The sequence below is a fragment of the Papaver somniferum genome, chromosome 7, assembly GCF_003573695.1.
Source record: "Papaver somniferum cultivar HN1 chromosome 7, ASM357369v1, whole genome shotgun sequence".
Classification (NCBI taxonomy): Eukaryota; Viridiplantae; Streptophyta; class Magnoliopsida; order Ranunculales; family Papaveraceae; genus Papaver; species Papaver somniferum.
The window spans coordinates 262,259,798-262,403,976 of NC_039364.1; the positions used below are offsets into that span (position 1 = coordinate 262,259,798).

At 37.6% G+C, this 144,179-nt stretch overlaps 3 protein-coding genes and 1 pseudogene across 3 annotated transcripts; 3 read left to right on the forward strand and 1 right to left on the reverse strand.

The window, feature by feature from the left end:
* The first annotated feature begins 54,744 nt into the window (after positions 1-54,744).
* LOC113296474 (formin-like protein 20) lies at positions 54,745-68,730 on the forward strand. The gene is made up of 18 exons (XM_026544781.1): positions 54,745-55,299; positions 56,254-56,960; positions 57,049-57,264; positions 57,343-59,085; positions 59,133-60,433; positions 60,996-61,125; positions 61,439-61,510; positions 61,942-62,040; positions 62,190-62,231; positions 62,943-63,023; positions 63,132-63,182; positions 63,266-63,347; positions 64,778-64,872; positions 65,733-65,804; positions 65,908-66,024; positions 66,242-66,310; positions 66,411-66,477; positions 67,600-68,730. The coding sequence occupies exons 1-18, from the start codon at positions 55,227-55,229 to the stop codon at positions 67,755-67,757; spliced, it is 5,175 nt and encodes a 1,724-aa protein (XP_026400566.1). The 5' UTR covers positions 54,745-55,226; the 3' UTR covers positions 67,758-68,730.
* A 29,136-nt stretch (positions 68,731-97,866) lies between these two features.
* On the forward strand, positions 97,867-102,301 carry LOC113293723 (annotated as a pseudogene).
* Positions 102,302-104,480: 2,179 nt separating this feature from the next.
* Positions 104,481-108,334, reverse strand: LOC113300270 (transmembrane protein 230-like). Its single transcript, XM_026549490.1, has 3 exons — positions 108,196-108,334; positions 107,696-108,029; positions 104,481-104,888 (listed from the first exon to the last, which is right to left on the reverse strand). Exons 2-3 carry the CDS (start codon positions 107,958-107,960, stop codon positions 104,809-104,811), a joined length of 345 nt encoding a protein of 114 aa, XP_026405275.1. The 5' UTR covers positions 107,961-108,029; positions 108,196-108,334; the 3' UTR covers positions 104,481-104,808.
* A 20,349-nt stretch (positions 108,335-128,683) lies between these two features.
* Positions 128,684-130,737, forward strand: LOC113300272. Its single transcript, XM_026549491.1, has one exon. The coding sequence runs from the start codon at positions 129,086-129,088 to the stop codon at positions 130,208-130,210; it is 1,125 nt and encodes a 374-aa protein (XP_026405276.1). The 5' UTR covers positions 128,684-129,085; the 3' UTR covers positions 130,211-130,737.
* The last annotated feature ends 13,442 nt before the right edge of the window (positions 130,738-144,179 follow it).

Genomic DNA, 144,179 nt, shown 5'->3' on the forward strand with positions numbered 1-144,179 from the left:
GGATCAATGAATGAGGAAAATCATCTCCAGAAGACCCAACCGAGGCCACACCCATGTCTGTGAACTTAGCCCCCGAAGAGTTCGAGGCTACTCCCGCATCCAAATCTAGAAGATCTCTAGCACCGCTCCCCTCTGGAATATCACTAGCATTCACGACTCCCTTTCCCTTTCCATCCGCCTTGCTAGAGTTACCAAGCAGATATCAATCATCGTTTGGGGAAAGCAGGTTGAACTCAGAAGCCAGGCCCATGACAACGTTTATATCGAAACTATCCTCCGCAGAGTAAATCCGGCCAAAGGAAAACTCCTGGGACGCAGCGGGAATTTCACCACCAACACCCTGATCACCAAGGGCAATGTTATCATCACCAGCATCGCTGCAACCCGCGGGATTAGCTTCGGCACCAACACCATGGCTACCTGCGGGATTAATTTCACCACCAATACCGCTGCCACCAGCGGTAGTATTCCCTTCAACAAATTATTCATCATCATGACCTGAAGGGGATGTATCAGTACGCTCCTCCCTATCAGACATATCTTCATCCCCTCCAAGCTCAGTCACAGGACTGTTAACTTCTTCATGAACCTCTGCCTCCTCGATTGTTGCGGTGGTGGACTTCTTGGGATTTATCCTTCTCTTCTTAGTCGCCTAAAAAGACAAGGCATATAGAAATAAAAATCCCTGGCTATGAAAAGAATTAAAACTGCCTCAACTAAAGAAGGACAAGGCATATGGAAATCTTACCTTGACAACCGCAGTATTCTTCGTCTGAAGATCAGCATCGGAACTCTCTCCGTCATCTCCATCAACAACATCAAGGGCATATTCATGCCCTCAAAATTCAAATGCCAAGGACGGAAATTCCCATAACAAGCAGGAGGAGCCTCACGTATCTGGCTATCTGCGGTAGGACGCCATCCTTTCGGACCTGGAACCCACCCCCAAGCCCAGGGACCAACAACCTCAATAACAGTCGTGTGCCACTCATAGTCATGATCACGCTTGATCCGCTCACGAGTAGGAAACACCAATTTGTTAGTAGAATTCTCTGTACCCGGGACGTACTTCACCTTAGCACCACTTACTTCACTCAGAAGACGGATTTAACCACGCGGAGCGGAAATATTACGAAGACTCACACTCCACAGTTTACGATTCCTACTGTTAACATAGTCACCAAAAGACTTGTTAAAATTCTCAGGCGTATACCACTCCCTTTTCTCAGGTTTGGGAACATAAAGGGTCATCATTGTCTCTCCTTTGCTCCGAAGATAACACTCCCTCAGTGCACGAAGATAATTCCCATGAAGTTGGGAAATAGAGCGACAATGAGTGTTCTTCGAAGAGCCCTCTCGACCAGTCAGCACATCATAATAAAAGGAATCCCCAGACTTGTACAAAGGCAACATAAGACCCGCTTCAAAGGCCCCCACCGTGGTCAACAGATGAAATTCATCAAACTTATACGTCGATATCATCTCATAAGTAATATCATCATCAGCAGCGTAAAAACGAACATCGAATAACTGAAGACCATGCTTTTCCTTAAAAACCTCCAGATCAATATGTTTGAAGGTCACTTTCTTCTCCCCAACAGCGACGCTGCGTATTTCCTGAGAAATATCTTCCTCCTCCGGGGGATCAGACGAAGAATCCTTCGAAGGATTTCTATCGGAAGCTTTTCTCTTAGGAGGAACCTTAGATGCCTCAATATTCGAAACCACTTCTTTCGAAGACCTCCCCTTGGGTTGAGACACTGGAGGGAGAGGTAGAGGATGTTGCTGAGACGCGGAAGGAGGCGCCACTAACCGAAGAGGAGGGACATCCCGCGTTTTCTTGGGATCATCACGCGGATTAACAAAGGGACGAGAAATAGCATACCGGGAACCAGGAGCCTCTTTTGGCCGGTCCCCTTTCTGCGTGTTCCCTCTCTGCGACTCGCCCTTAGAAGATGAGTACCTTGGGAAGACTTAGACGAACCTCCACCAGGCGGAGAAACATCAGGATCTCTACGCGGAGGAGATCTACGCGGACTCGGCGGTGGAGTTTGATAAGAAATCCGCGGACGATCAGCCATATCTGCGAAATACACAAACAAGTTTCAGATTTCTGTGGAGACAAAACGAAAATCAAAAAACGCAATTTCATCCAGTTCTTCATAATCATGAACCAGATGGAAAATAAGAACAAACCCTAAATATAAAGGGAAAATAACAAATAGGGGCAAACATACACGAAGGAAGATATCATTACTGTTTGTAATGACGAACATGGGTAATCATACACACATCTATATATATGTTCTTCATCACAAACACATATAGCAACATCAGAAAACGAATACATTCTTCATCAAAAGATAATCAAACACAGTAGAACCACTTACCTATAAATAAAAAATCAGGGTCATGAAGAAAGCTTCGACGAACAACAGCAGCAGCAAAAAGCTTCGAGGAACAACAACAACAGAAAGCTTCGAGGAACAACAACAGCAGCAGCAGCAGAAAGCTTTGAAGAACAACAACAACAGCAGCAACAAAGACAAAAACAACAGTAACAGCAGCAACAATTAATAACAAGGAAACAAAAGCAGAGAACAAAAAATAGAAGTTCTGAGGAAAGAGAAGGAATGGAATTTATGACTAGAGAATTTTCACATTCCTTCTCATATATATACACAAAGAGAAATAAAACCGCCCCACTACCCAAGAAGAAGTTATTGCAAATAGTGGGGAACGTGCCCTAAAATCTAGGAAAATAATAAAGAGAAGATGAAGAGAGTAACACGTTTTTTCTTCCCACTACGACTAACCGCCCAGTAGGATGAAAAGGGGCAAATTGTAGGTACACATTTCATCTTCCGCCACGTGTCCACAAAGACACACGTGGAGGACATGCGGCTGAGAGCATCAAGATATGATATCACACGTGGACACCCAAGAAACGCGCCTTATCAAGATAGCATCTCCACCCACCAGATCCAACGGTAGAGGATCGATGAGACAGAAACACTAGAACACTGCGAAGCACTGGAGGATAACCCAAGAGTCACTTTATCCTATCCACAGAAAGATCTAAGATCTACGGCTGGGGATAGTCTAACTGACGCAGACAAGACAGGGGCAGAGGAAAGCTGTCTACCGCGGACAAACATCTCAACTACCCGCATTAAATACCCTCAAACAACATACGTGTCAGTCAGCCTGTGGAGGAAGTGCAGATAGCACTGCATATTCAAACGGAACACGCAGAGAGAACCGAGAACACGAAGACTTCTGCGTAAGCGGCACAAGACACAAGAGGATAAGGTTATAATGGGCTTCAAAAGTGGACCCCACGTAACCACCCTATAAATACCCCTCTCTCCCAAGTGAAGGGGGGATGGGAGAACATTGAGAGGAGAATAGGAGAGAGACAGAGAGAGATAGAGAAAGTGTAAGTGAAACCCCTCCTTCTACGCAGGCCTACGTTGATCTCAAAGTCATTCGACTATTTCTGTAACCATCGAACACATAATGAAAAACCCAAACCCGCAGACAGATATCTGGGTGCTGAATCACATAAGTTAATCGTTTCATCTATATTCATGCATTTATATTTTGCATTTTCGATTCGATACTTATGGTACATCATGTTCGTACGTTTTATACTTCATCCATTATTTATCTTATTATGCGAGTTAAGAAAAATAATTATAGTTGATGAGACGAGGAAGAGTTTTAGGACTCTGAGTCAAGAATTCAACGTAACCGATTCATCCCCTCAGTCGTAGCCTATTTACTATATTGTCATGAGTCTGCGCGCATTATTTGTGAACACGCAGATGACAATGATCTTTGTGTTCACAACATCTCTAAAGATGCACACTTATAAAAATTAATGCAAACACGGTGGTTAAATTTATCACAGCTGATCATCCACTTGTTCGATGGGAAAATAGGAAACATGTGCGAGACATTCGATTAATGGTGTTGCAGATACAATCGCCAAAGCTCGTAGGAACGATAAATTTAGTTTTAATGAAACCTTTAAAAAGATTGATTTATAGGCTTAGTATTAATAAAATTCTACTAGTTTTGATAAAATTACTTTAGCTACGTTGGTTCTAAGCCATTATATATTATAGGTTCAAGACTGCTCCTTTGTGCATATGCATCACGGGGTCCCACCACGTCCCCACCCCAACCATATTCGGGTATCAAATCCCTCATGGCAAAATGAAACCGATAAAAAAGAGCTTCATTCGGAAAAAACATAATTGTATTTTAACTTATTGCCCACGTGTCATTCGGTGTCCTCGTATATCTCAACCAACAAAAGTTTCGCAGGGTAACGGGGTTCTTTGTGAGATTATCTGTTCCTCATTAATTAAGAAAGTTATTATTGAGGCGTGACATTCCAATAGAGAGGTGTCACCTAATAAGACAAAAACAGGTCACTCATAAGTAATATCAAAAACCCCTTATCTCAAATAATTTTTTAATGACTAAGCAACCCTTATTTATTTAATTTAATTTAATTAGATAATAATTAAATTAATGAATTTTGTTATATACTTGTGTAGATGGGGAAAAACGATTTGCTGGTTTTTAAGGAATTGAGGAGACGACCGTACGGAGGAGACTCCTCGAACCGAGCGAAATGTTAAACCTCACACAGATGCACTGCTGCAAAGGGGGTGCTTTAGATTCGAGAGATCAATCTGTAGTACTTCGGCCTAAATCAAGACAATGACCGTTCCAGAGTAAATTCGGTCACAAGAGAGGATGGGTTGATCTGTAGGAGGGAAGCTGGGAAATGTGTGAAATCAATGGTCATCAAAATTGTGGGTGCGTGAATTCTGAATATAATAAGCTCTCAATGATTGAAATTGTTCAATTGAGAGTAGTTGCTCAATTGATGAATTGATGATCTCGTGTTGTCGATGAGACGTGAGATTGATGATATTGTTGATGTTGATCCCTCAATCATGATTCAGAGACTTATTTATATTGCTGGAATTTTAGACACCATGACCCCATGAAGTGTGATAGTTGATGGAATCAAGGAGTGGGGAAGTGGAGATCGTGTTTGAAACCAGTTGCTCAACGTGTGGAGACTTGGTCGATTTTCCATCCACTACCTCGTGAATTCCTTCAACTGATTGCACGACTTGCTCACATTCCATCGTGTGTTTGAACACACGTGCCGTAGACCGCCATACCAAAACCCTAAGTGATATCCCCCCAAAGTGACAAGATTGACGTCTCGTGGTATGTTAATCAATTGATGACTTCGTGGTTTGACGGGACGATGAGTCCATGTAGTTGCTGAGTTGAACATGATGTTCTGAAGCTCATGAATTGAACATGTCATGAGACAGAGGTATAGTTCTTACGATGAAGTGAGCAAGTATTTCTCATTCGATGGATCGTTGAATATTGATTGTTGAACCAATATTCCTTGGTTTGAGCAAATATTTATCATCTGAGCAAGTGTTGCTAATGTGATGAATTGTTGAATATTTGATCGTCTGAGCATGTGTTGCTCATCTGATGGATTATTGGCATCGTACCAAAAATATTAATTAGAATACTGGTCGTTGAACCGAGCATAATTTTCAGAAACCCTAATTTGATCAATTGATGATCAATTCATGGTTCGTCAGAAGTTTAACCATGGGACGAAGGAGGGAGCGACTACATGTGACAGTGGATCAACCATGTAGTGTCCATATGCTCACCTGAGCAAATACAAAGAAATCCTGAAGAGTTGACGATTTGTTGGTGAAAGAATGATTAAATGCTGGTTTAATCATTTATTCGAAAATGCTCGTCTGAGCCTTAGGTGAGAAAAACTAATTAATTATGACGGAGTGAGGGACCGACCATGGGGTCATGAAACCGGCCCTGGGTAGTCACGTGACCGCCTGATGATCACTTCATGAAAATCCAAAGTGTTTGGAAGAGTCTTGGACCTAATACGTGCAATTGTGCAAATTAGGTCAAAACTGTGAAACTTGATAGGACCGGCTTCTGTAAGCCAAAGAGCCAATCTTGGTCGGTCAAGATAGCGTACTCGTGTCCCCAAGGTGTCCGCGTCTCAGTCCTGAGAATTTTGATATTTTCTGGCGTGCAATTGAGCATCCATTCGAGAAAATATGCCAAAATTAGGGTTTCAACGAAACTGAGGAAAACACCATGAGATGATGGAAAATAATTATAAAATAAGGAATAAGGAGGCGTGGGACCGTCGAGGCCAAGGCATGGTCGGCTGGTCGTGACCATGGTCCTGTGGTGCCATTTTCCTTAATTTTATAATATTTTTGATGATTTTATGAAGAATTCATGAATTTTAAGAAATTTGATGAATTTAGGGAGTTTCCATGAATTGAAGGAGTTTTCATGAGTTCCAGTAAGCAAAAAAATATTAAAATAATAAAAACACGGGCGTGTGGGACCGTGGGGGCGTGGCCGGCCGGCTAGGACCCCGGTCCCACGAGTTTTCATAATTTTTTATATTTTTTAAATATTTTTCATGATTTGAGGGAATTTTTCTTAATTTGAGAGAAATACCATGAAATCAAGGAATTTGATAAATTCAAGGAAAAATAAAATAATAAAACAAGGGGCGTGTGGGACCGGCTAGGGCATGGTCGGCCGGCTAGTGGCCCGGTCCCACAAGTTTTCATAATTTTATTTATTATTTGATGATTTGTGCAAAATACCATGAAATCAATGAGTTTTTTCATGAAATTAGAGAAATAATAATAATAATAAAATAATGAGGAACCGTGAGGTGTGGGGCCGGCTGGGACCAAGGCATGGGCGGTTGGCCAACGGTCACACCCCACACTTCTTTCCTTAATTTTATATTGTTTTTTACGAATTTATGAAAATACAATGAAACCGAGGAGTTTCCTCGAGACGAATGAGATTTGATAAATGAGAGAATTTTCATCAAATCATGGAAAATAATAAAAATGCATTAAAAATATAAAACTGGGGTGGGATTGACCACGACACGGTCGATCGGTCGTGTGTCCGTGCTCCCAGCACCCTGGTCAATATTTTTAATTATTTATTATTTTCTTCCCTATTTATCATAGGTTCATCGTTTCGTTGTATTTTGAAATACTCGTTCGTGCGGTGATTGTTAGTGTATCGTCGTTGAATACACTTTCACCATTGAATCTGGACTTACTTAGAGGTAGCTCAGACGCCCGGTTGTTGATTATTTTACTAATTGTGGAATTCGGTGGAGAATAATTCACAAAACTGAGTAATAAGATGTTTATTATTAATTCGTAAGATCAATTGAGGATTCGACTACAAATTCAGAATAATAAAGTGAGCATTACCATTCCACGGGATCGTAGATTCGATCATAGAATCAGAGTAATTAAGATTTATCTATTACCATTTATGAGACCAGTTGTGGATTCGATCATGAAATCGGAGTAATGAGATAATATAGTTATTGCTATTCTATGAGATCAAGCCGTGGATTCGATCATAGAATCAGAACAATTGTTTATTGCCATTCTATGGGACCAGTCATGTATTCGACCATGGAATAGGAGCAATTGTTATTGCCATTCCATGGGACCAGTCGTGGATTCGACCATGGAATATGAGCAATAATAGATTATTCTGGGAATTCAGTAGTGAATGTCGCGGAAAAATTAATCTTAATTAGGAATAATTAACTTTGTGGCTCTATACTAGCAGAGCAAGCTGTCTAGGAGAATTAATTATCCCGATATGAGCTTGTCGGTAAGTCATATCCTTTATATAGTCAGGGTAAACTCGTTGTTTGTTCCTGAAGACGTTATCGCTCTATACTAGCAGAGCAAGCAGTCTAGGAGCCGTCCATCTCGTGATACTATATAGAAATAATCACTGAAAGTGTTCAGTATTCATGAGATATGTCGTTGTCCAGTCGTGAGACTACATATCTACATGTACTCTGAGAGAAAGTAATCTCCGTTGAGAATTCGATGAGAGACCCATGTCTCAATACTCACGTCTGATTGCTGGATCAAAGCTTCGTATAATTATGAGTTTACGATTTTAGCCCTTGTCGAAAATCCACCATCTACAACTTGATGAATTCTGGGACAAAGTTTTTGTGGGAAGAAAAACTACAGAGAAGGAAAAAAAAAGAAATTTTTTGGAGATTTCTTTCAAAACCTAGATTTTGATTCACTAAACCAAAATGAATGAGACAAGTTACCAATTCGAGATGGGTGAATCTTTGTATGATAGAGAAAACAAGTTTCACATACCTCATGTTGGAACCGAGAGATGGATGATTTGTTAGAAGGTAGAGAGGGTTTAACACAAAGTGATGATGAATCTCAACCAATTGAATAAATAAATCGACAAAGTGAAGATTCCAATAGTTGAAAAGCAACCGGTATGCCTATAAATTATCTCCCATGAGTTCAGTTTCGCACAAAATTAGCTAAAGTACGTCAAAAAATTCAGATTTTTCGACTTACATGGAATATTACGGTTGGGTTTGAGCTTCGTTTCCAACCATAATCCTTATTTACGGTTAGGTTTGGATGAACTTATAATGGATTTCACGTACAATACCAAAAAGTATGAGATGTCAGTGTTGAACATTGTTGGACAAACTTCCACCAACTCTCTGTTTAGTGTCGCGGTTTGCTTCTTGGAAAATGATCTTGAAGAGAATTGTATGTGGGCACTACAACAAGTGAAGTTATTATACGTGGAGGGATATACTCCAAAGGTGATTATCACCGACAAGGAACAAGCATTGTTGAATGCAATAGCGAGGGTTTTACATGATGCTCATCACCTTCTTTCCACGTTCCACCAATGCAATAGCATTGAAACTAAATGTAAGACCATCACTCGTCCAACAAAGAAAAGTGAAAAGGAGAGAATACAGAGACTACCGGTTGATCAACAAAAGGAAGCCAAAGAAAAATTTAAGAAGAATGACGAGTTGGCGGAACTAATATGGGCTAGTTTCCATGAGGATTGGGAAGCCATGTCATATTCTCTCACCGTGGAAGATTATGAAGAACTATCTCGTATGTTATTGGCTAGTTTGAAAAGTTATCCAATTATGGTGAAATATTTGGTGGACAATTGGTTGGATCCGCACAAAGAGAAGTTCATAGCCGCATTCACGAACCAATATAGACACTTCGGAAACCAAGCTATAAGTACGTTGGAATCGTCTCACAACCGGTTGAATAAGAAGCTTCATAGTGGTTATGGTGGATTTGTTACGGTATTCCAAGCCATGCACACCTATTTCCTCCGTGATCTCGATAGAGTTAAGGAGCATTTTGAGAAAAACCGATCTAGTAAACACATTAAATAAAAAGACAATCATTGGATTCATGGAATTACTCAAAAAGTGTCGCATAATCATGAAAGAAGTGAAACACTTTGAGTTGGGTAACTTTGACGGAAGAGAGTGTGTTTGTCCTAACATGACAAGTTTGGGCCTCCCATGTCAGCATGTCATAGCCAATCACAATGACAAAGTTATTCCGATACAAGATATTAATCCCTTTTGGCAACAATTATCATTCCATGAAACAATAGTTGATCAAGATTTTGGAGGAACATTTGCCGATACCGACACCGGAAAAGCGCTAGCCGCGAAATATGATACATTAACACGGGGGCAAAGGCAAATATGGTTGAGTAACTTGAGTAACTTCGTATACCCACAAACTAGGAATGATATGAAGGAACCACCTAATAGGAATAGAAAGGGGGGGCCTTCTACGAAACAAAATAGGAGTGTAGTAAGGAAAAGGGCAAGGGAATTGTTGGATGAATCAAAGAAAAGAGATCCTTCGGGTTTTGAGTTGTTGCAAAAATCTTATGAAGCGGAGGATGAGATGGAGGAGGATGTTCAAGGTAGAAACAAATGAAGAAGACGTCAAATGGAAAAAGGAGAACCAAGTCATCGAAATGTACAAGAAAAATATCTTGAGCATCGCTCTCAAGAAAGTTCAACAAGCAAAGTTGATTTTAAAGGAAAAGGTCCGGTATTTCGTTCCAAACAACTAGCAAAAGGCAAAGTTGTTAAAGGAAAAGGTTCCAAAGAATGCAGAACTAAAGATGGGGGAGTTAAAGGAAAAGGTTCCAAAGCATGCGGAAAAAAAGATGGGGAAGTTAAAGGAAAAGTTTGCGAAGTTCCCTCCCAAGGAAGCACAAGAAAAAGACTTGGCGGTAGAGACGGTGTTAAACAATTAGCAAGAAATTCGGGAAAAAGTCTGAAAATGCGGGGGTCTAACAACCACACCCAACAATTTGTTTGGCAATCTGAAAGGACTTACTCCAATACACTTTGTAGAGAATCAACTAGACAGTCAGACTCAATCTAGAGAAGTATATCAAAAAGTTTAATATCGCTAACTCTTAATTCAATCCGCAATCAGCAAGTAGAAATCCGCGAGCCTGATTGAATATAAGAGGAGTCACTTGAACGGTACCAAAGAACAATGTTCAAGTTTCAATCAATGTAAATCAACAACCAAAGGTTGGATATTATAATTGATTGATCTTAACGCACAACCTGTGATATTTCAATTATATAATAAAGTATAATGCGGAAAATAAATAACACAGACACCAGAATTTTGTTAACGAGGAAATCGCAAAATCAGAAAAACCCCTGGACCTATTCCAGATTGAACACTACATTGTATTAAGCCGCTACAGACTCTAGCCTACTACCAATTAACTTCGTACTAGATGTAGTTGAACCCTAATCAATCTCACACTCATTCAAGGTACAGTTGTGTTCCTTACGTCTCTGATCCCAGCAGGAAATTACGCACTTGATTCCCTTAGTTGATCTCACCCACAACCAAAAGCTTCTACGACCCAAACTCGAAGACTTGATAAACAAATATGTTTCACACAGAAAAGTCTATAGATTGAATAAATTTGTCTCCCACAGAAATACCCAAGAGTTTTTGTTCCATATTTTGATAAATCAAGGTGAACAGGAACCAATTGATAAACCAGACGTATTTTCCCGAAGAACAACCTAGTATTATTAATCACCTCGCAATAATCTTAATCGACTAGCAAAATAAGATATTGTGGAATCACAAACGATGAGACGAAGATGTTTGTGATTACTTTTATCTTGCCTATCGGAGAAATTAATCTCGATTCAATTATTTCAATTGTACTCAATACGATAGAATCGGGAAAGATCATAACACGCAACTACAAAGAAAATAGTTGGGCCTGGCTTTACAATTCAAATGAAGTCTTTGAAGTCGTTAACCTACAGGGTCTCGATAGAAACCTAAGGTTAAAGGAGAATCGACTCTAGTTATGCAACTAGTAACACACAATATGTGTGGGGATTAGGTTTTCCAGTTGCTAGAGTTCTCCTTTATATAGTTTTAAAATCAAGGTTTGTAATCCAAGTTACCTTGGTAACAAAGCATTAAATATTCACCGTTAGATGAAAAACCTGATTCAACCAAGCTAATATCTTTCAACATTAGATCGAACTTAGCTTGTTACACACAAATGAAATGTACCCTCATTTAGGTTATATGTAACCGTACCTAAACGTGTACACCATGTTGGTTCACAAATAGTTAACCGAGGTTAGCCATATGATTACTCTCATATCAACCTTATTCATCTTAACCATAACTAGTTCAAATGACTCAAATGAAACTAGTTAAAGAGTTTTTCAATTGTTATATTCTCATATAATTATATAAGAACACAATTGAAGCAAAGTCGGTTTGATTCACTCAAATCCATCATGAACATTATACCACGGTTTGCAAAGATTGCATTCCTTATTATATAAATGTTTATGTTTATGTTTAAAACCGATTTTAGAACTTTAACCTTCAAGTATGCAAACGGGTACGCATACTTGAAAAACCCGGACTAAGATTGAGTTCCGCAGTACGCAAACGGGTACGCGAACTTCAAATCCCAGCATAAATTCTCGGACATGAACCTTAACGCCAGCACGCAAACGGGTACGCATACTTAGGTTCCCGGATTTCTGAAAACAACAGGTACACAAACGGGTGCGATTACTATGGTTACCGGACATGGATTACATATGTGCACGAGTTCACAACATGACATATCCAATAGTGGTTAAGTGTTCTAAACTCTTATTTCATTGAAACTTTCTAAGAGGATTACAATAGCCGTTTTCACACACTATTAGCATCAAAGCAACTTTCAAATTATTGAAATAATCATCACGAAACGTTCCAAGGCAACACCAAATGATTGTATCACACAAACCATGTAAGATGTTAGTCGACAATTTTCACATGATATAAGATGAACTTGGTCGAAGCGAAAGCTTGCCAACACATATTTCGAGAAATATGTAAGCGAGATAAACTCAACTCGAAATCTCAAATGTGTATATATAATACTATATCGTAATAAGATTTATGTCTCAATATAGGAGATAAAGTAGAAATATACTTTCCAAGTGATGGATGAGTTTAAGTCTCCACATACCTTTTGTCGATGAAGTTACACAAGCTCCCCTTAGTAGTTCTTCGTCTTCAAATGATGAACGCCGTGAAAACTAAGCTCAACTACACAATCTATGTTCTATTCCGAGACATCTATAAATAGGCTAGAAATAAAGACTTATAGTTTTGATCACTAACATTGACAAACATGCTTGAGATAGAAACGCATGCGAGTTCGACCGAGCAGTGCTCTAACAATCTCCCCATTTGTCAATTTGAGTAACAAAACTATCAATACATATGGATTACAAAATAAATAAAAAATTGTAGCTTCTCATCCAAATGGTTGATCTCCTTGGCATCTTCAACATGACTCGAAAACTTCGTCACTTCTAAGTACTCCATGATTCTAAACGTGTTCAACTAAGCATCATAATTGTTGAAGATCCGTAGTGATAATAATGAGAAAACAAATGCTCTCGATCATTGTTATACAGAGTCATAATATTATTACACAACATCAAAGTTCAATTGTATCACAACTTTGACAAAAATACTATGATGATATGTACCACTCCCCCTTGGTCAATACTTCATCTTAACATGAAAACCACTCCCCCTTACATAATGATCCGTAAACCATATGTATTTGTAGTATGAAACTACACATTAATTCTCCCCCTTTTTGTCAATATAAATTGGCAAAGGTACGAAAACTAGTGGTATCCTCATGAAATTTTCATAGAGATACTTCATGACCAAAAGAGAATAGCATACCAACTTATTTAAATGCAATCATAAAGCCGATGCTAAATGCATTCATCAAGGAGTTTATAAAGATACAAGATAACTCCTATAATATTTCACAGCCGCACTCCCCAAAAAGATTTGACAATTAAGCACAAGTTCAATTAAGAACTATCCCCCATAAAATGTCATTCCCGAAAGAACAACAAAGGCGACCTTGCTTTTTGAAAAATCGGGGGTACAACAACCACACAATATTTCGCTTAGCAATCTGTATGGAAAAACTCTAATATACTTTCTAAAGAATCAACTAGACAGTCAGACTCAATTTAGATAAAAAAGTATATCAAAGAGTTTATATCTCAATCTCTCGATTTGATATATACTCAAGCAAACAGAAATCTGCGAGTCTTTATCCAATACTAGAGAGATAACTTGGATGGTACCAAAGACCAATATCCAAGTGTCAATCAATTTAAATCAACAACCAAAAGGTCGGATATTCTAATTGACTGAACAACGCACAACCTGTGAAATTTCAATTATACAACAAAATATAATGCGGAAAAGAAATAACACAGACACCATATTTTGTTAACGAGGAAACCGCAAATGTAGAAAAACCCCGGGACCTAGTCCAGATTGAACACACACTGTATTAAGCCGCTACAGACACTAGCCTACTCCAAATTAACTTCGAACTGGACTATAGTTGAACCCCAATCAATATTACACTGATCCAAGGTACAGTTATGCTCATACTCCTCTGATCCCAGCAGGATGCTACGTACTTAATTCCCTTAGCTGATCTTACCCACAACTAAGAGTTGCTACGACCCAAAGTCGAAGACTTTAATAAACAAATGTGTATCATACAGAAAAGTAGACGATAATAGATAAATTCGTCTCCCACGAATATACCTACGAGTTTTGTTCCATCTTTTGATAAATCAAGGTGAACAAGAACCAATTGATAAACCAGACTTATATTCCCGAAGAACAACCTAGTATTATCAATCACCTCACAATAATCTTAATCGACGCAGCGAAAAAAGATATTTTGGAATCACAAACAATGAGACTAAGTGTTTGTGATTACTTTTCTATCTTGCCTATCGGAGATATAAATCTCAAGCCAATTATTACAATTTTACTCAAAACGATAGAAAAAACAAGATCAGATCACACAACTACAAGAAAAGTAGTACCGGTCTGGCTTCACAATCCCAATGAAGTCTTTAAGTCGTTAACCGGGTTTAGAAGAAGAAACCAAAGGTTTAAGGAGAATCGACTCTAGCTTAGCACATCTAGTATCACACTTAAGGTGTGGGGATTAGGTTTCCCAGTTGATAGAGTTCTCCCTTATATAGTCTTTCAAATCAGGGTTTGCAATCAATGTTAGCTTGGTAATAAAGCATTCAATATTCACCATTAGATGAAAACCTGATTAAATTCAAGCTAATATTTCTCAACCTTTGGATCGAAACCTTAGCTTGTTACACACAAATGAAATGTCCAATTTTGGGTTTATGTAACCGTTCCCAAACATTAACATTTGTTGGTTCAACAATAGTTAACCAAATGGTTAGCCATATGATCACTTTCATATCCACCATATTCTTCTTCACCATAACTAGTCCAAATGACTCTAATGAACTAGTTAGAGAGTTGTTCAAGTGCTAAGATCTTATGTAGCTACACAAGACACAATCGAAGCAAAAACGGTTTGATTCACTCGAATCGGTTCATGAACTTTATATCCACGGTTTGAAAAAGCATTCCTTAGTTTATATACACATGAGTTCAAGAACAACCGATTTTAGATATAACCTACTCAAGTTCGCGGACTGGGTTCGCGAACTTAAGCTCACGGAAGGAGTTCACAAACTCCAGCAGAAGTTCTCGGGTCGAGAACTTCTGCCAGTTCGCGGACTTGGCTCACGCCACATTCCGTTTTTCTTGATCAACAAAGTTCGCAAACTTTGGTTCAAGGAATAAGGACTTATACATATATGTGTTTCCACAACAATGCTTGTATCCTACCAATGGTTATGTTATCTAAACTCTCATTTCAATCATTGAAACATTCTCAGAGGACATTATATAGCCGTTATTCACATACCATTTTCGTCAGAAATTTCCAAAGTGATAGAAACGTAACACGACATTAGTCACTAGGTAAAGATGAATTTGGCTATAGCGAAAGCTTACCAACACATATTTCGAGAAATAAATAGGAGAGTTAAACTCGGCTCGAAATAGCAAATGTGTATAATGAAAGTCCATATATCAAAACGACATTTGTCTCAAGAATATGAGATAGAGTAAATAGACTTTTGAGTGACAGATAAGTTCAAGTCTCCACATACCTTTTAGTCGATGAAGTTTCACCAGTTCCTTGAGTAGTCCTTCGTCTTGTATGATGATTGTCATGGAGTCTTGAGCTCAACTACACTTTTTATCCTAGTCCGAGACCTTTAGCTATAATAGGCTAGAAATCAAGACTTATAGTTTTGATCACTAACATTGACAAACATGCTTGAGATAGAAATGCATGCGAGTTTGACGGAGCAATGCTCTAACAATCTCCCCCTTTGTCAATTTTAGTGACAAAATTCTTAATACATATGGAATACAAAAAATAAATTACCTTTTGTAGCTCTTATTCCGCATGCCTAATCTTCAACATTACTCGAAATCTTCGTTACTTCCAAGTACTCCAATGATCCCAAAGGTTGTAAGTTTAGCATCATCGTTGTTGAAAATCCCTAGCTATAACAACAAGAAAATAATAGTTCTCAATCATTGTTATACAGTGTCATAGTATCATTACACAGTGTCAAAGTCCAATAGTATCACAACTTCAACAACAATACTATGGTGATATATATCACTCCCCCTTAGTCAAAACTCCATCTCACATGGAAACCACTCCCCCTTACATAATGATCCGAAAACCATATGTATTTGTTGTGTGAACTACATATTAATTATGCCCCTTTTTGTCAAAAAATTGGCAAAGGTACAAGAACGGGATCCTAATGAAATTTCCGAAAGAGACATTTCTTGACCAAAAGAAAGCAAAAGTATATCATCTTATTTAGATGCAATCATAAAGCCGAAGCTAAATACATTCGTCAAGGAATTTAAAGATACAAGATAACCCCTATAATATTCCACAGCCGCACTCCCCACAAAGATTTGGCAATTAAGCGCAAGTTCAAAAAGAACTCTCCCCTTGATATGTCATTCCCGAAAGAACTACAAGAGCGACCTTAATTTCGAAAGAAAAGAAGGATTTCTTTGGACATAACAAATCACATACAAGTATGATTTTGAATCCAAAATACTCAATTAAATTAACCACAAGAGAACCCATGATTAATTTAATCAAAAATGCTCAACATAAGTGAACTTATGGAGACTCAAAAATATACAATTAGATTAATCACAAGAGAACCCATAATTAATCTAATCGAAATACACAACAAAACTAATCACAAAAGTAATCAATTTAATTGGTCATGCTCATCATAAGAAAACTTACGGAGCAACAACTAAATAACCAAACAAGATGATTAATTTAGTTGAATATGCTCGACATAAAGTACCTCACGGAACAACAACATAGCTAATCATAAGAATAATCAACTTGGTCGTTTAGTGCTCAACATTAGACACCTTGTGGAGCTTCACAGTAATTCATAAAAACTGGATCAGGGAAGATCAATTACTGCGGAATACACAAGGATTCATTCTATTTTCCATCACCATTTGCACAATGACATACAATAGACATAATCCTTGAAAACAAAAGATTTTAACCTATCTTCCATCAATAATTGACATGATAGGCTTAACTTTTGTATTTGTCAAAAGTCCATTCATTCTTATATCAATACATGCATATCGACTTACGAAAGATTACTTTTGACAAGGTATGGGACAATCATAGTTCACGGACGCAAACACACATATCCCATAATAATTTACAATATATAAAACCATAAAGATTAATACTGCAAAACTCATCTTCCAAACAATTTTAGAATTTAAACCAATAAATCTAAAAACATGAAGATGAAAACGTTGGACATAGCCATGTGTAGTCACAATAATGGCTATTCCAAACTCTAGTAATCCTTCTCAAAAAAGAATAAATTCTCATAAGAAGTTTCCTAGGCATCAGGACAAACTCGTAATGCACATATAAGATGATTTGTCCTTAGAGGGTAGAATCAATCTTTTTCGCCCGGATTTGCACCAAGAATAGCTACCAAAGGCGTATAAAAAGATTTTCTTAACAAAGAAGAACATACAAAGTCATTAACGACCATGCACTGCAGTTCACATAAGATGATTGTGAACATTCAAGAATCCCATAGTAATGCATACTACTGCCCGTTCTTGAACTTCCTTCTTTATGATTCACCAACAAAATTCTTGTAAAAGCTACAATGAGCTTATAAGAGTAGTACTCCAAGAATACAAGTTCCCAAGTCCAAGAGAATTGGAACAAGTGCAACGAAACGGAGCAAAACACTCAAAACCAAGAGATATGACAAATACCAATCTTAACTTATCCAAATTCAGAAATTCTCATCTCCATTTTCAAGAGAAATCAAAGAGTAAGAGAATGAAAAAGAATGAGGTCATTCCGAGTTCGGACGAAGATTACGGCCAAAAAAAGTTTACCGAATATCGACGTCTACAGGTGTAGATGGTGCATTTTCGACAAAGGTTAAATTCATAAACTCATAATTATACGAAGCTTTGATTCATCAATCATACGTGAGTATCGAGACACTGGTCTCTCATCGAATTCTCAATTGAGAGTACTTTCTCTCAGAGTACATGTAGATATGCAGTCTCACGACTGGACAACGGCATCTCATGAATACTGAATACTTTCAGTGATTATTTCTATATAGCATCACGAGATGGACGGCTCCTAGACAGCTTGCTCTGCTAGTATAGAGCGATGACGTCTTAAGGAACAAACAACAAGTTTACCCTGACTATATAAAGGATATGACTTACCGACAAGCTCGTATCAGGATAATTAATACTCCTAGACAACTTGCTCTGCTAGTATATAGCCACAAAGTTAATTATTCCTAATTGAAATCGCTCTTATTCCATGGTCGAATCCACGACTGGTCCCATGGAATGACAATAACAATTATTCTGATTCTATGATCGAATCCATGACTTGATCTCATAGAATAGCAATAACTATATTATCTCATTACTCCGATTTCATGATCGAATCCACAATTGGTCTCATAAATGGTAATAGATAAACCTTAATTACTCCGATTCTATTGTCGAATCTACGATACCATGGAATGGTAAAGCTCACTTTATTATTCTGAATTCGTAGTTGAATCCTCGACTGATCCTATGAATTAATAATAAACATCTTATTACTCAGTTTTCTGAATTATTCTCCCTCAAATCATCAAATTCCTTGATTTCATGGTATTTCTCTCAAATTAGGAAAAATTCCCTCAAATCATCAAAAATACCTTAAAAATATTAAAAAAATTAGGGAAACTCGTGGGACCGGGCCCTAGCCGGCCGACCATGCCTTCCACGGTTCCATACGCCCTTAATTTTATTATTTTAATATTTTTTGTTTCCTTGAACTCATGAAAACTCCTTCAATTTATGGAAACTCCCTAAATTCATCAAATTTCTCAAAATTCATGAATTTTTCAAAAATCATCAAAATATTACAAAATTAGGTAAACTCGTGGGACCGGGCCCTAGCCGGCCGGCCATGCCTTCCACAGTCCCACACGCCCTTATTTTTATTATTTTAATATTTTTTGCTTCCTTGAACTCATGAAAACTCCTTCAATTCATGGAAACTCCCAAAATTCATCAAATTTCTCAAAATTCATGATTTTTTCATAAAATCATCAAAATATTATAAAATTAAGGAAAAGGCACCACGGGACCGTGGTCATGACTAGCCGACCATGCCTTGACCACGCGTCCCACGCCTCCTAATTCCTTATTTTATAATTATTTTTCATCATCTAATGGTGTTTTCCTCAGTTTCGTCGGAACCCTAATTTTGGCATATTTTCTCGAATGGATGCTCGATTGCACGCCAAAAAATATCAAAATTCTCAGGACTGAGACGCGGACGCCTTGGGGACACGAGCACGCTATCTTGACCGACCAAGATTGGATCTTTGGCTCACGGAAGCCGGTCCCATCAATTTTCACAGTTTTGACCTAATTTGCACAATTGCTCGTATTAGGTCCAAAACTCTTCCAAACACTTTGGATTTTCATGAAGTGATCGTCAGGAGGTCACGTGACAACCCACGGCCGGTTTCATGACTCCGTGGTCGGTCCCTCGCCTCATCATAATTAATTAGGTTTTCTCACCTAAGACGAGCATTTTGGATAAATGATTAAGCCAGCATTTAATCATTCTTCCACCAACAAATCGTCAACTCTTCAGGAGATCTTTGTATTTGCTCACCTGAGCATATGGACACTACATGGTTGACCCACGGTCCATGTAGTCGCTCGCTCCTTGTCCCATGGTTGAAATTCTGACGAACCATGAATTGATTACCAATTGATCAAATTAGGGTTTCTGAATCCAAGGATCATCATTCCAGATTCTAACCTTAATAATTTTATGACGACCTCATGGTCATTAATTTTATTAATTATGCTCGGTTCAACGGGCAGTATTCTAATTAATATTTTTGGTACGCTGCCAATAATCCATCAGACGAGCAACACATGCTCAGAAGATCAAATATTCAACAATTAATCACATGAGAAACACTTGCTCAGATGATAAATATTTGTTCAAACCAAGGAATATTGGTTCAACAATCAATATTCAACGATCCACCGAATGAGCAATACTTGCTCCCTTCATCGTAAGAACTATACCTCTGTCTCATGACATGTTCAATTCACGAGTTTCAGAACATCATGTTCAACTCAGTAACTACATGGACTCATCGTCCCATCAAACCACGAAGTCATCAATTGACTGACATACCACGAGACGTCAATCGTGTCACTTTGGGGGGATATCACTTAGGGTTTTGGTCTGGCGGTCTACGACACGTGTGTCCAAATACACGATGGAATGTGAGCAAGTCGTGCAATCAGTTGAAGGAATTCACGAGGTAGTGAGTGGAAAATCGACCAAGTCTCCACACATTGAGCAACTGGTTTCAAACACGATCTCCACTTCCTCACTCCTTGATTCCATCAACTGTCACACTTCATGGAATCATGGTGTCTAAAGTTCCAGCAATATAAATAAGTCTCTAAATCATGATTGAAACGGCATCATCAGTATCATCAATCTCACGTCTCATCGACAACACGAGATCATTAACTCATCAATTGAGCAACTATTCTCAATTGAGGAATTTCAATCATTCAGAGTTTATCATATTCAGAATTTACACACCCACAATCTTTGATTACCATTGATTCCACACATTTCCCAGCCTCCCTCCTACAGATCAACCCATCCTCTCTTGTGACCGAATTTACTCTGAAACGGTCATTGTCTTGATTTAGGCCGGAGTAATACAGATTAATATCTCGAATCTAAAGCACCCCCTTTGCAGCGGTGCATCTGTGTGAGGTGTAACATTTCACTCGGTTCGAGGAGTCTCCTCCGTACGTTCGTCTCCTCAATTCCTTAAAAACCAGCAAATCGTTTTTCCCCATCTACATATTGGCGACCACAGTGGGAGATCATTCTCTCGGTTGCAATCTCACAATTTCACAAGATGGTTGATCTCAGGTCAGGATCAGTTACTAATCCTAACACAAACCGTGCTAGCAGTAGCAACAACAACAATCGGAATATCCCGGAGACAATTCCGACCTCCAACACTGATGGTGGTGACGCTACTCCTCCTCACGCCGAAGGTCATCCACTGTCCGGATGACACCCTGAAGAAGTCAGAGGAGATCCACCGCCTACTATTGCTGATCTTATCAAAGCGCAAGAGACTCTTGCAAAGAACCAGACTAACATGGCTGCTACACAGAAGGAGCTGTATAATTATCTCAAAAATCTTACTGACAAGATGTCAGAGAAGACTCAAAATAAGGGAAAGGAGAAGGAGAAATCCTCAGATGACGGTCCTGAAGTAATTCCAATCCATACAGTAGAAGACGACGAAGTCCACAAAACTGCTGCAGACAACTCATCAGCGAAGGGATCATCGAATTTCATCACTCGCGAGGATCTGGAGCACCTTTTGGAGAACCATGGAAAAGGCAAGACATCGCATGACCATCGTCATCAACCTCCTTATCCTGCCGCTACGCAGAGGATTCCACTCCCCAAAGGTTACGTTTCTCCAAATTTCACCTTGTATGATGGAACTGGCAATGCTCGGGAACATGTCTCTCGTTTCTCGAAGCCTTGGGAGAACATGAACATAATCATGTCGTCCGTCTCAAGGAATTCTCAAAATCTCTGAAAGGCAGGGCATACACCTGGTATAACAGCATCACTTCAGGGACCATCAACAATTGGGGAGAAATGGTTAACGCATTTTACAGGAAATACCTCTTCGTGTCAGAATAAGTCACCCTCTCCGACCTTGGAAGAATGTTTCAGAGGGTCAGTGAAAATCCCAATGATTATGTGAAAAGGTTCAGAGTCCAAGCCCTGGATTTTCATGACCCAAACGTCACAGAGCAACAACTGGTGGACTTGTGCATCAATGGCATGCTCGCGATCTACATGGCCTTGCTAGAAAACCTTCGATTCCAGACTTTCTCAGAACTTCACGAAGCTGCGAAGAGGTCGGCAACCACTGCACCCGCTCTTTGGAAAGAGAAAAGTCTACAAAGACTGAAGATTCAAAAGACACTCGAGGAAGCAGGCATCTGATCAACAAGCAGTATAACCTGCAACCTTCAACAAATGCTGTCGCGGAAGGGAGTAAGCGAAAAGAAGAACCACAACACAAGCAGACTTCCTCCACCCCTTCAAAGACACACAAGAAGGAGAATTCGAAAATCCCTCTTCAGCATACGGAAGATCCAGAAGCACCTGATTTTCCCTGTTCAATGGAAGAAGTTAATGAACTACTCGATGCCTTGATTCAAGACGTCGCAATCAAATTTCCCTATGTCAAGAAGGAACCAACTGAAGAGGCCATGGAAAATCCTCGGTATTGTCGCTTACATATATACGTCAGCCATCCCACGAGTTATTGCAAAATTTTGAAGCGGATATTCAAAGAAAAGGTCGAATCATGAGAGCTCAACCTGGGGACTGAGGGGGTGCACAAAAACCCCCTCCCAGTCAGAACTTTTACCATCTCCGAACCTCTTGTCAAGGAAACGGTCCAATCTCTGATCGAACATGTCTGCGAGTTGTTGTATCTTTCGAAAGCTCAAAGGAAAGACATGTTTGCTGCACTGAACCACATCGTGTCCGGAAGACGTCCGCTGATCCAAGAGACTATCACCGGACCTTCAGCCACTGACACGGAAATGTATGACTGGGGACTGCTCACCATAGTGCACATTAAAGGAAATGAGTTCAAGAGGGCGTTCATCGATGTTGGTACCGCTGTCAACATCATCCCTTTGAAAACTCTCAGAGCTGCTGATATTACTCGACGGGAAGCCACCCACGCTCCCATAGCAATCAGGGACCACGAACGAATCTCCAGAAACGCATACGACTTCATCACTCTCAAAGTTACGGAAAGATCGATCTGCACCGAGGCCAAGTTTTTCATAATACGGGAAGACCCTGGATACGACATGGTCCTTGAGAGAACTTGGATTCATGATGAAGGGACAATGATGCCTTAAACACATCCTGTCATCGACAAGGATTCCGAGTCGGAAGACGAAACAGAGGACGCACCGCCATTTGAGCATCTAGAAGAAGTAAAAACTCTGATGGGACTTACACATGAACTTGGAGATAATCCGCACACCTTTGTCAGAAGGTTTCGAGCTCAGGCAAGTCTTATACCTCCTCTTGATCCAATATTACCAATGTTCAAATACGCTACTATGGTCCAAGGACTTCTCCCAATGAATTATTTAACAGTCATCAAAAGCTACGAGTGGGTAACTTCACCTCAGCAATGTTACACTCAATGGTTGGGTTTAAAACTTCTTAAAATCGGTCACTCCATCGAGAGTTTTATTGCTGAAGACTTGGCTAAGCATGATCAACACTATGCTGGATACTCTCTTCCGCGCGAGTTTCCATACGGGCCACAATCGAAGAATTCCATCAAACAGGGAATTCCGGATCAACGGAAGATATTCAAGGCATGATCGACCAAGCCTAACAAGTTTCATGAAGGGGACCTGGTTCTCAAAGCAGTTCAGCGCCGTCTTCATTCTACAAGGAACTCCAATTGGGAAGGACCATTCATGGTCACTGAATCCGTGGCCGGAGGATACTACAAATTGACCAACACAGATGGCAGAACCCTACCAGTAATTCACGAAAAATTGGCTCAAGGCGTTTATCTGAAATTATTGGACATTTAAGGTATTGGGCGTTTGAAGCACTCATGGTGTTGGGATTTAACATTTAGGATTTTCTTTCATTTGTATTTCAATTCCTCCAAAACATTTGCAATACTTGCAATCAGTATTTGAATTCAGCAATTTATCAAAATTCAGTTCATATTTCGTAAAAGAATATATCTATCAAAATCTACAAGAAAATCCTCAACCATCAGTCAATCCAAAACCATCTATCAAAAACCAAAGTATAAACCTCACATCTCTCAGAAGTTCAGAAGTTCAAGAGATCAGCAAGAAAAGGCCTCCGCTCATCAGCATCCTTCAAGATTTGCAAAGCCGCCCTCTCCTTGTTCAACTCCTCGGTCAGCTTGGCAATCTTGTCCTCCTTCTCCTTCACAGCATCGTTTGGAAAGGGTATGTTCTTCTCACATGAATCCTTGATAACGTTTATTTGCTTACGAAGCCATTTCACGTTGAGGCCAAGTCTTTCTGAATTATCCAAGTTAAACTCCCAATCAAAGAGTATATCTGGAGTCACGGTATTCCTTGGTCTCGTATGCATATCACTCACGACACGCAAGATAACACCTACTTGCATGGTTAAAGCATAAGCACGCCCAGGGTTCCTGTCAACGATCATGTGGCCGAACTTCTTCCATATCGTCTCATACAAGCGTGTATATCCAATGGGAACGTTGAATCCACCGACCAGTTCATGATACGGGAGTGAAGTGTTAAAGGGAGGATCGAAAGAAACCCCTACAGTTGGATATTCATACACTATTATACGGTTCTCAATCACTGAAGCGACTTCCACGACCAAAACAACAGTTCCTTCGGTATTCTCCGCTGCTATCTCGGTTTCTTCTATCACTGAGGAAACAACCATCTGGTTTTCCATAACATCAACAACGACCTTCTCATGGCCTCGAAGTGCATGGATAGCCGTCTCTTCATCAATAACTTCGGATTAGAATTATCATCATTGGCTCCAGTATACTCAACTTCGGTATTTAGCACCTAATACGAAGATTACATGAGGTTAGAGTCACGAAGCCAAAGGAGATTATGAAACACAGTATACCCGCAAGGAAAAATCAGCAAAGTTCATCATACTACATTCAAGACACGAGTAAATAGCATGAAAGTCATGTAAACACGTTTTACGATGAGTCCGTCTGAAGAAACTGATCTCTTCCCTGTACTAAGAGACATACTGGGGGCTATCTACAAGGAATCTTAGGATGGTTCATATTCCATTCTCTTCGTATGGATGTCCTCTATGACATGTCAAAATTTCATGACAATACGATGGACGAGCGGGTAGATGTGGCCAAAATATCAAGTGATGCGCAATCTGAAAAGTTCTGGAAGTCTCCTGAAAGTTTAGTATTTCGCCTTTTTCAAGCTCTGAACGTGCTCAAAACTTAAAAAGCTTCTTCACAAAAGCTTGGAAAAATTCTGGGCTTGAATTTGCACATGCAGATCATCAAAATCCGACCCTGCATGAAGATTCTACAGCGTTTTTACTAAAAGCTGGGTTCTGAATTTTCTGACGACGAAGTTCGACTAAGTTCTCATATATTCACATGGGTTCTCATTCATTCATCCACAAGTCAGCACTTTTATACTTCTATGAAGAATATACATGATATATACTTACTTGAGGAGTCTCCAAAGTGTCCACGGGGTTGGAATTATCCACATCAACGACAAGAGGAACATTACTTCCATCCGGTTCCGAATCTTGGGAATTACCTCCATTCCCCTTCCCAGAGGATGATTGAGTTCCAGAATTCTCCATCTTCATGACGACATCCTCCTGTACACGTCCTTTACAATCAATATTCTCATCCATGAAGCGCCACATTTGAACATGTGAAGAAATACTTACAGTTTCCTCGTCACTCAAATCAGCAATTGCTTGTTCAGTAGTGGAAAATTGAAGACCTTCAAGACTTGATGGAGTAAAATTCTGCAACAAAATTAACAACGTTGGCTTCATGATTATAATGCTAATAGCAATGAAAGTCGCGGTGAGAAATATTGGGAACTCACCAAAGCACCAACTGGGGACTTTACGGTATTAGGTAACAACTTATAACCTTTATGCCTGCCTTCTACTCCGTGAATAACCTCCTCAGTCTTTGAGAAATCTACACCGATTCGAGGTCGTATATTACGACCGTCCTGTGGTGAAATCCAGTAATATAATCAGAATATAGTTCTTATAATTTCGTGAAGATTATATGAAGAAACATACCTGAGAGCATCCTAGAGACGACTTTCGTTTATCACCAGAAAGATACTTCAATCTTGGTCGACTGGAAATCATCTCAGCCGAAGGAAGATACTTGAATGGAGGTCTGGGAAATCTTACAAAGCCACGCAAACGCCCAAGGTGCTGGTCCCAGAATTCTACATAACCTGAGGTTACATAGGCGAATCTATCAGAACCAGGAAACCAGTAGCTACTCCCTTCCACGTGAGTATGATCCAAATGAGTCCTGAGTTGCTCAACTGATGGCTTCCTTATCCGTATGGTTGGAACACACTGATCCATACCCTTTTGAGCTACTCTATCAATATTGTACTCCTCCACTGAAAGCTCTCCAAACGTGACTGATAGCAAATGACCAGGAGTGCAAATCAACATGAAAGATCTTTAGCCATCACTCAGATGCACACTAGACGTCAAACTCGTGCCTTCTCCAGTATTGAAAGTCATCGGATGAGAAACATAATCAGGGGCTGACACCCACGGGAGAAAATTGAACTCAGATTCTTCATCTAACACATCAATAAAACGTATTTTAGAACGAAGCTGCTTGGTGGACCAACGCATGATCCTAGCATTAGCTTTCTCAGGGAAAGTATGGCGCGCATCAATATTCGGTCCTTGCAGAACATTACGTGGAGTAGGTGCATAATTCTTAAAATGCTCCCACATCAAAGCTTGAAGAAACATCGTGCTGGCATAACACTCAATCTTCATAGAGCCGTTCGACACACTGGAGTCTATAATCAAGGAGTCCAGGTTGTAATACAATGAGCCTAAGAATAAACTACCTATCGGATGTTGCTCACCATGAGCCATTTTAATAGCAAAGGAAATCACAAAAGGCTTCAACAAGTTTCCACTGTCTTCAAAAACGTCTCTGGACAACCATAAACATAAGAAAGCAGCAATGGGTAACATACCGTCGACGGGTTTATCAGAAACCTCGTCTTTGGGCCACCAGTGTGTCAACCAGGAAGCATAGCATCCTTTACTACCAGCCTTATTCGCTTTCTCCATTGCAGTTGTCAAGACATGAGAAACAACGGTTTCCTCATCTGAAAGATCCCCAAGAAGATTTCCCGTGATCGGGAGATGCATCAGAGCCGCCACGTCTTCCAAGGTAATGGTAAACTCTCCCCATCTACATATGAAAGTATGAGTGGGAATGCACCAGCGAGCAAACAGAGCCACAATACCACTTGCATCATGATAAATGAAAAACTCTCCAGAAGCTTGAATAGCTCTCGTCACCTGCGCCTGGTCGAGCATAGTCCTCACATGAGGAAAACCCAACATATGCCTCGCCCAGCCGGCAAATTTCTCCAAAGGTCGTCGAGAAATCTTAAACTCTATGATTGATGAGGCGAAGACCCCTCGTTCAAGACAAAATCGAATCACTGTCTTTGGAGTCATCAACTTCTTCTAAGTAACAGTTATGGGATTTATCAAAAGACGATACACTGGGGATTTCAAATGTTGCTCAGCTCCTGGGATATCTTTTTCAAAGAATGCATCATCTATGTTCGGGACATTCTTAATCCCAGGAATTTCGTCTTCGTCTCCCCCAACGGAAGTTTCATCCATGCATGTCTCATCTCTGGAGATACCATCATCAACACACATCTCTTCCCTCGAGGCGTCGTCAGCTGGGAATTGGACATCTTTGCTAAGTAGCTGAAAAGGTTCACACTACATTCTACTTCAGTATGTCGTTCAGATATAAATCAAGGAAATACAAGAAAAAATTGGTAACTCTTAACTCTTACCTTTTACACTTCCACTAACAATGGTGATAGTAATACTAGAGTTAACACCTCAAAATCGTTCGTCTCTTCGAAAACTGCAAAAACGAAACTTTATTTAATTTCCGAAACTGATTTTTCATGAAATCACGGACACAATTTTCATAATGTGAACATTCACACAACTGATCTATGAAGTTTACAACGATAAAATATTTCATCATAAATATATCGTATATCTTCGAAGGTTCCTCAAAACCCACGTTTTGATTTTTCGAAAAACAGCAATTAATGCAACTTGCATACATAAATTCTCAAGGATTTTATCTAACAAAAACAAACTCATGAAAATAAAATATATCATCATATTTTTCACAATATATGTCACGACTGCATATACATATAAAAAAAATTATTTTTCCTTCGTATCGTCGTTATTTGTCTTTAAAACGAAGGTTTATTTCAAAAAATATTGTTAAAGCTCACATCTCATACATATGATAAAGTTTTGTATTGACATGAAAGCTCATAAGCAAAATTTTATCACTGTACGCAAGTTCATCATACATATTTTCCTTCGTGTCATCATTATTTGTCTTTAAAACGAAGGATTTTTCCAATTTCATGAAAATTCACTTCTTTTATGATGAAACCTTGGTATACATGAAAGCTCATACATTTAAGTTTTATCACTGGACCTAGGTTCATATTAAAAAAAAAATCTCTGCTAAATCAGGGATTATAGTTAGTTTTCAAAACTAACGATCGAACGAACATACGTTTTCAAAAATGAAGGTTTTTGCATAAAACTCACACTAATATACACACATGTGTATATAAACTCAAGCATGAACAGTTCATGAAAATCATAACATCAGCAAAAAAAAAAAAAAGAAAGATCGTGCACCTGTCGGCGCCGGCCGGAAGTTGGCCAACGGTGGCTATGGCCGTCGGTCGGACGGAGGTGCTCCGACGAATTTTTTCTGCTTCTTTCCCTGGCGACGTGAAGGTGATGAAGTAAAGGGAGCTACTGGTCGTGGATAATAATAAAAAAATAAGGGATTAATTCCCTTTTATACTAATTTTTATTTCCAAAACCTAATTTTACAAGGTTTCCTTATTGGGCTCGGCCCGCAAATCCTAAACGACCATGGTCCCATCATCCAAACCAGCGGTTCAACACCAATTTATGCTCATAAAACGATGCTCCAATCATGACATTGAAGCCTTCATCAAGTCGTGGTTTGCTCATGCTCTCTAAATCCGGTAACATCTCAGCTTACGACTAAGTTCGATTACTGGTATTATTATTTATGGCCGGAAAATCACCATTTAATGTTGACTAAGGAACAAATCTTTCCTCAGTAAGAAGGGGACTTAATGTAGATGGTGGATTTTCGACAAAGGATAAATTCATAAACTCATAATTATACGAAGCTTTGATTCAGCAATCAGACGTGAGTATCGAGACACGGGTCTCTCATCGAATTCTCAATGGAGAGTACTTTCTCTCAGAGTACATGTAGATATGCAGTCTCAGGACTGGACAACGGCATATCTCATGAATACTGAATACTTTCAGTGATTATTTCTATATAGCATCACGAGATGGACGACTCCTAGACAGCTTGCTCTGCTAGTATAGGGCGATGAGGTCTTCAGGAACAAACAACAAGTTTACCCTGACTATATAAAGGATATGACTTACCGACAAGATCTTATCAGGATAATTAATGCTCCTAGACAACTTGCTCTGCTAGTATATAGCCACAAAGTTAATTATTCCTAATTGCAATCGCTCTTATTCCATGGTCGAATCCACGACTGGTCCCATGGAATGACAATAACAATTGTTCTGATTCTATGATCGAATCCATGACTTGATCTCATAGAATAACAATAACTATATTATCTCATTACTCCGATTTCATGATCGAATCCACAACTGGTCTCATAAATGGTAATAGATAAACCTTAATTACTCTGATTCTATGGTCGAATCTACGATCCCATGGAATGGTAAAGCTCACTTTATTATTCTGAATTCGTAGTTGAATCCTCGGTTGATCCTATGAATTAATAATAAACATCTTATTACTCAGTTTTGTGAATTATTCTCCACTGAATTCCACAATTAATAATAAATAATCAACAAACGGGCGTCTGAGCCACCTCTAAGTAAGCCCCGATTCAAAAGGTGAAGGTGTATTCAACGATGATACACTAACAGTCACCGCACGAACGAGTATTTCAAAAATACAACGAAACGATGAACCTATGCAAAATAGAGAAGAAAATAATAAATAATTAAAAATATTGACCAGGGTGCTGGGAGAACGGACACATGACCGGCCGACCGTGTCATGGTCAATCCCACGCCAGTTTATATTTTTAATGCATTTTTATTATTTTCCATGATTTGATGAAAATCCTCTCGTTTTATCAAATCTCTTTCGTCTCGAGGAAACTCCTCGGTTTCATGGTACTTCCATAAATCCATAAAAAATAATATAAAATTAAGGAAAGGAGTGTGGGGCGTGACCATTGGCCAACCGGCCATGCATTGGTCCCAACCGGCCCCACATCCACGGTTCCTCATTATTTATTATTATTATTATTATTATTTCTCTAATTTCATAAAAAAACTCCTTGATTTCTTGGTATTTTGCACAAATCATCAAATAATAATAAAATAATATAAATTATGAAAACTTGTGGGACCTGGCCTTGGCCGGCCGGCCATGCCCTAGCCGGTCCCACACGCCCCTTTGTTTTATTATTTTATTATTAGTTTTCCTTGAATTCATCAAATTCCTTGATTTCATGGTATTTCTCTCAAATTAGGAAAAATTCCCTCAAATCCTAAAAAATATTAAAAAATTAGGGAAACTCGTGGAACCGGGCCTTAGCCGGCCGGCCATGCCTTCCACGGTCCCACACGCCCTTATTTTTATTATTTTAATACTTTTTGCTTCCTTGAACTCATGAAAACTCCTTCAATTCATGGAAACTCCCTAAATTCATCAAATTTCTCATAAAATCATCAAAATATTACAAAATTAGGGAAACTCGTGGGATCGGGCCCTAGCCGGCCGGCCATGCCTTCCACGGTCCCACACACCCTTATTTTTATTATTTTAATATTTTTTGCTTCCTTGAACTCATGAAAACTCCTTCAATTCATGGAAACTCCCAAAATTCATCAAATTTCTCAAAATTCATGAATTTTTCATAAAATCATCAAAATATTATAAAATTAAGGAAAAGGCACCACGGGACCGTGGTCATGACCGGCCGACCATGCCTTGACCACGACGGTCCTACGTCTCCTCATTCCTTATTTTATAATTATTTTTCATCATCTCATGGTGTTTTCCTCAATTTCGTCGGAACCCTAATTTTGGCATATTTTCTCGAATGGATGCTTGATTGCACGCCAGAAAATATCAAAATTCTCAGGACTGAGACGCGGATGCCTTGGGGACACGAGCATGCTATCTTGACTGACCAAGATTGGATCTTTGGCTCACGGAAGCCGGTCCCATCAATTTTCACAGTTTTGACCTAATTTGCACAATTGCTCGTATTAGGTCCAAAACTCTTCCAAACACTTTGGATTTTCATGAAGTGATCGTCAGGAGGTCTCGTGACAACCCAAGGCCGGTTTCATGACTCCATGGTCGGTCCCTCGCCTCGTCATAATTAATTAGGTTTTCTCACCTAAGACGAGCATTTTGGATAAATGATTAAGCCAGAATTTAATCATTCTTCCACCAACAAATCGTCAACTCTTCAGGAGATCTTTGTATTTGCTCACGTGAGCATATGGACACTACATGGTTGACCCACGGTCCATGTAGTCGCTCTCTCCTTCGTACCATGTTTGAAATTCTGACGAACCATGAATTGATTACCAATTGATCAAATTAGGGTTTCTGAATCCAAGGATCATCATTCCAGATTCTAACCTTAATAATTTTATGACGACCTCATGGTAATTAATTTTATTAATTATGCTCGGTTCAGCGACCAGTATTCTAATTAATATTTTTGGTACGCTGCCAATAATCCATCAGACGAGCAACACATGCTCAGACGATCAAATATTCAACAATTCATCACATGAGAAACACTTGCTCAGATGATATATATTTGTTCAAACCAAGGAATATTTGTTCAACAATCAATATTCAACGATCCACAGAATGAGCAATACTTGCTCCCTTCATCATAAGAACTATACCTCTGTCTCATGACATGTTCAATTCACGAGTTTCAGAACATCATGTTCAACTCAGTAACTACATGGACTCATCGTCCCATCAAACCACGAAGTCATTAATTGACTAACATACCACGAGACGTCAATCGTGTCACTTTGGGGGGATATCACTTAGGGTTTTGGTCTGGCGGTCTATGGCACGTGTGTCCAAATACACGATGAAATGTGAGCAAGTCGTGCAATCAGTTGAAGGAATTCACGAGGTAGTGGGTGGAAAATCGACCAAGTCTCCACACGTTGAGCAACTGGTTTCAAACACGATCTCAACTTCCCCACTCCTTGATTCCATCAACTGTCACACTTCATGGAATCATGGTGTCTAAAGTTACAGCAATATAAATAAGTCTCTGAATCATGATTGAATCGGCATCATAAGTATCATCAATCTCACGTCTCATCGACAACACGAGATCATCAACTCATCAATTGAGCAACTACTCTCAATTGAGCAATTTCAATCATTCAGAGCTTATCATATCCAGAATTCACACACCCACAATCTTTGATTACCATTGATTCCACACATTTCCCAACTTCCCTCCTACATATCAACCCATCCTCTCTTGTGACCGAATTTACTCTGGAACGGTCATTGTCTTGATTTAGGCCGGTGTACTACAGATTGATCTCTCGAATCTAAAGCACCCCCTTTGCAGCGGTGCATCTGTGTGAGGTTTAACATTTCGCTCGGTTCGAGCAGTCTCCTCCGTACGGTCGTCTCCTCAATTCCTTAAAAACCAGCAAATCGTTTTCCCCATCTACAATAGGCAAGTATGCATACGGGTTTGCAAACGAATTTTCATGACTCGGAGCAGTTTGCAAACTGGGTATGTGAACTTAAACCCCTGGATTTTGATTTTAAATGATGGTATGCATACTTGATATGTGTACCATGAAGTCCAAACATCCCGAACTACTATTTTCAAACCTAACCACAAAGGAACCTTAACACAGATCAAGTTAGGTAGAAATGAACGATAAACAAGGTACATGGATCATTATAAGTGCTCTAAGCAAATAAAAATACAAATATTTCTCAAGTACATAGACATATCTTTTTAGAAGAATCCAATCGAATTCTACAACGTTACCAAACATTCAAAATCATACCCAACTTAATATGTATGCCCCAGTTCTTGTGCTTCCCTCACCGTATACATAACATGGCATTTCTTAGTGAGGATGCACTTTCAAGACAATCAAGTTGTGTTGAGGTGAACAATGTCTTGCTCACCATGGCACCAAGAAAGAGTTTCTTTCCAGCAACTCTTACATCTTGTAGTGTTGAGAAACACCAAAGGAACTGTTTTTATAAGTCTATCAAAGAACTTCAAGAGAATCCAAAAAGATTTGTGTTTCTGATTTCTTGTTTTCCAACTTATAAAAAACAGTTTCTGCAGATAGTTTTTAGTACTGCGAAAGGAAACTCTTTTGATAAAAGAAGACGTCCTAGCTTCTTCATAAAACAAGACAATACTACTATCTTGATAGGAAGTATCAGGAATTGAGCATTGAATCGATTCATGCTTTGAAGTGATATACTCAAATGATTCAAATTTAAACTCCTCTTGTAATTCGTTTAGTTTGTTACAATTAATTGAATTACGCAGAGGAGGAGCATTGCTCTCACTGATTAGTAAATCAATGTCGACTTCAACATGAATATTATTCCTCATAACTTGATTTAGCTTGTCAAGAGATTCTTGTTCTTTCTGGAGGTATAACTCAACATCAAGAGATAAGCTTTCAAGTTTATTTTCAATCCCTGAGGACACTTCAAGGGATTTAAAACCTGGAGGAGGTTTAGACAGAATTTCTTCTACAGATTTTATTGAATCAGTCATGGAAGAGAATTTGAAATCCCTGGATCTGGTGGTGCATTTATTGAGATAACACTATTGTCCATAGAGTCAGATCGCTACAAACACAGACTTGTGAGGTCTTGAACGTGTTTGCCTGCTCTGATACCAATTGAAAAAGCGGAGGTACAACAACCACACCCAATTTTTTTCTTATCAATCTGTATGGACAATCTCCAATATACTTTCTATAGAATCAACTAGACATTCAGACTCAATATAGATAAAAAGTATATCAAAGAGTTTGTATCTCAATCACTCGATTTGATATATACTCAAGCAAATAGAAATCTGCGAGTCTTTATCAAACACTAGAGAGATAACTTGGATGGTACCAAAGACCAATATCCAAGTGTCAATCAATTTAAATCAATAACCAAAAGGTCGGATATTCTAATTGATTGAACAACGCACAACCTGTGAAATTTCAATTGTATAAAAAAATATAATGCGGAAAAAAATAACACAGACACCGGAATTTTGTTAACGAGGAAATCGCAAATGCAGAAAAACCTCGGTACCTAGTCCAGATTGAAGACACACTGTATTAAGCCGCTACAGACACTAGCCTACTCCAAATTAACTTCGGTCTGGAATGTAGTTGAACCCCAATCAATCTCACACTGATCCAAGGTACAGTTATGCTCATACGCCTCTGATCCCAGCAGGATGCTACGTACTTAATTCCCTTAGCTGATCTCACCCACAACTAAGAGTTTCTACGACCCAAAGTCGAAGACTTTAATAAAAAAATGTGTATCATACAGAAAAGTATACGATAATAGATAAATTCGTCTCCCACGAATATACCTACGAGTTTTGTTCCGTCTTTTGATAAATCAAGGTGAACAGGAACCAATTGATAAATCAAACTTATATTCCCGAAGAACAACCTAGTATTATCAATCACCTCACAATAATCTTAATCGACGCAGCGAAAAAAGATATTGTGGAATCTCAAACGATGAGACTAAGTGTTTGTGATTACTTTTCTATCTTGCCTATCGGAGATATAAATCTCAAGCCAATTATTACAATTGTACTCAAAACGATAGAAACAACAAGATCAGATCACACAACTACAAGAAAAGTAGTACCGGTCTGGCTTCACAATCCCAATGAAGTCTTTAAGTCGTTAACCGGGTTTAGAAGAAGAAACCAAAGGTTTAAGGAGAATCGACTCTAGCTTAGCACATCTAGTATCACACTTAAGGTGTGGGGATTAGGTTTCCCAGTTGATAGAGTTCTCCCTTATATAGTCTTTCAAATCAGGGTTTGCAATCAATGTTAGCTTGGTAATAAAGCATTCAATATTCACTGTTAGATGAAAACCTGATTAAATTCAAGCTAATATTTCTCAACCTTTGGATCGAAACCTTAGCTTGTTACACACAAATGAAATGTCCAATTTTGGGTTTATGTAACCGTTCCCAAACATTAACATTTGTTGGTTCAACAATAGTTAACCAAATGGTTAGCCATATGATCACTTTCATATCCACCATATTCTTCTTCACCATAACTAGTCCAAATGACTCTAATGAACTAGTTAGAGAGTTGTTCAATTGCTAAGATCTTATGTAGCTACACAAGACACAATCGAAGCAAAAACGGTTTGATTCACTCGAATCGGTTCATGAACTTGATATCCACGGTTTGCAAAAGCATTCCTTAGTTTATATAAACATGAATTCAAGAAAAACCGATTTTAGATATAACCTACTCAAGTTCGCGGACTGGGTTCGCGGACTTAAGCTCGGGGAAGGAGTTCACAAACTCTAGCAGAAATTCTCGGGTCTTGAACTTCCGCCATTTCGCGGACTGTGTTCGCGAACTTGGCTCACCCCATATTCTGTTTCTCTTGATCAACAAAGTTCGCAAACTTTGGTTCAAGGAATAAGGACTTATACATATATGTGTTTCCACAATAATGTTTTTATCCTACCAATGGTTATGTAATCTAAACTCTCATTTCAATCATTGAAACATTCTCAGAGAACGTTATATAGCCGTTATTCACAAACCATTTTTTGTCAGAAATTTCCAAAGTGATTGAAACATAACATGACATTCGTCACTAGGTAAAGATGAATTCGGCCAAAGTGAAAGCTTACCAACACATATTTCGAGAAATAGATAGGCGAGTTAAACTCGGCTCGAAATAGAAAATGTGTATAATGAAAGTCTATATATCAAAACGACTTTTGTCTCAAGAATAAGAGATAGAGTAAATAGACTTTTGAGTGACAGATAAGTTCAAGTCTCCACATACCTTTTAGTCGATGAAGTTCCACCAGTTCCTTGAGTAGTCCTTCATCTTGTATGATGATTGTCATGGAGTCTTGAGCTCAACAACACTTTCTATCCTAGTCCGAGACCTTTAGCTATAATAGGCTAGAAATCAAGACTTATAGTTGTGATCACTAACATTGACAAACATGCTTGAGATAGCAACGCATGCGAGTTCGATCGAGCAATGCTCTAACACTTTTACAAGAAAAAAAGGATTTCTTTGGATATAACCAAATCACATGAAAATATGAATTAGTATCCAAAAATCTCAACTGAATCAACCACAAAAGTGATCAATTCAATTGGTCATGCTCAACATAAGAGAACTTACGGAGCAACACAGTATGTGCACAAAAATGTGGATCAGAGATCGACCAATACTGCAGAATACACAAGGATTCATTCTATTTTCCATCACTATTTGCAAAATGACATATAATAGACATAATCCGTGTAAACAAAAGTTTTATCCCTTCTTTCATCAAATAATGACATAAAAGGATTTAACTTTTGTAAGTCAAAAGTTCATTCTATCTTTTATCAATACTTTCATACTGACATAATAGAGATAACTTTTGAACAAGTATGGGACAGTCACAGGCTCAAGAACGTAAACAACATATCCCATAAAATTTGCAATATATAAAATCATAAAGATTAAAATTGCAAAAATCATCTTCCAAAAAACTTAGAATTTACACAAATAAATCCAAAAACATGAAGATGAAAACGTTGGACATAGCTATGTGTACTCACAATAATGGCTATTCCAAACTCTAGTTATTCTTCTAAAAACACAAGAAATAAATTCTCATAAGAAGATTTACTAGACATTAAAACATCTGAAGAATTCTTTATCGTCCCCAAACTCTTTGTCGTCAACAACCATAGGAACATAAGGTTCTAGGAGAAAGGAGTTAATTGCAACAAACCTTCTAGGCTGATGATGTCGAACCAGAGCCTTCTGAATTTCGAGAGTTTTCATAACAAAAGCCTTTATTTGTTGAATCTCCTTCCTTGTTTCCTTCAACTCTTCAAGAACACTAGAAAACTTCTGAGAATTTGAAGGAACAACTCTTGGCTTCCTCACATTCCTTCTTTTTATTTTCAAAGTTGGAGGTAACGTAGATTTCTCTTTTTCCTTCATGATTGATGGCTTAACAATCATATTAACATCTTTTCCATCAGAACACATGATGCTTGGAGTATCCATACGTGTATGGGTTTGTGAGAGGAAATCACAATTTAAACTCAACATGCAGTCTTAAGATGAAAAGAGTTTCATAGAAGGAAAAGGAATGTAGGGTTACAAAACCTTTAACCTCACAGGTTCACGCACGCAAAATCACAACCCTAACAAGAGTAAAATTGCGAGAATAACCCTCTTTTATTGATCAACCAGGGAAGTCTTTTCCAATTTCACACGGAAAATCTAAGAAAAAAAAACATTTTTTTCTTAAAGCCTGAGGTGTGCACAATCTTGTCTCTTTTATCAGGCACATGATACAAAATGCACCAAAAACAACACAATCAAGTTGTGCTGCGGTGAACAACAATCTGTCCACCATAACCTTTTTGAAAGGAATTCATAGACCCATGTCTATCAAATTATTTAGACCATACTTTTTTCTCTAGTGGTTTTGACCTAACTTTGGAAACTAACTTCTTTGAAGAGGATAAAATCTTACATACCTCAGAGGTTTTCAGAACAAGTTTAAGCTTGTTTGCTAGGCGATTTTCTCTTCGTCGAAGTTTATTGACATATATAATCTTGTATTTGTACTTTAAACACTTTGAAAGTTCATGACCTTTGAGTGAACACTAAGAGCATGACAATGGATAAGATGATTCAGACGCCTGAGATGTGCAAGCTTCTAGGCACAAAGTGGAACCTGAAAAATCAGACTGAGAACTTCCAATAGAAAGGTTAATTTTCTTTTCCAGATAGATTGTGTATCCTTCTGAAAGAATATCAAGATTGATGTATGTATTGCTACAATTATCAAAATCAATATCTTCACAAAGAAGCGCAACACTTGATTTTTCGCCTTCGGAATCATAGTGATCAGACATTTCATCAAGAGTTGCAGCACGACCTTTGTTCCTAGTGTATTTTCTACGATTTGGACATTCATTTGCAAAATGACCAAAACCTTTACACTTAAAGCACCATGGCATATCCTCGTCATCAGCCTCGTCAGCATCCCTGTTTTTAGGAGGAATGCGATTGTGAGGTTTAACTGGTACCTAGGTTTGTCTCTGGTAAACGGTTTACTTCTCTTCAATAAGAGATCTCTAAACTGTCTTGTGATCAAGGAGACTGACTTGTCAAGATCTTCATCTGATGAATCAGTCTCAAAAAGATCATCCTCAGAGACATGAACACTTTTACTTTTGTCAAGTAATTTAGTATTATTTTGTGCTTTGAAGGCAACATCCTTTCCGATTTTGGATGTATGCTCATGATCAAAGATCTTTAGCTTTCTAACCAATGTGTTTCTGGAGAGAGCATCAAGGTTATTTCCTTCAACGATTGCATGCTTCTTAGAATCGTATCCAGATGGCAATGATCTGAGAATTTTCATCACAATGTCCTTTTCAGGAATAATCTTACCCAATGCAAAAGATGCATTAACAATTTCAGACACTTTGTGATTAAACTCATCAAATGAATCTTCATCTACCATACGAAGGTTTTCCCAATCGGAATTTAGGTTTTAAAGTCTGGCTTCCTTTTCACTGGTATTTCCTTCAAATACGGTTTCTAAGATATCCCAAGCATCTTTATACCGAGTGCACGTAGTCACATGGTGCTGAAGATCTGGGGGTAATGGCATGTATGATGGCGTTCAAACCGTTCGAGTTTTACTTTATAGCAAGTATCTCAGTAGCGTCATATGCACCAATATCCTTAGGAATGGTTGCATTTCCTATTGCCACAACGGGAGCATCATAGCCATTAACTACATAAACCCATGATTGAAAATCACGCTCTTGAAGAAAGGAACTCATAGCAATTTTCCACCACAAGTAATTTCAGCCATCGAAGACTGGTGGTACGTTTATAGAGATAACACTTCTATCCATATCAGATCCATACAAACACAGACTTATGAGGTCTTTAATGTGTTTTCATGCTCTGATACCAATTAAAAATGCGGGGTCCAACAAGCACACCCAAAAATTCGTTTGGCAATGTGAGAGGACTTACTCCAATACACTTTTTAGAGAATCAACTAGACAGTCAGACTCAATCTAGAGAAGTATATCAAAGAGTTTAATATCTCTAACTCTTAATTCAATCCGCAATCAGTAAATAAAAATTTCTCGCCTGATTGAATATAAGAGAAGTTACTTGAACGGTACCAAAGACCAATGTTCAAGTGTCAATCAATGTAAATAAACAATCAAAGGTTGGATATTATAATTGATTGATCTTAACGCACAATATGTGATATTTCAATTATATAATAAAATATAATACGGAAAAGAAATAACACAGACACCAGAATTTTGTTAACGAGGAAACCGCAAAAGCAGAAAACCCCCGGGACCTAGTCCAAATTGAACACCACACTGTATTAAGCCGCTACAGACTCTAGCCTACTACCAATTAACTTCGGACTGGACTATAGTTGAACCCTAATCAATCTCACACTGATTCAAGGTACAGTTGCGTTCCTTACGTCTCTGATCCAAGCAGAATACTACGCACTTGATTCCCTTAGTTGATCTCACCCACAACCAAGAGTTGATACGACCCAAATTCGAAGACTTGATAAACAAATCTGTCTCACATAAAAAAGTCTATAGATTGAATAAATCTGTCTCCCACAGAAATACCCAAGAGTTTTTGTTCCGTCTTTTGATAAATCAAGGTGAACAAGAACCAATTGATAAACCAGACTTATATTCCTGAAGAAAAAACTAGAACTATCAATCACCTCACAATAATATTAATCGACTAGCGAAACAAGATATTGTGGAATCACAAACGATGAGACTAAGATGTTAGTGATTAATTTTATCTTGCCTATCGGAGAAATTAATCTCGAGTCAATTATTTCAATTGTACTCAATACGATAGAATCGGGAAAGATCAGAACACGCAACTACAAAGAAAATAGTTGGGTCTGGATTCACAATCCCAATGAAGTCTTTGAAGTCGTTAACCTACAGGGTCTCGATAGAAGCCTAAGATTAAAGGAGAATAGACTCTAGTTATGCAACTAGTAACACACAGGAGGTATGGGGATTAGGTTTCTCAGTTGCTAGAGTTCTCCTTTATATAATTTTAAAATCAAGATTTGCAATGCAAGTTACCTTGGTAACAAAGCATTCAATATTCAACGTTAGATGAAAAACCTGATTCAACCAACCTAATATCTTTTAACTGTTAGATCGAACTTAGCTTGTTACACACAAATGAAATGTACTCTCATTTAGGTTTATGTAACCGTACCTAAACGTGTACACCATGTTGGTTCACAAATAGTTAACCGAGGTTAGCCATATGATTACTCTCATATCAACCTTATTCATAGCTTGTTCAAATGACTCAAATGAAACTAGTTAAAGAGTTGTTCAATTGCTATATTCTCATAGAATTATACAAGAACACAATTGAAGCAAAGTCGGTTTGATTCACTCAAATCAATCATGAAAATTATAGCCACGATTTGCAAATATTGCATTCCTTATTATATAAATGTTTATATTCATGTTTAAAACCGATTTTAGAACTTTAACCTTCAAGTATGCAAACAGGTACGCATACTTGAAATACCCGTACTAAGATTGAGTTCCGCTAGTACGAAAACGGGTACGCGAACTTCAAATCCCAGCAGAAATTCTTGGACATGAACCTGTACGGCAGTACGCAAACGGGTACACATACTTAGGTTCCCGGATTTCTCAAACCAACACGTACGCAAACGGGTGCGCATACGATTGTATCACACAAACCATGTATGATGTTACTCAAAATTTTTCACATGATATAAGATGAACTTGGTCGAAGCGAAAGCTTCCAAACACATATTTCGAGAAATATGAAGCGAGATAAACTCAGCTTGAAATCTCAAATGTGTATATAGAAAACTATATTGTAATACGACTTATGTCTCAATATAGGATATAGAGTAGAAATAGACTTTCCAAGTGATAGATGAGTTTTAAGTCTCCACATACCTTTTGTCGATGAAGTTCCACAAGCTCCCCTTAGTAGTTCTTCGTCTTCAAATGATGAACGCCGTGGAAACTAAGCTCAAATATACAATCTATGTCCTAGTCCGAGACATTTATAAATAGGCTAGAAATCAAAACTTATAATTTTGATCACTAACATTGACAAACATGCTTGAGATAGCAACGCATTCGATTTCGACCGAGCAGTGCTCTAACAAAGTCCGATGGTTGGAATATTTTCGTCAAATGAAAGGAAAGGGATGGTTTGTATTCCAAATGCAACGTACAAACCACCCCCTAGAAAAGAGGAGGGTCGATATTTTCGGAACTTATATATCATCTATGAAAATTACCTTCTTTTTTTTCCCCGGCTTTATTCGTGAGTATATTAAGGCCACAGATGAGGTAGATGAAGATGGGAATTTTGGTTACCACATCTTCATGGATCAACTTGGACCCTTTGAAGACGCGAAAGATTGGGGTTGTGAACAAGTTGACTATGTAAGGAAAAACTGTTTATTGGAACTACGTGGTTTCCGAGATTATTACATACCAATGATGATATTTGAAAAAGACATGTCCGAGACGGTGTTAAACGAAAGGCTTGTGATAGGCACATTTTTGTGTATTATATAATCTCAATTGTATATATTATTAGTGCTCGATTTTATATTTATTATGGCCTTTTATGTCCCTGTAGGTATTTTTGGAGAAATTGGCCAAAAAAGTGGTTTTTGCGCTCGTGGGAGAAAATTACTATACAGATTCTCACTTTGGATAAGGGATTACCTAATTACTAAGGGGTGACCCATTTCCAGGCATCTGCTAAAGGGAGACCAAAATTGGATAGGGGGAGGTCATCTTCTCCGTTTGAAAACAAAATTGGAGGGAAAATGTTCATCACGTCTGCATGATTTTTGGGTGATGATTCGATCGAGTTCCAGAGCGATTCAATGGATGAAATTGATTGGGTTTACTCCCTAGGCCTAAATAGGCCTGGTGAAGTCTTTGAATTGCACCCAAATTGGCTAGAAACCGAGTTGGAGCTAAACATGGAAAGTATTTTTACACGGACCTTATTGAGCTTATTTTTAGAAGTTCTAGAGAGACTAAAGACCTAAAACTCTTTCCAAAGATACATATCTATGTAAGGAAGAGTTTGAGACAATCGGAAAATCTCAGAAACGCGTGGAACGATTTAGAGAAGAGATTATTGCCGTAACTATCAAGGAAGGAAAGAAGAGATTTCGAGGAGTTTTGGGGAGATTAAATCGCTCTGTTGGCTATATATAAGTTGTTGGGAGTCCCAAGAAGAGGGTCGAACAGTTTGGGGTAGTTTAGATAACCACAGAAAGCTCAAAATTGAAATTACAGACATTCAGTTCTGCTGGTGTAGGGGAAGAACATGAAGAACATACTACTCCCAGAGACAGTCGTTTCTTCTACAGCAGTTTAGAAGAAAGAACACGAAGAACATACTACTCCCAGAGACAGTCGTTTCTTCTACAACAGTTTTCATATATCGTTTCTGTAACAGCTGTTTGTAACGCTTATACACCATTGCAAACTGTCTGCTTAACTAGTTTTCTCTTGTTTTTCACCCTTTTGAGCTATGAAAACCTATTTTGAGTATGTGAATAATATGAGGAGCTAAACCCCTTAGCTGAGGCGACGGAGGAAGCCATTGTTCCATGAAAAGTGGTATATTTCTATTTTAATTAATTCTTGCAATTTCTTTTATGATTATTTGCATGGAACTAATATTGAAAATTTGATTTTTATTGAATGATTGTGATCCGTTTTGATGGAGCATGCTTAGTTTAAGACTTTTGATGTTTCATGCTTGATGTATACAATTGTTACTTCAAAAATCTACTAGAGGCAATATATTAGAATCACTTTAAACGCAAAGAATTGCATGAGTATTGATTAGATTAAATCAATTAATTGGTCAATGGTGGAATCCTGAGTCTCGGTGCTTTTTATAATCTTGATAACAACTTCTTGAGTTTTCTATTGAGTTTGAATCTAAAATAGAATCTTCACAAGTCTGAGTGAACGACAACTTTACTACCACTTTTACAACAACATAAAAACCACATCAGTTTGTCGCATGGGAACGACGGTTACACGGAAATAAATGTTTGACAAGTGAGTATTAGATGTCCATGCCAATAAATGGCCAACTACTCGCCAGTGCATTCAATTGTGTTGTCCATTATATCTCAAATGCTTTGAGTTTCACATTTGCACCAACAAGAATACCATTTGGCGAAGAATTGGATAAAACAAGAAGAGAGGTGATTGTTACGTTCACGGAAATCATTCAATGGGCCTCTAAATGAGTGAAGGATGCCCATTACCTCAATTATTCGATTGTAACGAAATGTCCAAGTCTTGGTGTAATAGATTCGAGGAAAGTTTTGAATTTTGGAAGGCACTACAAATGTCGAGGAGTAATGTCTCATTTGCATTTATGAGCAATGATGAGGATGATTAGACGTTCGTGAAGGGTGGTGAAAATATTTTGAATGACTCACTAGGAATAAAAGATTTTGTCTAGAAGTGATAATAGGGTCATATGTATTTTGGTATTTTTTCTAGATGTGACAATATTATATACTATTTTGAAGAAATCGCTTAAGTATTTTGTTGAATTTGTTTTTTATTGATAAATTTTGGAACACAAGACAATTTACGGTTAGGTTCATGTCCTTTATAACCTAGCCGTAACTCTAAATTCAACATTATTTGGGGGGGAAATTGTATTACGGTTGGGATTTCCCATGTACTAACCCAACTGTAATTGGAGCTGGGGTCACAATTTTGATCTTACTTTTTTTTCTTGTTTGATTACTAAGCCCATATTACAATCCATTAAACCAGTACATAGATATATGAAATTACAACCCATTAAACCACATGACATTACATAGAAATTTCATTACAAAAGGACTAATAATCGGGTCTACGAGTGCGATAGAAGTCCTTCAGGATGTTGAAATGAGGTAAGTATATATTGGAAATTTGAACTTTTCCACCTTCTCCATTCCTGAATAGCACACTCTAACATTTCAAAATCAGTTTCACCTCTAAGTCGTATTTGACCAATAATACGAACTAATGCCATAAATTCTTTAACTTGATCCCTTATACGTCTGTACCGACAATACAACTTAATTCCATCAGGGTTATAAGGGTTACAGTTTCAGAGCAAAAGTTTTTATAAATGGTTCTCCAATAACTTGTACTCACAAAACCACCTTGACATCGTTCTTCTCCTTTTTTTGGATAACACAGTACATAGTTGCGGCAAAGACATAAACCTTCATCCAAAGTAAAACCAGGTTCAACCATAATCTAGTATATTTCTTTCTATACTAGAGTAACAGTTTAGGTAGAGATGGTTGATTTTGAAGATGTAATTTCTAAATAAGAAAAAATAAGATGGTTGGGAATGTATGTTCAACTTTTATATGAAAATAAGATGTGTAACGGCTTTATTTTCAAAATTCAGGTTTGTTCGTGGTTGAAAACTGTTTCTGCTGGTTTTGGTAATTTTGGGTGTGTGGATGAGAAACAAATTTAAACCCTAAACAATGCACTGCACGGGAGTACTTTTGATTAGAGAGATCAATCTGTATAATCCTGGCCTAAACCAAGAAATGGTCGTTCCAGGCTTTCTTCGGTCACAAAGTGAAGGAGAAGGGTTGGTCTTAGGGAGGGAAGCGAAGAAGGTGTTGAGACCAGAATGGTTAATTCTGAAGGTGTGGCTGTTTTATGACTTGTATCATAAAGTGGAACTGGCTTGCAAAATGAAAAGATATCAGTTCTTTAGTGATTTCTGGATATTGTGTTGTTCTCTGACCAAAACTTGTTGTTTGGTGGAAATAGGTGAAGTCTATTTAAACAAGTCATATTTAAACGTACCCTGGTCGTGGGAACGATTGGGTGATGGGAGAGTGGAGTAACGTATAACCGTCAGAAACCCATGCTTCCATGATGAAGGAAGTGGATCCGTTTACACCCGTTACTTCTTGCCGCCATTAATTGTCCCGCTTCTTGACACTTTCTTTTAACGGGCGTATTGCACGCCGCACGATGTAAACCGCCAGACCAATACGTTGATGAGTATCCCCCAGTTTGTGACATGTTTGATGTCTCGAGTGTATTCATGGAAAACTTGTAGCACTTTGCTACGTGCGGCAATTCAAATTCAAGAGTCTTGCCGCAGGAAATTAACATGTGATGTTATTAGGCACGTCTTGGCTGGTCTCCCAAAACTTGCCACAAGTCTGTTAGTTCGGTGGCGAACTTGGATGGCTGAGATTTCATCTCATGAGGAAGAGTATCCATTGATTATGGCTACCTTCTGTTGGCGCCTGGTAATGGCGCGGTATCTTTTTTGGTGTATGCCAGTGGCACTGCGGCATTACTGGCATATCTCGTGCGTTCCAGTGGCACGATGGTATAAGTGGCGCCTAGCATAGCCATGCCCACTAGATAGGCGGCTGTTCGCCTAAAACTTGCCACAAGTCTGTCAGTTCGGTGGCGAACTTGGATGGCTGAGATTGCATCTCATGAGGAAGGATGACCATTGATTATGTCCATATCTTGTTGTATAGCAAAGTGGCGCCATTGGCATAGTAGCCATGGCATAGCGGCATGCCAGTGGCGCAGCCGTGACAGCTGTTTTGGCATATTGGTGTTAGACCCAAATATGGCTCTGGCAACATTGGCCCTGTTGCTAAGTTAAACTTAAGGCCTTAAGAGAATCACTTAACCTAGTTGGCATGGGGACTTTATCTAAACTAGGGTTTGGCGTATCGAAACCTTAATTAGCACGTGCACTGCGACACGATTGTGTGGCTGAGATAGCTGGCGCGTGCCAGCGGCACGATGATGCCAGTAGCGCCTGGCGTAGCCATGGTCGCTAGATTTTGGCACGTTGGTGTTAGACCCGAAATGTGGCGTGGCAACATTGGCCTTATTGCCACATCAATCCCAATGCTCTAGGGAACGTTACTTGGCTTGGTTGGCGTAGCAACTTTGCCTAAATTAGGGTTTGGCATGCCGAAACCCTAATTAGTGTGTGTGGCATGCGGACGCGGCATGGCGACACTTTTGTGCAAACGGTGCCATAGATGTGCCAAGGGAACTACAACAAGGACATGGTGTGGAAACGACCACATGAGTAAGAATTGTCGTGGGTGGCTATGATATGGCGCCATTCCTAGGGCTTTCTGGGTCCCACACGGCTGGTGGCATGTTTTGGCATGCTGCCGCAAAGTGGAATATTGGCATGCCGCTTATCTCATTGGCGCAACATGACACGTTTGTCATGTTGGCGCGGTTTTGGAAAGCCAATTGTCTTCATGACTATCTGGCTCAGTTTCCCCCTTTTAATACTGTGGCAAGTTTAGAGCATCCTGATTGGTCAGAAAAGAGGGCCGACCAAGCATGGGCGTGGCTACACTTCTGGTGTGAGTGTGGCGGCTTTAGAGCGACCTAATTGGTCGATGGGAAATGGGTCCGGCTAGTATGGGCCTAGCCACAACTTATGTGCGTGTGGCGAGTTTAAGGCGACTTTATTGGTCGAGGGAAATATGGACGATTTAGGATGGGGCGTGGCCAATGGCAAATGGCGTCGGCTTGGCTTAAGGCATGGCCACGCCTCCCTTTACTGCTGCTCCTATCCTGCGGTTCCTTGTTTTCTGATTCTGGGCAAGATTTTGCACCTACTAATCCATGGCGGATTAATTACCTAGTTTTCCTAGGCTTAAGTTCGACAAGCATGGTATGATATACTGCGTAAGGTGTAAAAACCTAACTTTTGCAAATTAGTCAGGATAATTGATTGAATTCTATGTGTTGACACAGAGTTCTTTTAAGTTCATTGCCATAGAGCAGCATGCTTTCTAATTGAATACCTTATGCAAAGACCTTATCCTTAATACTTGGAAATTCGTGCTACTCTGCTGCGAGTGAACACAAATGGTCATGCCATATCAACATTAAGGGTTCAGCCGTGGAACATAGCACAAAAAGCATTCAAAGAAACTTATATTAATTGAATGTAGGCAAGGTGCCAAAATTTACAGAATACCTGGGATTGTTGCTACATGCACCATTCTGGGTAAATTTCATGAGAGAATATTGAGTTGCTCAATAAGTGTGCCAGTGAAGAGGTTTAAACACTCATCACTTTTACATGGCTCTGTCTCTTTACAGAGTGACGGCCTATTAAATGCAGGGTTTTACAATTTTATCCCCTGAACTAAAAGCCACCATCAACAAGGTCGTCCAACTTCTCAACGGCTCTATTTTAAAACCAAATAGGGACAAAAAAACAACAAAAAACCCCCTAAAATAGGTTACGGCTAGGTTAGAGAGCACACAAACCAAACAGTAATCCTGGAAACTAAGGAAAACAGGTGATTGTCAGGGTTACGGCTAGGTTGGATAGTTAAGGTACCAAGCCGTAACTCTGGTAAATTAACTGTGTCAGTCTTACTATTAGCATATACCTGGCCGTAACTCTGCCAGAATTCACTCAAATTGGTTTGTCAGTCTTACGGTTTGGTTTGTCCTACCAAATACCTAACCGTAATTTTTCCTGAGTACCAAGACCTAATTTTGTGTTTCACTTTAAAACTAGAAACACAAATCCAATTTTGAGACTTATTCATTTATTCTAGCTAATACTAAGCCAAATTTGTGCATTCACTCAAACATAAAGATACATATGCATCAGACATTTGAAAAAAGAGTACACAGAAATATTTACAGTTGGGACAAGACTTCCCAAAACCCAACCGTAAATAATATTGATATTTTATTTCTTAGTTACAATTTGCTTTTTGAGTAGGCGAACCCAACCGTAAGTTAACCTTCACATGCGTTTTTCTTTCTTTGGTTTATTCTAACTTGAAAATTCATTCTAATATAATCTAAACTTAAAGCTTGTTCATAAAAAATCACACAAAATACTACATTGCATAAGTTAGAATTTATAACAAACCACACAAACAACCAAAGGAAACTAAATAGTCTTCTACAATTATCATATTGATAGAGTTTAAGGAGAATGTCTACTCATTACGAGTACGACCATAACCTCTTTTGTTACCACCTCGAGTACGAGGAATGTCACGACCACCATGACCGCGACCATGACCCCGACAACGAGCATGCATAATATCCTCTTCTGTGGATTCAGAACTACTAGGTGATGGCTGACGTTGACTAGTACTCACATCTCTCGACGAATGCCTACTCCTCTTCGTGCCTATCTCTAAGTCCTCAAATGAATCATCCTTGTTTAGATCAGGAAAGTCTTTGATTTGTTGTTGTAAACCCTTTACTTGTGCACTTGTGAGGGCCTCTCCTTTTTTGACGCATGGAGTCAATGTTTGTGCCAAGTGAAGGCATTTTTTTCTTTCTATTTTACATATCAAAATGAAACATATTAGTACAAACAAATATAGCGTCATGAAACATATTAGTAGAAATGTAAAATGGTGTCATGAAAATAACAACTTTACTTACCATCTTGAAATATAGCGCCTTCCAATCCATATCAAATACACTTTTCTTCTCGGCGTCATGCTTCTTCTTTTCTTGAGCCCTTTGGATATATATCGCCGCTTCCGGATCATTATTGATTACATGACGATGACCAAAATGCTAATACCATTCCAAATAACCTTCTTCGACTTCCTTTGTGCCTAGGGCAGGAATGAGCTCCTTCATATGGACTCGGTATAGTACATTATTGCGGTTGTTCCAAACATCAATACTTGGCAATGGGCTGTAGTTGAGCACGACATAAGAACTTTTTACGGAGGAAGCATTAGCACACAATTTGAACGATTCTTTAGTGACTTTTTCTTGCACATAACCATATTGGCGTAGAACTCATTGTGGATTGGCCATTACGTACCCTATAGGATTAAACAAAGGCCCGTTGTAGGATTCTAAACTTGAAAAAACATGATGATCAATCTCTTATCCAAGCTTATCTTTCTTTAGATCTATGTAAGGATCAAATACCACAACTTCAACAGTGAGGGCATCCATTTTCAACCTTAAAGCAACTATCTTCTCTTCTTTGTGCTTTACTTGGGTACCTGTGAATACAAAATTTTTTCATGTAGGACCAGTTTCATCCCCTTACCAAGATGTATAAGGTCTTATGCTCGGAAAGTGGTCATATACCCATGCCTAACAAATTACATATAAACATAAAAAATATATACATAAAACAAAAAAAATAAACGATATATATAACAAAGCTGAAACTATATAAATTACCTGAAAAAGACCAACATTTCCAACAAGTTCAGTGGCTCTAGCCCTCGAAGCTTTTCGAAAACTATCAAGTAAATAAGCGAGGGTGGCGGTGCCCAAGCATAATTTGGTCTCCTGGAGATCTTTTAACCATTGTAGATGGTGAGCATTTACTCGATTCCTTGAGTTATCAGGAAAGAATATGATACCAAGAGAACACAATAGGTAAGCAGTGGATGTACGACGATCTCTTGTTTCATCTATCACCTTCTTACGTACTACTTCATCATCAAGTGTTCCTCCAAACATATCTTTCATATTCTTCAACAATATCTTTTTGAATGGTATAGCTTCACCTTCTCTTGCTTCATTTGGTTTATCTCCACCAACCCACTTAAACTGTTTCTCCGTCTCAGCTGGCTCCCATCCAAGTGTGACTTTGACAAGGGCATAAAGATCTGTCCAAGCTAACTTTAGACTGGACCTAGTCCAGATTGAATACACACTGTATTAAGCCGCTACAAACACTAGCCTACTCCAAGCTAACTTCAGACTGGACTATAGTTGAACCCCAATCAATTTCCCACTGATCCAAGGTAAAGTTGTACTCCTACGCCTCTGATTCTAGCAGGATACTGCGCACTTGATTCCCTTAGCTGATCTCACCCATAACCAAGAGTTGCTGCAACCCAAAATCGTAGACTTGATAATAGACAAATCTGTCTCACACAGTAAAGTCTATCAAAGGATAAATCTGTCTCCCACAGATAAACCCTAGGTTTTGTTCCGTATTAAGATATGAAATCAAGGTGAACAGGAACTAATTGATAATCCGGTCTTATATTCCCGAAGAACAGCCTAGATTAATCAATTACCTCTCTACAATCCTTCCTGATTACATAGGCGGTTTGTCGAGGAATCACAAACAGTGACACGAAGATGTTTGTGACTTCTTTATCTTGCCTATCGGAGAACTCTCATGATCTCAAGCCAATCAATAGATTGTACTCGTACGATAGAAGATGCAAGATCAGATCATACAAGTATGATAAAAGTAGTATCGGTCTGGCTTCACAATCCCGATGAAGTCTTTAAGTCGTTAACTTGGTTTTAGAGAAGAAAACCAAAGGTTAGAGGAGAATCGACTCTAGCGAGCGCACTAGTATCACACAGACGTGTGGGGATTAGTTTTGCCCAATGCTAGATGTCTCCTTTATATAGTCTTCAAATCAGGATTTTGTCTTAGTTACAAAACAATCAATATTCACCGTTAGATGAAAACCTGATTTAGATTCAAGCTAATATTTCTCAACCGTTAGATCGAAAACTTAGCTTGTCACACACACTTGAGATATACGTTTACTGGGTTTGTGAAAACCGTGCCCAAACGTGTAGGTGTATGTTGGTTCAACACAGTAACCCAAAAGGTTAACCATATGAGCATTGCATATTAACCTTGTTCTTCTTCACCATAACTAGTTCAGTTGACTCAAATGAACTAGTTAGAGAGTTGTTCAATTGCTATGAGATCTTATGTAACTACACAAGATACAATTGAAACAAAAATGATTCGATTCGACTTGAATAGGCTCATGAACTTTATATCCACGGTTTGCATACTGCATTCCTTAGTAATTTAAGTTTCATGTTCAGAGCACATCTTTAGATCATAACCCACTCAAGTACGCAAACAAATTCGCTGACTTAAGAGAACCGGCGGAGTTTTCCAAACTCAGCAAAAAATCTCGGCAAGGAGACTTCCGCCAGTTCGCGGACTGAATTCGGGGACTTAACGCGCAAACGAGTTCTTGGAAAATCCCAGCAGAAATTCTCGGTAAGAGAACTTCCGTCAGTTCGCGGACTGAGTTCGTAAATTGAGTTCGCGGACTTGGCAAAGCCAATTCCTCCGGTTTCTCTCAATCAACAAAGTTCGCAAACTTCGGATTAAGGAATATGACGTATGCACATATGTGTTTCCACACAATGCTTATATCCATCATTGGTTATATAGACCTAAACTCTCACTCCAACCATTGAAACATTCTTATAGGAAGTTATATGTACACTATTTCTCGTCAAAGTGATTTTCAAAGTGATTGAAACATTATGACTTTCGTCATTAGGTAAGATAAACCCGATCAAAGCGAAACGCTTTAACAACACATGATTTCGAGATATAAATAGGCGAGAAATACTCGGCTCGAAATATTAAATGTGTATGATCCAGTCTATATAACATACGAGTTTTGTCTCATAAGAAGTAGGAGATAGAAGAGATAGACTTTTGAGTGATAGATAAGTTCAAGTCTCCACATACCTTTTTGTTGATGAAGTTCCACGGTTCCTTGAGTAGATTTTCGTCGTTGTATGATGAATCGCCATGAAGTCCTTGAGCTCAACTACACTTTTCTATCCTAGTCCGAGACTTAGCTATGTAGATTAGAAATCAAGACTCATAGTTTTGATCACTAACATTGACAAACATGCTTGATATAGAAACGCATGCGAGGTCGACCGAGCTATGCTCTAACAGTTATACCTAACATGATGAGCCCCTGAATCTGTAATTGTTAAAATTAATGTGGGTGCTTCATCTGAATATGTACATAATGAGCTTGGTATTGGTCTAATAATTTGTACGTAACTCTGCAGGTGACTGCGAAGGAGAAAAAGGATGCTATGGACTCCTTGCAATAGATCATGAGGAGGGTGAATGTTTAGCTGTGCACAATTATCGGCTTTATATCTCTAAAGCTGCACAATCTACTTATAGAAGCTGATAAAAACACAGTGGTCAAATCTATCACACCTGGTAATCCATCTATTCGATGGGAAAATAAGAAACATGTGCGATAAATTTAGTTATTACAGTTAAAAACTTTACTTCTGTTCAATTTTATTTCACCAAACGCGACAGTGATGGTGTTGCAGATGCAATCTCCAAAACTTGTAGGAAAGATAAATTTAGTTTTGAAGAAACCTCTAATATTCCTTGTTGGATTTTAACTCTATCTACGAGAGAAAAGCTTGCCTGACAAGCTCAGTTTTATAGAAGCAGAAATCAGAAGCATATTTGTATCCAAACGCGTTATAAGACAAAGCTTGTCCGACGTAAAGTCTGAAGCGAAACTATTTTGCTTCACAAAAAGTTAACTTTTCGACTTTTAGAAATTGTTTTGAAATTTCACCCCAAACTAACTTATGACTTTTCGACTTCTAGTAGTCAAAAAGTTACTTTTAATGTACTATCCAAACATGTCTATTGATAAAATTCTAATTATCAGAGCAAAAAAAAGGCTGTTATTTGGGCGTCATACTCCTTTAGAAGGGCGTCACTTGGATATCTGGTGACCAAAAATCTGGTTAAGGGATACTTTTGATTCAATAGCAATTTGTCCAAAATGACCCTTCAATTAAAACTAATAAAAACAGATGAGGAAGAAGCAAACTGATCCTAGTGATGGTAATCAACATCTCAAACCTCAACTTCATCCTCAACTCATTCCACCGATTCAATCAATTGAAGAATGAAGTTTTCAAACTCCTCAACAACAACCCATGGTGTATGTAAGGTAATAATCGAACAAACTCATATTTTTGTACTCGTTTTTGTGCTTAAATCGAATGAAATCGAAGTAAAATTAGGATTTTATTTACTTTCTGCTAGTGTTACGCCTGGGTACGGTACTAGATTTTTCAATCGTAATTTAGTTTTTGAATAACTTACGCCTAGGTTTAGTTCAGTTTAAGCGTAAACTTTGATTTGCATGTCGTTCACGTCTAGGTTTAGTTGATTTCCAGGCGTAATTCCAATTTACGCCTAGGTTTAGTTGATATCCAGGCGTAATTCCAATTTTACGCCTAGGTTTAGTTGATTTCCAGGTGTAATTCTAATTTTACGCCTAGGTTTAGTTGATTTCCGGGCGCAATTCCAATTTTACGCCTAGGTTTAGTTGATTTCCAAGCGTAATTCCAATTTTACGCCTAGGTTTGCTATATGTCCAACCTAGGCGTAATTAATTAAACTAAATTAAAATTAGCCAAATAAGGGTTGTTTGATCATCACAAAATTATATAAGATAAGGGGTTTTTGATAGAAGGCTATTATTGGGGCGTCACATAATAGGACAAAAACGTGTCACCCATAAGTAATATCAAAAACCTCTTATCTCAAATAATTTTGTAATGACTAAACAACCCTTATTTAGTTAATTTTAAATTAATTTAATCAGATAAAAATTAAATTAATGAATTTTGTTGTATACTTGGTCAATTCTGGGACAACGTTTTTGTGGGAAGAAAAACTGGTTGTAAAATAAACTTCCACGGTTGGAAATAATCCAAACCTGAACGTAAAATCACTTCTACAGTTGGAAATAATCCAAACCTGGACCTAAAATCACTTCTACGGTTGAAATTAAAAGAAAACTGGACATAAAATCATATTCTACTGTTGGAATTAATCCAAACCTGGACGTAAAATCTCCAAACCTGGACGTAAAATCACTTCTACCGTTGGAAATAAAAGAAAACTGGACGTAAAATCGGATTCTACGGTTGGAATTAAAAGAAACCTGAACGTAAAATGAGCTTCTACGGTTGGAACTAATTCAAACCTGGGCGTAAAATTACATGCAAATAAAATTCTACGTTTGGAATTAATCCAAACCTGGACGTAAAATCACTTCTAGTTAAAGGGTAATCTAGACATTTTATATATGTGTTAGGATATCCCATAACCACTTTTTTGGACATTAAAAATTCAAGTGAAGCCCCTCTATTAGAATGTGACGTCCCAATAATAACCTTGGTGACCCGTTTTTGTCTTATTAGGTGACGCCCCTCTAAAGGAGTGTGACGCCCCAATAACAGACTTCGTGAAAAAAAAAAAAAAACTTTAGCTAAGTTGGTTATGAGCCATCATGTATCATAGGGTCCCACCTCGTCCCCACCCCAACTATATTGGGGTATCAAATCCCCCGTGGCAAAATGAAACCGCTAAAAAAGAGCTTCATTTGGCAAAAACAGAGTTGTATTTTAACTTATTGTCCCCGTGTCATTCGGTGTCCTCGTATATCCCAGCCAGCAAAAGTTTCGCAGGGTAACGGGGTTCTTTCTGAGATTTTCTGTTCCTCATTAATTAAATCAATTAATCAATCTCAGTCAGTCCCCCCCACTTCAAACAAACCTTCTTCTTTCCATAAAAAGGCGGAGATAATAAATTCCCCAATTAATCTTTTTTCTTCCTCCGTTTCCCAATTGTTGGATCCATTCTCATTCTTCTTCAATTTTTCTCAATTTAGTCTCTCACTTTTTGCTTCAACTACTTCAATTTCTGTGCTGCTATTTTTCTGTTTAACCTAATTTTCTTCGTCACATTTTTATGGTCGTAACTCATGGATTTTCATGATCACCATTAAAAATATGATCATCAAATTGTGAATGTGCTATGAATTGATCTTAGAAATTGTGATTCTAAGCTTGAAATTTGGATCTCCAATGGAAATGGAGAGAGTTTTGATTTGTTGGTTAGAAATATAGGGTTGGATCCTATTGAAGAAGAAGCAGCGCCAGAGAATGGCGCTGTTCAGAAGATTATTCTATAGGAAGCCACCAGATCGCCTTCTTGAGATCTCTGAAAGAGTTTACGGTATGTTTGTTTCTTAATTTCCGTTTTTTTAGATCCAAACATTCACCTTATTCGCTGAATTCCATGTCCTGTTTGAATTGCATGAACAAACGTTTAATTGAAGCTTAAAGTGAAAATTATCTATTTTCTTTTGCATGTTTATAGAATTGGAGGAATTTACTTAGAATTGGAGTACTTTGTTTCACGAATTTTGGTCACATTGTTGATGATTTTAACACAAACACACATTCTCGCTGAAGTATAGAAAATATGTAAATAACTGGTGCGGGAACTTCATTAAATTATCCACAGAGAGTTGAGCTTCATACTAGGTTCTAGCAAGCTGTAAAACTGCATTCATAAAATTCAAGTTTCATTTCCCATAAGTTGTTTCCTTATGCGGTGAGAATTGGACATTGTACACTCCAAAAGGAAAAAGAGTTACTATGTCGGAGGTCTTGGAATTTGCTCTTTCAAGATTCACTAATCCAGTTTGAGTCAGCTTCATCTTTACTTAGTGTTTCCCTTTTCTGAAAGTAAAAGAAGACAGAACGAGATTCTCTTAGAAAGGTAATAGTAGAGTTCTTCTGAAACGTTGAAGCTTGTTAATCCCCTTCCCTTATAAGTGAAAATAATAGTCTCCATAAATTCTGGACTATCGGTATCGGGGTAGTGTATTTTCGTTCGCTGAAGGCTAGTGATTTTAATTATACCATTTAAGTTTGCAACCTGATTGGTGATTTAATTATATCATCTTTTTTATTTTATTTTTAATCAACAAATTTTTATGCCAGATTCAGCTTTTAGAAACTACAAGACTGAATGCATGCCAGATAACTATTGGAAGCAAAATTAGCACATGCCACTAATGTTTGTTAAAAAAAAATGATTTTGCCCAAAACATTGTGTCTTCTAATCAACAAAAAGCTTGTGACACTGAGTTGAGCCTCTTTTGTTGCCTATATGCTGGTGCAGTGTTCGACTGTTGTTTCTCCACAGACATTTTGGAAGAAGTTGAATACAAGGTTTACCTGGCTGGTATTGTGGCCCAGCTCCAAAACCACTTCCCTGATGCATCTTTCATGGTATTTAACTTCAGGGAGGGAGAAATGAGGAGCAAAATTGCAGATATTTTGTCTGAATATGACATGACAGTTATGGACTACCCTCAGCAATATGAAGGGTGTCCTCTGCTACCGTTGGAGACGGTCCTTCATTTCTTAAAATCAAGTGAAAGCTGGTTATCAATTGAAGGGCAACAGAACGTACTGTTGATGCATTGTGAGAAAGGTGGGTGGCCTGTGCTGGCATTCATGCTTGCAGGCCTCCTGTTATGTAGAAAGCAGTACACCGGGGAGCAAAAAACACTTGAAATGGTATACAAACAAGCTCCTAAGGAGCTCCTCCACCTCCTTTCTCCTTTGAACCCACAGCCTTCCCATATGAGATATCTCCAGTACATTACTAGAAGAAGTCTTGGTTCAGAATGGCCTCCCTCAGTTAGACCTTTAATTTTGGGCTGTCTCATTCTTAGATTCTTCCCAATATTCAGTGTAAAAGGGGGTTGCAGGCCCATAGTCCGTGTTTATGGTCAGGATCCTTTATCTGATACAAACAGGCGGAGTTCAAAACTTCTATTTTCAACCCCCAAGAGAAAGAAGTACGTTCACCACTACTTGCAGGTATTTTCTTCTCAATTAAAAACCTGTATATATGAATCTCCATTTCTATTTAAAATATGATAATATTGATATGAAAGTACACCTGCAGAGTTCACCAGCTAAACTAGACATTCATTGCCTTGTTCAAGGGGATATCGTTCTAGAATGCCTCCATTTGGATGAAGAAATGATACAGGAGGAAATGATGTTCAGGATTATGTTCAATACATCATTCATCCGATCAAGTATTATCATGCTGAACCGCGATGAGATTGATCTCCTGTGGGATGCCAAGGTCCAGTTCCCAAAGGACTTTAAAGCAGAGGTATGCGGTAATCTTTTTCGTTCGTAGTGTTTATTTCTGAAATGGTAGGAGTTGAATGCATACTCATCTCTGAACCAGGTACTCTTTTCGGATGCCGATGCTGCTGGTTCTAACAGCAGCTCAGAAGTGGTTAGTGCAGATGAGGGCGACACAGAAGACGCAGAAGATGGTGAGACAGAAGGTGCACATGAGGAGTTCTTTGAGGTGGAGGATACTTTCAGCAATGTAGATGTAATGGAGACAAGAGGGGATTTTGATATTTTCGTAGAACAAGAAAGCACATTGGATGAGATTGATGTACAGGAAGGAGAGGCGGATAGTGAGCCTGTCACAGGGCAAGAGCGCATGTTAAGTGATGGCGACAAAATAAATACTGATTGCTTTAGTGTTCAAGAAGACGAATTGGATGAAGAGAATCACAAAGAGGAATGGAAGGAAGCTCCTGAGCTTCCAATACTTCATGACAGCACTGCGGATGACGGCACTTATGATGTTGAAGCTAAGACAGTAAGCTCAGATCTACAATGCGAAAAAGAAACACAAGCTGATGTGCACTGCAAGGTTGTGTCAAGTGTGGGAGAGCAGGATCTGGATAATATTGCTTCCCCAAAGAATTTAGCATCCAAGGATAATCATCAAAACTCGGAAACTGATCATGGGCAGAGTTCACTGTCATTCACCTTGGAGGGGAATTCCCTTCCCATTTCCAAACAACCGTCTGATGCATTGGTTGAAGTAAAAAGTATCCAACACCAGGAATCTGAGGATGCTCCTATAAAATCATCAACACCTAATACTGCGCAGCATATGGATCCTCTAAGCAACGTGTCTTCATTATATCATAAGGCAGCTTTAGTTGACGTTGCTCCACTTCCAGAAGACCTTAGTATGGGGAAGACGTCAGATGATCTTCATGTAACTCCAGTAGGCTTGACGAATGTACATGGTGAAGCTGCTAGTGTGACAACATCTGTTTCTGCAGAAGATATAGTTAGTTTCTCTACACCGCCACCATCTCCTTCTTCAGCAGTAACACGTGCTTCTCATCCTCACCCCCCTCCTCCTCCACCACCACCACCTCTTCCAAGGCGGACTCATCATCCATCTGGACCGCTCCAGTCTTCTCTTCTGTCCGCAGTTTCTCCAGCTCCTGGTATAGACAAAACAGTTCAGATGACTCGTCCACCTCTTTTATCTGAGCGCCTAACTACACCACCAATATGTTCAGAGCCTCCACCGCAACCTCCACCGCCGCCACCACCTCCACCTCCATCTCGTAGTGGAAGTTTGTCCTATGTTTATTCGCCTCCAATTCCACCCCCACCCCGACCCCCACCACCACCACCACCACCACCTCAGGCCTTCTCTTTAGTTAGAGATAGAAATGGTTCTGAATCTCTCTCCCAACTAGATGGAGTAGTTTCGACGGCCCCTCCAGTTCCTCCAAAGCAAAGTATTTTTGAATCCGCTGAGTCGGTGACACCTCCTCCATCAGTTTTGAGAGCTGGATCATCTTCAAATGGGCTTATGCTAGTGGTGACCTCAGCACCACCTCCCCCCTCCAAACCTCCACCTTTGCATGGTTGTCAAGCTCCTCAACCCCTTCTCCACATACGAAGAACACCACTTTCAGTTTCAGCTTCAATTCCACCACCTCCTCCACCAAGTGGCTCACCCCCTCCCCGTCTTCCTCACCAAATGCATATCACCCCGCCCCCACACCCTCCTGGTTCTATGTCAGCACCCCCACCCCCTTCTCGTTCTATACATGTGTCACCACCTCCCCCACCTCCCCCACCTCCACCACGTCGTGTTACGCATGTAACCCCACCTCCTCCACCCCCCCCCCCACCCCCCCACCTTCTCTTCCCTCCAGCGCACCAGCACCACCACCGCCACCATTACTTTCTCCTCCCTATGCGTATGGGGTACCGAATCCAGCTCTTCCTCATGTGCATTTAGCGCCACCACCGCCACCACCACCTCTACGTCCACCTCCTCTAGTTAACAAATTGTCACCTTTAGCAGCTCCTTCTGGACAAGGGGAGCCACCACCTCCTCCAGTACATGAAACACCACATCTACCAGATCGTCCTATGCAAATGGCACCACCACCACCACCTCCTCCTCCTCCACCAAAACACGGAGCTCCACCTCCGCCGCCTCCTCCTATGCATAGAGCACCACCTCCACCGGCTCCTCTTGTATGTAACGTTCCACCTCCACCACCTCCTCCTCCTATGTCCAGTGTTCCATCTCCACCACCTCCTCCTATGTCCAGTGTTCCACCTCCACCACCTCCTCCTCCTATGTCCAGTGTTCCACCTCCACCACCTCCTCCTCCTATGTCCAGTGTTCCACCTCCTCCTCCTCCTATGTCCAGTGTTCCACCTCCACCACCTCCTCCTCCTCCTATGTCCAGTGTTCCACCTCCACCACCTCCTCCTCATATGTCCAGTGTTCCACCTCCACCACCTCCTCCTCCTATGTCCAGTGTTCCACCTCCACCTCCACCTCCTCCTCCTATGTCCAGTGTTCCACCTCCACCACCTCCTCCTCCTATGTCCAGTGTTCCACCTCCACCACCTCCTCCTCCTATGTCCAGTGTTCCACCTCCTCCTATGTCCAGTGTTCCACCTCCACCACCCCCTATGCGTGGACCACCACCTCCACCTCCACCTCCAGGGTATGGTACTCCACCTCCACCACCTCCTCCTATGCGTGCACCACCACCTCCACCGCCACCCCCTATGCTAGGAGCTCCGCCACCACCACCTCCTCCTATGGGAGGAGCGCTGCCACCACCACCTCCTCCTATGCGAGGAGCTCCACCACCACCACCTCCTCCTATGGGAGGAGCGCCGCCACCACCACCTCCTCCTATGGGAGGAGGGCCACCTCCTCCTCCTCCAGGTCGTGCACCAGGTGCTCCTGCTCCACCAAGACCTCCAGGTGGTGCTGCGCCTCCACCCCCACCCTTTGGTGCCAAAGGAAATGCAATCGGTTCAAGTATGAATGCAAGAGGTTCGTTAGGAGGACGTGGACTTGCACGCCCTGCAGCTACAGCACCTCGTAAATCATCACTAAAGCCATTGCATTGGAGTAAGGTCACACGAGTAGTAAAAGGGAGCTTATGGGAAGAATTACAAAAACACGGGGAACCTCAAAGGTAGTGTTACAGTTTTTCTTGGTGTTACTACTAAATACCTGATGTGATTACATGTAAATAGAATTGTTATTGTTCACTGCACGAGTGCTCATTATGAGGCTATATACAATCGACCTTGACCTGCATGATAGTGAGACCACCATCTTAAAAGATTAGCATAGGACGACAAATCATTCGTGTGATGTTTCTTCTGGGACTAGTATTCATGTTCTTTTATTTTTAGCCTTTGACAGATAATTTTTACTGTGAATGTGATTAGGTTGTCTTCGTCATGATCAGGCATTTTTTTTTTAAAGATTTAAGAAACATACTGTGCTTATTTGCTTCAAACTACATCCTGAATGGTGTTTAGGTATTAGCTTGGGTTCAAACAAGGTTGAAATTGAAATTTGTAAACTCGTATTATTGCCTTGTTTTTTCGTTTGGATTTGGGTGCTTACTGAGTCACTCAATTTCGTAGCTAATAGTATGTATGAAAGAGTCTATTTTTGCATTTATTCAAAGTCGCCATTCTTGGTGAACACTTCAACTCATATTTACTAATGTTTATTTGGAGTATCAGTGTATCTGAGTTTGATTTGTCAGAAATTGAAAAACTCTTCTCTGCTGCGGTTCCAAATAAAGCTGACAAAGGAGGAAAATCTGGAGAGAAAAAGAATTCTGCTGGATCCAAACCAAACAAAGTCACCTTGGTAATTCATCCAAATGATTGTTTGCTCTCTACATGCTTAGGTCTAAATGATCATGCATGGTGTAATGAGGTTATTTTCTTTTCTTTAAAGAAAGGAAGGATGATAGTTTGTATACAAGGATTTCTTGATAGTAACTTGATATGCTTCTAGGGACCATCCTTCAACATTTAGGTAGTAATTTCAGTTCTAATATTCCAAATGCATGGTGCGTACTTGAAAAGGCACACCTAATGTTCTTCTTATGTTACTTTTGTCTTTCTCAAATACCAACCCTTCGCTTAACACGCTCTTTTAATTTCATGGTTCCCTTCAGGTTGACCTACGTCGGGCTTACAACTGCGAAATCATGCTCACAAAAGTTAAGATACCACTTTCTGATTTGATGGTAAGCTAGCTGTGGTGAACATTGCTGTATGCATCAAGTGTTGTTGTATTATGATGTAATATCAACACGTAGAAAGTCACTAAGATAAGTTATAAGAGTGATGGCACCACTCGAATATGGAAGGGTTGGTCTCAATTTATGGTGGATAACTGTTCTTTTCTGATTTGGACTTAACCCAAGTTAAAGAGATGACAAAGAATTTGTTTCCTGTTCCCAATTACCTCAAGTTTTGATGATAAGATCACCTATACATGGACAGCATTAACATTTGTCAATTGAGCAAGTTACTCCTTGTTAAAGCAGACCAAAATACTACTTTTTCTAAGTTAATGTCCATGAATTTTGATAACTACCTCTTAGTTTTTTTCCAATGTTTTTGTCAACATATTTACCGCTTTGAGTTATCCTGATTATCTGCGGTGTGCTTACAGCCTGCAGTACTGGCACTGGATGAATCTATTTTAGACGCTGATCAAGTGGAAAATCTTATTAAGTTTTGCCCAACGAAAGAGGAGATGGAACTTCTTAGGGTGTGGAAATATATACTTAATCTTGACATTATTTTGCTTCGTTCTTTACAATGATTCTTCACATTACAAAGGTTCCCTGTTGCTTTCATGGGCTCTTAAGCATTACTCCTTTCCTTTGTGCTAAATTGTTTTTGTCTTTTATTGGACAGAATTACACTGGTGACAGGGAAAATCTCGGAAAATGCGAACAGGTCTGTATTAAGCTTTGTCATTTTAATAATATTACTATAGTATGTGTTCTTTATTTTTGATGTTCGGTAGTAGCCTAGTATGAATATGGGTACAATGACAAGAAAAATCAGCTTCCACAGTTGAGTTTTGACCAAATGGCAGAATTTTGTGTTTGAATGAGATATTTCATATTTGATAATATTCGTTCTCATGTGGGCTGGTGAAGGAGAAAAATGGTGTCTCAATTTGTATGATAATCATATGTAGGAAAAAGAACTCAATAGATAAATGAAGAATCTGGGTGGCCTCCATGGGAGCAGGACTGGTAGTCCCAATTTAGAGGAATTTTCACCTGTTAGTATCCTGGTAACATCTGTGTGAATTGTAACATGTTGGCATCAAATGAGATTGGCAATGCTTTGTTCTTTACAAGAAGGAGGCGTACAAACAAACCCACTCTTAGTAAAATGCACCATTCTCAAGGAAAAAAACACATGCACAAACAAAAAAAGAAGAAGAAGAAAACGCCACTCTCAAGAAAGGGGAAATCACATTCTCTGGGATCATGCATGCAATAAATAAGCTGCTTTGGTGACCTATGTGTTCATGTTTAGGTGTATACTGTTCACACTGACCTTTTAATGATAATCCAAGTTCCAGTGCATGTCTTAATATTCTTGCTAATATTATAAAAAATTGATTTTGCTAGTTACTGGCTTTTGACGTTGTAGTTTTATTTGGAGTTGATGAAAGTTCCACGGGTGGAGTCTAAGTTAAGAGTTTTTTTTTTCAAGATACAGTTTGGTGCTCAGGTCAGATACTGTTTCCAATTATTCTTGTTATCATCTGGAAAGTGATCAATCAGAACTTACAGATCAGTTTTTCCCTCGATAAATTTAATTCTCTAACTTATTTCGCAGACTACAGATTTTAGAAAGAGTTTAATGACAGTGAATTCTGCATGTGACGAGGTATTGTACAAGTGGTTGCAGAATCTGTGTTCGTTATGAATTTATTCACTCTGTACTAATTCTGTAATATCATTGCTTAACAGGTTAGAAATTCCGAGAAGCTGAAAGATATCATGAGGAAAATTCTTTGGCTTGGGAATACATTAAATCAAGGAACTGCAAGGGGTACGTAATTTCATAATTGTTCTCAAATTCTGCTGTTCCTTGGATAGTTTTGCGCGATACATAAGTACGTTCACATGTTTCTTTGAAAGTCGCCTCTGCGTTTGTTGTATTGTTCATATGTCTAGCTTCTCTGGCTGTTACAAAAAAAAAAAGTTGCATATTAACAGCTCATAATCATTCAATTCCGTAAAACCATATCTATGGTCTGTCGTCTTTAAGTCTCACTCTTCTGTCTAGAGGCAAGTTTGTTTCTGCTTTTCAGTTTTCGAAGTTCCTAGAATCCTGTATGGCTGTATCCTGTTTTCCCGTAACAACTCAGAGATTTATTTATTACAGTAACTTGCTATATTCGTCTGAAACCAAATCCGAATAGAGCAATGGTGGATTTAGTTGACATAATCCGGCTACTGAACAACTTTGCCATGCATGTTTCTCTAAGGAGGGTGTGTTAGGTGGTTTTAACTGAAGGATATAATATATAAAAGGGTCTAATACAAGAGGGCTGTGAACAATGAATAGGAAATCGAGGTGTCAGTGATGTAACGGTGTAGATTAATTTGTAGAAAATTTGCTTCCAGTTAATGTATTTTTTTCTTCTGATTAAGCAATTTAACTTTGCGTCTAGTGACTAGCGTCATCCTGAACAAAGCAAATTGCAAATTCAACCATTTTTGTGATGATTTCCCATGTAGAAGTACTAATTTGTGGAAAACATTTTCATTCAATCTGGGCATTCATTGGGGATTGAACCTTACACCTGTCTTTTTTCGTAGTCTTCAGTCAAAGTAGTTTCACTTTTGATTCCATAAATGATAAATGTAAGCTTTGATCTCTATCAGAAGAACATTCAACCTGCAGCTATTCAACCATTATTTGTGCTACCAATTGTTTCCTTTGTATATGTGAAACTATCTCAATATAATCTATCCCAACTCCTTCCTAATTGTATGCCATGGATTAGGATCGCTTTCACTATTTCTGACATATCATTCCTATATTTGGGGTTTCCAGGGACAACATTAAGATGATTCTGGTAAAGGGGATTTGACAGCCCTCTCAAAAAATTAGTGAAACTTCCTAGTTGATAAGACTTCGATACATGCTAGACCATTCTATTCATTATTTCATCTTTACCTGGTTGGTTGGGAAAATTCAGTATTGAGTAGTGCTTATTGTTAGAAGAAAAACAGATGATAAGCACCATGTGTGTTTCTGTATCACTAAGTTTCATGTACAAGATCGTGTATTGTATATCACAACCCGTGACATTATACTTGCACTTGCTTGCTCATTTAACCAGCTGTTTGATTATTTGATTTAACCGCGAGATAGTCTCACATCATAACCTCCAAACTTTTTTGAATCTGCATCTTCATTTAGTGCAAAAGCACACGCTATGAGAAAATTTAATTGGTTGTTATTATTTGCAGGTTCTGCTGTAGGATTTCGATTGGACAGTCTTCTCAAACTTACTGATACTCGTGCTTCTAATAGTAAAATGACACTCATGCATTTTCTTTGTAAGGTATACAGTTATTCCTCATGTTGTAATTGACTTGGATATATTAGAAGTTAGAACTAAAACAAGATTCCCTTTGACTTCACTTATAGTTGTAATCAGATAGAAGCCAAAGCTTTGGAAACAAAAATGACATGTCGATGGTGCATTTGCCTAGGCCATAGTTATGTATATCTAGACCCCATGTCATTTTTGAACCCAAAAATCTATGAAAAAGAGGATCTTGAATTGAAAAATCTAGGATGCGTAGATGCACAATATGCAGCTTGCTCAAATATGGACACTATTATCAACTCTTTGAAGTCCAAATGCATATAACTAGAAGCCCAATGGAAATGAATGGTTCCACAAATATGGTCTTAATGGTACAGAAGAATAATGGCGGAGTACCAGGTTGATCATCATATAAGCAGTTGACTGTGCTTATTGGACACGTAAGTATTGGTACCTCAAGGAAACGTATTTAGTGCTGCTTCTTGTTTAGGATCGTATGTTTTTTCATAAGTTTTAAAATATGAGGATCGTAAGTTACTATTGAAAATTGTTTGTAAAATCAGCTAATGCATGTGCTTCATTTCACCAGTGTCTAATGTCTTGAACTATTCATATGATGACATGTTGGAGATATATATTTTTTTAAAACTCTGTTGAGGATATCATTACCGTTGATTTGTCTTGATAAGAACCAGCACCATAACTTCCCTGAACGTAACAATTTTTTTTCTTCGGAAACTTAAGAATGTTTCACTCAACACACATTGATATACGCACACAAGTGGACATATATTTCTATCTAACTTTTTCGTGGATTATTTGTCTTCCATTATTAATCGGAAATTACTAATATGTGGTTTGTTGAGCCACAGGTACTTGCCAGTAAGTCTCCGGGACTTCTAAGTTTCCATGAGGATCTTTTCAACCTGGAGGCAGCATCAAAGGTTCATAATATTTGTAATTTTCCGTGGTTAATCACAATTTCCTAAAACTGGATTGCATTAAATCATTGGCATGCGTTAACATCGCAACCTGGGTACAACACAGATACAATTGAAGTCCTTAGCAGAAGAGATGCAAGCTATTGTCAAAGGTTTAGAAAAGGTTAAACAGGAGTTGAATGCATCTGAAAATGATGGTCCTGTGACAGAAGGTTTTCGTAAGGTATTTAAAATCTCATTTTATCTTTGTCTTTTTGTACCATATATAACTAAAACAATGATTTTGTATAATTCCGGAATTATCCTAGTGTTATGCATTTACGGGATAGGTAGAGATTCAAGTACTTGATCCCCCAAAAGCTTGCATGAAGCTTCAAAGAAAAATTATGATGAATGTTGATTGTTTCACTTACAAATTAACTGTGTATGTTGTTGTTTAGACATTGAAAGAGTTTATTGGTACAGCTGAAAAAGACGTTAACTCGTTAACATCTCTATACGCAGGAGTGGTATGTTAACTAACTTCAACTGTCGCGTTGAACTTCAATGTTTCCCTTGCCCTTATCTTTCTGATGTTTTTCTTTGTAATGATGTTTGGTTGGTGGACAGGGTAGAAATGCAGATGCTCTTGCCCTTTATTTTGGTGAAGACCCTGCCCGTTGCCCTTTTGAACAAGGTAAAGTTAAGATGTCACGAACTCCGAATTCTATGACTCTCTGATACCTGGATTCGTTGTACAGAGCGATTCGTTAGGGTCTGGGAGTTTTTTAAAGATCACAAAACCTTGACCTAATACCATTGATTTGAATTATTATTTTTTCTTTCCAGCGAGGTTCTTGCGCTGATAGGTAGAGGCCATTTTTTTTAGCTATTCTGGATCTAAAGAGTAACAGGTCAAATATGGTTCACGCAAAGAACTAGAGTTACTGGGTGGTAAAACTGTAAAAATTGGGAAGAGAGTGGTAAACCTTGGGTTGGATACCACCTCTTATGAGCATTGAGCAGAGAGGGAAAATGTTTGTTAGAGGAGTATTTGAAGGGATTTTCTAATTTAAAGGTGGCATAAGTTAATGTGCATTCTGTACTTGGCAGTGAAGGTCGATAAGAAAGATCTTCTTGAAAGTTACTAAAATATAAAGACCTCGGCAGAACCTCATTCTCAAAATCTTTCTCTGGTTCCATGAGAAGGTTTCAATTGGAAGGCAAGCTAAACTGTTGGCAATCACATATCATTAAATTAAAACTGAGTGAGCTAGGATGCCATATATAGGAGATTTAATTCGAAACCAACCTGATAAGATGTGCATGGTCTTTTTCTTTTTTAGCTTTATCCCGAACCTTTTGCCTGATGTACTGTGTACCCAAATGCAATTCTGATGTTCATACCATTATTATCATATAATCATGTGCTAGTCAGATTTGTAATGATGGATCACTCTCCGTTGGCATGTGTGCCACAAGATGGAATATAGATTGCACTTATTCGTGTGGCTACTGGAATTCAGTGACCCTATATTTAATCCTGGGCCCCCCTTCTTAATTCCGCAGCAACGTATCTTCAGACTTTCATTAACATTCTTGGATCCATTACTATTCTCGTTTCTCTAAAACTCATAGTTGTGGAAGAATATGTTGGTTGGTGTAAATAAATGTTACTATATAATATATGAGTTAAAGAGTTTTCACCTTTTCTCCCAACCTCAGTATGATCTGTGGGCTTTCCACCGTCCTTCATTGTTTTGTCGTTTCTACTGCTGATGCTTGGATTGATTTCTCTCTCATCTTATCTGAACTGCAGTTACTGCAACTCTACTCAACTTTGTGAGGTTGTTCCGAAAAGCACACGAGGAGAACTGTAAACAGGCTGAGATGGAGAAGAAGAAAGCCGAAAAGGAAGCTGAGATGGAGAAGGCAAAGGGTGTTAACCTAACAAAGAAAAGTGCAGAACATAGCTAAGATGGTTTTCTTCATACTCCCACATGGAACTCAAGTTCCCACCGCTGCCTGTGCCCAAAGATCGCGAAGCTTACACTGCTGCCACAGGCTTGCAGATTACTGCCAAGGTTATCTAATTGGTAAGCTTTCTGTGAGGATGCAAGATAATGGCCACAAGGGAGCTACTCTGATATATTGATGACTGTGAAATAGGTCATGAAGTGCATATATATTACACAGACACACACGTAGGAAAGGGTGCACACAATGAATGAACCCTTACAAGGAGAGATGGGTATGGTAATGACCCAACTGCATTTGTGACCATAATCAGTCTCTTGCATCAGTGTGGACATCCAGAGGAAATGTCCAATGGTTCTTATCCCAAGTTTAGAAATGCCTATCGGATCGACGGGACCAAAGATATTGGACGGTTGGGACCAGAGATATTGGATGGTTCCCTTGGAGGTTCCATAAAATGATCTGATCTGCCTCTATTCTGGATTTACAAAGCGAAATAGGTTGATTTTAGGTCCCATACATAAAAATCTGCCATTTTCATTGTGACTGAACATGAGGTTACCATGCTTCGGTAGATACTTTTGAGAAACCAAAGATTACCTTCAACTGTAAAGCACAAATTAGGATTATCTCTTCTAACACTGTACAGAGTTCTAACCTTCCTTCCCCTAGAGAATTTTTTTCATGTAACATAGAGTGTGGTTCTTTGGTTAATCAAAATTGACAGGAGACAATGCAAGAAGTCTCTGTATAAAGTTAAAGATAGTGGAAGAAATGAGAATGGAAGTTTTAGGTGTTTTAGAACAGTTAAGAAAAGGTTCGTAGGAGATGATCAGATATGCTGTAGAAAATTACTTGTTTCTTTAGTCTCCTTCTGTAACTTGTCGATCTTTTTTACAAAATTTTGTTAGATTTTTACCCATGTAAAACAATGTGGGCACACATGCTATAATAGATTTTGTTCATTCAGTTACAATGAGTTGTCGCTTAATCAAATTTCGGTACGAGCACTAATTGTTGATGATTCTATCTGCTTATTGAATATTTTCCTTCTTGAATTATCTTTGTAAGAAATGTTTAGTCCTGTATTCTGAGCACTACCACGAAAGCCAGGGAAGACATTTGTACAAGCTTGGACAATGGTTTTATGCAAATCCAAGTTAACTGCAGGCTACAATGAACTGAAACTGAAGCACTCGGATTATGCAGCTGGAGGATTATGCTTAAGGTATGTTCACCATTAGGTATGAATTACATAAGCTAGACAATTAAGTTTCCTTCTCCATTTGTGCATTGCTTCGGGTTCACTTGATTTTGCATGGTATTTTGTTAAGGTTTTATGCATGGTGTCAGTATCAAGCTTATATGCATGCAGAATAAATAGGTAAAGGGTCTGGGCGAATAAAAATTTTAGAAGACACAATACATAACAAGAGATTTCTCAAAATTTCTCTTGTACACACTCAAATACCTTCTCTGGAATTGTTATCCAATTCCTTCGCTAGTGCAGGCATAAATTTATCTAACTGCATCACTTTTTTAGCTATCCTAGTTATGATTTTGGATAGGTCTCACTTTCTAGTATGATGCATAAATTTTAGAGAACACGCTAATAACATTTATTTTCAAGAACTTAAAATGATAGCATTTGTGCGCTTTAGAGTATCTTTTCTGCAGATTTGAGAAACACGCGTAAAAGTCAGTTTTTAGCCATTGTTCTTTTGAGTTCTAGTAGAGCTTAGCTTAAGCCGGGGTCTCCTACACATTTCTAGTCTTCAGTGCCTTCTCATTTTCTGTTTCTAGAATGCACAATGAATTCCATTTAGTATCTGCTTTCCTAACTATCAGTTTCTGGCAATAATTTTTTGATCCCTCGCCTTCTGTATACAAGCCTGACGAACTACTTTTATTTGTTATTCAATTCATGTAAGTTAGTACCAGCTGGCACCCTGCCAAAAACATATTCAGCTTGCACAAGTTGCGGCCATAAATAGACAGTTTGAAAACAAAACTTTTTCAGAAACCGGCTAAACAAAACCTCTTGCTGGCCAAGGAGCAACTCTAATGAGACTGTCAAACTAGCTGATTTGCCCATTTTACACCTGTAGCGGGACGGGAAAACACTCAAAATGGATGGACAAATCCTCGAATAAAAGGGTTTGTCCATCGGGTCTCAGGTTGAGCTGAGCATCTCAACCTGAGATGAGCGTCCTTGATTAAACCGGCAACAACTCTAATCCCACTCCCTATAAATATAACCATTTTCAGCTCCAAAACCACACCTTCTCCACTTTCCACACCCACAATTTCTTATAATTTCACTTCAATTTTCATCTTTCAATCTCAAAATCGTAGGGGTGTTCTTCTTCAAAAGGAAAGAGAACACCAGTTTGATCTAATTTCCCCTTATTACGGGGCCTTTCAAACCTCCTTCGCCCCGAACACTATCAGACATTCCTTTATTCGAAGGAGTGCTGGGTAGTAGATGCTACACAACTGACAATCCCCTATGAGAGACAAACAAGGCTAACGACAAACTTTATCGTTTAGCCAATTTTTTTACGTTGGATGGTAGACCATCAGCCAGCCGTCCAGGGCACTCTGTTTTATCTTATTTGTTTTTAATTTTTCTGGACAACGGTCCGTATGTCGTTTAACTAGAATTTGTTTATATATTGTAGATCTCTCGGCCTATATTGTCTTCTCTTCCTTGTTCTCCATAGTAGGATCCCTTGTTCATTTATGTAATCCTCTTTAGGAGATAGGGCGTAAAAACACCACATTATTAATAGGTTACCAGTTTATTGGAGAGGATATTCTTATTTGTCTTATATGGGCATTTATTGGATATGATATCTTCCTAGTGAACTGATCCCCATTAGTAGACATTGTAAAAACATAGTACCAAGAGCCCTTTGGTCTAATGAAATTGTTATTATCCCTCGTTTGCAGAACTGTTGACGAGGGTACCAATTTACTGAGAAGGGTACCAAAACTCATATAAGACAAAAGATTTCCTGATTTATTTTATATGGATTTTGATATACTCTCAATTATATGACACCTCATTAACAATGTTGCTCCTTCGGCATAAAGGGGCCATTGCTAATGGCCCCTCCTTCTCATCTAATTCTCTGATGTTGATCCACCACCACAACCAACAACATCATCAGCATCAACAACATTCATTTCGATTTTTTATTTTATGATAATAATAATCCATATCAAACTTACCCACCGCTTCTTCCTTTACCTACACCTCCATTGTTACATCTATAACTTCCTCATGCAACTCTATCTTTTTCCAGCTCAAAACTATTATAATCATAACTACAGGAGATGCAGACATTTCTTATTATGCTACAGATGGACAACAATCTCATAGTCGCTAATCAAATTTTTTTCTTAAGTCATATCCTTGAGGACCTTTTATTACTTCTAAAGATTGTATAGGCCTTACGCATGATTCCTTGTTAGATAGATTACACGCCAACCTAGTTTGGGTGTCAGTACCAGGTCGTAGGGAGAATACCGCAAGTGGGTGCCACTTAGGTTTTAATGGTTATTTATGTATGTTTTTGCCCAAACCCCGTAATTAGACATTTCATTCAATTTTTCCCCCACACGATGAGATTTTTATTTATTCCCACATCCTAGTGTTTTATACCAAAATCCTAAAATCTACCTTCCCTAGAAGCCCCAAATCTTTCGGCTTTCCTTTTTTTAAATTCTCTGTTACCAAAATCTACTTCATTTAATTGTATTAAATTGTGATGGAGATGCAAAAATTGCTTATTGTGCTACAGATGGACAACAATCTCATAGTCGCTAATCAAATCTTTCTCTTAGGCCTTTAGGACCTTTTATCACCTCTGAAGATTGTATTGTTATTGGGCATGATGCCTTGTTAGATAGAATGCAAGCTAACCTAGTTTGGATGTTAGTACCATAGGAAAAGGGAGAATACGACAAGTGCGAAAACCATCCCCGCTTGCCTCTTAGGTTTTAATGGTTTTTTATGAATGTTTCTGCCCCTAACTCCTACGTTAGAAATTTCATTTAAATTTTGCCCTCATATGGTGAGACTTTTATTTATTTCCCTCCACTCTTATCTCCGATCCTATCTCCACCCTTAATCAGTACTAGATTTAAGTAGTGTTATGTACCAAACTCTACCTTCTCTAAAAACCTCAAATTTGTCATCCTTTCTTTTAAAATTCCCTTTAGGATTTATTTATGGGAAATATATTAGACAACATAACCATATAATCTAAAATTACGAAGGCATTACTAGATTAATATGTCTCATTTTTAAGGCCCTCTGTTAGGATCTAACTAATGGCATGCTCGTATATCTTATTTCTAATTTTAAAAAGATCTCATCACATCGAAGTCATCATCTTGCTTTTTGATTATAGGAAAGCTTCCTAATGATAACACTGACAAGTTATAAGGTGAACACGCAGAGCTATCGAATGGCCAGCTATTATTTTAAGCTTTTTTCACAATTGTGGTAAATTGTGATGGAGATGCAGACATTTCTTATTATGCTACAGATAGACAACAATCTCATATTTGCTAGTCAAATCTTTTTCATAGGTCATATCCTTGAGGGCCTTTTATCACTTCTGAAAATTGTATAGGCCTTACGCATGATTCCTTGTTAGATAGACTGTATGCCAACCTAGTTTGGATGTCAGTACCAGGGCAGAGGGAGAATAGGACAAGTGGGTGCAACTCCTCGACTTTTTATTTTTGATCGGACAACTCCCCGACTTTCCAATTAGGTTTTAATGGTTATTTATGTATGTTTTTTCCCAAACTCCGCAATTAGACCTTTCAATCAATTTTTTCTCCATACAATGAGATTTTTATTCCCCCCCAATCTTCGATCCTAGATCCGCCCCTGGTGCTTAGTAGTAGATTTAATTAGTGTTATATACCAAACCCTATCTTCCCTAGAAACCCCAAAACAACCAATCTTCCTCTTCTGGAGTTCTCTGTTAAAACTTACTAATTGGAAATACATTAGACAACAACGCCATAAAAACTAAAATAACGAAGGCACTACTAGATTAGTATGTCTCATTTCTAAGGCACTCTGTTAGAATCTAATCAGTGGCATGCTTGTATGTATTATTTCTAATTAAAAAAAAATTCTCATTACATCGAAGTCATCTCTTGCAAACCACGAAATCACCAAAGGATCTCCTAATGGAAACACTAAAAAGATATATGTCCAAAAAAAGTGAACACGCAGAGCTATCAGATGGTCAACTACTATTTTAAGGTTTTTACTTACTCTGTTATTGATAGTATAATTCTAATTTTGAAAAGATAGAAGTACATTTTGACAACTTAATCAAGGGGCAAGGGAAATACTAAAGTTCCCTAATAAATATAATGTTTCTATGATGGATTGGAATGACAACTTCCGGAGGAAAAAATTGACCTCAAAACTGAAGCACATATCTACTATGTCCACATAAGGTTTTGTCTATAAATACACCACATACAAGCCATTTCTTAGATCTAACTACTGATTCTTCTTTTCATCTTCTGATTCTCAACATGTATTTGTTTTCTAAGAATAAAATTAAACTTCCCACAATCGAGAAATATAATGATGAACAAGAAACTTCATCTAATGAAATTGAAGTGTTGACAGATGTTGGTGAACAACGTTGTAAGTTTGGTAAGGTCATATTAATAGACAATGATAGAGGTAATGTTGTGGAAATAAAGTATGGTTACATGGTCTTGAGATATTACTATGTCCATGTACATCAACTACCAGAGTGAGTTCATTATACGTTATTTCTTCCTTTTCTTTTCATTCAACACTTAGCTGATCATATTAATAACTAGTAATCTCTTTTTTATATTGGGATATTGTTGATTATTTTAAATCTGAAGAACCCGGAAAATCCTATAATGTAAGTTTATAAATCTTTTTATCAGAGGTTGATATCAGAGCCGTACCAAATTTTTAAGGGGATCTAGGTGAAATACTAGAAATGAGGGCTCTATATATGTTAGTATAATCTCGTTGTTCATTATTTCTTAGAAATACAACATAAATTTTATGCATTAAACTTTGGAGGATATGCTCATTTTTAAGATTTTGTTGGGCCAAAACTATTAGAGAGTTGGACTTACAAATTAAAACTATTAGAGAGTTGGAGTTACAAATTAAGAAGCTATATAATAATACTATATAACACATATACAAGTGCTATTAAAAAATAATAGTTAGGCATGTATATAATACTAATAACTAGAGTTTAAACACAAAACTTAATTTATTTAATGTGTTTTTAATATATACTTTTTAACACAAGTGCTATTAAAAAATAATAGTTAGGCATGGGGTGTACATCCCTCGTACGTATCCATAGTCATTGTGGAAAATGTTGTTGCAACTCCACATCTTCGGTACATCGTCCAGTCTTATGGTTCAACACCATTTCAGGGCACACTTTATTACCTCTTTGAGGGGTTTAGGTGTATCCTAGACAATCTAAGGTCGACGCAGACGGGGTTCTCAGCAAGAGCTCTACGTATGTTAGTCATGCGCTCCCAGTAGTCAACCTGATGCTCCACCTGGCACTCAACAAATGTTGTCATTCAGACGAATGGAAATCGCATTCGTGCTGTGAAATTGAAGGGATACATCAATACAAATACCGATTTTCAACATTCCTGGCATCTGAGTAATTTTACTAGCTGTTTATTTATTTATTTGTTTGTGCCTGTGGTAGTGAGGTAATCAATTCGTTTAATTGTTTAAGATATGGATAATTGATTTCATATTTTCATGTGTATGGGCGAATCGCAAGGTATGTGCTTCAGGAGTATTCGAAGTATCATCCGGAGGGACGTGACTTTGTTCGGAGATTCAGCCGAACCTGGTAATCCTTTTTTTTTGAAGCATTGGTAATCTTTATTTTCGTTGGTAATTAAAACATTGATGGGAAAATGAGCATAGACAAATCTCATCTTGTACCTATACCCCTCAGTAACACCAGTAATAAGATTTATTAACATGAGAAAGTGTGGTTCTAATTGAAGCAGAAGTTTCTCCCAGTTTCAAAACAAGCATTAACTTTAAGTTGTCTTTTCCCAGTTTCAAAAAAAAATCTCAGATTGTTTTGTCAAAAACGTTTTGTTACCTGATCCCGTCCTCAATAGATAAAAAATCGTTCACTTTTTGAACTTCTGTTACATTCCTAATACCGATTTTGTTTTTGATGAAGCAAGCGAATGACATCGGCATATTACCAAAATCCTGCAAATATCACATGCCATCCCATTTTCTGGGATGCTCCAAAATGGTTATTTTTCTTGTGCACCCTAGCCGACTACATGGATGCCTATAGAACAAGAACACAGAATTGTGAAAATGACAACTCAATTCCCAAGCCTTCTGAAAGTGATCACGCTTTATATAATGCAATTGTCAACATAAACGTCGCAAGCTGGAGTGTCGGCCTTGACATTGAGATACAGAACACCCTTGGTCATCAGGATTGGTGTTCACCGGAGGACTATTTGAGGTTCACTAGGAATAATTTCCTTCAACGGGCTAGAAACATCACACAATTTGGCATAGAATTTCAGGTATTATTTGATTTATTTATCTTTAATTATCATTAGTGTTAACTTTTTTTATATTATATGATTTATTTGATAAAGAGTATTAGTATTATTATAATTATTAGTGTTAAAATTGGAAAAATAAAATAAAATATAAATCACCTTGCATGCACGTTTTGTGTTACGCCATAAGATTATCTAGAAACAATGACATGCTCGAGTGTCTTATTTCTAGCTTTAAAAAGATCTCATCACACCGAAGTCATCATCTTGCTTTTTGACTATAGGAAAACCCCGAAATTACTAAAGGAGCTTCCTAATGACACTAAAAATGAGGACGATCGACGCGAAATACTAGAAATGAGGGCTCTATATATATTAGTATCACTTTGTTGTTCATTATTTCTTAGAACACAACATAGCATTGAAACTTTAGAGGATATGTTCATTTATAAGATTTTGTTGGGCCAAAACTATTAGAGAGTTGGACCTACAAATTAAGAAGTTATATAGTATAAAATACAAATACAATTGCTATTGAAAAATAATAGTTAGGCGTGTATATGAAACTAGTGACAAGAGTCTAAACACAAAACTTAATTTATTTAATTCAAGATTTTATTTTATTTTGTTTTTAATATATATATTTTAACACATACGACACGTTTATTTGTAATACTTACATAAGAATTTACCGTCGTTGTTGTTGGGGGATCTTTGGTATATGCTTTTGGTACTGGCCTGGTTAAATGAGTTTACAATTTTTCATGGATGTTTGTTATCTTCTGTTTATGCTTAAATGAATATATATATACACACACTTTGTGATAAATATTTTTAAAGGCCCAAAAGCAGTTTTTATAGGCCATGGCATGAATACAAGAATTCCTCCTCCATGACCTCTATGATATAAAAATTGACATCAAGTCCATCTCACTATTATGACATGAGTTAGTTTATCCCTGAGTATAATCTCTAAGATATAGATTCTTTTAAAAAAAAATTGGCAATGGATTGGATGCTCACCCTGATAGTGGAGAGGACTTAATGTCAATCCATTGCCAATTTTAAAAAAAAAATTGGCAATGGATTGAAAATTGTTTCTTTGGTTCAAAGAAAAATCCTTCCGTGCCTCTCCAGCCGTTGTTAAGTGTGTGTTTTTCCCCTTTAATTTTCTCTAATTGTTGATGGATCAGTCTTTTTTCCCCTGCTTAGGGGACATACTCTGTCTTTCTTCTCTAGCCTTTTTTTTTATGTGGTAACAACCACAAATCTCTCTCTTTTTTATTTTTTTTTTTAAAAAACTCATTCTCCACTAATTTTCTTTTTCTTGTTTTGTAGATATGAACGGATTTCTGGGAGCACTTGATGTAAATTTAGATCGTCCAACTTGAAGAAATGGATACACGAAATACCCAGATTTACCAACATATTATTGTCGCCTGGGATGTTTATCCTTTATTTTTACACAGAGTCATTGTGAAGATTGTTGTTATAGGTGCTTTTCAGTACATCATCAAATACTATGGTCAAGGCGTATATCATGGCAGAGTTTATCACCTCTTTGAGGGGTTTAGATGTACGCTAGAAAATCTAAGGTCCACGGAGATGGGGTTTTCAGTGGCATGTCTGTGCATGGTGGTCGTACACACCAGCACCGAAATTGGGGTTCCCGTTTCCCTCGCAATGAGATTATTCCCACTGGGAAAACTCATCTTAGAGTAATATTTTCTTAATCTTAATTTTATACTTATTTTTTTATTTTATGCAAAGATAATGCCGTCCTACCATATACACAGCATGAAACTTCTTCTATAAAACAAATATCCCAAAATAATAAAATGATATAAACTATCACCAATTTCTTCTGATAAGAAATCTACATTAAGGCTACTGGTTGGTCCAGTCTTTATTCCGCATTTTAATACTTCACTGCACTGATTAAAATTAGAGTTCAAAACAAAACAGAGAAAAGTTTATCTCTTAACTACCATTGAAAACATTCCCCTCGAACAGTAGAGAAATTCACCTCTTGGCAAATTGTTGAAATGTCATTAAGAGAAGTCTACAACAGTCATAAGCATCTATTTTATACTTCCAAATGAGTTTATATAAGCTATACAGTCAAAATTGGAAACATGCAAGTTAATTACAATGTATTCTTCTTCTTCCCATATTTACCATATCGTCAATCCAACGGAATATATAAGTTCTGATGTGATGGTTGTTTGACATGGGTATACATGTGGATCAAAAAAAGAAAAGAAAAAGATGATTACCCAAATTTTAGAAGAATCTTATTTTTTTCCTATGTAATATCAATTTTTTGGAAGAATCATACTAATTTAATTTTATTTAGTTTGACACTTAACAGATCATACAATGGTCTAGGAGAACTTATGGCAAAGGGAGTGAGCCATTGTGAGCTGAATCTAAGCAATGTTGTCATTCAGGTGAATGGATATGCCATTTGTTCCATGAAGCTGAAGGGATACATAAATACAAATGACGACTATTTGTGGCAGCAAGGTAATTGTGATAATTGTTAATCGGTCGGCCGAGTTGAGACCTTCTATATGGTGGGTTAAACTGTTGTTTGAGGGTGAAAACGGTTTCTGTTGATTTTGGTAATTTCGGGTGTGTGGGTGAGAAATGTTTAAACCCTAAACAATGTACTGCAAGGGAGTACATTAGATTCGAGAGATCAATCTGTACAAATCCGGCCTAAACCAAGAAATAGTCGTTCCAGACTTGCTTCGGTCACAAAGTGAAGGAGAAGGATTGGTTTTGGGGAGGGAAGCGAAGAGAGTGTTGAGACCAGAATAGTTGATTCTGGAAGAGCAGTTGTTTCACGACTTGTATCAGAAAGTGGGAAGCTAACAGATGGGAAAGCTAGCAAATGTTTACTGAGTATTGTATGATCCTGACCAGAACTTGTTGTTCGGTGGGAATAGGTAAGACCTATTTATACAAGTCGAAGTGAAGCGTACTCTGGTCTCGTAAGAAATGGAAAACAGATGAGTAAATGGAAGGAGGTGGTAACCGGTAACGCCTGGAATTGATGTTCCATAATGAAAGAAAGCGTTTCACTATTACTCCCTGTGTTTACTAACCGCCTCATCCTTACGACACTGTCTTGTAACGGGCGTAGTGTACGCCGCATGTTGTAAACCGCCAAACCAATACCCAATGAGCATCCCCCAGTTCGTGACATGTGTTGATGTCTCGAGTGTTTTCGTAGAAACATATAGCATGTTATTGTTGTTTGGCAAGTTGAGCTTGGGAGACTTGCCGGCTCGGTAGTGACCTTCGACGGTCGAGATTTTGCATCTTGAGAGGAAAGGTAGCCGTTGATTGTTGCAATCCTTCGTTTGGTATCCAGTGGCATGAAAGCATGGCCTACATGGCTTTAGTATGGCATAGTTTAGGCGCGGCCGAATGTTAGGGTTTTGGCATTGTTTGAGCGCGACCAAACTACGGCTTTGTGTCGGGCCAAAGGTTGCCATGCGTCGGCTGGTAACCTTGGACGGCTAAGATATGCATCTTAGATGGAAGGATGGCCGCTGATCGTCGCAAGCCTTCCTTTTGGCATTCGTAAAGGGAAGGACGGCATGGTATGGCGCGATAAGGTGGCTGGCATGCCATTGGCACATGTGGCATGGCCGGCATGCCTTGGTGCGGTTTAGGCGTGGCCAAAACTAGGGTTTTGTCGTTGGGCCAAAGGTTACCATGCGTTGGTTGGCGACCTTGGACGGCTAATATTTGCATCTAAATTGGAAGGATGGTTGTTAATCGTCGCAAGCCTTCGTTTTGGCAGCCGTAAGGGAAGGCCGGCATGGTATGGTGCGACAAGGTGGCTGGCATGCCATTGGCACATGTGGCATGGACGGCATGCCTTGGGACGGTTTAGGCGTGTCCAAAACTAGGGTTTTGGCGTTGGGCCAAAGGTTAACATGCATTGGTTGGTGACATTGGACGGCTAAGATTTGCATCTAAGATGGAAGGATGGTCGTTGATGGTCGCAAGCCTTCATTTTGAAAACCGTAACGGGAAGGCCGGCATGCTATGGCGCGACAAGGTGGCTGGCATACCATTGGCACATGTGGCATGGCCGGCATGCCTAGGCGCGGTTTAGGCGTGGCCAAAATTAGGGTTTTGGCGTTGGGCCAAAGGTTACCATGCGTTGGTTGGTGACCTTGGACGACTAAGATTTGCACCCAAGATGGAAGGATGGTCGTTGATCGTCGCAAGCCTTCGTTTTTGCAGCCGTAAATGGAAGGACGGCATGGTATGGCGCGACAAGGTGGCTGACATGCCATTGGCACATGCGGCATGGCCGGCATGCTGTGGAGCGGTTTAGGCGTGGCCAAAACTAGGGTTTTGGCGTTGGGAAAAAGGTTATCATGCGTTGGTTGGCGACCTTGGACGGCTAAGATTTGCATCTAAGACGGAAGGATGGTCTTTGATCGTCGCAAGCCTTACCATGCCGGCCTTCCCTTTATGGCTTCCAAAACGAAGGCTTGCGACGGTTAGCAACCATCCTTTCATCTAAGATGCATATCTTATCCTTCTAAGGTTACCAGCCGAAGCATGGCAACCTTTGGCCCGACACCAAGCCGTAGTTTGGTCGCGCCCAAACAATGCCAAAACCCTAACTTTCGGCCGCGCCTAAACTATGCCATACTAAAGCCATGCCGGCCATGCTTTCATGCCAATGACTACCAAACGAAGGGTTGCAATAATCAACGACTACCTTTCCTCTCAAGATGCAAAATATCGACCGTCGAAGGTCACCACCGAGCCGGCAAGTCTCCCAAGCTCAACTTTCCAAACAACAACAACATGTTATATGTTTCTACGAAAACACTCGAGACATCAACACATGTCACGAACTGGGGGACGCTCATTGTGTATTGGTTTGGCGGTTTACAGTGTGCGACATACACTACACCCGTTACAAGACAGTGTCATAAGGATGAGGCGGTTAGTAAACACAGGGAGTAATAGTGAAACGCTTTCTTCATTATGGAACATCAATTCCAGGCGTTACCAGTTACCAACTCCTTCCATTTACTCATTCGTTTTCCATTTCTTACGAGACCAGAGTACGTTTCACTTCGACTAGTATAAATAGGTCTTACCTATTCCCACCGAACAACAAGTTCTGGTCAGGAGCATACAACATTCAGAAACATTTGTTAGCTTTCCCATATGTTAGCTTCCCACTTTCTGATACAAGTCGTGAAACAACTTCTCTTCCAGAATCAACTATTCTGGTCTCAACACTCTCTTCGCTTCCCTCCCCAAAACCAACCCTTCTCCTTCACTTCGTGACCGAAGCAAGTCTGGAACGGCCATTTCTTGGTTTATGACGGATTTGTACAAATCGATCTCTCGAATCTAAAGTACTCCATTGCAGTACATTGTTTAGGGTTTAAACTCATTTCTCACCCACACACCCGAAATTACCAAAATCAGCAGAAACCGTTTTCACCGTCAAACAACTATACTAAACCAAGTTTGAGTGATTTTGGTTTGAGACGAAGTTGAATCGGATTTGTATAAGAGCTTCTGGAAAATTTTGATTCAATAGTGTCCCATAAATCCTTTGAAGAATCTGCACCACCAATATAAGGAATGACAGATTCAGAAATCGACATTTGAATCCAGAAAATGAGAGTAGTATCATCATCATGTTGAATAACCAGGATTTATAGCATTATCGATCATATAAGGAGGACAAGCAAGAGATCCATCAAGAAATCCATCGACCTTGTATTTTTTTAGAAGAGGAAGAAGAAGAGATTTCCAGGTGAGAAAATTATCATATTTGAGTTTGTATGATCAAATTTGTGAAATCTGATTTAAAGGAACTCGCAAGATTTTTGATTCGGAAGTATTTTATTGTAACCGGAGGTGAAGAAATTTATTAGAAAAGATAATAGATTGAGGAAATTTGATGGAAAAGAAGTAAAAATCAAGAAGGTTTGGATCTGAATTGGAAAGCCATTAATGGCGATTGCGGAATCTTAATACATATGATACCATAGTTGTATTAATGAAGTAAATTAAAATGTGAATTATTACAAAACACTCTAGACAGAAGGTGTATTTATATTACACCCAAATACAGACTGATAGAGAGAATAAAGAGTCACACAGATGACAGGCTGTAACAGCTCATGAGTATAACAGACACTCACACAGGTGATACATACATGTGGAGAAATGAGAAAACATAATGTGTGTGCTATTAATTTTCGTTGGTATTTGAAGAGTTGATCATGCACGTATCACACGACATCTCATTTTCGGAGATGCTAAAAAATGATTACTTTTTTTATGCACCCTCGCTGACTTCATGGACATATATAGAACAAAAATACATGAAACAACGTATGAGAAAAGCATTCACGCACCTTCCCAAAGTGATAGTGCTTGATACAAAGCAATTGCATGACAACCTGCAGCATTGGTTTGTCACCTCTTATACAAAATTCCCTTAGTCCTCAAACCGATTTTAGTTCACCGGAGGATTATTTGAGGTTCGCCCTAAAACACTTCCTTCATCAGGCCAATGTGTTGGTGGAAGAGAAGCTAAGGAAATCAAAACTCTTTCGGGTGAATGTTAAACTTGTTTCGAAATTGGATGGGAATGAACTGGTTAGCTAGTTGAGCAAAGACGGGGATAGCTCAACTCCACTTCCTCAGGATTATCTCCATGCTTTGGACGTTGTTCTACGGGAGGATTCGCCGAAGAAGCGTATGCCAGTTGGGAAGTCTCTGTATTCGAGTTCAATGAGAGGAGAAACTACAAACATTGGAGGTGGTCCAGTTGGATTGAGAGGGTTTTTCAGAGCAACCCAACAAGGCCTTGCCCTCAATGTGGATTTCTCTGTTACAGCTTTTCACGAGAGCATTGCAGTAATCCCTTTGCAAAAGAGGCTAGATTTCCTTCACGATATTTCCCAGAGGAAAACAACAAGTTCAGTTGGGGAAGAGAAGAAAGAAGTGGAGAAAGCTTTAAAGAAGTCGAGAGCATAAGTTAATGAATACTTATTATGAGATTTTTCAGTTCGTCTTATGAACAAAATTTTACCTAAACACTCGAATTTTTATGGGAAGGGTACTATAAACTGTCCGGATGAAATATAATGTCTTGTACTCCCTCCGTACCATATATGGACGGAATAGTCAAAATCTCTTAGATTAAGAATTTTTTTTTAATTTTATATATTTCTATACTTTTATCCGTTCTACCTTTAATTATATTCCCAATATTATAGACATACATTGAATTGTGATGATTCCCAAAAATAAACAGGGTTATTAAAAGTAAAAAATCGTTTTAATGGGAAGGATACTGTAAACTGTCAGATGAAATATAATGCCTTGTATACAAAGCTAAAGCTAAAGCTAAAGCTAAAGCAAACTAAAAAAATTCACACAAGTCAATCGGTATTTGAAACACTCTAAAGCAATATTAATTATGGCTTCTAAAATTGTTTTTTCCTGAAAAGAAAAATCAATGAGAACGCCCACCATGGCAAAGTGGAAGACTAGACCTCCTCTCCATTCCCACCACCATTAAGAATGTTGGGAAAAGCCAAGGCAAAAGTAAGATCGGAAAGTATGAAGAATAAAATGTAAATCACTAATGTGGTTTGAGGATGATGAGCAGGGGACATTCTTTGTGTACATTTTCTAAAAGTAAAAAGCTTAAACTTGAGCTCAAATTAAACCTGGCGTTTTTAGGGGCCACCCGAAAGGATTTAGGGGCCATCAGTTTATACCCAGCCAAAGACTCTAGTTAAGGGGTACCCTATATGATATTGAAGTTACATAAATGCCCTTATGGTAAAACTGTATAAAAACCAAATCAAAAACAATTCTACTCATTTCAACTCTTCTTCTTCCAGTTTCCTATTATCTTCCGATTGTGGAAGAAAAAAAATTTTCCACTCCAAAGTCAAATGGCCCCAATTAGGTAAGAATCTATCATTTTTGGGGTTTATTTCGCTTTAATTCGACGAATCGAGAAAAAAAATTCTAGGATTTTCGGTTATTTATCCAGATTCGGGTGATATTCATGCTCCTTTACTTCCGAATGTAGTCGTGTTCTTCATTTCTCAAGAACATCGACAGTATTCGGGAGAAAGATTTGTTGGTTATCTGCCGAATATTGTTGGCCATATCTTCCTGGATACAAACTGGTAATAATCGGTAGTTTAATGAATTTTTTGGCTCCCGAATATATTTAAGTAGACACACAGTATTCGGAAGTACAGTCACTACCGAATATATATATATATATTGAAAAAATCTCAAAATTTCTGATATAGGAAAAATCCCATTTTGGGGCCAGTATTTATTCGGAAGACAATATAATGTTTTATACTTCCGATTATTTCAATTTCAAAATTTGAAAAGTATAAGTTTTTCCCAAATTCTGATTTTTGGGCCATCGTACATTCGGGACTTTACAAAACAATTATCCTCCGAATATAGCAAGTTCAAAACAAACCACGCCATGGCTCTAGGTGGTTCCAAGGGCCAATATAGAATGTTAGACATCCCATATTCGGAAGTTTGGGTAACTAATTATACTTCCGATTATTTCAATTTCACAATTTGAAAAGTATAAGTTTTTCCCAAATTCTGATTTTTGGGCCATCGTACATTCGGGACTTTACAAAACAATTATCCTCCGAATATAACAAGTTCAAAACAAACCACGCCATGGCTCTAGGTGGTTCCAAGGGCCAATATAGAATGTTAGACATCCCATATTCGGACGTTTTGGTAACTAATTATACTTCCGATTATTTCAATTTCAAAATTTGAAAAGTATAAGTTTTTCCCAAATTCTGATTTTTGGGCCATCGTACATTCGGGACTTTACAAAAAAATTATCCGCCGAATATTGCAAGTTCAAAACAAACCACGCCATGGATCTAGGTGGTTCCAAGGTGATGAGTGCCAAATATTGTATATATTTATCCCTTTTTGTTGGCATTTTAACTCATCTTTTATGCATTAATTCTACATTTTATCCCATATTCTGTATTTTCATTGTTTTCAAGAATAAATATTTTTATTAATTAATTTTGCATTTTTAGGTAATAAATAAAGTTCGGATGAGTCGCGGAGCGAAAAGAGCAGAAAAGTAGTGAAAAGCCGGGAGAAATTACGCAAGGAAGCCGCGAAGAATGGTGCGCACAACCTCATTTTCTACACACAAAAGCGCCTCCGTTCTCAGCCATCAGATCAGTTCTCAGAAGCATCCGACGGTCGCTCCTTCATAGAGCATCAAAATCTGAAGTCTCTGCCGAGCACCACAGCGCTGAAATTCCAAGCCTTCAGATTAGATGGTAGTTGAATCCAACGGTCGCTCCCTTGCTGTGCATCGAAGTTTGATATCTCCGCCTTACACTACAGCACCTAACTCCATCTTGAGCCGTCAGTTTCGTTGTATTTTTGCATCCAACGGTCGCTCACGATCTGTCTCAATTTCTCCGTTAGATCCGTTTCAGAAGTTATCATCCTACGCCTTTCATCACCGAACATCAAGGTTCGATGATCCCGCTCAACACTCAAACACCTAAGCCTATATCCCACAAACCAAACAACCCCTAGCCAAAACCTAATCGAGCTCACCCCATCTCCTTCCCCATTCCCTCTGCAGAAACCATGTCCGCCACCAGCTCCGCCTGCCTCTGCCTCAACCACCACCACGCATCCTCCAAAAGCCATCATGGCTACTTGTAATCATAACCCATCATTACCCTACCTCTCTAGACACATATTCTATCGATTTCAACCCTTTTCTTCACAGAAACCCTAGGTTTGAAATTGGTAGAATAGGTGAAGTTGGAGAAGAAATCAGAGCATGGGTAGATGCAATTGGATCAACAGAAGCATGGGGGGAATATTTAGAGTTGTTATCAGTGTATTAGGTAAGCCAATTTCACCCTTTTGTGAAACCCTAATTTCTGACATTTGGGTATTTTGGGGGAATTGTAACTGACTATAAATTGGGGTCATGGGTTGTGAAAATGGACATGCCTGGACTAGCCAGTGCACCACCAAGAGGACTGGGCTAGCCAGTTTCTCATATGTTTGCCCTGTTTTGTTTGAACTTCAATTCATATGTTGTTTTGTCTTAATTTCAGTTTTATTATGTGTTAGTTTCATTTTCTAGGGCTTAGAGGAAGCTCTTGATCATATGCTAGGATAGTAAATGTATATGTATTGTCTTGAAATGCTTTAACTGCCTTAGGATTAATGAAATGCCATTTTAGTTACTCACTTGTGATCAGCTGTGCTGTTAGAAGACAGCTGATGCTAGGAGTGCAGCTAGGTCAGTATGTGAGAATTTAATCCATTAGAGAGATTGCATCAAGCTCAGTTAGCTAGTTGAGCTAAATACTTGTGATCAGTTGTGCTGTTGAAAGACAGCTGATGCTAGGGGTCATTTAGCAAGGTTAGTTTCTCTATCCTTCTTTGTAACCTTTCATGAAAAAAACAAGACATACATTGCATCACAATTTCCTTAGCCTAGGGTCAGGTAGTGAAATCAAAAGCCTTAGTACCCTCCCTTGAACTCAGATAACTTTAGAAACTCCCCAAAGAGAACTGTAGCAAATCCTCCAAGTCCCTGTGGACAAACCCCTATTTACTATTACTTGCTTCAACTTCCCTGTATACTTGCAGGTTAGTTTGTAGGTTACTTTTCCCTACACACCAAGTTTTTGGCGCCGCTGCCGGGGACTCGGTTAGCGGCGCTGTTGTTGTTTCTTTTTTGAATTTTGGTTTTTTCTTTGTTCTACCTTAGTTTGCTTGTTTTCTGCTTGTTTCCTGTTTTCTGTCTTGTTTTTGCTTCACTACCTTGCACTGCTGCAAGTGCTTGTTTGCTGCTGTTGGTGTGCTGCTGCTTGTTTTCTGCTGCTTGTTTTCTGCTGTTGGTGTGCACTACCTTGCACTGCTGCAAGTGCAAGTGCTGCTGCTGTGCTGCTGCAAGTGTTGCTGAAGCTGCTGTGAAGCTGCAGTTTCTGCTGGTGCTGTTGCTGTGCAGCTGCTGCCAAAGCCAAAGCCAAAGCCTGCTTTCTCTGCTGCTGGGCTTGTGCCAACTCTCTGCTGCTGGACTTGTGCCAACTCTCTGTTGCTGGGCTCTGAACCAATTAAGCTGGGCTTGAACCAACTGAGCTGGGCTTCGCTGCAGATTCTGCTGGGCTCTGCTCCACCTTTGCTGCTGGGCTTGAACCAACTGAGCTGCTTAGGACGATCCTAAAGCCCAACTGGGCCTGTGCAACTAAAAAGGGATAAAAAGCCCAAATTTGGGCTCCCTCCAAAATCAAGTAAGCCTAACCCATGAGCTAACCCAACTGGGCCTCATTAAATTTATCTGGGCTTGTATTTAAGTGTTATATTTGGGCCTGTAATAATTTTATTTTTCTTTTTCTTTATTTTCTATTTGGGCTTGTAATAATTTTTATTTTTTTTTCTTTTTCTTTTTCTTTTATATGCTTGTAATTATTTGTTTGTTATTTTTCTTTTCTTTTGTGGGCTTGCATTTTATTTTGGACTATAGGTTTATACCCCAATCATTGGGCTCCTAACCTTACAAAAAAAAAAAAAAAAAAAAAAAAAAATTACTTGCTCCCAGATTTTAAAACCAAATTTTATTCTGCTCCCACATTAAAAACCAAAATTTTTCTTTTTCCCATTAAAACCAAATGTCTCCCGCCAAAACCAAATTTTTCCCAACAAAACCAAATTTTTCCAAAAAGTCCAATCCCTTAAAAACCAAATTTTGAGCTTTGTAAACTCTTTACTTAGCCTTTGAGCCCATCATGTCTAGATCTTGGTCTACAGTTGGGGAATACAACAAATCCCTTAGAGAACTTGCGCGTGGACAAACTTCACGTTATGAACCTCCCACGGACCATGATGTCAATAGTTATAGGAATTATTATGGACATTTTCAAAGTCCCGAGCCTCAATACATGAACCCTAATGACTATTCACACATGCATCATTCGCCACAACGTGAAAATGAACATTTTGCTAGTGCCTCACTCACACAATCATCTCTTGTGGATCAATTAGAAGCTCGAATCGCAGCTTTAGAAATGCAATCACATGAGGAATCTGTCACATCTAATTTTCTTAGGCAACCTAAAATCTATGCATGTCCCGCATGTGGTAGTTTAGACCACCCTGTTGAGAATTGTCATATTTTGCATAATTTTAGGCAATCTAGAGAAAATCCAAGGTATGAAATGCCCATAAATTGTGAGAATGGTAGTCATTGGGACCATAATCAATCCTTTGAGGGTTGCGATCAATCTTTTATAACCCTAATGACCATGCACATGTACCAATCACCACAATTTGAACATGAAGAATTTTGTACTCCCATGAATTTAGACTCCACCACAGAAGCTTTAAGACAGTGAGCAAAACTTCGATAGATCTACATCACGAATTCAGGCATATTTAGATCAGATTTTGCTTCACCTACAAAAGGAGGAAATTCATGAGGAAATGTATGTTGTCCCTAATGAAGTGTCTAGTCCCATTCATGTAAATGATGTTGAATATGAACCTAATTTAGAGGAACATGAATCGACTAACGACACCACCACTTTTAATGAGGACCAATATGCATGCTACCATGATGATGATTATGATGATTATGATGATGTGTTAGAAGAACATGAAAATATTGTGGAACCTGTTGGTTCAATAACATATGGCTTCTCGCCCTCGACCTTCATGAATGTTGTTTTTTCTAATACTCATTGTAATTCATATGATTTTGATATTGACATGGGATTCGTACAATTATTCTGTGAAGATGAACATGACATAGGAATAGTTGAATCTTCTGTAGACACTAATATGCATGAAAATATATTTGATGTGTCTGATTCTCTACCTAGGTCACATTGTGATATTTCTCCTGATTTGCCAATGCATGAGAATGAATCTGTTAATGATGTTGATGACTCTGATTGTGATCTTGCCAATTTGTTTGATGATTGTGAGCATGTTGTGACACTTGTAGAAGACTTAGGAGATGTTGATGTGATTAGTAATGATGTGCCTATCCTCCTACAGTCACAATCTGATGGCCTTCCACCCAACCTAGATTTGGTTTGTACCAATATTGTAAAACCAATTTTTCTGAGAATGCCCAACCTAGGTTTGGAACTGTGTGCTTCCCAAGTCCTCTTGGACTATTTTGCTTCTAAGTATAATACATTTGAGGAACCACAGTTGGAATTAGCATGTTTGCCCGTCCCTAGCACAGTTCACTTTGAGCTAGACCTTGTACATGATGAACCCCCAAAACTGCGAGATTTTGTTTCCAAAATTTTATCCGTTGAAAAATCCAGGTTTGGGGGTAGCTCATTTTGTTTCACAGTTTCACTTGCGTTTCTATCATATTATTATTGTGTGAAGCTGTTGAAACCTTTACACTTTGTCTTTTGGGTTGATCCTCAACTCTTTAGATTGTTAGTGTATGGTGAATTTTTTTGTATATAATCCAGTAGATAAAATTTTAAAAACCCTTTTGTTCCTTTTGTATATTTTGCTAATCCAATATGATCTCGGCTGAAATATGTTGGATTTTTGCCTTGAAATAACGGAGTTTTAATTTGCTTTCGCCGAAATCGGGTATTCTCTCTCCTTTTACTCTACTCAGCATGTCCCTTTCCATATGTTGCATTTTAATTCTTTCCATATTTTGAAACATTGAGGACAATGTTTAGTTTAGGTTTGGGGGTATAGAGTAGATACCACGATAATATGCCATAATTGAAAACGAACTCCTTCTTCTTTTTGAAAAAATTGAAAAATTCCAAAAAAATTGAAAAATCAAAATTCAAAAAAAAAAAAAAAAAAAAAAATTAAAAATGAAAAATCATAAAAAATGGAGCTCATTTACCTTGAAATGTTGACTCTTGTGCAAATATGTATTTTTATTAGGAGTCTTAGTCTAGATATTTAGGCACCCTGATTCTAGCACAATTCACATAGTGATAAGAAATTTGCACGCGCACGATCTACCAATACATGTATGGCCTCGATCTTCAAGGTGTTTGATAGGAAGTTACGATTGCCAATCACTTTAGAATACTGAACGAAACTTGACTAGCTTGTTCTTTGGTTGGTTGGGATAGAAGGTGGAGGTTACATTAAGAAAACAACCATCGAATTTAACTGGGTGCATCAAAAAGGGCTACCTCTTGCAAAGTGTCATGTAATTTTTGTTTCTTTTGTTATGTATCAAAAGTGTTCCTTGCTTAAAAAAAAAAAAAAAAAAAAAAAAAAAAAAAAAAAACGATGTATATTCAGAAAAAAAAAAAAAATATCAGAAAAAAAAAAAAATACAAAAAAAATCAAGTATTTATCAATTCCATCATCTCTTGTTCAAAAATAAAAGAGAATAGTCAATGTAAATAAGAGTCATGTAAATAGCATCTTTTGTTGTTTGTTGTAATAAGCAAGGAGGGTGTATGCCATTGATGTACAACGCGAGTAATTGTGAAATACCTCCAACTCATTCACAATTCTCGTAAAGTCCGGACAGCTAGCTAGATTTCGACCTCAGTTCTTAGCCTGAGAAACTATCTCTTGGTGATTAGTAGTCATAACTTCAGATCTTTCTTTACACATGTGTAGATACACTTTACACTCTTATCACATGTCTTTTTTTGTTATCAGTGCTAGGATTGTGCCTTCGATAGCTAGATTGACATCTCCATTTTGCTGTGAGCTTAAACTGTTTTGCACATGTCACGTTTGATGGAATCTGAGCTTATATTTTCCTAGAACTTTGTAGGTACGTTCTAAGCAAACCTTCACGAGACTTCAACTCGTCCACTAGGGACACTTAGTGGTTTAAAAGGCTTAGTGCATACGCTAAATGCATTCGAGAGACCAGCGACAGTGGATGGTATAGTTAGGATTTCCTTAGTTTTGTTTTACTTGAGGACAAGTAAAATTCAGGTTTGGGGGTATTTGATGAGTGCCAAATATTGTATATATTTATCCCTTTTTGTTGGCATTTTAACTCATCTTTTATGCATTAATTCTACATTTTATCCCATATTCTGTATTTTCATTGTTTTCAAGAATAAATATTTTTATTAATTAATTTTGCATTTTTAGGTAATAAATAAAGTTCGGATGAGTCGCGGAGCGAAAAGAGCAGAAAAGTAGTGAAAAGCCGGGAGAAATTACGCAAGGAAGCCGCGAAGAATGGTGCGCACAACCTCATTTTCTACACACAAAAGCGCCTCCGTTCTCAGCCATCAGATCAGTTCTCAGAAGCATCCGACGGTCGCTCCTTCATAGAGCATCAAAATCTGAAGTCTCTGCCGAGCACCACAGCGCTGAAATTCCAAGCCTTCAGATTAGATGGTAGTTGAATCCAACGGTCGATCCCTTGCTGTGCATCGAAGTTTGATATCTCCGCCTTACACTACAGCACCTAACTCCATCTTGAGCCGTCAGTTTCGTTGTATTTTTGCATCCAACGGTCGCTCACGATCTGTCTCAATTTCTCCGTTAGATCCGTTTCAGAAGTTATCATCCTACGCCTTTCATCACCGAACATCAAGGTTCGATGATCCCGCTCAACACTCAAACACCTAAGCCTATATCCCACAAACCAAACAACCCCTAGCCAAAACCTAATCGAGCTCACCCCATCTCCTTCCCCATTCCCTCTGCAGAAACCATGTCCGCCACCAGCTCCGCCTGCCTCTGCCTCAACCACCACCACGCATCCTCCAAAAGCCATCATGGCTACTTGTAATCATAACCCATCATTACCCTACCTCTCTAGACACATATTCTATCGATTTCAACCCTTTTTCTTCACAGAAACCCTAGGTTTGAAATTGGTAGAATAGGTGAAGTTGGAGAAGAAATCAGAGCATGGGTAGATGCAATTGGATCAACAGAAGCATGGGGGGAAGATTTAGAGTTGTTATCAGTGTATTAGGTAAGCCAATTTCACCCTTTTGTGAAACCCTAATTTCTGACATTTGGGTATTTTGGGGGAATTGTAACTGACTATAAATTGGGGTCATGGGTTGTGAAAATGGACATGCCTGGACTAGCCAGTGCACCACCAAGAGGACTGGGCTAGCCAGTTTCTCATATGTTTGCCCTGTTTTGTTTGAACTTCAATTCATATGTTGTTTTGTCTTAATTTCAGTTTTATTATGTGTTAGTTTCATTTGCTAGGGCTTAGAGGAAGCTCTTGATCATATGCTAGGATAGTAAATGTATATGTATTGTCTTGAAATGCTTTAACTGCCTTAGGATTAATGAAATGCCATTTGAGTTACTCACTTGTGATCAGCTGTGCTGTTAGAAGACAGCTGATGCTAGGAGTGCAGCTAGGTCAGTGTGTGAGAATTTAATCCATTAGAGAGATTGCATCAAGCTCAGTTAGCTAGTTGAGCTAAATACTTGTGATCAGTTGTGCTGTTGAAAGACAGCTGATGCTAGGGGTCATTTAGCAAGGTTAGTTTCTCTATCCTTCTTTGTAACCTTTCATGAAAAAAACAAGACATACATTGCATCACAATTTCCTTAGCCTAGGGTCAGGTAGTGAAATCAAAAGCCTTAGTACCCTCCCTTGAACTCAGATAACTTTAGAAACTCCCCAAAGAGAACTGTAGCAAATCCTCCAAGTCCCTGTGGACAAACCCCTATTTACTATTACTTGCTTCAACTTCCCTGTATACTTGCAGGTTAGTTTGTAGGTTACTTTTCCCTACACACCACAAGGGCCAATATAGAATGTTAGACAGCCCATATTCGGAAGTTTGGGTAACTAATTATACTTCCGATTATTTCAATTTCAAAATTTGAAAAGTATAAGTTTTTCCCAAATTCTGATTTTTGGGCCATCGTACATTCGGGACTTTACAAAAAAATTATCCGCCGAATATTGCAAGTTCAAAACAAACCACGCCATGGCTCTAGGTGGTTCCAAGGGCCAATATAGAATGTTAGACAGCCCATATTCGGAAGTTTGGGTAACTAATTATACTTCTGATTATTTCAATTTCAAAATTTGAAAAGTATAAGTTTTTCCCAAATTCTGATTTTTGGGCCATCGTACATTCGGGACTTTACAAAAAAATTATCCTCCGAATAATATAGTCGTGTTTAGAAATACCAACTTAATCGGTAGATAAGAATTTAAGTTTGCCACCGAATGTCTTATTCGGAGGGAATACGTGTATCGTTAACAACCGATTGTAGTGCACCGATGATACGAAACCTCAACGGCCATATTTTCATAAACCTCAACGGCCATATTTTCAAAAATTAGATCCGTTGGAACTCTAATCTATATAAGGAGGGTAACCCCTCTCAGTTATTATTGAGTAAAAAATCTGAATGAAAAACCTTTTCAATGGCAAGTCCATCATCAATCGACAACATACTTCGAAGATGCAAGCGAACAACTACATCAATTGCAGCAATGGAAGAAGAAATACAAAAAAGGAACAAACAACCCAAAAAAATTAAACCATCGTTAGTGGCAATGGAGGAGGAGGAAGAGGAAATCAAGGCTAAGAAGCGAGGTCAAGAACAATTCCATCATAGATAAAGATTAAAACAAGTTGAGGAAGAGACCGAATGGATAAAAAATTATTACATTGTGAAAGATCTACCCAAAAAACAGCAGGACGATCGTATATTTTGGATTAACGTTTCATTGGGTCCTTTTGTTGGTAAGTACAAGAAGCCACGCCACAATTATGAACCATCCCATGTTTCTTCAAGGGTGCACCATGTTATAAAATTGTGCACCGAGTACAACCGTATTGTAGACAAAGAAGACAAGTTGTCGGGATCGTCCGACTTTATCTTACTTAAGATCGCACTCGCTTTTTGGATCCACATAGACCTCACCGTCTGCATTTGATGTGGTTTTAACTTGGCAACCATTACATGTCCAATTAAATCCAACGGATCATCATGGTTGTGACAACCGTTATCAACTTTATACATTTTATACTCTTTACTTTTAATACCATCGGGCTTATAGAAGACAATCTTAAATGGGCATCCTATCTTCTTGGTATTGCTTCGGTATTTCCTATTCGTCTTCCGTATGTACTTACTATTCTTTCCCTCGTGACTCTTTCGCGTCCCACCTCGCTCACAAATCATTTCAAATCGAGTGTCACTAACATGATTATTTTGAACTACCACGCACATGTTAGCTTTTGCCTTGTTCAAAAGCCATTCCTTTGCCTCATTCTTACTTCCAAATGTCTAAACATGCATAAAACAAAACAAATCTAATAAGCATAACCATTTAACATATAAATTTTGCAAAAAAAAAAGTGGTTATGAGTATACCAAATCGTTTGCATAGTATAGGGAAGTGTCGGGCCTCAAATAGAAGTCATCAAAAAACTCTTCAACGACCTGCATATGAAAGCAACAAATTATTATACAATAATTGGAGGTTATAAAATAAGTCAAACTTCCGAATATTCTATATTCGGAATTCTATCGGTTACCCAAAACACCCGATTTATGCAAATGAATGTACACAGTTTACTGAGTGAAAAAAATGATATAATCGGAGGTTATTAAATAAGTCAAACTTCTGAATACTTTATATTCGGAATCCTATCGGTTACCCAAAACACCCGATATATGCAAATGAATGTACACAGTTTACTGAGTGCAAAAAATGATATAATCGGAAGCTAAAATATATAGTAAACCAGCCGAATATAAATAACCAGGAGATAACTTTAATCAATAAACATCCGATTTTCAAGTTTTCGGAAATTTTATTCGGCAGTCAAATAATGTTAAACTATTACCGATTGTAAAAGGATAAGAATACTGAGTTTTGAAATTTTATGAGGAATTCGTTTTTGGGGCCATTCGGGGGTAAATAACTCTACATAACTACCGAATGTAGATATTTTTGGAAAACCAGTTTGGGGTTTTTCTCATATTCGGCAGTAAACTAGTATCTTGGAACTATCGAATATACATATTTGGTACTCAGTGTGTTATATTCGTAAGTTTAATCTAGAAATTATCTACCGAATCTGGGTAGTTCATGGCATTCAATGCATGCAATAATCGGTTTTTCTTGTTTACAAAAGCACACAAACCATGCAAATCGAGTATTTTAGTTTCTTAACACAATACCCGTGTTTTACATGCATCGTTAGCTTCAATATCATGCGATTCTCCATTTTCTTCCATGAAAGGGTCGTCTAGGTTTTCCTCTCCACAAAAGTTTGGATCATTCAACATATACCCCAAATCGTCTTCTCTAAACGGTCGTGAACCCTCAACATTTTGTTCTTCGTCATGATTCTCACTTTCTTCTTCATATCCATCCATTTTTGTAGTGAAAAAAATGGTTTTTCCCTTTTTCCTTCAACCTCTTCTCTATAACTCTAATAACTCACAAATGCAAAAGAAATGAAAAAATGAAACAAAAATCATTTTAATACTGCACCGACCACAATCGGAAGTCTGGGAAATATTCTGGCTTCCGATTGTAATCGGAGGATAACAATGTTATCATATCCTCCGAATATATGTGGTAATTTCGCCATTACAAATTACGCGAGATAAGGGCTGGCTACATTTTCCCTTTGGATGACCTTTTTTGTTTTATTGTTGGCCCCTAAATCCTTTCGAGTAGCCCCTAAAAACGCCATGAAATTAAAGATACATTTTTGTTTTTGTAATAACGTGGTCATAAAAGCAAATCTGTGACATGTTGTGTATATAGTTTGCTCTCTCTTCAGGAATCATAAAACTTGAACCCTAACCAAGAAAGAAAGATTTCTTAAATATAAATACATACGTGGAAGTTTCCAACTATCAAGGCTAGGCTACATTATTGCATCTTGAAACTAGAAAATACAAGTGGAAAAGTCAAAGGCAAGCATTTATTTTATTTTGTTTTGGAAATAAAATAGGAAATTTTATGAAATTCTACGGATTTAATCTGTTGACTTCAAAGATGGGACTCGGGATCTCAGCTAACAGGGACAAGTTGATTATAAACTCTCTCATCGGAGCTGAAGGTTTGACAATAAAAGTGTTATGTAGGGTCCTTAAAACCAAAGGGGTAAAAAAGTTATCGAGGATTACTAAATTTTACGGGATCACCAAATTTATATAAAACGAAACAATTTTTATTGCTGGACACACAGGATATGGAACCCCTGCAATAACTTTGCATAGTGGTGGGAATGTGAGGTATATCCGACTATTGTATCATGCGTGTTTTGTTCGGGAAGATTTTTCTTTAGTACAATAAAAATTAACTTATTAGATGTTGATATTCATTTTTAAGCGGGAATATATATATATATATATATATGTAACTTCAATCATGTAATGGATAATACTATATATCGGGTATTCACTTTACTTATACTTTTGTTTCCAATATTTGGTCTGGTTTATCGGTAAATTTTGAGATAAAAAATTATAAAATTATTATTTAGCATATTTTTTTTTAATTCGCTACCGTTTTCAGAAAACAAATACCTTCTCTTTTTCATTTTAATCTAAAAATATGTCAAACTGAAATAGTAAAAATCTCTTTTTTTAGAAACAGGGGTAGTACTTTGTTTTAAAAGATTTGAGTATATATGGGTACCATGCTAAATAATTGTTTTTGGTAAATTATTGGCTGAAATGTACTTCTTAACATGCGGGTACCTTACAATTTTCCAAGCACAAACACTAGACCAAAAGAATCATTTGTGTGAACAAGACAAATACTATCTTCACAAGGCCCATACAGAAACCCCAGAATGGAAGGACACCAATAACATCAACACAAAAGTTCACTAGATTTATGAGTCTGTGATGGTCCTAAAAACTTGTCATAGGTTTCAGTCTAACAAACCAACTTATTTTCCTACCAGGAGTCAACAAGGACCAATTTATAAATTGCTTGCTAAGAATGTGTTTGGAGGCCAAAGTGCATGAAAGCAATTTAATGTTAGTACATTTTTCCTTTTTCTCCTTTTGCAACACACCTGGATCCAATCCCATCTGGTGCGGAGCCAGCCCATTGCACCCCTGTCCAAAGCTTAAATTAGGTCCAGTAAAAGATATTAGGCAATTTTGCTTGTTTGCACCCCTAAAAAAATATTTTGTACCTAAGCCACCCCAACTCAAAAATCTTGGCTCCGTCCTGAATCCAATTCTCAACAACAAAGTCCAATCTCATTCCTACATATAAAGGGGATGAGAGAAAAGTTGGGATTTCAACCATCTTTGTAAGCTAGGAGTATGGGCATGGCAAGGAGTGTTCTTCTTCGAAAGGATGGAGACTACCATCTGTGTAAGCAAAGAGTATGGACATGGCGAGGACTGTTCTTCTTCGAAAGAACATAGACTACCAGTTTGATCTAATTTTTCAAACCTCCTTCACTCCGAAAACTACCATACATTCCTTCATTAGAAAGAATGCTTGGTAGCCTAGTTAGTAAGTTCTTGTATCACGAATTTTACCGTCTTATTCGCGTACGTTTGCAACTCCGAACCCAAGTCGCGTATTATGTGGCATTCCCGGATTATTCGCGAACCGTTCACGAATTTTACGTATCCCGAATGATACGTCCGCTTAATTCGCCATAAATTCTTTAGCTTTTACTTTTCAAAGACTCCACTTTTTGGGCTTTACTACCTCCCGAACATACACGACCGAATATTAAAAGTGTTGTAATTTTTATGAAACAAAAACGACTGAAGAGATTTGAAGGTGAAGGTGAGAGAGATCTCAAACTCACTAACCAAGCATCTAAACCACCATACGACGTCCTCTTGGATAACTAATGTTGTATATATTATTAATATCATCATATTAAGTTTATTTTTTCTTTAAATAACTCACACATATGCATAAAAATTGGTCTATGACCTTATAAATACAAATTATTTGTTATATATAGATACCGAATTTTCAGAGCCGAACTCACATTTATAAATCGAATTATACACGTACGTATGCCGTTCCGAATTACTGACGAATCACGTCCCGTTGACCGAATTTTGGACCGAATCTGGATTTTACAAAACCGTATAATACTCGTACGTTTGCCGTTCCGTATATTTGTCGAATCCCGAATTGCTAACTAGGCTTGGTAGTGGACGCTATACAGTAAACCATTAACCATCACATGTGGAAGAAAAATAAGGCTAGACGACAGACTGTTTGTTGTTTATTTTGACACTTTTTTTTTTTTTTGTCTTATATTTTTATTTGTCTTATATTCATGTAAGGTAAACTCCCCTCTCTTACTTTCTGGGGTGAAGATAAGCATTACTATTTGACATCATTTTTAATCTTCGCTTCTTCTCTATGACTCAGAGAGACAGAAAGAACTAAATAACTCTAAAACCAATACCATCTTCTCCATCTTTTAAGACTAAAATAAAATACTAGAAGATATCTTAAACAAACACACACTCTCTCTCTCTACTGCACTGCACCTGCAGCATTAGTAATCTCTGTAAGTCTCTCTAGTTGCTGTCCATTGCAATCAATACTACTTTCTGGTAAACCCATTCCATCTTCTTTGCCTCTTCTCTTTTCTGTTATATACTGCTCCTCCTCGTCATCTAATTCTCTGATTTCTCTCTCAATAAAAAAGAAAAAATCATGGAAGAAACTGAAAAAGCTAAAACCAACAAGAACAGCTACAGTAATTCTAAAACTAGATATTGCAGAGGAAGGTCTACTAACCTCAATCATCAACATCATCAACAACAGCAGCAGCAACATTCGTATCATAATGGTTTCTTTTATCATAATAACAATCCATATCAAACATACCCACCTCTTCTTCCTTTACCTACACCACCTCCATTACTACATCTTCAATTTCCTCCTGCAACTCCTCTTCTTCCTCACAACTATAATAATAACAATAACTACAGGTCTAAACCCACCCATGTTCAGAAATCTTATTCATGGAAGCAGCAAATGAATCATCTTTCTCCTCCTCCTCCTCTTGCATCTTCCTCTGTTACCCAATCACCTCCATTGTTAACTGTTTCACAAGGTATGTAACTGTTCTCATTGTAGTTGTTTTGATACTTTGGTCTCATGACCTTGATGTTAATTGAAAAGGATAACCCATTTTATCCCCTTTATTAGAACACAACTTGAGACCTTTTGTGATTGAATCCAAGAAAAGTATGAATTAGAAAATGGAATTGCTTTTTTGATTTCTGATGATACAAAAAATATGTTCTTGTTGATTTCCATACTTGGTTATAGATTCCAGTTTACAGTCTTCTTAGTCTTGATTTAGTAATTTCTGACTTTATTTAGTAATTTCTCCATTTACATTTGATTTGAGCAGCTTCAGAAGCCTTCCAAAAGAAATTGAGTTTGCACACTAGACAGAATGATGATGTAATGCCTATCAGTATGACTGTTACATCAACAGTGGTAGCAAAAAGACCAGATTCTGGTGGACAAGATGGGGCAGTAATACCCTTTGCTTGCAAATCATTTCCTAGCTGACTTTGATGCTTGAGAGTGAATTTTTCATTACGGTGTCGATATCTCTCCGCAGCCTTCCAAAGAAGTTGCCAGAATGATTAAGAGGCAGTTAGTGCAGGAAAACCAAGATTTTTTATCCGGTGCTCATCCAGCGTTTGATGGCAGGAAAAATTTGTACAGTTCTGTCGAATTCCAAGAAGAGAAGCTTGAGATCTTTGTTAATCTCCCAATACCCACCACATCCAAATCATTTTTACATTCCGAAGTGAACAATGAATTGGTGGAGGAGAAGCTACAGAAATCTAAACTATTTCAGGTGAATATCAAACTTGTTTCGAAATTGGATGGAAATGAATTGGTTAGCTACTTGAGCAAAGACGGGGAAAGCTCAGTTCCACTTCCTCAGGATTATCTCCATGCATTGGATGTCGTTCTTAGAGAGGATTCGGCGGAGAAATGTATACCAGTTGGGAGGTCTTTATATTCGAGTTCAATGGGAGGAGGAACTACAGATATTGGAGGAGGTGCAGTTGGATTGAGAGGGTTTTTTCAGAGTCTTAGACCAACCCAACTAGGCCTTGCTCTCAATGTGGATTTCTCTGTTACAGCTTTTCATGAGAGCATCGGAGTCATCCCTTATTTGGAAAAGAGGCTAGATTTCCTTCACGATCTTTCGCAGAGGAAGACAGCAAGTTTAGTTGGGGAAGAGAAGAAAGAAGTGGAGAAAGCTTTAAAAAACATCAGAGTTTTTGTTTGCCATCGAGAAACCGATCAGAAATATCGAGTTTTTGGCTTAACTGATGAAACTAGGGGTGTAAATATTAACCGAAAAAACTCAGCCTGCCCGTACCCGCCCAAGCCCGCCTGTACCTGAAATTGTCCAAAACCTGTTATGGCCCGTTGCGGTCTACCCGGCCTGGCCTGGATTAATTTATTGGGCGGTTTCGGGCTTTGCGATTAAGTATGATGCCCGGCCTGATACCCGGCCTGGTGTCCGGCCTGAAAGGCTTCTATGTGCCATTAATCATTTAATATCCTCTTAAAAAGACTTAAAAGTTACAATTTTATAATTGTCAATTTTGTGTCAAGAAAAATAAAATATATAATTATTTTTACTTATAATTAACCTTTTCAAAACATTAATGGTAATATATTTTCTTATTAGAAAGTTTATTGTACTCTAATTAATTATTTATTATAGGCTAAAATTAAAAATTTGTCAGTGTAATTTAAATATAAAATAATACTATCACTTACGATATGTGATGTTGGAAAGGAAAGGATATTGTATTTAATACCGTTCATTTGAAAATTTAAACTTAAAAAAAAAATATCAAAATAGTGGCCTGTCCGGCCCGATCTGGCCTGCCCCTATAAAAAGCGGGCTTTGGGCGGTCTTTGGGTAGCAAATTATCTACTTGTACCCGGCCTGTCCGACCTGAATTTATTTACGGGCTCCCACATATTAAACTTGGCCTGCCCGGCCTGTCTTAGTTTTTGGGGTGGGCGGCCCGGCCTGCCCGAATTTACACCCCTAGATGAAACTACTGAGGATCTTTGGTTTACAGAGAGAGACGGAACGACTCGTAGATTGGTGGATTACTTCAATGATCACTACAATCATGATATACAGTTCAGGAACTTGCCATGTTTGCAGATTAGTAGGAGTAAACCATGTTATCTTCCTATGGAACTCTGCATGGTATGTGAAGGCCAGAGATTTCTTACAAAGCTTTCAGATGATCAGACAGCGAAGCAATTATCAACGGAGTCATGGGGGGAAAATCAGTTGGACCAACAAGGTAAATGCATTAAACAACTTTATGACTAATGGTTTTGGAGCAGCTTAGAGGGTTTTTTCGTGGTACATTTCACTAACTAACTTCTAAATGTGTATGTAAAATTGTAAATCCTTCTTCTTTTTTGACAGTGGTGACAATGGGAAAGAGTTCAACCTTCAAATTTCTAGAGCAATGACTCAACTGAGCGGAAGAGTCCTCCAACCTCCTAAATTGAAGCTTGGTAATGGTGGCCAGGTAACAGAATTAATTCCATCTCGGCAGGACCGGCAATGGAACCTTTTAGAGAGCCATGTCTTTGAAGGAACCAGAATACATAGATGGGCATTAATAAGTTTTGGTGGCACCCCAGATCAAAGATCTAGCATTCCAAGATTCATAAACCAGTTATCTCAAAGATGTGAGCAATTGGGTATATATCTTAGCAGGAATCCCAGCCTTAGCTCACAATTTGAACCAATCCAAGTACTCAACAATGTCTCGCTTTTGGAGTCCAAACTTAAGAAAATTCACAGAGCAGCTGGTTCAAACAAGCTACAACTTCTAATATGTGTAACGGAGAGAAAACACAGAGGCTATGCAGATTTCAAACGAATTTCTGAGACAAGTATTGGCGTTGTTAGTCAATGCTGCTTGTACGGTAACCTTGCCAATAAGTTGAGCTCTCAGTTTCTTGCAAACTTGGCTCTCAAAATCAATGCCAAAGTCGGTGGATCTACTGTAGCTTTGTATAACTCACTACCATCTCAATTGCCGGGATTGTTCGGCCCAGATGAACCAGCAATCTTCTTTGGGGCTGATGTTACTCATCCACATCCCCTTGATGATTTTAGCCCTTCCGTTGCAGCTGTGGTCGCAAGCATGAATTGGCCAGCAGCTAACAAGTACATTTCAAGAATCAGGTCTCAAACACACCGACAGGAAATAATCCAAGATCTCAAGGAAATGGTTGGAGAACTGCTGGAAGATTTTTATCAAGCAGTACATATACTTCCCAAGAGAATTATCTTTTTCCGCGACGGAGTCAGCGAAACCCAGTTCAAGAAAGTTCTTCAAGAGGAATTACAAGCCATCAAAGCTGGTTGTCTAAGGTTCCCTGAATACAGACCGACAATCACGTTTGCAGTTGTTCAGAAGAGACACCACACAAGACTGTTCCCAAACGAAACCGATCGAGCCTTTAGACATTCTGATGAAAATATACCTCCAGGTACAGTAGTAGATTCAGTGGTTACCCATCCGAAGGAATTCGATTTCTATCTTTGCAGCCATTGGGGTACAAAGGGAACAAGCCGGCCAACACATTACCATGTTTTGTGGGATGAGAATGAATTCAGTTCAGATGAACTACAGAAACTGGTATATAACCTGTGTTACACTTTCGCGAAGTGTACGAAACCAGTCTCTTTGATTCCTCCAGCTTATTATGCCCACCTTGCAGCTTACAGAGGTCGACTCTATCTCGATAGATCATCAGATTCAAGTGGTATAATCAGAACAACAACTTCCTCGATATCCCGGGCATCGCCTCTGCTGAAGACTACACCATTACCTAAACTAAGTGAAAATGTAAAGAAAACCATGTTTTATTGCTGATATATTCCTATCTATATTTTCTTGATAATTTTTATTTTTCTTGATTACTCTTAATTAATCAATTCAACTAATCTTTAACCACTTCCTTGAGATCTTGAATAATTTAACTAGCTAGCTAGCTGGTGCTTGGCTCAACATCCAATACTATAAGTACCTGGTTACTTAAATCTTTAAACATGAGTTTTTGGCATTGACTAGTCTTAAAAGTTGCATGAAGATAACTTATAAGTGACTCAACCACTGTGACAGGAGCTAAACAACTTTGAGGCAGATTTTAGATTAGATTCTAAAAGAGTAGATTAGCCTGGATTTATAGAAAAGTTGAACACATATTCTGGATTGATTTGTTCAAGGAACCTCTAATTAATCTACCTAAAAAACAAAGAGTATGAGAGGGTATTTATTCTCACCCTAGGGGTAATCTGGGAAGAATAAAATAAAGGATATTTGATGTCCAGATAGCATGAATGCATGATGCATATACATTTTTCTTTGTCCATGCATGCAAATAAGACAAAGCTAAGGTGCATGGCAAAGGAATGACAGTAAGGCCTGTAGTTTGAAGATAATTTTTTTTTCTCTTTTGAAAGAATTTGAAGATAATAATGAATAGGCGAAACTGACTGACTAACGGGAGGAGGCAATGTGAATTTTGCAGAAACCACAGCAGTGATAATAAAGAGAATATATCAAAAGAAAACAGCTTAAGATAGAGATATAACAATAACAGAGGATGGGATGACATATCACTACTGGAACTGGAGGAAAGAAAGTAAGGCCTAATGGGTAACCAGAGAATCAGTGATTCAGTTTAACTGTTCAACTCTCACAGCTGTATTGCAGAAAGTAGGAAGATTCAGGTTTGCTGGTACCCGGAGCCTGTGACCTCTCACTATCCTCTCAAAACTTATTTTAGTACTACTCTTCAGTCTCCAGTGTCCTCAGGCCACAGAATAGACAACACAAGAAGAGACAGAAAAGATGGGGAAAAGCGATGGAACAAAAATCAAAACAATACTGTACTGGAATTATTGCTGTATGGGGTACTGATGGTAGGACCAGCTAATTAACTAACAGTATTGAAAGTACCGGAGATTTTGAATCAGTGATCTAATTTTTTATTTTTTTTTTACCTTTTTCTGTTTCTTTATTTTCACAGGTCCTCCAAACATTATGAGCATTATTGTGAAGAACATTACGAACAAAGTAACCTGTAGAGAATATGGATGAAATGCAGAAAAAGTTTGGAATACAATTTCAGACACGAATAAACTTTCACCAGAAAGTGTGATGCTCATAATCTCGATAACTTTGAAGAACAACTAGATCCTTAGACCTTCTTTGCTGAGGAGTTCTAAATTCTGCCGAGGCAAATTGAAATTGTTCTTCGCCACAAAAGTATCGAAAAACAAGGAAGCCATGAAGACCGAGAAGGAACGCTCTAAGAACATGGATATAGTCACGTTTTAAGGAGACATAACAACCAACAAACTTCATAAAAACTGACCACCTAACCAGAGTAGGATCTGGGCTGATGAGAAGCAACTACACCTACTACTACTATATTGATTGTCAAACCAAAATCCGTGACAGTTTCAAATAGGAAACCCATGAGGCCATGTTAACTTACCACCTGATCTATAAAAAGCAAAAGAATAAGTAACCAGAGTAGGATCTGGGCAGAGGAGAAGCGACTACGGCTACTACTAGTACTACTCTACTGATTGTTAAACCAAAATCCGTGAGAGTTTCAAATAAGAAACCCATGAGGCCATGAGAATAGATGATGATGGGCCACAAGCCAAATATACAATGTCCGAAAAAGAGGTAATCATCATAACATAGCATTAATACAGGAAACTGAGGCTAATTAAGAGAAACGAGAAACATCTAAACCAACCCCCCGCACCCCGAGTGATCTTTAAGCTACCCGAAACACTAAATTTGCGCAAAACTTTCTGTAACTTCAGCATGCCCATAGGCCATATATTTTGGTGACATCTTGAGTTGCATATTCTATTTGAATCTAAAATACCTCGCAACAAACCAGGAGCTGCAAGATGGCTACCAAGAAAAACCAACATCCACAGATAGCATGACATGTTGAATCTAAACACTACATCTAAATGTTAGCACAGCGAGGGATCTCCCTATACAGAGCTCATACAAAGACATTTAAGCTGACTGATAACCTGAGCCCGAAAATAATTGACTGGCGAAACAATTCAATGAGCTCTAGATTCATGTACAGTTTTACCGCAGATACCATTCATCGCATAATCCTCATATATACACATACCAAAGACATTTAGTACACACTCGTACTTATATTGAGAGATACAAAGGCATGGATCATTCTCAACACAAAATGAAATATTCGATCATGAAACCATTATGAAACTACTAAGACTACGTCTGGAGAGAACTGCAATTCGATAGTTACATGCCACTATGCTAGTGAATCAACCAGGACAAAACCGATCCTGAAGAAGAGACCTCCCAAACAACCTCAATAACCAGGGATAGACGCGAACCGATACCCTTGTGCTCCCCTCCATGAGTAGTAAGCTATCCTGGTCTCGTAAAACCCTGCATATACGTATTTGGGAACTTATTAAGTTCATTAAACTTGTTTTCATAAGATCAATTTATACATAATAGTGCTGTTTATGACTTAACCAAAATCGGAATTTCACAATCTAAATTTCTGCAATTGTTGCCCGTGTGGTTTACAAACAAATTATTTTGCAAACTCAAAATTTAGTTTAGTTGTATTTGTTTAGGGTGTGAAAGATAAGTTTGGAAATCTTTCAAATAGAGTTCTGCAGCTATAAAGCATAGAGAAGTGACAGCATGCCTCTTAATAACATGCACGGTCCATCACCCTCATTTTCACCAGATATAAACATAATGGTTCAATAAACTATAAAGGATAGGGGTCATTCTGCAAACCTCAACCAGTCATTCTACATTCTAGCCAGTTACATCTGAAAGTTATCAAGCGCGGGTCTTTATTCTAATGCATAGGTAACGTTTTCGACAACTTTCCGGAAAGTATGTTGCATTCACGTGCTTTAAGCGACATTATACGAAATATAAATGATCTATAATCTCATGGCAAATAAAGCTCCTCTAAGATAAATACATAAGAAAAATGTTAATTAACATGGGATGAAATCGATAAATTCATATTGGAACTCAAGAACATGTAATAACTTGTTTTCAGATTCCTCACTCAACTATACTGCATGCTAACCTTTGTTAGAACCAGGGGCAAAGGGAGAATAGGGCAAGTGGGAGCGACTGTCCCCACTTGCAAATGGTTATTTATGAATGTTTCTGCCCAAACTCCCCACCCCCCTCTTATCTTTTCATCCTCACCCCTGGTTAATACTAGATTTAATTAGTGTTCTACCAAACCCTACCTTCCCTATAAACCTCAAATCTGCCATCCTTCCTTTCTTAAAGTTCTCTGTTAGGATTTACTTATGGAAACATATCAGACAACAATACCATATAACCTAAAATTACGAAAGCACTACTAGATTCATATGGCTCATTCCTAAGGAACTCTGTTAGGATCTAACCAATGGCATGCTCGTATGTCTTATTTCTAATTATAAAAAGATCTCATCACAAAGTCATCATCTTGCTTTTTGACTATAGAAAAACCCCGAAATCAACAAAGGAGTTTCCTGATGACAACACTGACAAGATGTATGTCTAAAGAAAGTGAATACGCAGAGCTATCAAATGGCCAGCTACTGTTTTAAGCTTTTTACACAACTGTGGTAAATTGTGATGGAGATGCAGACATTTCTTATTATGCTACAGATGGACAACAATCTCATAGTCGCTAATTAAATCTTTCTCTTAGGTCATATCCTTGAAGACCTTCTATCCGCCCCTGGTTAGCACCAGATTTATTTAGTGTTATGTACCAAACCGTACCTTCCCTAGAAACCCCAAAACTGCCAGCCTTCCTCTTTTAAAATTCTCTGTTAGGATTTACTGATGGGAAATATATTAAACAACAACAACATATAGCCTACATTCCGAAGGCATTACTAGATTTGTATGTCTCATTTCTAAGGCACTCTGTTAGGATCTAATCATTGGCATGCTTGTATGTCTTATTTCTAATTTAAAACTAACTCATTTCATTGAAGTCATCATCTTGCAAACCCGTAAATCACCCAAGGAGCTCATAGTGACAACACCGACAAGATGTATGTCCAAAGAAAGTGAACAAGCAGACCTATCAGATGTCCAGCAACTGCTTTAAGGTTTTTACTTATTCTGATGTTGATAGTATAATTCTGGTTTCGAAAAGATAGAAGTACATTTTGGCAACTTAATTAAGGGGCGAGGGCCTAAAGTTCCCTAGTAAATATAGTGTTTCTTTGATGGATTAGAATGACAACTTCCTAAAGAAAAACTGACCTCAAAACTGAAGCACATATTTCCATCTTAGCTTTACTAAGATATAAAGCTATAACATGTTAAGACTATATATCTGCAATGTTGGTGTGTCATATCAGATACTTACATAAAGATAGGTTTGGAAACTCGCAATTGAAAACCAGTAAGCGTTCACAAATTACACTCAAACAACTTACAATCTCTTTTTTTATCTATACACGGATGTAATATATATGTTCCTCGCATTCTTAATCAACTTCAAATTGCAGAATCAAAACCTCGAGAAGCAATATATATAGACAAAATGAAAACAGGTTTAAATCATAGTTTCTACTGTTTCCCAACCGCGAAATGCAAACATCATAATGGATAGCATGCAGTTCAATCAACACATCACCAGTTGCGGTAGAATGCTGAGAAACTGTAATTTTCATACATACCACGAAGAAACACGAGGACACCAAATGTTGTGAAGGGGCAATCCTAAAGTTCCTTAATAAGTATAGTGTTTCTTTGATAGAATGACAACTTCCTAAATAAAAACGGACCTAAAAAGCGAGGCACGTATTTACTATGTTCACATAGGATATAAAGCTATAGCATCTTAATTCTTAAGACTATATATTTGCAATGTTTGTGCATCATGTCCGATACTTACATAAAGACAGGTTTCGAAACTGGCAATTGAAAACCAGTGATAGTTCACAAATTACACTAAGACAGCACAGCAATGTCTTTTTTATCTATTCACCGATGTAATATCTATGTTCATCGCAATCTTAATCAACTTCAAATTGTAGAATCAAAACCTAGAGAAGCAATATACTACAAAATGAAAAACAAAATAACAGGTTTAAATCATAGTTTCTACTAGCATACAGTTCAATCAACACACCTCCAATTGCTATAATTCGTCAAATTGCGATAAAATGCAAGTAAACATAATACTGAGAAACTGCAATTTTCATACATACCAGGAAGAAATGCGAGGACACCAAGTGTAAAGAGACCATAAGCCTGAGATTTTTCGCCTCCCATGTGACCAGATAAGATAAAGAAAGCCAGAAAAAGAAGCAACGATCCAAGCAAGAGAAGGAAAAGCGCTAGTAAAATGGACTTCCATGGAATCTTATCGAATGATTTCGGAGTATATGCAAACCGCGGATCATCTGAACTTCCATTATAATCATCATCGTCTACAGGTAGACGTGAATACTGCACGTTACGCCGTGTTGCCATAATCACTTATCACTCAGAAATACTTAAAACCTCACAGAAGCAAATCAATTCAAGAAATCTCAGTTCATCCTGCAAAAAAAAAAAAAAAAACCTAAAAAATAATCAGAAATTCAATAAAAAATGAGACAAAACCCTGATTCGGACGAAATCAAAACCAATTGAAATCAGAATCTAGGAGAATACCAGATCTAATACTACAGAAATCAAAAACTAGAGATTGAATTGAAAAATGTACCGGAATTTTTAAAGGGAAGATTGTAGTGGAATCGAATCTGATGGAGAGAGGACCAAGACCAATACAAGAAGCAACTAAAGCAAGAGGTGGAACTATGGGAGATTTGGAGAAAATATAACTCACACGAGCGGGATGATCCTGCTGAGTTAGTGAGTCAAGTCCACAAAAGTAAAAAACAACGCTACTGCGGCCACTGCCGGTGCCACCCAAGGTGTGGGATAAATTTTTAATGTGAACCACCTATGAAAATGGGCATATGGGGCAAGTTGAAAACTAACATTTGTCATGTAGATTAATAACGCATTTGGGTATTAGAAGCAGAAGAAGTCAGAAACAAAAATGTTTTGTTTCACAAAAAATTGATTTTTTTGTTTATAGAAGTCATTTTGAAATTCAGTTGCCAAACTAATTTCTGGTTTTTCGACTTTTAGAAATCAAAAAGCAACTTTTCAACTATCTAAACAAGCCAATAAATATATTCTGGAACGACACTTCCGATGAGAGTAACAAATCTATCTTTGACTGTAGAGGGTGATTTTAACGATGGAGATCTCAACTTTGACATTTTAGGGTTTTGATCTTTTTTTGGGATCGATCGTCATATGATTTTTTTCTCAATTCTTCGAAAGATTCCACAGTTTATGGAGTGGTACTGGAGAAGTCAATAAAGATTTTGCGTCTGAAAATGAGAATTCAAATGGGTTTCTTCTGAAAACCCTAAAACTGCCAACTAGAGGCCACTATTTGCGGAAGAAAAGAGCATTAAAGTTCATTCATTTGTTTGCAAAGTTTCTTTTCACATACCTTAGTCTATCAATAGTAAGATAAACTTTGTTTGCTTGAACTTAGGGTTTGTGATAATTTTCTTGTTGGGTTTTTTTATTGGAAGGAGGTTATCTTTTAGCACCGTGAAAGAAACTATAGGTAATGCTTGAAATCTGAAGGGATATTTTTAGCATATCCTTACATGAAGACTTTATTTTCATTTTATAGGTTGTTTGTCATGGAACTTGGGTATGTTTCTATATCAAGTATGTTATTTTTAATTCGTGTGGCACCTCTTCATTCAACATGACATACGAGAGACGAGGAGGGTTCATGTCCGTTTGAAGTTGAAGAACATTCATACTCATTTATGGGATGCTAAAGGAATTATCATGATAGCTAGTATTCCAGGTGTCCCACTGTTCTCTAGTAAGAATAGTTTAGCAAGAAAATAAATAAATTATGCTAGGAATTGTGTCGGAATGGATGCAGGTACGTAGTGATTTCTCTTGTGTTTTTCCAGTCTCTTGTAAAGGGAAAGAATTTGTAGTTTCAGTTGAGTATGCTTGGAAACTCCAAGATGCAAAACTTGTGTCACGTTTGGTCCTTCAAATGCTAAATTCCTTAAGGTGAGCAAGAACGTGTGGATGCGTATAGTGAACAAGGAGGGAAAGGAAGGTGTAAAAGGTACTAAGTTAATCAAAGAGATTATTAAACTTCATAAAAGGTCTGTAAAATTGATTGAGAACATTGATCTTGGACCAGATGCTACTAGTATGGATGAAAATTTGAGCACGGGAATGAGGTAGTAGGGGTTGTTATTACAAACTACGGTATAGGGGAAGTGAAAATTACGTATTCCTGTAAACTCTAGTTTAGTAGATCAAAACCATATCTCGATTTATAGTCTATTAGAGTTAGTCTCAGACTTCGAATGGAGCATGGTAGTTGATTATCGTAATTCACCAATCAACCTTGAAGATTGAAGACTGAAGAACAAGGACGTCTACAAAAACTTCATCAACAAGGGTATGTGAAGACCGACTATCATATTTACTGATATTATCTACCATTTTATCTACTGATACATGTCGTATGACTTGAGTATTATGATGAACATTGCAAAGAAAAATTCAAGCAACAAGGAGTAGTCAAGTTAGTTATTATTTTCACAAATTCTTTGTCTCAGTTCGCGAACTTGAACTTATAAATTAATAATATTGATGAACTAAATCTCAACTAACTCACGTACACGAATTGATTTTGTCAGTTTGCGACCTATTCGATTTTGAGAAGTTTGTGGATACTTTTTCTTTAAATATCACAAGAACTGATTTAAGTCATTCACGAACTGGTTGGTTTTGAAATGTTCATATATACTTTTTATATCTGAGTACACAAATTATTTTGCACAACTCGCGAGCTTACCAAATACAAATGTTTATGAATGGCGAGACGACTAATTATTTACGAATTGTTTTGGAGAGTTCACAAACTGATTCCGGTCTTGTGATATAATACTTTACTTTATGCTTGTCCATTCAGGAACTACTCAACCAATATTTTTTTTTAGAAAACCACTTGGTGCATAATGTTACGACTAATATATGGTTACACATTTCTTATTTGTGATTCGATGAAAACTTCTCAAATACTTACACGAACAACTCTACATGGAGAAACTAAGGTTGCTTGGTTAAAAAGCAATTCGTAAACATGGAAACTAGTCCACCAATATAGCTTTATTATAATATAGAGTCTCCCTATTTATCAATATAAATAGAAGACTCCCTGCACTCTAGAATCTCAATCCTGCCAATTTTGTGTCTTAGTTGCGGCTAGAGTTGTCCTCTAAAACATAAGTTTTCTCTGGTGAAACTGTATTAGGTTACGACTTTGAAAGAATTCACTAAGGGATTCGTGAAGCTCGGTTAGACTATATTTTACCTGATGGTTCATTGTTATCCGGATCTTTTACTTATTAATTGTTTTAATTTCCGAATTATAGATCAGGAAAAAAGATAAAAATTACAAATTACTCCTGGTCTCATACTTTCTGATTCCACAAGATAGATAATCAAAAACACTTTGGTTTTGATTTGAATTTCCGATTATTCTTGTGAGATAGAATGCTTAGGCATCTCTATAACTTTTGAAGATAGTAAGTTGTCTTGATTGTTGAGTTTGCTTGATATCTTATTTTCCTTAGAGATTCCTCATAAGCAGTTAGATTTCCATTACCTTGATTGAATATTTTTCTGAAGGAAAACAAATAGGTTTTCTGTTAGAGGCAAAATAGTCAAAAGTCACTTATGTTAAAGCAGACTCTTAGGCCTGTAAAGAACGTCGTCAGTTTGGGAATTGTGTTGCAAAGGGTCTTGAGAGATATAAAACACATAAGCAGCACAACTGAAGTTGAATTGCTCATAGGGTCGATTTGGTTTCAACTACATTCTAGTATGAAGTCTGATAGTATATGCTAGTGTCTGTGTAACATATTAACGCAGTATGGTGTTCTAGTTCTAGACTTGGTCCCAGGGTTTTTCAGTTCATTGTAATTTTCCTCGTTAATAAATTTTATGGTGCCTTATGTTATTTATTTTCTGCATTATATTGTTTATCTTTATAGTTGAAATATCATAAGTAGTACATTAAACAACCTAGACAGTTTTCAAGCGCATTACTCTACGGAACCTACAAGATTTATTCATGTGAATTCATATCTTCAACTATAGATTACAAGACCTACAAGATTTATTCTTGTGAATCCATATATTCAAATATAGATTACAAGAATTTTTCGTGGTAGAATTAGGTTCTGATGCATTTCGGTACATATTATGTTGATTCTTGGATATTGATTTTTGAAATCATCCAAGTAAACTTGTTCTACATATCAGGTACATGATCTCATATATTGATGTATACTACTGATTGTGACAAGTTTGTCCACACAGGTTTACGAACGAAAAAGTTGGTGGTGTACTTGGTACCCTCTCCTTTTCACATTTCTCTCCTAAAATTCCACACCCGCACTCCTTAAAAAGCTATAGCAATTAAACACAAGTCAAAATTGAGCTCCCCTAGTTTGATGTAACTCCTAAAGAAAAAAACATGAGCGACCTTTCTTTATTCAAGAGAACGATTTTCTTTGGACATAAATCTAATATTTTTATGCTTTTTTTTGGCTACGGACAAAGAAGGTTAGAAATACTACTCCTAGATTTTAGAGGAATAAAAATAATCATCAAAAAAAACTTTATTTTCTTAACCAGTTACGAACAAAGAGTAAATAGTATAAATTTTATGATTTGATTCACATAATATCTTATTCTATTCTAGCCATGTATGAACGTATAAATTAAAGTCACTTTCTTAATTCCCTGCAGTTACGAACGAGAAAAATTAAACGGATGACCAATGTGGAATTCCTGCAATCTATAATACAAAACGGAATGAGTTTTTGAGCCTTGGATGGTCGGATAACATTTTCAGAGACAAACGTTGCATCCGACCATCCCAGTCTCATCTCAGCCAAAGATATCCGACGAATGTCATTTTTGTAACCCCTTTCATTATGAATCCAAATTTATTAATCTTTAATTAGTGGATCACCTCTTAACTCAAGATATTCAAAAAAATATTAAATGAAATCATAATATATCATGTATGCATTAATTGGATTTAGTGGTGGCAAGCTGAATCTAATGGGAAGTGAGGCTTTTTTTTTTTTGATTCAAAAGTGAGATACATACACATATTAGTACATAAATGATTTTGTTGGTTTTTGGATGATGTATATGCCTAATTTTACAATGTTTGTATAGACATTATAAAAAACTAACAACTTCATCAATCAAGTAGCATTGAGAAAAAAAATCTGTTTGTATGTTTGTAGGAATTTTTTACTAATCATGTCAAGCCTCCTTGATTTTGTATGTCATTAACAAGAAGGCAGAGGTGGATCAAAAAAAATATTTTGAGGATAAAGTTAAAAACACATAAAAATTATTTTGTTTCTTAAGAAAACCCAATAACAACAATTTATATAGTTTCTTTTGTTTGGCACAATGAATTAGTACTAAAATGAGAAAGTTTGTTAGATGGATTGATAATACAATCATAAAAATATTGTATAATTTGTGCCCTAACGGGATTAAGACAAATATTAAATGCTAAAATTATACGAGGGGTTAGAATACCTAACCATACATCTACTCTTTCTATTCAACAGTTCAAAGAGAAAAACATTAGAATAATTTTTATAGCAATTAATTGGAATAATGAACTATCACATAAGAATGAGTAAATGTATGATTCGGTGGCAAGTGAAAAACATCAAAATAAAGTTTTATAACATTAATTGGTACAATGAGCTATCATGGAAGAATGTGAAGATGTATGATTTCAGTGACAAGGTGAATCGGATAGGAAGTGAGACATATATATACACTATTACTTGAATGATTCGGTTATTGGCTTTTCCGAGTTTTATATGAATAATTTTATTATGTATGCATGGACATTATTTTGACTAGAAACATAACAATGAACTATCCCGGAATTAAACTATTAAAAGGTCGAGAAAAATAATCCCACATCAGTTGTATTTCAGTTTAAAACCGTGCCGTTATGGCACGGGTTATTTCTAGTACATATACAAAATGTAATCATGAAAAGATCAAGTATTATAATTATTCTCAGAAGTTTACTCCTATATTCTCCAATTACGAACAAAAAGAGTAAAGAACATAACTTAGAGAAAAGCATGCGATCAAGTTCTAATTACAAGACAAGATAAAACAAAGAACAATTTCATGGAAGATGGATAATACATAGGAATAATCAATAAAAATCACACTTAAATGGAAAAGGTTTGGATGATTTATACTAACATTAAGTTGATTTCGTTTCTTATTAACATGAAGGTTAAACGAGTTAAGTCTTGAAGTTCCATACTTTTGAGATTTATTATTATTAGTACTTCTTTTTATTTTTTTATATCTTGATAACCAGTACTAATTTTTACATGACATACTTTTTCACTATAAAGTTATCAGTTTTAACTTTTATTTCCAATCGGTCATGGATTAATTAGCTAGCGATTTTAATTGATCAATCTCATTTGGATGTGAAACTTGATAAATGGATTGAAACGTTCCTGGATGTCTGTGAAGACACCCAAATAACTTCAGAGATTGTGGAGTTATTGAAGAATCCAGTTCTTCTGGATTACATGAGGGGTGTCGAATGGGAGAAAAAAGCGGATGTTCTTTCCCTTTTCGCAATGATAGTAAACAAGTTAGTTATTCCCCTTTCTTTTTTTCTTCATCAACTTCTCTTTTTTTCATCGGCTTCTCAGTTCTGTCATTGTCTTACTTTGTAGATTCCATAGTCTGTCTGTTGATGATGTTTATTACTTATGTGAAATGTTTGTGTTTGATTCAAATTGGTTTGAAGTATTCATTAATCATATTTGATTCATAGGATTTATCTACTGAATACAGTTTTCTAATTTCTTATTCTAAATAAATAAAAAATTAGCGGTTACACAAATTTGAAATTAGGAATTAAAGTTTACGAACAAAGTTTTAAAAAAATGTATGTTTATCTATGTTTTCAAGTATTTTTTTACCTATCACTAACTATAAGTATATGTTTTACAAACCAAACAAGCTTCCAGTTTTGTACTTCTATGAATATTTATCCATATCCAGTTCTTTTTTTCTTTTTTTCAATACGATTTTTCAAGTAGTTATTCTTATTATATTTTTCAAATTAAGTTAATTAGTGTTTGCATACAAATTAAATATATTAAGATATTACAATGCATTATCAGATTTTGCCATGACTATTTTTAAAATACTTAAATAATAACACGTATATTAGTATCAAATAACTATAGGCAAGAAAGAAACTTCGTATCATCAAAGAAAACTTATGTTTAGGAGAAAAAAAGAAGTTATTTATAAATAATTATATGTAAGAAAAAACATTCAGCACACGAAATTAATATATGTATAAACTTGTAGAAAAATTCTTTTATGTAAAAACATGAACCATAGAAGGGAACAAATGAAATAGTAGATACCAAAAATAAAAATTCATATATAATCTCAACTTTGGGAAACTATTGAAATCGCATAGATTTTTTATTATATTTCGTGACTGGCCATTTTTGTGTCAAACGTCATTAATCATGGACTAATTTTATACCATAGCCTTCAATTGTGGAACTAGTTTTTCGACAAGAGGTGCGTGTTGACTTCAATGACTTGCATTCTTTAGTACTCTTTGAACCAACAACGGGAGGGAACTCAATAATAGCATTCACAAGATCTTTTTTCATTTACGAGATAAGGAACCATATATGCATATTTTCAATTTTAAGGTTGATGCTATCTTTTTCTAGAAGTTACATTTATATGAATTTGATATTATACTTATATTTCTCTAGCAATTTGGCATAATTCTTATTCGACATGTTTTTTTTGTTAATTGTATTTGCACAAGGTGATGAACTAACCTCATATGTGCAACCGGAGGATGGAGTTGTGGAATCACTTTTTTGTTTCAGTTCGTCAACTTCTATCTTCATTTATAGAAACATCAAGGTCATACGAATCTTAGGTTAAAGTTGGGTTTGCTTAATAATAGCGAGTTTCAATAACTTTGGACTCGATTTAAACAATTGATCAAAATCAGGTTTGATATTGATTTAATTGCAAAAACATAGGTTCCTAATTAATTCACATATTCTTCCCAAAACCTGAGGGATTCACTTAGTTTGTGTTAACTTTGAAATCGATTCAGTAAACAACACAAATCACTAAACCGATAAAAATCATATCGTACATCACAAAATATCTTGAAACTAACTTTGAAAAACAAATATTTCATTTCAATACAATCTACTAAGAGATTTTGTCATGAAGACAACAATAAACTAAAACCAAACGCAGTTTCGATTTAAATCCACAGATTGAAATTACATATGAATATTAGACTTGAAATCTACCATGAAAACTCGTTTATTTTCATAATGAAAAAACAAATATGGAAATTGGAACTGGTATACTGAAAGTGTATAGATTGAAATATATATATATATACCTTTACCTTTACGGACGAGGTCTCGATCTTATATCCTCTTCCCACAGTGTTTGTTTGCTGAGCTTAAACTGGTATGAAGAAAACAAAAGGAGAGAAAGGCGTTAGATAGTTATTCATGCCGTGTAAGAGATGAAAATGACACGTTTCCCCTCAAATAAACCGACATACAAATGAGTATATTTTATTATGGTAAATATAATCTTAGGCAGGAGCGACAAAAACATTCCCTTAAGTTATACTTTTCATAGTGAGATTGTAAACTTGCAAAATCAATTACTTAGTTTGTTATTTTTGTTTGAAGAAAGAAAGTTAAGATTTCATGTAAGGAAATCAAAATAGTTTTTAACAAAAAAACATGTTATTGACAAATAAAGAATTTTAAACTAAAGAATATAGCCAGTGAAAACATTACAAAAATATCTAAGTTGGTGTTGCAAAGCATAAAAATAGGTATAGTCACACAAAAGAAAATTAAGTTTTTCCTTCGACTTCATTCTACCCAACACAATACATTAAGCTCCATCCGAATAACCCATTAAAGGTCGTAGTAACAAATTCCCAATGTCAATATTCTTTCCTTTTAAGTTTACTTAGGCGCCGTAGAGTATTCACAACATAGGATAAATTTCAATAGGCCTCTATTTTCATCTGACTCATCATCAAATTGTCGCAACTTGTGAATATACATTTGCCGTTGTGATTTAATTCTCATAAATTTGTTTCTCTTCATCAAATAGTGGTCGCATATAAAAAGAAGAAAATTGAGGATTTTTTTTAAAAATGGTTAGATAGTGTGAAAGTTATCCAAGAGTGGTATGGGTAAATTGAAATTAATAGAGGTATATGTATAGGAGAGTAGGAGATATGGTTGGTTAAAAGTAGCTGCCGGAGAAGATTCTTTGTCAGATTTTTCCGATTCTTTTTGAAAATGCAGGGGTCTAACAACCACACCCAACAATTCGTTTGGAAATCTGAGAGGACTTACTCCAATACACTTTCTAGAGAATCAACTAGACAGTCAGACTCAATCTAGAGTAAAATATATCAAAGAGTTTAGTATCTTTGTTTCACAATGTAATCAGCAAATCAAACAAATAGAAATCCACTAGCCTGATTATTATGTGACACAACTCGAACAGTACCAAAGACCAATGTTCAAGTGTCAATCAATGTAAATCAACAACCAAAGGTTGGATATTCTAATTGATTGATCTTAACGCACAACCTGTGATATTTCAATTATATAACAAAATATAATGCGGAAAATAAATAACACAGACACCGAAATTTTGTTAACTAGGAAACCGCAAATGCAGAAAAACACCGGGACCTAAACCAGATTGAACACCACACTGTATTAAGACGCTACAGACTCTAGCCTACTACCAGTTAACTTCGGACTGGACTTTAGTTGAACCCTAATCAATCTCACACTGATTCAAGGTACAATTGTGCTCCTTATGTCTCTGATCCCAGCAAGATACTATGCACTTGATTCCCTTAGTTAATCTCACCCAGAACCAAGAGTTGCTAAGACCCAAAATCGAAGACTTGATAAACAAATCTGTCTCACACAGAAAAGTCTATATGATTGAATAAATCTGTCTCCCGCAAAAATACCCAAGAGTTTTTGTTCCATCTTTTGATAAATCAAGGTGAACAGGAACCAATTGATAAACCATACTTATATTCCCGAAGAACAGCCTAGTATTGTCAATCACCTTACAGTAATCTTAATCTACTAGCAAAACAAGATATTGTGGAATCACAAACGATGAGACGAAGATGTTTGTGATTACTTTTATCTTGCCTATCAGAGAAATGAATCTCGAGTCAATTATTCAATTGTACTCAATACGATAGAATCGGGAAAGATCATAACACGTAACAACTAGAGAATAGTTGGGTCTGGATTCACAATCCCAATGAAGTCTTTGAAGTCGTTAACTGGTAGGCTGGGAAAGATGTATGAAATAAGAGTATAAGGGAAGCCTACATGGTTATACCGCAAGTGCACGGTGTCGGTTGTAGCTTGTGCAAATACGGGTCGAATCCACAGGGACTAGGGTGTGAGTTGAAGTTTCCTAAGCTAATTCTCTGAGCAGTGAACTAATGAAGCAAAGAGTGACAATGGCAAATGACAGTTACAATGGCAATGAGCCAAAGGCAGTGAAGCATAGAATTTAGAAGCAAACAGTGAAGCAAGAATTTGGAAACAAATGTAAACAGAATACCAAGGTCTTTGAATCCACCTCTAACTCACACTGATTATTCATCACTGACAGTAACTTTGTTTTTCTATAACCACTAGCAAGAGGGATGTCGATCCTCTATATAGCAAGGGTCATTTTGATATGAAATCTCCTATCACAACTAAGGTACTCCTCCTAAGCATTAACTGTCTAGTTAAAGCACAATTAATCAAAAGAACAATATATAAAATTAAGCATGAGTTGCAGTTCAGCAACACTAGATGATTCTAACTACAATGGATGCCTGACATCCAATGTGAAAGGCTAGTGTTGAAGCCCTAAGATGGAGTTTCACTATGAGCATTTAAACACATCATGGCTACTGACAAGAGCATGAATAACAAATGTTAAGCTAGGGTTTCATCTAAACCCTGGCAAATTAAACTAGAACATGTTTAACACATTAAATAACTGGAATTGAAACATTGAACATAAACAGAGCATTGATAGAACAAATCAGAACAACACAGTTGAGGCACTGGCTAGTCCAGTCCTCTTGGGTGAAGCTCTGGCTAGCCCAGGAATACTTTCTACAACACCCATAGCATCAATTTATAGTTTACAATTTATCTCAAAAAATCCCTAATTTCAGAATTAGGGTTTTGGAAATTTAGGTCAAACAATCTCACCACAGCTCTGAATGTTGTCTCCTCTGCCTTTTGTCGACAACCCATGCTCCCAATTGCTCTGCTACTCGTCTCCATCGTGTCTGAAAGCCATCTGCTACTCGTACTCAAACCCTAGTTCTCTTAGATTTATCTCATAGGGTGAATGAGATAGAGGTGAGAGAAGTAGAGTGATGAGTGATGTTTATGGGGGAAGGGTAGAGGGGTTGTGTGGTTGGAGAGGCTCGAGATGGTGAAGAGGTACAGGAGTTCGAGAAGGAGAAATTGCAGGGCTCTGCAATTGTCGGGGGAAGAAGGGTTTTTGGGTGAAAACGAATGTTTGGCTCGACTGGTGTAGGTGATGGGATATTTGATGATACGGTGTTGGTCAGGTTCAGCGGAGTTTGATGAACAACGAGTGGAAGGAGTTGGATCATCAACTTCAGATTGAATCTAACGGAAAAATAGAAGAAGGCTCTGAGCGACCGTTGGATGTGTGATATAACAAAACTAACGGCTTAGATTGGAGTTAGGTACTATGATGTTTGACAGGAGCTTCAGAGTTTGATGCACGATGATGAAGCGACCGTGGGATGAAGTGATGGATCCAATCTGACGGCTGAAAATGGAAGCGGTTTTGGGTATTGGGAATGGATTTGGGACTTGGGTATGCCGAGCCCATATCTTCTTTAAGAACAATTCTTCCTCTTCAAGCCCATTTCTAATTGATCCGGCTCTTGTAAACATCATTCTTCGCTGCCTTTCTGCGGGAGTCTTTGCCGTTTCTTTGCTCTTTTCGGTCCGTGAGTTAACCAGGCTTTATTTAGTACCTAAAAATGCAAAATTAATTGAGAAAAGTATTTATTCTTGAAAACAACGAAAACACAGAATATGGGATAAAATGGAGCGTTAGTGCACAAATGATGAGTTAAATGCCAATAAAAAGGTGCAAATATATACAATATTTGGCACTCATCAAATACCCCCAAACCTGAATTTTACTTGTCCTCAAGTAAAACAAAACTAAGGAAATCCTACCTATACCACTGTCGCTGGTCTCTCGATTGCATTTAGCGAATGCAATAAGCCTTTTAAACCACTAAGTGTCCCTAGTGGACGAGTGAAGTCTCGTGAAGGTTTTCTTAGAACGTAACTACAAAGTTCTAGGACAAAATATAAGCTCAGATTCCATGAAATGTGACATGTGCAAGACAGTTTAAGCTCACAGCAAAATGGAGATGTCAATCTAGCTACCAAAGGCACAATCCTACCACTGATAACAAATAAAGACATGTGATAAGAGTGTAAAGTGTATCTACACATGTGTAAAGAAAGATTGGACGTTATGACTACTAATCACCAAGAGATAGTTTCTCAGGCTAAGAACCGAGGTCGAAATCTAGCTAGCTGTCCGGACTTTACGAGAATTGTGAATGAGTTGGAGGTATTTCACAATTACTCGCGTTGTACATCAATGGCATACACCCTTCCTTGCTTATAACACAAAAACACAAAAGATGACTCTTTACATGACTCTTATTTACATTGACTACTCTCTTTTATTTTTGGAACAAGAGAGGATGGAATTGATAAATACTTGATTTTTTATTTATTTATTTTTTTTAAAAGAATTATTTACAACATGGTAACTCTTTTGATACATAAGCAAAAAGAAACAAAAAATTACATGACACTTTGCAAGAGGTAGCCCTTTTTGATGCACCCAGTTAAATTCGATGGTTGTCTTTCTTAATGTAACCTCCACCTTCTATCCCAACCAACCAAAGAACAAGCTATTCAAGTTTCGTTCAGTATTCTAAAGTGATTGACAACTAAAACTTCCGATAGAACACCTCAAGGATGAGGCTATACATGTATTGGTAGATCGTGCGCGTGCAAGTTTCTTATCACTATGTGAATTGTGCTAGAATCAGGGTGCCTAAATATCTAGACTAAGAATCCTTATGTTTACATACATGCACAAGAGTCAACATTTCAAGGTAAATGAGCTCCATTTTTATGTTTTTATCATTTTCTATTTTTTTTTATTTTCATTTTTCATTTTTTTTTTTTCAAAAAGAAAGAGTTCTATTTTCCGATTATAGCATGTTATCAAAGTATCTACTTTTCACCCCCAAACCTAAACTAAACATTGTCCTCAATGTTTGAAAAGATGAACAAAAATGTAATACAACATACGAAGAGGATCATGCTGAGTAGAGAAAAAGGAAAGAGATTACCCAATTTGACGGCGAAAGCAAGATTAGAACTCCGTTATTCAAGGCTAGAATCCAACATTTTTTAGCCGAGATCATATTGGATTAGCACAATATATACAAAAGAAACAAAAGATTTATCTAGAATATTATCTACTGGATTATATACAAGAAAATTCACCATACACTAACAATCTAAAGAGTTGAGGATCAACCCAAAAGACGAAGTGTAGACATTTCAACAGCTTCACACAATAATAATATGATAGACATGCAAGTGAAGCTGTGAAACAAAATGAGCTACCCCCAAACCTGGATTTTTCAACAGATAAAATTTTGGATACAAAATCTCGCAGTTTTGGGGGTTCATCATGTATGAGGTATAACTCAAAGTGAACTGTGCTAGGGACGGGTACACATGCTAATTCCAACTGTGGTTCCTCAAAAGTATTATACTTAGATGAAAAATAGTCCAAGAGGACTTGGGAAGCACACAGTTCCAACCCTAGATTAGGTATTTTGAGAAAAACTGGTTTGACGATATGGGTACAAACCAAATCTAGGTTGGGTTGAAGGCCATTAGATTGTGACTCAGGCAGGACGATAGGCACATCATTATTAATCAAATCAATATCTCCTAAGTCTTCTACAAGTGTCACAACATGCTCACATTCATCAAATAAATTAGCAAGTCCACAATCAGAATCAACATCATCAACAGATTTATTCTCATGCATCGGCAAATCAGGAGAAATATCACAATGTGACCTAGGTAGAGAATCAGACACATCAAATATATTTTCATGCATATTAACATTAGTGTCTACAGAAGATTCAAATATTCCTATGTCATGCTCATCTTCGAAGAACAATTGTACGAGTACCATATCAATATCAAAATCATATGATTTGCTATGAGTATTAGAAGAAACAACATTCATGAAGGTCGAGGGCGAGAAGCCATATGTTATTGCACCAAAAGTTTCCACAATATTTTTATGTTCTTCTAACATAACATCATTATCATCATAATCTTCATAATCATCATCATGGTAACATGCATATTGGTCCTCATTAACAGTGGTGGTGTCATTAGTCGATTCATGTTCCTCTAAATTAGATTCATATTCAACATCACTTACATGAATGGGACTAGACACTTCATTAGGGACAACATACATTTCCTCATGAATTTCCTCCTTTTGTAGGTGAAGCAATCTGATCTAAATATGCCTGAACTCGTGATGTAGATCTAGCAAAGTTTTGCTCACTGAGTCTGAAAGCTTCTGTGGTGGAGTCTAAATTCATGGGAGTACAAAATTCTTCATGTTAAAATTGTGGTGAATGGTACATGTGTGCATGGTCATTAGGGTTTATAAAAGATTGATCGCAACCCTCAAAGGATTGATTATGGTCCCAATGACTACCAGCCTCACAATTTATGGGCATTTCATACCTTAGATTTTCTCTAGATTGCCTAAAATTATGCGAAATATGACAATTCTCAACAGGGTGGTCTAAACTACCACATGCGGGACATGCATAGATTTCAAGTTACCTAAGAAAATTAGATGTGACAGATTCCTCATGTGATTGCATTTCTAAAGCTGCGATTCGAGCCTCTAATTGATCCACAAGAGATGATTGTGCGAGTGAGGCATTAGCAAAATGTTCATTTTCACGTTGTGGTGAATGATGCATGTGTGAGTAGTCATTAGGGTTCATGTATTGAGGCTCAGGACTTTGAAAATGTCCATAATAATTCCTATGATTATTGACATCATGGTCTATTGGAGGTTCATAACGTGAAGTATGTCCATAAGCAAGTTCTCCAAGGGATTTGTTGTAATCCCCAATTGTAGACAAAAATCTAGATATGATTGAGCTCAAAAGCTAAGTAAAAATATTACAAAGCCCACTCTTTGGTTTTAATGGGTTTGGATTTTTGAAGTTTGGTTTTTGTTGGGAGACATTTGGTTTTGTTGGGAATGAAAAATATTTGGTTTTTGATGGGAAACATTTGGTTTTGTGGGTTTTGGAAAAAATTTGGACTATAATGGGTTTGAAGAACTTTGGTTTTTAATGGGCTTTGAAAAGAAAATTTTGGTTTATTGGGTCAAAGAGAGAATTTTTGGTTTATTGGGACAAGCCCAGCTAAGTTATTGATTTCTTTTTGGGCTCTCAGAGAGCCAAAGTGCCAGGCCCAAATGGGCTTTGAAAACGTTTTTCAAATTTTTGTTGGGTCAAGCCCACAGTTCAGTTCAAATTACAAACCCAATAGAAAATGGAAGCCCACAATTTTGGTTCTCTTAATGGGTTTATACTTACTCTTTAAGCACAGCCCAGCTGCTCTGATTTTGGTTGCACAGCCCAGTTGGGCTTTGGTTCACAGCAGCAACAAGCTCCCAGCAGCAGCAAGGACTCAGCAGCAGCAGCAGCAGAGGTTCAGCACAGAAGCAAGCTGCACAGGCCAGCAACACAGGGAAGAAAGTAGCAGCAAGTGGCAGGCCCAGCTGCAACTCAACAGCAGCAACAGCAAGGGTTCAGCCAAGGGAGAAGAAGGTTAGGCACAGCACAATGGCAAGATTGCAATGAGTATGCAATGCAAAGATGAATATGCAGTAATGAATGCAAGTTATGATGAGCTAAATGCTTACACTAAATGATTACACTATATGCAAGATATGCAAACTAAGATGCAAACTAAGATGCAATATGCAAGATGCTAATGCAAGTTACACTAAGATGCAGTTAAATAAGATGCAATGCAAAACAGTAAGATGCACAGCAAGTTATGCAAGAACAGCAAACTAAGATACAAGAAAAACTTCAACAAAACAGCATCCAAGTCCCCGGCAGCGGCGCCAAAAACTTGGAAGGCTGGGAAAGATGTATGATATAAGAGTATAAGGGAAGCCTGCATGGTTATACCGCAAGTGCACGGTGTCGGTTGTAGCTTGTGCAAATACGGGTCGAATCCACAGGGACTAGGGTGTGAGTTGAAGTTTCCTAAGCTAATTCTCTGAGCAGTGAACTAATGAAGCAAAGAGTGACAGTGGCAAATGACAGTTACAATGGCAATGAGCCAAAGGCAGTGAAACATAGAATTTAGAAGCAAACAGTGAAGCAAGAATTTGGAAACAAATGTAAACAGAATACCAAGGTCTTTGAATCCACCTCTAACTCACACTGATTATTCATCACTGACAGTAACTTTGTTTTTCTATAACCACTAGCAAGAGGGATGTCAATCCTCTATATAGCAAGGGTCATTTTGATATGAAATCTCCTATCACAACTAAGGTACTCCTCCTAAGCATTAACTGTCTAGTTAAAGCACAATTAATCAAAAGAACAATATATAAAATTAAGCATGAGTTGCAGTTTAGCAACACTAGATGATTCTAACTACAATGGATGCCTGACATCTAATGTGAAAGGCTAGTGTTGAAGCCCTAAGATGGAGTTTCACTATGAGCATTTAAACACATCATGGCTACTGACAAGAGCATGAATAACAAATGTTAAGCTAGGGTTTCATCTAAACCATGGCAAATTAAACTAGAACATGTTTAACACATTAAATAACTGGAATTGAAACATTGAACATAAACAGAGCATTGATAGAACAAATCAGAACAACACAGTTGAGGCACTGGCTAGTCCAGTCCTCTTGGGTGAAGCTCTGGCTAGCCTAGGCATACTTTCTACAACACCATATCATCAATTTATAGTTTACAATTTATCTCAAAAAATCCCTAATTTCAGAATTAGGGTTTTGGAAATTTAGGTCAAACAATCTCACCACAGCTCTGAATGTTGTCTCCTCTGCCTTTTGTCGACAACCCATGCTCCCAATTGCTTTGCTACTCGTCTCCATCGTGTCTGAAAGCCATCTGCTACTCGTACTCAAACCCTAGTTCTCTTAGATTTATCTCATAGGGTGAATGAGATAGAGGTGAGAGAAGTAGAGTGATGAGTGATGTTTATGGGGGAAGGGTAGAGGGGTTGTGTGGTTGGAGAGGCTCGAGATGGTGAAGAGGTACAGGAGTTCGAGAAGGAGAAATTGCAGGGCTCTGCAATTGTCGGGGGAAGAAGGGTTTTTGGGTGAAAACGAATGTTTGGCTCGACTGGTGTAGGTGATGGGATATTTGATGATACGGTGTTGGTCAGGTTCAGCGGAGTTTGATGAACAACGAGTGGAAGGCGTTGGATCATCAACTTCAGATTGAATCTAACGGTAAAATAGAAGAAGGCTCTGAGCGACCGTCGGATGTGTGATATAACAAAACTAACGGCTTAGATTGGAGTTAGGTACTATGATGTTTGACAAGAGCTTCAGAGTTTGATGAACGATAATGAAGGGACCGTGGGATGAAGTGATGGATCCAATCTGACGGCTGAAAATGGAAGCGGTTTTGGGTATTGGGAATGGATTTGGGACTTGGGTATGCCAAGCCCATATCTTCTTTAAGAACAATTCTTCCTCTTCAAGCCCATTTCTAATTGATCCGGCTCTTGCAAACATCATTCTTCGCTGCCTTTCTGCGGGAGTCTTTGCCGTTTCTTTGCTCTTTTCGCTCCTTGAGTTAACCAGGCTTTATTTAGTACCTAAAAATGCAAAATTAATTGAAAAAAGTATTTATTCTTGAAAACAACGAAAACACAGAATATGGGATAAAATGGAGCGTTAGTGCACAAATGATGAGTTAAATGCCAATAAAAAGGTGCAAATATATACAATATTTGGCACTCATCATTAACCTACAGGGTCTCAATAGAAACCTAAGGTTAAAGGAGAATCGACTCTAGTTATGCAACTAGTAACACACAAGAGGTGTGGGTATTATGTTTCCCAGTTGCTAGAGTTCTCCTTTATATAGTTTTCAAATCAGGGTTTGCAATCCAAGTTACCTTGGTATCAAAGCATTCAATAATCTCCATTAGATGAAAAACCTGATTCAACCAAGCTAATATCTTTCAACCGTTAGATCGAACTTAGATTGTTATACACAAATGAAATGTACCCTCATTTAGGTTTATGTAACCGTACCTAAACGTGTACACCATGTTGGTTCACAAATAGTTAACCGAGGTTAGCCATATGATTACTCTCATATCAACCTTATTCATCTTAGACATAACTAGTTCAAATGACTCAAATGAAACTAATTAAAGATCCGTTCAACTGCTATATTCTCATAAAAGTATACAAGAACACAATTGAAGCAAAATCGGTTTGATACACTCGAATCAATACATGAATATTATAGCTATGGTTTGCAAAGATTGCATTCCTTATTTTATAAATGTTTAGGTTCATGTAAAAAAACGATTTTAGAAAGTAACCACTTAAGTATGCGTACGGATATGCGTACTTATGTAACCGAATTTGAGTTTGTTTTGGTTTTCAAACTCATCAGAAATTCACGGACGTGAACTTTCCGCCAGTATGCGTACTGGTACGCATACTTTGGTAACTGGTTTGAGTTGGTTTTGATTTCCAAACTCAGCAGAAATTCACGGACATGAACTTCCCCAGTATGCGTACGGGTACGCATACTTATCCAGTCTCCATCAACCATTTATTACACACACAAGTATGTATACATTTGGTTCCCGGTTTTGTACTTATACACAAATGTGCAAACACACTATATGTTTATTTCCAAAGATGGATATATGATTCTAAGCTCTCTATTTCAATCATTGAAACATTCTTAGAGGATAACAATGGCCGTTTTCACACACTATTAGCGTCAAAGCAATTTCCAAGATATTGAAATAATCATTATCGAAACATTCCAAGTCTACACCAAATGATTGTATTACACAAAGCATGTAAGATGTTACTCGGAAATTTTCTCATGATATAAGATGAACTTGGTCGAAGAGAAAGCTTTCCAACATATATTTCGAGAAATATGTAAACGAGATAAACTCAGCTCCAAATCTCAAATGTGTATATAGAAAACTATATCGTAATACGACTTATGTCTCAATATAGGAGATAGAGTAGAAATATACTTTCCATAGATGAGTTTAAGTCTCCACATACCTTTTATCGATGAAGTTCCACAATCTCCCCTTAGTAGTTCTTCGTCTTCAAATGATGAACGCCGTGAAAACTAAGCTCAACAACACAATCTATGTCCTAGTCCGAGACATCTATAAATAGGCTAGAAATCAAGACTTATATTTTTGATCACTAACATTGACAAACATGCTTAAGATAACAACGCATGCGAGTTCGGCCGAGCAGTGCTCTAACACTTTTCACATAGTGGTGTGACGATTTGCCAGTCCTCTTGGGATGGGAAACTGAAAAATTTGATAATGTAGGAACCGGCTCGAAGAAGGGAATATGCGATGGGGTTAGCAAATACGTTAGAGTGAATGTGCTTGATAGTCAATTTAGAAATAATGAGCCGAGAGTATTTGGCGAGACATCAGAATGAATGAGACTGATAGTTAATTCTGAAATAATAAGTATCTGGTGAATGGGTTGCCAAATTATTCGCAATCATGAATAATTTGCATATAAGACTGGGAGTTCGCTTTCAATGCGAAACCAAATAATACGAATCGATTTGCAAATTATACGCGAATGATACACACAGTACTATCCAATGTTTACATTTCTAATCTCACATCTCATGCCAATTCTTTGCTGGATCATCTCAAGGTATCCAAAGAGACCTAAAAGTTTCATGGTTCAAAGACTTTTCAAGATAAAGTTATTTGTAGAAATTATATAAATTATATTTTATTATTAACATTGCACAACAACAATCACTCATTTTTTGGAATTCAAATTTCACGATGACATGTGAGAGTAAAAAACACAAATCTTATTTATAATATCCGTAAAAAGATACTTTAACTTCAGGAAATTACTCTTACTTCTGGCTGTCAAATATGCTATAAACTCAGAGGAGGACCAGTGCTTAATTTAACCCATTCAAAGACCCATCCTCCTCGAATGCAAGGCACCAAAAATCCAGTCAAACAACCAATAGAATCTTAGAAAACGAAGAAGTGTCTTACGACAACACAAGTCTTTGAAAAATATATCTTATTATCGGTGTACAAAAACAATTATTCATTTTTTGGAAGTCAAATTTCTCGATGACTACTAAAAGCAAAAGAACAAATTTTTCATTTGTGATCCTATAAAACATGATAGAAAAAGACTTTAACTTTTGGAAATTATTTTTGCTTTTCATTGTTAAACATGCTATAAGCCTATAACCTTAAACCTGTTTAGATACCACTCTAGAAATTATTTGTAGAATTCCGGAAACAGAAAAATCACAAATTAATTTGGATATACAATTTCACTATAACTTTCACAAGCAATTTTTCTTTTCTTTTTTAACTTTTTGGGAAACAAAAACATTCCGCCTCCGAAGAACCAAAAACATTCTGATGGACTACGGCCTAATTTAAGCCCATTCAAAGACCCATCCATGGTACACACACCCTAAAATGCCTTGAATGCAAGGCACCTGAAATAAAGTCAAGCAACCATTGAAAATCCCAGAAGAAACCGACGAAGAAGTGTCATACACACAACACAAGTCTTTTGAAAAGAATAAGATATTACATTACCTCTGTCTCTCTAGACTTTTCGGATCTCCTCTTTTGCAGAAACCTTCCACATAATCTCAGATTATTATATTCTCACGCCATGAACACACCACCTCCACCTTTAATATCTAATCTTCAACAATTCCAATTCCAATTCCAATACACGTGATAACCCTAGAACTCAGACATTTTCCTGAAGATCGCCCGGTGAATTCTACTTTCTTAAGCTCCTACTGTCACAATTTCCATGCCTTGGGTAAGTTCCTTTACGTTATTTCTTCAGTAAATTTTAGATTTACAGAAATATGGAGGAAAATTTTCTCAAAATTTAGATTTCTGAGATTAAAGAATGGATGAATCTAGTGAAATAAGAAGCCCCAAGATTGAATTAAATTGTTTGGTTAATACTGAAGAAGAAGAAAATGAAGAAGAGGAAAAGGTGTTAGTGGAATTAGAGAGAAATGGAGGAAACCAAACACCAACTCCACGAAGAAGAAAGAGCTTTTGTTCAGATCATGAGTTTCATTCATTGAACGCATTAGAAATTTTACAAGAAACAATACGGATTCTTAGATACAATTCATCTGGATTTATGATAATTGCAGCTTTACTAATATGTCCTGTTTGTGCTGTTGTGTTGTCTAATGTTTTTGTGGATCAATCAGTTATGAAGAGATTAACTATACGTCTTCTATTGGTTGCAAGATCAAGTGGGATTCCGCTAAGGCCATTAGTTAAAGTATCTTGTCAACGTTTAGCCGAAATGACACTTTCTGCTATCTTTTGTTTCCCAATGTATATCACATTGTCACTGTTATCCAAAGCAGCAATTGTTTACTGTGTAGATGCTACTTATCTCAGGAGGAAATTTGATTTGTTTAACTTCTTTTCGAGTATTGTCAAGATTTGGAAGCGTCTTGTTATAACATATATGTGGGTGTGTATGGTGGTTGCTGGTGTTTTAGCTTTGTTTCTACTTCTGCTTGTAGCTGTTTGCAATGTGTTCACTATTTTCGGGTGCCCGTCTCATTTGATTATCTATCCTGCACTTGGGGTTGGATTGGTTTTCTCGGTTATGTTTGCAAATGCAATTATTATATGCAATCTTGCCATTGTGATATCGGTTCTGGAGGTTGTGTCAGGTCCAGAAGCTTTGTTAAGGTCTGGGGTTTTAATTCGAGGACAAACTCAAGTGGGTCTTCTAATATTTCTCGGATCAACAATAGGGATGGCATTTGTTGAGGGTTTGTTTGAGCATAGAGTTAAGACATTGAGTTATGGAGATGGGTCTTCTAGGATATGGGAAGGTCCTCTATTGGTGATTATGTATTCGTTCGTTGTGCTTATTGATTCTATGATGAGTGCAGTTTTCTATTTCACTTGTAGATTATCTAATATAGACACTTCAGAAGAAGATGGACATACATTGGTAGAAGCTGCAGCCAGTTCACCGGTATCATTGAGTGTTCAGTAACAATATCTTTTATACAAAACAGACACTACAGAATTATGGCAGGTTGGACATATATAGACGGATCTCATTTGGTTCTGCAACTGTTCTTTGATGCTAGCTTATGACGAGTTCTTTGTTGATACTTCTACAAGCTCAAAGGGTTGAGAGAAATGACTGGGAAGAAGCTGCGTCGTTCACAGCCATGTTGAATTAATCTTATTCAATTTGGAGAAACTTTGGACATTGTGGTTCATATATATCAGGTTCACTATATGGTCTTATACTCTTATTAGAAAGTTAATAGAAAGTGTTCAGAAAGTGGTTTTTCATTTTTTTTTTACATTTTTTTTTTTCATTTATTTTCCTATCTATACAGGAATTTCATAGTAGTCATGTATGGAAAATTTTGGAAATAACAGAACAACGTTAACCTGTCAAACGTAAGACAGACCGAATGATTCTTCTTTTTCTGCTATAACATAATATTGGAATTCTACCGGCTATGCTTGTGTATAACTGTTCGATATTTATAAAGTTATTTACTATTACAGTAAGTCTCATGTTGTATAAGTTTTACTATGTGTGTTACACATAATTATTCGAGATTGCTAATGTATTTTACTGTGTAACCTGCAATATGCTGTTTGGTAATGCAAGATCATCTCTGCTGCTACAAACAGATGCCAGCTTCTTAAACTGGAAAGGTACATTTTGTTTTGTTATCAATCCTCCATAACTAACAGTAGTTGCACCTTTTTGGTGACTATTTTCAAGGAGCAAATAAATTGCAGTCTATCATTTGGGCACAACGATATGAATGGGCGGGCTACAACTCCGTCCTGTCTTTTATCAGTTAGAATTATATGACACCTTTTGGCTGACATTTTAGTTGATAAATGGTGGCTCATGTTTATGGATCATTGGGTAACTGTTTTCTCAATCTTCATCTCAGTATTGTGTATTCTGTGATATACTTAACCTGTAGTTAAGACTTTGTTGAATTGAGTTCTGTAGAAGCTGGAAAACAACATTTTAATCTCTGGTGACCTTCTTGTTACCTTTTGTCTCTTTACATTTTCTATTTGAATCGAGTTCCATCCTGTGATGATGTATGCAGGTACTTTGTTGGCAATGACCACTAATGAAAGGATCTCATCCTGAATTATTTGCTGAAAATCATCTTTTGGAGACCTCAGAGGGACTGAAGAAAAGGTACTACCTTTACCTTGTAAGATTTGTTGTTAAATGTCTTTTGAATTCTGATAAAAACTATTTAACTATGAAATTACACACCGTACTGGCAAAAGAATTTTATGTCTTTGTTCATCTTAGTATAGTATGAACAGGATCGAGATCCAGGGCATACTCGTTTATTACAAGTAACTAATTGTAATAAACGATCCTGCTACACAGATAGGTGGTTCGGTGGACAAGAGCCTGCTACTTCCAATAGCCTAATTACTGATAGTGAACTCCAAACTTAGTTCTCTCAGACGCAGATCGAGGAAAAGTGGAATTCCTTACAATGGCAAGCACACTTGGAGCTTTGCAATGGACTCTCACAAGGAATATAAATTTTTACCGTTAGTTTCACTTATAAAAAGCTTATTGAAGCTCATTCTTAGTTACTAGTCCAGACCGATCAAAAGTCTGGCTTAGGTTATGGACATCAAACACTTCCTCGTGAAATACCTAAATTCTCACGGAACAACTGACGAATCGTTTTTGTTGTTGTTGGGGGAGGCAAACGTTAGTGATGGAACCTCGGATGATTTGGAAGGAACAACATTTTTCAGCTATCTTTATGAGATGTAGTAAGTTGGTTTTAAAATTCAGTAACATCAACCGAGCCGTCTATGGACTAGGCCAGCTAGGCTATTGCCTAGAGCCTCAGTTAGTTGAGGCCCAAAAATTTTAATTTTTTGTTTTTGTTATTATTTGATTATGTAAGTAGTGTTGTGACATAGTGTCTATCATTATTTTTGTTGATAGTCATACTTTCTAGCTGTTAAGTCCGTTTGTTGTGTGACTAGTGCGTACACTTTTATATAAGAAAATTAGAATTCACTGCATTGAGCAATTCTCTTAAAATAAATTTAAATATCCTCCATCCCAGACCCAGTAAGTTCATTTAAAACATGTTGAATACCATTGGCAGAAGATCATGTGTTAACAAAACCCCACTATTATCAGAAGCATATAATATTAATTTAAACTAAAAAAAATATAATGCGTGAGTACGTTACCTTCACACCCATGAGTCATCAATTACATTTCCTATAGATATTGTCTTAAAAAGCGCGTATTTATATACATTTCCTAAAGATGGTTTCAAAGAATACCATTGGCAGTAGACAGATGACTTATGTCTACCGCCCGATTTGCTAATGCATCTGCCGCATAGTTGGCCTTTCTGTAGATGTAGTGCATTGTATGATGCTGGATAGATTGCAGTAGGTCTCTCATTTTGATCACATGTCACAAACACCATTGTGTCTTGATCACTCTGGTGATGAATTTGACTAGATTGTGTGAGTCAGATTTTTACCTATTGTATGTTGTTATTCTAACCACCATAAGCATGCTCCATGTATCGCCACCAAAATAGTGGTTATTCCCAGAGGTTGTGACATTGCTACGATCGTGGTAGTTGATCAACTCCTGCAGAAAATTATCACTATTAGTTTGATATTACGATTAATAGAAAAAAAGTATACACAACAAAAGTTACCAAAATTAGAAAAGACCAAAACATCAAGTATCAGTTATTTGAAATCAAGATCTCTTTATTTCAACCGAACAAAGATTAATGAACTTGGTTACCATCTATATAGATCAAAAGTACTTTGTGATGCGTATCAAAGCAATTATGAGGAGGAACTAGAAAAATACAGGTTTTGTGTTTATCTGATTTATTTTCAATAACTTTATGCTATTAGCGAGTTTTTAGTAATTAATCCATTAAGAATTGGATGAATCGGTTATTTTAATTGAGATTTAGGGCTTGTTTTTTTTTATGTGGAGACCATCGTACTCGAGGGTTGCACCAGGAAAATGCATGTCCATTTGCCTTTGCAAGCATGCTTCGCAAGCATGTTGCCTTAAGTGCATCACTAGCTTCTGAGTACCGTCAAGGCATAATGCATGCCTTGGACTTGTGCATGGACTATTGCAAACTTATTTCTGCTTCCTTACTTCGTTTTGGCATTGAGCAGAAAGCATGCACTGGTCTTGCTTGAGCCAAGGGTTTATCAGTCAGGCTCATGAGCATCCAAGGAATGTTACCACCCCATCAAACATGACAACAATCATCGCTTGCATCGCAATACTGAGCCAGATGATACGAGTTACCAAAATATCGCAATCATATCCCCAATTAGATGATATGAGCGACAAAAATGTTGGACCATTAATGCTACAACTAATTGCGGCTGCATACATACCCTACGAAGAAGCAACTAAATATGCACACACTATAATTTATAAGTCTTATGGACAAGCAACTAAAGCCAACTCGTATTGCAAGGCCAAAATCCAAGCATAGCCAAGTCCGCTTTGGTTAAATGGTCTTTTGCAAATGATAAGCAAGACTTTTCATTGGCCTTCCTTTATTTTGCACGGTGGTGGTGCACCCTTAGTTTCTCAATGCTGCAACAATGATGCCGAAGCATCTAAAAAGCTCTCTCGAGTAAGTAACGCGCCATAATGATGCTTTCACATCATATAGGCTTTACCTTTTAAGCTTTGAATCTTACTAATGCATCTACGGTATATGCACCTTCAACCAACTATCCCTCCCTGTATATGTCTTATTGACATTTTTACAACTAAAAATTGGGGACCAGTTGACATGCTTGCTTCACTATTCATGGTCGTTTTTCCATGCATCCTGAGTAATGCACAATGGTGGTGCAAAATCCAGTTTTAACCCGAAATCCAACTTGAATGATGCGCTATCATGGTGCAACATTGCTCTCGGCCAGTCACCCATTGAAGTAATCCTCCATGATGGTGCAACCACGTACGTGATGCACCATGATAATGTGATATTAGCTCTTGGCCAATGTAACCTGCGTAATGCACCATGATGGTGAGATATTGGCCCTTGGCCAATATTCCTCTTAGTACGCAACATTGTCTTGAGATGACGCTTCATCTCATTCAAAATGACGTATCTTTGAGCATGCACTATGCTAAAAGTGAGAGTATTACAGAAAGTACAAAAATTGTTGAAAGAAGTTTTTGGACGTTTGTACCTTTAGATTTACGAACCTAAGATTTTAGGTTAACAAACTTTATTAGAAAAGTATCAGGAGAATCTTTTCTAATCAAGGTTCACAAACTCAAAAACTAGGTTTGCGAACTTAAGTAAATTTGGGTTCATGAATCTTTCTCTCCCCATTAGGTTCCCGAATTCAAAATATAGGTTCGCGAACTCAAACCAAGTCGAGTTCAGGAAATTTTATTTTTCTTCAAGCTTTACGAATTTAAAACATAGGTTCACAATCTAATATGTATAAATTTTAAATTTCAAATAAATTACTTAAATATATTTGTGAGCCTATACTTTCGAAACTCATCAGAGAATATTTACTTGATGTTGGTTTCGAAAAAGCAACAAACATGAACTTGACATCGAAACTTAAGATTCCTTCAATTTGTGAATATTCCTGAACGACAAGTCTAGCTTTGTTTCTGACAATGGTGCCGAATTCATCAGACTTGTTCTTGAATATCCATTTAAACCAACAATATTGATATTGGGGGAACAATGTACGAGCTTCCATATATCTTGTCTTTGGAACTGATTTAACTCTTCATGCATTGCATTCACCCAAAAGGGATCGCTAAGAGCTTCATCAATATTTCTAGGTTCTATTTCCGGTAGATAACATCCAAAATTACAAATATTTTGAAGTTGTCCTCTCGTCTTAGCTGTAGAATCCCTCCCAGCAATAGTACCGTTAGTATCATGATTTCTTTGAACCCAGAGATGCCGTGGAGGGGCACGTTCTTGTTCAATATGAACAACCTGACTAGGGCTCTTCTCCTCATCACTACAAACATCAGGATCAGTAACTGTTGGAATAACTTCTACTGATTCTGGGATTTCTTTGATTTTCTCAATTGTCTCGGTTAGAGAAAATTCAGCAGCAGAATCATCATGACGAAAATTGCTTAGATCATCAATGATAAGTTTTGCAGATTCCATCGTGACTTGGGTTCTGAGATTAAAGACACAGAAACCACGACTATCAGAAGCATAGCCAAGAAAAATACCTTCATCGTTTTTCGAGTCAAATTTCCATTTCTGTTCACGGTTCTTTAGAATGTAGCACTTACTGCTGAACACTCTGAGATAGTGTAAGTTGGGTTTCTTACCGTACCACAACTCATAGGGAGTGTTTAAGGTCTTTGACCATAAGTAAACATGATTGATCAAGTAGCAAGCTGTAAAATCCGCCTCTCCCCAAAACTTCAGCGGTAAATTTTTGTTGTGGAGTATTACTCTTTCCATTTCCTGAATGTTCCTATTCTTTCTTTCTGCAACTCCATTAGCTTGTAGAGCAATGGGTGGAGAGTATTGTTGAATAATCCCCAGAGAGTCACAATATTCAAATACTTTGGTGTCTTTGAATTCCGTGCCGCGATCGCTTCTAATTTTCTTTCATTTGCGACCCTGTTCATTCTGGATTCCGTTAACAATAATCTTGAATTCACTGAGGGTTTCATTCTTGTGAGCCAAAAACGATACCCAAGTGAATCTGGTGTAATCATTTTCCATAACCAAAGCATACTTCTTTCCATCCACAGTAGGTTGTTGAATTGGGCCGAAGAGATCCATATGAATTAAATCAAGTGGGGCTTTAGTGAGAATATCTCGAGATGATTTATGTGGAACTTTCGTTTGTTTACCCTTTTGACAGGCACCACATACACCTTCAATGTTAGCATGGATTTTGGGAAAACCTCTAACAAGTTCTTTCTTAATGATCTTAGTTAGAAGATGATAATTGATGTGACCAAAACGCTCATGCCAAAGATGTGCAGATTCTACCTTAGTCAAATTGAAACAATTACTAAATTGAGTATCCAACAGATAACAGTTATTTTTTCCACGTGATCCTTGAAAAATCACTTTTCCAGATTTGTCTACAATGCTACATCCATTAGAATGGAAGACAACCTAATGGCCTTTGTCACAGATTTGACTAACAGGAAGAAGATTAGCAGTCATACCTTTAACGTATACTACGTCATGAATTTCAGGAACACCAGTTAATTTGATCGTCCCCTTCCTGCTTATGTAGCATCAGCTCCCATCACCGAATGTTATGGTAGCACCATCAAAGTCGCTTGTGTTGACAAACCACGAGAGATCTCCAGTCATATGCCTGCTACATCCACTATCAAGAAACCATTGAAAGGGTGATGTTGATTTTAGAGCAAAAGCTCCCATACTAGCACTACTAACCTAATTGGGCTTTCTTGTTAGTATTGATTGTCTTTTAAGAGCAGACGGAAGTTGTACAACATTCTTGTGAAGATTACATGCAACATTTACTCTTATCTAAAAGATAAACATACATGATGATAGTGATCACGAGAGCCACAAAACATACATGTACCAACATCTTTATTCTTGTTCGAAGAATTCTGAGCACTTTCAGTTTTCACAAAGCCTAAACCTTTCTTATCACCTGACATACGACAATTCTTCAATGAAAAATTAGAGGAGTTACTCAAATCCATTGAATATAATTTTACAGGTTTCAAATCCTTAAGTTTTGCAATTTCTGCAACAACATCAGAATTGATCCAGATTTGTTCATCCAACTTCTTTTGGAGATTAATAACCTCTTCAAAACATTCTCGAAGCTCAGATTTTTTTATATAAATATCGCAATGAAGTCCATCAATTTTCCTTATCAACCGATGTTTTTCTAGACAAAGATTATTGATGAATTTTTTTAAATTAGGATTCTCAACCATATCGATGGTTTCTAGAACACGCTTGATGTTGAGTTTATCCATTTCTAATGAAGCGTTTTTAGAGACAGAATCGTCCATACTCAGATCACTACAAACACAGACTTATAAGGTCTTTAACGTGTTTGCCTGCTCTGATACCAACTGAAAAAGCGGGGGTCTAACAACCACACCCAACTATTCGTTTGGAATTATGAATAGAAAAACTCTAATATACTTTCACGAGAATCAACTAGGCAGTTAGACTCAATCTAGAGAAAAGTATATAAAAGAGTTTTGTATCTCCATCTCTCAATTCAATCTGCAATCAACAAATAGGTATTTGCGAGCCCGATTTAATATAAGAGAAATAACTTGAACGCTACCAAAAACATATGTTCAAGGATCAATCAATTTCAATCAACAACCAAATGTCGGATTTCCCAATTGATCGATTCAACGCACAACCTGTGATATTTCAATTATATAACAAAATATAATGCAGAAAATAAATAACACAGACACCAGAATTTTGTTAACGAGGAAAACCGCAAATGCAGAAAAACCCCGGGACCTAGTCCATATTTGAATACCACACTGTATTAAGCAGCTACAGACACTAGCCTATTACCAATGAACTTCGGACTGGACTGTAATTGAACCCTAATCAATCTCACACTGATTCAAAGTACAGTTGCGCTCCTTGCGTCTCTGATCCCAGCAGGATACTACGCACTTGATTCCCTTAGCTGATCTCACCCACAACCAAGAGTTTCTACGACCCAAAGTCGAAGACTTGATAAACATAATCTGTCTCACACATAAAAGTCTATAGCAATAGATAAATCTGTCTCCCACAGAAATACCTACGAGTTTTGTTCCGTCTTTTGATAAATCAAGGTGAACATGAACCAATTGATATACCGGATTTATATTCCCGAAGAACAACCTAGAAATATCAATCATCTCACAATAATCATAATCGTATGGTGGCGAAACAAGATATTGTGGAATCACAAACGATGAGACGAAGATGTTTGTGACTACTTTTTATCTTTCCTATCGGAGAACAAATCTCGAGCCAATCTTAAAGAAAATCGTACTCAAACACGATATAAACAACAAGATCAGATCACGCAACTACAGAGAAAATAGTTGGGTCTGGCTTCACAATCCCAATGAAGTCTTCAAGTCGCTAACCTACAGGGTTTCGTGAAAAACCTAAGGTTAAAGGAGAATGGAATCTAGCTTATGCAACTGGTATCACACAAGAGGTGTGGGGATTAGGTTTCCCAGTTGCTAGAGTTCTCCTTTATATAGTTTTCAAATCAGGATTTGCAATCTAAGTTACCTTGGTAACAAAGCATTCAATATTCACCGTTAAATGAAAACCTGATTAGATTCAATCTAACATCTTTCAACCGTTAAATCATACTTATCTTGTTATACACAAATGAAATGTACCCTCATTTAGGTTTATGTAACCATACCTAAACGTCTACATCATGTTGGCTCAAAAATAGTTAACCAAGGTTAGCCATATGAATACTCTCATATCAACCTTATTCATCTTAACCATAACTAGTTCAAATGACTCAAATGAAACTAGTTAAAAGAGTTGTTCAATTGCTATATTCTCAAAGAAGTATACAAGAGCACAATTGAAGCAAAATCGGTTTGATTCACTCGAGTCAATTCATGAACATTATAGCCACAGTTTACCAAGAATGCATTCCTTAATATATAAGTGTATTAGTTCATGAGCCAAACGATTTTATAATTTTAACCATTCAAGTATGCAAACGGGTACGCATACTTAAATAGACGGTCTGAGTTTGGGTTCTCCAGTATGCAAACGGGTAAGCATGCTTAGTACACTTCCAAATCCCAGCAGAAATTTCTGGACATATACCTTACGCAAGTATGCGTACCGGTATGTGTACTTGGTACACGGAATTTCACAACTTCAAGTACGCATACGGGTATGCATACTTTAGTTCCGGTCATGGATCACATACATGCAAGAATGCACAATATGTTTATAATCCAATGATGGTTAAGTATTCTAAACTCTTATTTCAACCATTGAAACTTTCTTAAAGGATGACAATATCCGTTTTCACACACTATTAGCATCAACGCAATTTTCAAGTTATTGAAATAATCATAATCGAAAAATTCCAAGTTTACACCAAATGATTGTATCACACGAATCATATAAGATGTTGCTCGGCGATTTTCACATGATCAAGATGAACTTGGTCGAAGCGAAAGCTTTCCAATACATTATTCCGAGAAATATGTAAGCGAGTTAAACTCAGCTCGAAATCTCAAATGTGTATGATAGAAAACTGTATCGTAACACGACTTATGTCTCAACATAGGAGATAAAGTAGAAATAGACTTTCCAAGTGATAGATGAATTTCAGTCTTCACATACCTTTTTGTTGATGAAGTTCCACAAGCTCTCCTTAGTAGTTCTTTGTCTTCCATGATGAACGCCGTGAAGTCTAATGCTCAACTACACAATCTATCCTAGTCCGAGATATCTATAAGTAGACTAGAAATCAAGACTTATAGTTTTGATCATTAACATTGACAAACAAGCTTGAGATAGCAACGCTTGCGAGTTCGACCGAGCAGTTCTCTAACAAATTCAAATAAAAATTTCCAGTACAGGATGATACGAATTTTATATCGGATTTTTTTGTTTCGCAATTGAAATGACTTGCTTAATTTCTTTTGTATTAGGAAAGGGTTTAAAGTTGTAATGACAGTCTCTCATCAGATGTTCCTGTTGGTTGTTGTTCCTGGGCATGACATTATGTCACCCTTACAACCAAAGACAGAAAAGACACTTACAAGAACTGACAACAATTTTCGTGTCCTCGGTCACAGTAATCTACTGCAGATACTGTATAAGTTTTGAATTTTAACTATTCTCCTATCATGTCATGTTAACTGGTGTGTTCAGTATATCATAAAATCCAAGTGAGGCAATGCATAATTTAAACAACACTTCCACAATACCTCACGACGTAAGATAAAAACCATTATATTGCTTGAATAAATACTTGTATCTCATTTTAACTAAATTGTTCAAAACCAAACCGAACTGCTAACACTATTTTTTATTTCATATAGAAAAATACCAATGATCTAGCTAAACTGAAATATGTAAATCATCTAAATCAATCATCCTCGTTGTTTCCCAACTCATTCCCGTATAGTCCTTCTTTCTCCCATTCTTTCAAGATCTGAGCTTGCCTCTTTTTTAATGCATTACACAACATCGGTTGAAGTTTGTTAAGATCAGTATCCAGAATTCTCTCATCATCTTTTCGTTTTTCCATATTTTCCTTTAAAGGTTGAGCTCTTTGTTTCAACTCCAAATCCTTTTTAAGCATTTCATCCCTCAGCTTCATATTTTGCTCGTTCAAAGTATTTTGTTTTTCGAGACTGCTTTGAAAACTAGTAAACACACTTAACATGGTCTTTTGATCATTCAATAAATTTTTAATTTTCTTTCTCCCTGGGCCTCGCGGAACACCATCGCTGTCGTCGTCTTCATTTTCACTTGGAAAAACACCCACACCAGTATAAATGTTTCAAGCTGCTGATTGAGTTCCATCTGATTTATCATTAGTTATCTTTTGTTTCTTTGAGGATCTAGTCATCGTAAGTTGTTGTGAGCACCATTTTGGATTGCCCTTCAGGATTTCTCAACAATGTTCAAATTTAAATGATGATCCCGAATCATCCATTTCTTGGTAGACTCTCCTTGCTTCTTTTCTCTACATGTTATCAACAAAAGCAAATTACTGTATGTTATAGTATGGATATAAGAATGAATAGATATTGTGTTATTATATTAGGAATTAAACATCCTACTCAACATAAAATTCTTAATCAATAGAAAATATCAAATCATATAACTAAAATGGAATCATAGTATATCTGCAAGTCCACTTGGTGGTGCTCTCTCTAGTCCTTTGTATATTCCATGAAATTTGGTGACGCATGCTTGTATAACTTGCCAATAGTTTTTTAAACCACTGATTCCCCGTTTTTCATCATGATTCACCAACTTGGTCTTCCAAACATCTAGAATATTTTCCCACATTCTATCAAGCTTTTGCTCAGTTACTACTATTGCATCACTAGTAACATAAAGATACGCCTTCATTAAAGCAATATCTTCTTCAATTGTCCAATTAGTGTTACGAAGGCGTTCAGATGACTGTTTCGGCTCAGTACTATTCGCATTCTTTGTTGCTTTACCTTTTCTTTTAGATGCTTTTGGTGGATTAGATGTTTGGGTACTGGGAGAAATGGGAGCTTGCATAACTCCTTGTAACGGTGCAGGGGATTCACTAGCAATATTGGGATGACATCATATGAGCATTCAAATGACTTTGATATGAAAATCAAGATTCATAAAATTATTGAGGGGTAGGAATCAGTGCATTTTAAACCATAATGGGTATGAAATGGTTGGGAAGGGTTAAAATGATTCATAATCATGTTAGCATAAGGAGTTTGTAAATTCGATATAGTGGTATTTGCACCTTCAGAAAGGGACCGCTCAGCATAGTTGTCTGTGTTGCTCACATCAGATTGCTGCGGTTCAAACACATGGTTGTTTTCGGAATCCATCAAAAAATATAGTATCTAATTAAAGCTGCAGCGAAAGATATCACAAATCATGATTAATATAAAACTAAATCAAAGGTTTTGTTTTTTTCTTTTTCCTTCTAAATGTTGAACTCACCACATGTTTATTATGTTAACAGTGAAATCTAAAAATATCAAAGCATAAGCAAGTCTACATCAAACCTAAATAAAAATACTGAATCATGATAATAATCACAAGTAACGAATTTATCAACGAATGGTACTATTACTATCTTTGGCTCTCCGGTTAGAATATAGTTCATGCAAATCAATCAATCAAATTCAGAAGAAGGTAATATAGACGTACCTTTTATGGAGAAGATGTATGACTTTGTAACAGTAACCCTAATATGCTAAAACTTGAGTTTAGATTTTGAGATATATAATCAAGCTAGATCCAGAAAGTTACCTATATTTTGGGGCGGGCATTTTCAATATTTTTATTTTGGCGGAACCATTTGCCTCCAAAACAAAAAAAACAGTTTGCTCCAAAAAAAATTCATTTTTCCTTTTTCTATTTGATTTTCTTTTTGTAAGATAAATGCCAACTGGATACATATCTCAAATATCCGAACTCCACTGGAGTTGGTTTTCAAAAGAACGCGCGATTGGAGATATAAAAAACAATTGGAGAATATAAATTACTTCTCCCAACCAGTAGTGTCTGTTAAGGGGTGATTTTTGGGTATGAAAATACTAAAATACCCTTTGGTTAATCAAAAAATATTATGAAAAGACCATAATACCCTTTCTACTAAAACTTAAAATCAAAAACCAAATTCATATATCCCTCATTCTCTAAAACCAGTACCGACACTCTTAGGGTTAGGTTTTGATTTTTTTTTCTTCCACCTTCTTCATCCGTTCTTCATCGATGATTAATCGTCGATTAAAAAATTTCTTCGTCGATTAACCTACCCGAATCACAACAATGCCTCCACGAAAGAAACCAAACGCCCAATCGAAATCAAACTCGATTGCTCAACAGAAATTACAGGAAAGGCTTGCTTTGATTGCTCAAGACCAAGAAGAAGAGGAAACAACCAACTCGGACAATCAACCTCTCGTAAACATGGCTTCTGTGAGAAGGTAAGTGATTTTGAACTACTTTATTAGTGTTTAAATCGATTTATAGCAATGGGGTTAGGTTAGAATCGCGAACCCTAACTCAAACAGTTGAGTTTCAGCGAGTACCGACATTGAAATTTGTATGAATACCACGCCGGTACTCAATTACGGCATTCAATCTAAAATGAAGGCAGTGCCGGTATTGGGTTACGACATTGATTTTAGTATGAATACAATGTCGTTTTCAAACTCAGAGTCTTCTGAAGCTGAATGTTCTATACCGGCATTCAAATTAAGTTGAATACTATGCCGGTATTGTGTTACGACATTACTTTAAAATTGTTCGCGTATTCCTGTAGTGCAGTTTTGGTATCCAGGAACATTCTAGGAATTACCGGCATTGGTTTGAGTTAGCATTCTGTGCCGATACATGGTTACGACATGTAGTGAATTATTAGGTGTGTGCCGGTAGTGTTCATTTTGTATCCAGGAACAATCTAAAATACTACCGGCATTGTCGATATTTATTGTACATTGTCGGAACTGTGTTCCGGCATGCGATATTTTCTTGATGATCATGCCGTTTCTGGTCCCAGCGCTGTTTTGTTTTAGTGATTCTCTGCCGGTATTAAGAATGAAATTGTGTTGTCTTGTATTCATTTCATGTGTCTTTTGATATAGGAAAAAAGCCAATGAAGTTAACAAAGAAAAAACTAAAGATGATGTCATTAAGAGTAGAAGGAAGGACGGTCTTGATACTCCTCGGTCTCTACCTCCTCGAAGGAAAGAAAAAGGTCGCAAAAAGCGTTTAGAAGCTGATACAAGAGGGATAATTTGGGAGAGTTGTGGTGACCGTAGTCGACTTGTAATCCGTGAATCTACTGGAACAGTTGAGGACGATGAGCATGATGAAGAGGAAAGTGAGGAGGAAGATGATGAGGTTCATCCAAGTCAATTAGCAATCCAAAGCGAAGTTGATGGGCCAAGTCAACAACCGACGCAAGGCAAGGCCAAAGGCATAGTCAAAGTCAAAGTTAAAGGTTCGCACCTTCCTCATAAGGATGACATGATACCTGACCTTGATCGTGGTAGAATTTGGGGTGAAGCTCCGAAAGCGAAAATGCTATTTGGATACAAGGACTCGTGGGCTCGCACTATCTATCAAACCTATGTAAGCATTTTTATCTTGTGCATATGTATTATTGTGTATTTTTGTAAAATCTCTTAATTGTATTGTCTCCTAATTGTAGGATCATAAGAAGGTTGTGCGTGTTTGCCG

Coding starts and splice junctions, on each gene's coding strand:
- LOC113296474 (XM_026544781.1), top strand. CDS start 55,227: ATGGCGCTGTTCAGAAGATTATTCTATAGGAAGCCACCAGATCGCCTT. Junction 61,511..61,941: donor TACCACTTTCTGATTTGATG/GTAAGCTAGCTG, acceptor GTGTGCTTACAG/CCTGCAGTACTGGCACTGGA. Junction 62,041..62,189: donor AGGAGATGGAACTTCTTAGG/GTGTGGAAATAT, acceptor TTTATTGGACAG/AATTACACTGGTGACAGGGA.
- LOC113300270 (XM_026549490.1), bottom strand. CDS start 107,960: ATGGCAACACGGCGTAACGTGCAGTATTCACGTCTACCTGTAGACGAT. Junction 104,889..107,695: donor TGTCCTCGCATTTCTTCCTG/GTATGTATGAAA, acceptor ACGTATATGCAG/GGTTTTACGAGACCAGGATA.
- LOC113300272 (XM_026549491.1), top strand. CDS start 129,086: ATGGATGAATCTAGTGAAATAAGAAGCCCCAAGATTGAATTAAATTGT.